The sequence below is a fragment of the Manduca sexta genome, chromosome 10 (assembly GCF_014839805.1).
Source record: "Manduca sexta isolate Smith_Timp_Sample1 chromosome 10, JHU_Msex_v1.0, whole genome shotgun sequence".
Taxonomy (NCBI): Eukaryota; Metazoa; Arthropoda; class Insecta; order Lepidoptera; family Sphingidae; genus Manduca; species Manduca sexta.
In genome coordinates this window covers 5,712,797-5,856,975 of record NC_051124.1, presented here as the reverse complement: position 1 = coordinate 5,856,975, position 144,179 = coordinate 5,712,797, and the positions used below count along the sequence as shown (strand labels likewise).

The following is a 144,179-nucleotide window of genomic DNA, read 5'->3' as shown; positions in this document are numbered from 1 at the left end:
TATTTTAATTTATTTTTATTACCTACGGCCAGATACGCTATAATGTATCTGATATAATTTAAAACAAACCGCAGCGTACCTGACAATATTCTTATTGGCAATTTTGCAAGCACGAACGTTACAAAATAAACTGTGCAATCGATCACAAAGTTATCGAAACCCGATACCCACATGGCTTGGCGGATCAATGACATCATTTGCCGAAGCAAAGATTGCCCGCCACCGTCCACCTTTACTGATAAATCATAGAGTTTTATTACGACAGTAGTCGATAAACCTATTTGTCCACGTACAGATTCACATAATCGAGCTGTACTTGACAGATATGGTCTTCTAAATCATAAGATTATTTTCTTTGTAGCTGACAATCGTTGGATTAGCAACCTTAGTGTTTAGGTATTAGAGCTAATAGTATACATTCTAAATTAGCACATATGTCTCTCTAAGATGGTTTTTAAGTAATATGCCAGTAATTTTATGATGGGGTCATCTACGTGTGTGACGGATAGATCATAAATAATGCAAAGATAAAATTTTACAAGCTACTTGATATCATGTGCAAAATATTATGTGACATATTGAGAATTTTGTTACGTGTGATCATAGATATAAGAGCAGATAAATACACAGTAAAACACGTATAAACACTTGAAAAATGAACACAAAATGATTATAAATCAAGAATCTAGTTACTCGATTATAGAGAGAGGTAGAAAAATAGTGTGATATATTGTTAGAGATTCTGTATTGTGGAATTGATCTACGTACTCACATGCGCTGAAGCCGGAGTCACGACAGCGCACCTCCTCCGTGACCTAAAAGACAAATCAAGATGAATTGCCGGGCCATTCTTTCCTACCTCCTTACTCTTAGTATGAAACTAATGTGGCAGCGGGAACATTACCACATTTCACAACCGTGCCATTAGGAAATGCCTAATTCGTTTGTTTGCATTCTGTAGTATAATTTGTATTCAATGCCGCTGAGAAATCTTTGATTTTTAACAGCGAAAATAGCAGATACTGTTTGGACGAGACTGAGAAGTGTTCACTGTTGAAATATTGCTGTTTATTTATAAATTAATTATTAATGTTATAAAGTTTAACATAACTTTGCATAATCGTCCATCGTTTTTGGAACGTTGTCAATTTTAATCCTCTCTCGTGTCGTATAAAGTATTGACAGAAGCTTCCTACTTGAATGATTATGGACGAGATTTTCAACTTCGTACAAATGCATATTTTCACCAGAATATCAATCAAAATCAAATCGGATCTCATAATCCAGTAGATTGCGATGGACGTTTTGCCTTAATTAAAGACATTGACAAAATCAGGCTTAGTTTTTTTATAACTTCGTTCCGCTAAAATGAGAAACAATTAACAAATTTTAATAAGCACCTAAATATTGTTTATTTACTTATTCTACTTTTGTCTGACTGTAGTGCTTTGGATTATGTCAGTTTCGGATACCCCATTGTCCTATATGCTTTTGAGAATGCAAACTTCTTTCCTTAAAATGAAATTTATATTGATTTCATTACAAAGCTATAGATATTCATTGGAGGCCGTGAATTTCTTAATTATATTAATTATAATTTCATAAAATAGCGTTGACATACGCACGAGTCAACAGCAATCATCATCCGAATTAAACATGAGACCAAAAATTTTGTAGGTACATTCGATTTAAGGGCACTGTTTGGTCTTTTTATCTTAATTTATAAGGCAATTAATTTCACGTGCCGAAACGGTATTAAACAAAAGTTTAGTACAGGAATAACGGGTTGCTTAACCGGCGACCTGCATGTGTCTTTAATTTTTGCCTCCGCAATGACAGGGTCAGTAAGTTACGACGGAGGTCACATGTATCGATATTTGCTCGCTTAATATCCTTAATTACAGCTTTTAATGGATCTCTCAATTATTACCTTAAAACTGACATGATATTTAAATTGATATTTCGTGTTATTCTTAGATTAGTTTAGTTTGGAGAGTATTTATTTTATCATCCAGATAAAATTTATTAGCGTGTAATTTGTATTGCTGTAAGTGATTTCTTTAATTAAATTTATGCATATTATACAATAAACGTTTCAGCAAAGGTTACGGTATATAAGGTAGCCATCTGTGGATTTAATTTGCATTGTAAATTAGCGTAATCGTAATTTCTAAATTACATTAGAATAGTTAATTATTATTAATTTAAATAAAACTATTTTTAGTATCAGTTGCTCACCGTTCCACTCACGTGATAATCAAACTTGTCAAGGGTGAATTTTCTTAAAAACTTTTCATAGTGATGAGTGAAATCACAATTCTAAAAATCGGTAAATATTATTTTATCGTTCTATTATTACAATATTTTGATTCATATTTGTGAACACATTAATTTATTATTTCAACGAGAGGTCCGATTTTTATTTTCGGCTCGTTAACGCGAGATTATTCAACAATCTTTGTAACAGCCTACAACATGTGTATTGGAAGGCAGTTACAAGTCAGACGAAATTGCTTGCAAAATTCGATACCATTTAATTTTAAAGTCTTTAATCTTTAAGCCGGCAGGATATGCGGCCATTACCAGTTCACAAATGAAGTTACAGACGTAGCGGCTTGTACATTAAAAGTAACCTGTCGATTCTGACGTACCAACTGCGCATGCGTCAGTTTTTGATAATTCATCTTCCTCATGGCTGAGACGATACTCCGTAATACACTGTTGAAATATGATTTTGAGGTATACAGTTATTTTTGAGTTTGAGTGTAAATGACTTCTTAATAAGGCTTTAGGATATGCATAATGTAACATACTTTGGAGTGTAGTCTAAAAAAAATTTAAAAGTAAGCATTATGATTGTGAGTTTATTGCTAGTACATATGTTACATATACCAGACATTTTTTGTGTAATATCTACGAATATTATGCACAATCACGAATGTACGTTGTAACAACATTTTCTAATCACTGTGACGATCATATCGTGCCATTTCGAATTATTCGTTTTTATGCTACGAGTTATTACGCAAATGTAGAAGTTGATTAGTCAGGCTCTCGTATTCTCGACCGATTCCCAGGAGGTTGGCCCGTCCGCAGTGCGATCATCGCGTACTAAGGGCATTCCGCAAATCTCTCGCGCGTCACACGTGGCAATTCCGTGGGAATAAACATTCAACACATTTTATTTGCCCGAATTATTACTTGGGAGGCCTCAATTAATTATCGTGCGCCACTGACATTAACGTAGCTCGGCGGAATTTTTCACTTTTACCAAAGATAATGCGGCTTGCATCTGAGGTAATTTCGTTGATAAATTGGAGTAGGACAATAATCGGACCTTGCGGGAGTGAAACGTTCCGTTCCGCGTGGGGACCGCGAATTTGCCTTACGTAACCTCAGACGTAATTATTAGACCGGCTTGCACTTGTTACGGTCACGTGAAACCATCCAATCGACGCATAATTTTTCATACAAAATTTCGGTGTTTGCGTAACAACGACCGGTATTTCTGCACGCTCGTAATGTAATGAAATTAATTCATGCATCGCTGATCGACAGTTATTCACTCCTTAGATTGTGCTAAGAAGACATCTGTAGGTGTGAGTGGATGTCGCAACGCGGCACTTGTATTAGCTCAAAGTTTTTCAAGGGCGATACGCCGTCAAACTTGTTTGTTTTACTCGGCTCACGAAAACTAAGGCTTCGTCTACAATGAGGCTGTGGGTGGACTGGTTTATGCATAATTCTCGGGTAGATCGCCCTTGTTAATATTATGGCGGAAACATTTTTTAGTCACTTGTAAGCCAGTTATAAAATTTAGGAGCTCGTAAAATTGTGCAGAATGTTGTGTTTTTTTTAATGCGGACGTGCAGAGACAACTTTTTAATGACTGTTTTTTATTCGTAACAGTGCTTTAAATGGATCTACTTTACAATAAAATGTATTTTTTTTTTATAATTAATGTTATATTTTTATAGTGCATGAAATAGTATTAACTAGTTAATTACTTAAATACAAGGTGGGCAGACAGCTGATCATTAAAACAAATGAGGAACAAAATGTGAGAGCGAGGTTTTGTTGTGGGGATCGTTTCAGAAATATGAGCCTTAATTAAACCACTTACGGGCGTGTTTACTGAGAATTATACTAAAATATATTATTATTAATTATTTTAATAGATCTATCATTTTCCTACGTTGCTGACTTTATTTAGGGCAATTTTTTTAATGGACAGATAAAATTTATCCATCAAATAAGTTGTAATCGGACTGAATAGATACACGGAGACCAAATTTATACCAACATACAACTGTTATTTTTAATTCGTATCTGTTATACCTTATTCTACCAATATATTTTATCTGACAATTGAAAAATCAGCCTTAGTGCTATAAAAATAATTCCATGGTAATATTTATTAATTTTTGTTTTCAACATCGCACCTGTACCTGTGTACCTCAGTAGACTAGTATGTCTACTCAATATAAGTTTAGACTACATCTCCACCATTCCTGCGATATATACATCCTACATATCTTCTTGTGTTCTTCGTGATTGTTACCATCGTAACGCCGCCGCAGTTTTATATCTACATATATAATCAATAGGTTTACAAACCTAAACAAAATACAAAGCGTAGATGAATACTAAATAAAATTGTATATCGTCGCGTAATTCATAAAATCCAAATCAATTATAACACATTGTAAAGTTCAATTCAAGTCCGTGTTTCCTTTACACACAAATGATTTAAGAGGTGTGCCGTATAGAGCGTTAAGAATGAAATAAAAAGCCGATGTTTTTTGCGTGTACTCTCGTCGGCAGCACGCTGCGCCGCTTCGCTAACAATTCCAAATGTATTCAGAAATTAAATCACATGTGATTTAATGTGAGAAGACTGCATGCCAACAAAAACAAAAAACAACGCTAACTGTACGTTGGATTGAACATCCCGGTCTTATAATCAATTTGCTAATGGGCTATTGTTCTCATATTTTGTAATGATCACCATCGCATACCATTCGACGAGATAACTCGGGCATTCAATAAATAATCAAAAACCAAAGATTAAGTGATTATTGGCGTAATTACTACAAAAATTGATAAGAATTTCTTTTGTTACTGTATCGTTGAGTAAATTGCCGGTTCGGCGTATTAAAAAACCACTCTAAAAGAAGGGCAGCGTTGCAAAACCTTGGAGAAAGGTAGCCTCCTTTATTAAAGGCGATCGTCGAACGGACTTATTTAAAGTTGCAATAAAAGGTATGCCTTAATGATGCTGACGCCGATATTAATATTGGACGAAGTCGTCCGGCAGGATCTTCGGTTAAATGTAGTTATAAATTACGTTTTTGGTGCGGGAAATGCGAATGTGCTGTGACGCGATTTACTTGCGCGCGTTTTTCTTTTTGTAATGTTTCGTGCGTTTATTTGGTGTAGAATTGATATGTGAAATAAAATAAATGATAGTTTGTGTTGGAATATAATATAATTTGGGTCAACCTAAATAGGACGTAGGAAACAGTGTTAGCGCGAAAACAGTTAAATTTAAGTCATTTATTAATGTTAAAAATTCTTAAGTAAATTAATTAATTAAGGAAGAAAAATCTAAGCTTAATTATTTTTATGTCAATGGTAATTTGAGTGATTAATCGCTCGAAATATGAGTTTTCAAAAAGCATTTAGGGATTGTTACATAACTTATATTTAAATTCACTATTTATACATACCATTTTTAGAAGGGCGACGATTTAAAAATAGATTTTTATAAAATACACTCCCACTCAAACGGAAAACAGTAAAATTAAACGACTCACTATACGAGATAAACATCCTTTAACATTTTTATTAAAGTATGACTTATATGGATATTGATTGTTCTAGGTAATTTACGTCAAGAATTTGTATGTATGAACGACGTTTTGTTAACATACAATGAGTTGTAAAAATTTTGTTTCCGATGGTACATAAAAACCGCGGATGAAATTATAATGTCAATGGTGAGTAAATATGTTGCCTTGCGTATGATAAAGTCGTGCATATCTGTCAACATAGCTCCACCATAAAATAATTAACTCGTAAATTATTGTAATGATGATGTCAATTACTTTATCCTGGAAGATACGACACTAAAACATATTCAAGTAACGGAAACAGTCGGTATTACTGTCATGTAATTCAATTATTGGACAAGCAAAATCAATTATATTTTAGTTGATTGAAAGTTCTAATTGTTATTTTGGAATTATTTTGAATAGGTTCCAAGTCACTGAAATAAACGTATTTTAATATGTAATTTATATATAACAATACTATTGTATAATGTGTTGAGAATTTAATATTTTAAAATATTTTTTGATTTTATAATAACTATTTATATCAAACAGTATGTCATAATAAATCATTAGGTGAAATAACAAACATATTAAAATGTCATTTTATACATTAAACAATAACAAAGCAATGAATGAAGTATTTCAATGAAACAAGCCAACGTTATGTCGCTCATAATGCGAGGGAAGGAAATGTGCAGTTGACCTTACCGCGCTCACATCACCTATATCATATCAATTTTGCGTGAGCTCCAATGTTTCCTGTCATTACTGCAACACTGCCAGGGCCGGACTTACTTGGAAGGAAGGCATCTAAAATAATAGGCGGGATGTAGCCTTTTTATTTGCGCTTTGTAATACCTATTTAAGTATAAGTAGGGTTGGAGAAGTTTTAGCAGGGGATTATTTTCATAGCATATTCTTTAAAGGGCCCCAATCTATAGAAATGCGGAACTTTAGGTAATAAAATTGGGATTTGCTAGAGAGAGAGGAGCTTTTTGACTTACTGGTTATTGCATTGATGGTAAGAGGCTTGATGGGGGGGAGGGGGGCTCAATCGTGCTTTTGATTAAACTTACAGCGTGTCTCTACCATGTCTAAAGTTTATCTGAACTAAATAATGAATATAAGGAATTAAGTTAGCCATACTTTGTTTAGAGAATTTGATTTATCTTTGGATTCTGATTCCTACCCAGTGCTAATAGAAATCTCTTTATTTATTTATAATTATAGACATTCGGCCTATGGCTATTTTATAATTTCATGGATTTGCATGTGAAAGGTTTTTTCATTTAATGGCAAGCAAAAATAGAGGCAACTTCCTGTTAGGCGCGGCAAAGCAGTATTTTTTATAGGTTTTTTATGTGTTCTATTACTTTGCTAATATATTCTTGTTACATTAGTTCTTTCAACTATAGTCATTACTTAACTTTGTAGACGAGTCTATGAAATCTTTTCGCGGTCTTAGATCATCTACTTTAGTAAATTTTTTATTCTTCACTTTTAATTATAGTCTCAATACTTGCCTGATGTTGATTGTTAAGTAAAAACTTCTCTTATTTGCGTACTTTAAAAGACTATGCATTCAAATGATTATGTTATTTGTCCTATCACGCGAAAATTTTAAATGATCGTGAATAAATCATGTTCCGAATGTGGTTTTGATTTGTACAATTTATTTGCTCTTTAAGTGACCTTAATTTTTTATTACACTACCGATTAAACAGTGTCAATAAAAAGTACGTTGACGAATGTATATTAGCGTTGGTAATAAATTAATTTATTATCTTTAAAAGCCGTATTATATTCAAGTAAATTATCTCTTAAGATGCGATCAGATATTTATTTAGAAGTAATCCAGTTTGTCTAGTGTTAGTGAATTTCGAAGCTAATAGGAATCTAGATTCGACGTCTGTTTTTTGGTATCGTACCTATTTTATAATCATTGTTGGTTCCAAAAATGCACAAACGAGTCGATCCTCTCACAGCTCAAAGTGAAGACACGTTTAGCCACCATATGTCGCCAATTGCATACTTCGGACATATTATACAGAAAGGCGACGAAAATCTGGAGAGACTTGTCATCGTTGGCAAAACCGAAGGTAAACGTTCTCGAGGCCGAGCACCAACTCGATGGACAGATAAGATTAAAGACTCGTCTGCCACAAAGTAGTCGAAGATGCGATGAACAGAAACCGGTAGAGACAAATAATCCGCTCTAAATGCAATACATCCAATGATGACTGTGATCACAGTCATGAAGGACCCACTACAGAGAGAGAGAGTAGATTCTAGAAAAGTCACGTAGTTCCGACGACTGACCTAATTTCTTGGTGCAATTCCCAGATTGAAGAATGTGACTCAGATACATTACATTTATCTTTTTTGATGATATGATTATATTTACGTTAACACCACGTGATATTATAAATATAGGTAAATATGCATATATTTTTAAGTTTTATTCAATTGAAATATAATAACCAAACCAAATATAAAAATCATTAAAGACTCATTAACTAGGCTAGGCAACAAATCCAACCTTTCCATGAATTATAAATGAATAAAATGTTGATTTAACTCATTTAAATTAATTTAAATTACTCAATAAAAAAATTATCTCAATGCATACGTCAGCACGTAAATGTGTAATATGAATTATAAACGCACATTGTGATATCGTTACAAATTTATTCGTGTAATGTTGTCACTGATAAAATTAAATGTTGTGTTGTAACGGTTGTAATTATACTTTCATAATTGCGTTGTTAGAGTTGCGCCTTCGGTTTATTACGACTGTACGAACTTTTAAAACAGCTAATTAAAAGCTGTTTTTATGATTATTTCGCAGACAAAATGATATGTCATCATGTATCAAATACAAATTACTGTGTACATTTTATCAGTTGGTTAAAATAGTAAAGGTTTGTAACATAAGTTTAAACTTAATATTCTTTGACAGTTATCTATATTTTCTGTTACCATTTATTTGTGGAGCATAGATTAGAGAGTGACTGAATTTGGACGGCTTATACATGAGATGAGGAATAGTACTTACCCAGATGGTGTAAAATCGGCCCTTAATGTAAGAATATAACAATTAATATTTTATATACAGGAATCTTCATGAAAAGCGATAGCGCGGCAATGTTTAACTAACCTGGCGATGTACTCTGATCGATGAAGCGAAGAGCATTGGGAGCAATTTGACGAAATCAAACGCGAAGTTCAAAACCGGTCGAAATGGAGAGTCAATGAGCAAGACCTCTGCCTCATCCAGGGGCCATAGCAACTTAATGGTGATGAATATTTTATGACCGAGATTTCATTCATGTCTGGTTAAAATTAGTAAATTATATTTATTTGTTTTAATTCCTTATTATAAAATTCGTATAGGAATGTAAATATACAATATAAATTATGAATAAACAGAAAGTACAAAATGACACAATTATATATTTTATTTTAGAAAATTCTATCTTAACTTCAACTAACCTAATAATAAATATATTATAACAAATTACACTATGTCAAATTCTAACATGCTTTATAATCGTTTGTTGCTATGGGCTCATGTCGTCATCGGTGAAGATCGCGACGTGTTAGCCTTATATTTCCCCCTACCTGCCAATCCGAGCTGGCTATATTGTTTTACCTTATACCTTGTATTCTTTAAGAATTTTATCCCTAATTTCAAATTTCCGTAGTTATATAAGTGATCCTAAGTGTTATTTAGAAATATTAATAATTATTCTTATAAATTATTTTGACGTATAATAAGTGTAACTTTGTTCGCCTACATTATAAATAAAGTTTTTTTTTGATAATACTGGGCTATCGACTCTAAAACTTTTCTCTACACAGTACACATAAAGTACATATGCATATATATCCAGTCTATAATCCACGGAGATCTTGTCGTGATCTACTCTGATTCTTTATCGTGTAATTATCATCGCTTCAAGTGCAAATATAAATAATAATTTTATAAGGACTCGTAAGTTTCCGCACAAGAAACTTTTCCGGTACACACAGACAAACACATAAGCATTTATCCCCGAAGGGGTATGCAGAAGCGCCAATAGAGCACCCACCGTTCACCAAGTGTGTTCCGTCCCATGATGTGATAGGGGGCGAGCCTATCGCCATATCGGGCACAAATTCCAGACTCCGGGCTTATACAGAACAGAAAATCCCAAATATCACTTTCCCCGACCCTGGAATCGAAGCCAGGACCTTAGAGCGCTGTCGTACCGCGCATGCACTACAACTATGCTACCGAGGCAGTCAGAGTTTTCCGGTACAATCCGATTATAATTGTTTATAGATCTTTGTTAATGGTAATATTTGAATACATGACATGCTGTCGAACAATGACTTGCCCATTAATGTTTGACAGCTATTATTTCTTCATACATTACGTCGAGATTTATTTCGTGTTTGATAAACTTCACTAAATATTTGACAAGTTTGATGGATATTAATTAATCTCGGTACAAATATTTTTGTCACAGCGTTGAGTTAAAGTTTTCACGTTTTAATATTTAATCTGTTAAACCGTTTTTGATAAAATTTCAAGAAGGTATTATTTAAAATTTGAGAACCGTGCTGGAAAGTGTGCAGTGAAAAAGAACTGTCGAGCACCTCAATTTCTCAATATTAATAAATAAAATTTCGTAACGTTAAAAGTTGCGTAGCGTTAATTGAATTAAATCTATAGTTATAAATTTACGATATTTTACCGTCTGTATATATTTTATTGGAATTTACAAAAGAAGCCTTGTTTGCTTATTTCATATTTACAACATTCGATTATATTTAATACAAGCGGTTACATAATTAAATGTTACAATTCAACGTTTGCAAACGTATTTAGTGTAACAATAGGCCCGAGTATAAGCCGAGGGGTACTCCAGAACGGGCTTTGTACATTTTGCAATATCGAGTGCGGTCGTAATTAGAGCCGCGTCCGGACGGTTACAGCATCCTGATTCTAACGCGCACACGGTTTATAACATCAAACGTAACACGTCCCGAATTGGATAACCTATTCTCGACCTTAATGTATCGTCTTTGAGTGTAACATTCCCTGTGACAATAGAAACGTATGAAGAAATGATTTCATCTGCAATTCAGCCTGGTAACCCGAAATAAAGGGATCAATGCGATTGTTTTGTCGCACTAATTTGTGCCTTAATATTGAAGTGATATAGATCAGTTTGTAGTAAAGTTGTAATGTGTATAGTACACTGTAGAATAGAGATTTATATGGTTCCTTAGAAGCTAAGTGTGTTTCGCAAGGGTGTATGCTATCGCATCGAATTCATATCGCCTAATTATAAGGCATGGTAAAGAGGTTGATTCAAGTCGATATCAATTGCGAGCAACGTTCATTCAAGTTTAATGCGCAACATTGTAATGGTATTTTTAATGGCCGTACCTTGTACGGGAACTGAACATTTTTTGTACAAATATAAATAATATGTAAATCTTAAGAGGAGCTGTTTATCGAGCATGTATTTTGGGTATTGGTGAGTAGTTAAAACATCAAGGTGATGCAGATTGTTACCGATCGTTATCTGAATTATATACGATCGATATTACAGGATGTTAAATTACTAGATTAACGCTCTAAAATAATGGCGATTGATTATAAAAATTTCAAATTATACAGATAAAGATCGATGGAGGTCTTGCGATGTAATCGGGGAAGTGCGGCCTCAGACATAATCAATACATTTAATTCCTGTTGTCCACTTGTCACGTAATAAGTTTAGTAGCGAAGTATTTCAAGTTCGCGATCAACGGCGGCTCTAAATACGGACACATTAATTTGATCTGCTATGTGTTGGAGGTTGCCGCGAGGTCGGCCGCCGCTCGGAAATTCTTCAATAAACAAAAACTTATTGCGACGATTGCGCGAGAGGACGCATTGAATTATGCACATGGCTTCCTTTATCGCGCATTTACGTCGTCATTTTTATAATGTCAACACTTCGGCTCAATGCAACTAAAAGAGTTTACATACGGAACGACGCAATATCCACACAAGTGGCGCGCATTTTGTACGTATATTTTACACAGTTTTTCCATAATGGTGATGCCGACAGAGGACTTTAATGCGTACGTCCGTCTGGTAGCCAGTGAGACGTTACCATGCAGACACGACAGTAACGAACTCCGAGACCCGTTTAAGGGGACCACATTTTGTTGCCTTTTGACATCATTAAGGCGACCAGAGCCGGTCCGTGTAACCCTCGTAAGACGACGAGAATTATAAGCGAGCTCGTTTTGTTTTGTGAGGACAAAAAGAACCTTGCTGCCGACGTTAGGTCGTAGGTGACTAGCGGCCTGAATGAAGGATTTACGCGATGGTTTCTTATAAATGTTTGCTAAAATTCTTGTTTTATTTTAAATTCTTTGAGCAAACATTTTTCCCTTCTTAGGTTACTTTGCCTTTTGATGGTATCCGAGCACTAAAGATGGACTCATTGTTTAAATAGATGAATGAATGGATAAGCCTTTTCCAGATACAGTCGCGGTATGCAAGACTCGAGAGTGCTGTTTACACGTAACACACCATTAAGAGTCTTGAATAATGATTAAAATAAAGTTTCCAAGGAAAAACAAATGATACATAACCTACGTCATTTATAAAGAGAGATATCTGGTTAGGAATTAAATAACTTAATAATAGAATAAAGTGACAACAAAACATGATAACTGGATGAAATTGTTGTTTTAAAACATATAGCTTAGGAAACAGCAGATCAAACGCGTATTAATGACATGACAAGAAAATTACCTAGACTGCACCTTACAGCGTTTCAAGCAGTGTATACAGTAATTATTTTAACATAGTTATCTACGTAGCTATGAGCGGTGTTTATCTTTAATGATATAATTTTATTGAAAGTCCGCGCCAGTATTCTCTACCGCTTGGATGGAAAATACTGAATTCCTCAATTAGTCGTGCTGTTAGTTGTTTTCTCTTCAGGGGATGTTGGTATTTCAGGTTTGATAGTGCATTTAGGAACTTGGTAATGAATTGTGAATTGTTGATTTGCAAATTTGACACTTAAATGTAGATGATGTAATTGATAAAATAGAATGCAAAGCCATTAAATGCAGTATTTCACGCCACTTTACTAATACGACCATAAAACTGATGTATGCATCCGAACGGGTCTTTAAGTGTGGCATATCTTCCCCGATACGGTAAATTACACTAATTTTTCACGTTTAAGAATCGTGTGTGTTCTATAAACAAGGTGCATACTAATAGCATCTTCTAATACACAATTTATAGACCATTATACTTCACTGGAGCAACCTGAAAGCATTTACTTGTAACATTTTAACGGAAGATTGATGATATAAAATTGCCAAGTGACAGGAGCTTGGTAATAATGTCCGTGATAGAAGCTAGCTGATGACCCATCCATTACACATTTACATAGTAATCATGTTTCGAATATAAAAAATGTATCGCTGAGGACGTCGTTTGGAATGGAAAGTGGGCCGATTAGTTGCGATGTGTTAATGTATCATGTGGACTTTTATATTCGATTGGTTCGAAGATTTACCTTTGTCGAATTTTTTAATATCATTATTAATATTTCTAGCTGTCATATCATTACAATGTTTTGTGAAGTCTCCGAATAAGTAATTGGTTTAGTGGTTTTCGGCCTCCGTGAATCTTCTTGGCAGCATCTGTTATGTTGCAGTAGACGGTCCTTTTTAAACTAGAGCTTACCATGTTACGTGTACTAACTTCGCAGCTAAAAGTACTGGGAGTATCGGAAAAGATTCGTACTGGCAATTATTGTATTCAGTTAAAAAAAGGAGTCAACGAAAAGGCTTTTCTATGTTGTAGGACAAATATAGTTCAACAGCTTAGTTGCGACAATACAAATATTGCCTTACAATTAGCATGATACCATCGTAAAATTGCACAAACCACATGCACTACATTATAGTATGCCGTAAACTCATTAACTTAAAGGTTTATAGCACATAAGCGGACCTTTGGTAGCATTGTGCTAGCAGGACACCGCGCAAAACATTCATAATGGGTTTATAGTGGCATTAGAATTTATGCGCCATTTTACGACCAATTTATGATGCCTTATTAACAACTGATTTATTCTGTCATCATACTCGCAACTAGTATAATTGCGTTGCTATAATGCTCGCGTACTACGTTAATTACTGTAAAAAATGAGTGGCAAATGTTTCGAGCGGGTAATGTTCTGTTGTCTCCGCTCCGGGCTGATGCGATGATTACGTTTAATTGATTGTTGACGGTTCTAGGCTAGTGACTGTGGTAGGTGCTTAATAATTGTGTATTAATTACCATGTGTTGGTTTGCGTTGGATAGTAGAATTAGAGTAAAGTGGGTGCGGCTGTGGGCTTGTTTCTGTTGTTCTTGGGCAATAAATAGACGTGTATAACTTAGCTCTGTTTAAAGACATTTCTAACACATTAAAACTATTATTTAAACTAAAAAAAAACTTGATACAATCGAAAGAATTCCATCCTTTTTGCTCCTACTAATGGGCCATGGTATCATTGCACAGAGCTATTCAATCTTTGTAACTTATCTGTTTTGGGAATAAAATTTAAGTATTATTTGTAATTGCAACTTCAAATAGACTTTGTGAAGGTCCAAATAAAGAATATATTTGCTTGTCACGCGATGGTACTTGAGATATTTCGGTTTGCAAAAATAGCCCGTGCTTAGCTCGTGCCAATTTGTGAATAGCGCCGGACGCTCCAGGCAGCTTTCTTTCCTTCATTGCTAAACTTGTTAGTTGAATATCACTTCCAATGTTAAATAGGGCTTATTGCTTTATCGATATCGATAAAATGCGTCACTACTCGGCCGTTAAATGTGCACCAATTACGCGACGATGTCAACCGGAATAAAGTTGCCTTAGCAGGTTAAATATTAATAAATCAAATATTAAGTTTATTTAAAGAGATTTTTCTACGAATTTGGGTTGGCGTTGTTTACTGTCAAGGTTTTGGAATAAAGTAGCCTATGTTGCGGAGATTTTGATCTTTATGTGTCTATTCATCCACATAAGACTATCGGCTGTTTGCAATCGCTTGTGCAAATCGTTTAAGAACACCCAACACATATCACGACACGGTACATTGCCGGGTAACTGTTGTACTAAATTCTGTTATAAGTAATTTTGGTATTATATTTAGATTTTATATTTATTTAAGAGTTTACCTTATAAGTAAAGGCTTGATTGTGACTAGTAGTATTTTAAATACATTGTTGACATTTTATAGAATTAATATAGCCATATATTTCACATAGTAGAAATACATGTGTGAATTTTACGTGTGAATATTCAATACTGTTATTTGAAAGAACAAACTCATCGCTTAGCACTTATATTGCAACTTTCTACTATCGATATGTTTTTATCGACACAAGGAAATCAATTTTTTTTTTAATTCCTTTAATCTTATTTTGATCGATAAATCTCTCGATCTGCACTATAGAGGTGATCTCGCCCGCGGCCGCTGCGCCTACCGACCCGGCTCATTAGAATGATTGATGCTCTGTTTGGACGTGTAACTCGTACGAGTACTAACCTCGCATTACTTTGGTCACGAGCCAACACGCGTGTAATGATACGCACGAAAGGGTTTTTTGTTGTTTTATTTTTTTATGTAATTCGTCTGATCTATTGATGCTTGCAACATTTGATGTGTTGTGTCCTTTATAAACTTGCATAGTTTGTTGCGGAATAGTTTTGGTGGTTTTTATTTTTGTTATATACAGTAAATGGATGATTTTCTTCGCTAAAAATCTTTGAAACTTGCGAGAAATTGATTGCGTGTTGCCTAGTATTAATTTGTAAAGCATGTAGTAGGGTCTTTGCGGTTAGGTGAAATACTCTAAATGATTTAACAGACATAATTTTGAGAAATGTAACGTGCACTCATGACATAAGTGTGCACCTAGTATAGAAGAGATTTCTTAAACAAATTCAGACTACAAACTTTCCAAGCAACTATGCACATACCTTATCAATCATGCGAATATCAGTTTCGGACAATCATAGAAATTTAAAGACCTATGTCGACATACTTTTTAATCAGAACATCACCCTGTACTCGAGCGGAATTTATTATAATTACGACCGATAGTCGTGTACGATAAGGAGTAAATTAAGAGATACATGTCTCCCTCGTGACGGCTGGCCGCGGGCTTTCCTCTGTCAGCCTCCTGTACTGACGACTAACTGTTGTGAAATGTGTTATGTAAAGAGTTTAAAAGCGGCGATAGTTGGTTGTGGAACCAATTGGCGAGACGAATGACACAGGTTCAAAACCCAAGGGCACACCTCTGACTTTTCTAAAATGATGTGTGTATTCTGAATTTTGCTTGCTTTATCGGTGAAGGAAAACATCGCGAGGAACACTTTGAGAAGTTCTCTGTAGGAATTTCGCAGGTGTAAGTCTAGACTGCCTCGGTGGCGTAGTTGTATTGCATGCCCGGTCCAATAGCGCTCTGAGGTCATGGGTTCGAATCCCGGGTCGGGCAAAGTGATATTTGGGTTTTTTCTGCTCAGTATCAGCCCGGAGTCTGGGATTTGTGCCCGATATGGCGATAGGCTCGCCCCCTATCACATCATGGGACGGAACATACTTGGCGAAAAGTGGGCGCCCTAGTTGCGTCTCTGCATACCCATTCGGGGATAAATGCGTGATGTTATGTATGTATGTATGTATGTGAAGTCTATCAATCCACATTAGGCCAGCGTAGTGGGGTAAGGCCTAATCCCTCTCAGTAGTAGAGGAGGCCCGTGCCCATCAGTGGGATAGTATATAATACAGGGCTAATATTATTTTTATAAAAAGTTTGAGAAGTGTCAGCTAAGTTGATATTATTTATTTTTATTCTACAGTTGAGCCATGAATTTCACCATGTCTGGTGCTTGGTTCATTGGTATTGTTTTGATATCAAATGATTAGACTATTGTGGTTGGTATACGTAGGTGCGAAATTAGTAGACCTTTAAATTGAGCCGCATGTCGAGGAATTGTATGAGTGAGCTATTTCAATTGAAACGACACGTAAGTTGCGATTTGGCAATAATTCATTTTAAAGAGTTTATGCATATATACACCTATCGGTTCAGAGAAGGGGAAATCTGCATATGATTTTGTGGATATGGTTTTCGCTCAACCAAGTTATTTAGGATTCACGTTTCAATACAGCGAAATTTATTTATAATAATAGTATCGTGAAAGGTCCAAATTAATTAGTTGGAAAATTATTCTTAAAAGCATGGAGTGCTTATTAAATACAAGTCTATTTTATGAATTTTACATTATGAGAATCGACACAGGCGAAAAGTATTTAGTTCGTAGAAGACAGAAATATGAAATAAACTTTATTGTTTTAAGTTTTTTCTGTATCATACCGCTATCTACATATTTGGTGCAGGTAATAAATCATAAAAGCCTGAGAACTTAGGTTCCAATAGTAAGGAATCGCCGCGATGTGTTATCAAAGGACTTATCAGTTTTTTCCTCCTAAATGTGACTATAACCGCTCTTAAAGCGTTCTACAATCCGCATACACAATCAATTCCATAATATTTCATAGTTAGACCGAGGACTTTGTAGAAAAGACATTTATATTGTTTATTTTTTGGCGTTAATTATGTGATAGTGGTAGTTTAGTTTCAATTTTACGAGGGTCAGTTAATGTCATTATGTTTTCGAGTATCACCGTAACTATTAGTGATAGATTTTTTGTATATTTCGTATTTTAATATTGTGATGATCTATTTAGTTTTATTATCAAATAAAGCAAGATCTCTCAACTTTGCATGTTCTAAAGGGCTGAGCGTATATTTTCCATTCCTGAAATTTTGCCATAACCATATTACCGAGTCAATGTAACTTGTTAATTTACTCAACTATGTAACATTTATATTCATATACAGAAGGTATTAAACAGGTGTCGACTCTAAGCGTTTCTATTGGCTCACGTATTTATGATACATTTATTACCACAGTATAAATCTCGATAGTGGTGCAAAAACAGCCTCTCAAGGCGGGCTCGCCTTGCGACATCAAAATCGCAAGTCGTCGTATGAATAATACATAGATATGATGTATTATCATGTTGTTAGTGTAGTGAGTGTATTAGTAATGTATTGGGTTCGGTTGCAGGTCGAGTACACGCCAATTTCATCCGTTGTGTAATACTTTTAAAGAACATGCTGTTAACGTTTTAATAATGGGTTTTGATTGACGATTTTTCCTTTCGATTTTGAGGAGGCGTTTATCTACATGATTGGGATGATCCTCGTCTTGCTTTTCGACTTAATCAGGCGCTAGTGTTTTAAATGCTGGCGGTTTTTTGAGTAATGTAATATCATTCTATTAGTAAATAGAGTCAATAGAGTACGCTAAGCATTCATGCTTATTAGCAGTGATCAGTAGTCATAAGGTTCAATTTTGTGAAGATGTCATGAATATTTGGATTAAATAATAAATAAATAACATCTTTATTGTTATTCCAGATCTCATCTAGATAACAAATCGATAGTATTTATTGTAGTCTTATGAGAGGCCCAGTAGAAATCCTCGGTAGACCGGGGTCACTCCGAGAGGCCTGTGGAGGAACCAGGAAGATCCCGCGCTTCTGGAAGGAGTTGCTAGCTAGACTTATAGCTGGCATATCACGCACAACGGCCCGACCTGCTACGGGCTAAGTGCAGAAAAGGAGCCCTTAAACATAGACATAGAACATGATAGGCTCAGTTACATAATTAAATTTCGAAATATTCCCGATACCATTAGAAATTTCAATTACGCTACACTTTATGGTGTTTAAATAGTTCCGTTTTTGAATAGACTTTCCCATCAGACGGTTACAATGGCGTCGCGGAGAATTGAAACCAATTGGTGCGGTTGCATAGATCGCTTCTTTTGTAAACCGCAACTCTGTATGAAATCACACTTACCTACATTGGTACGGTTGATGCATATCTGTAACTTAGACCTGCTATTATTTTACTTTCCTCCGATAGGCATCATTTAGACGGCAATTCCGTGGTGCTGAAATGTCAAACGTTGGTCATTGTTTTGTTGGTTATTGGTTTATTAGATGCTTTTTGCGGAATTGTAGAGTTAGTAATTATATCTTGGTCTATTTTAAATTATAGGTCTTATATTTTGGCAATAAACACCCCTTTTTCGATCAAAAATTGATAAATTAGAATATACTTGATTTGACATATTTAGAAACGTAAGTAATTTGATTGATAAATTTATCCTAAAAAAATATTTATGAATAATTTACCATTGATTCGAAGTTAGGAATGGGAATCGTTTATTGTAATTATCTATTAGTGGGATGACGTTCAAGAACGAAACTGTAATATCTATGGCTTTATGTTACATAAAAAATATGATTTATTATAATATTTTTCTTTTAAAAGATATTAAGGCTAGTAAATAATTCCAACTAGAAATATCTTGGGTGTACGCAATTTTCAACTTATTTTCAACCCCGAGGTTTCCGCTCCAATGGTATGCTATGTATGTGTAATGTTGTTATTAACTTAGTATACCTTGATTACATTGTATGTTATTTTTTGTATCGTAATTTATGCTGGAATTTGTTCATTAATTCTTATTTTTATTCATCCCCATATATTTTAAATCGCTTTATTATTGTAAATTGTCATTGTTAATGCTTTTATTGATGATAATACGAATAATGCTAATTTTATGTTGCAAAATCGATCATTATGTAATAATTATATATTAGAAAACATATTAAATGTTCTCGTTAACAATTGATACTATTAGCAAAAATATTTTTTGGATGCCGATGTATTTAGATACTTATAATAAATTTATTATAAAATTGAAATGGTATTTTATTTCTTATAATCCTGGTGTGATATTATACGTACTTAATATTCGAAAGAAGGAAAACCCATTTGATTAATTAATGCCTCTAACTTTAATAATATGAGAACAATTGAAGCTGTTATTGATTTGTTTGCCAAAGCGTTTTTAACGATACCAAATTGAAACCATAATATTATAAATATCTACAATCTAATTTTATTCTATAAAGTATGTAGTGCCATTTGTATATAAAAGAGCGAGCACAATGTTATCTATAGATACATACCAAATGTACCTGTGTAAAAGCTACTGTAACAGAAGTATTTAGTGTAACTGTTCATATAAATTGGCGAACTGATGAGCCCCAGTATTTCGTGGGAGCGGCGCATGCGCTCTCAGTGCTCGTTTTATTTTTGCGCCGCTAACAAGTTTTTTGCTCCAAGAAAAACTTACGTAGGTATCTATACCGAGAAAGTAACTTGAGCAAAACGTGGATGTACTGCTAATATCTATTTCGCATTTATGTATCAACCTTATGTAATATGGGTTGTTGGCACATTACCTAGGCTGTGCAATGCGGGACGCACTCGATTCCTGAACACAATGCTTTGGAATTCGAAAGTTATCACTTGACTAGGGTTCGATTTGTACGATATCGGCGATACGATTTCTCTTTATCATATTGAAAGCATTAGCTTCGATACTACCAAAAGAGCACGTCTGTGCTTTTTTGGTAGTCAAATTAGCATGCTTTGAGTGTCTACTCAAAAGCATGCTAATTTGACTTATACTATATTCTTGAGACACTCCGTCGACTAGCGTTAAAACAGTTAGTCATCAACAAATACCTTTAATCATACAGACTAGGGAGCATGACTAGGCTAACTAAGTGATTACTTAGAATTTCCTCAACGTGAATCAATTAAAATAGCATAAAGTCATGCTTTTAAATAGCGTGTGTACGATTTATGGCAAATATATTGTTGAATACTGGTGAAACCAAGGAGTTCTAAGATTATATAGAGACATTTGGAAGATTGTCATACAAAAATTTTGCAATTACTCAATCTACTGTGAAATATCAAAATATTAATGTAAAATACTTCATATTTTTCTGACTTATTACCAATCGGGACATTTGTGGAGCCAGTTTTTTTTTTTTTAAAAAAAGAAGATGAAGTACGTTTGGAGCACAAATTTGGTCCTGATGTACGATCCGTAACTAACTATACTGTTCAGTCTTTTGGCGAAATATAACGTCTTCTTATACACGTGACGATACTCTGTCATAAAAAACTATTCGGAAATGAAAGGAGTCAGCGAAGAATGGTGTCTTACGCCGCCCGGCCTTTTAGAGCCCACCCTACAACATTTTTTTGTTTGAATAAAAATATTTCAACTCATTAGGAAAGTTATTTATTTATGCATAGTTGCTGGCATGTTGAGCGATAAGTGAAACCGGTCCCGTAGCATTTACCAAATGAAAAACTGTATCGGTGTAGAAAATCGCCTTGCGGATGGCATAGAGAGTGAAAACATTGTGGCCGAGAGCGAACTGGATCGGCCAATATAATATGATCTCTGTGAAGTAGAGACGCTCCCCTTGTACGGAACATTTCACCGTTCCTCGGGCGGTGAGGTAGCCCATGCTATTTTGGACGTAATTTATGTTCATCACGGTCTTTTAGTATGTCTATTATAGACAGACGGAGTGAAGCCGCCGGCTATATCGGGGTGTTATTCTTCACGATACAACACGATTAAGTTTTGTTTACTTTGGAATTCCAACCATATCCAACGTGTACTTATATCTAAATGCATCAATTTATCTGCACTATTATAACGATGTAACGGATTCTGAATACTTCGCTCAAATATATTTTTGTACGATTATTTCATATCTCCTATTACTTTTTTCTTAAACAGTGTAATATTAACACTGCGGAGGCTAACTTACGATGGACTGCAAATTCCAAGCGATCAAAGTCGCGGTTAAAAAGTTGTATATGTTTTAGAATGCAATGAATAAACATAGTTAAGATTTTTTTGCACTTAATGTCTTAGTGCTAGAGTTCTTGTACTTGTCTGGATAACGACCACCATACACGCGGTGAAAAACCCGTCAGCGATTTGCGGCTTGCGCTTGCGCATCGCGGGTGTGTCTTGTGTTCAGTTACTTTGTACGCCGATTTAGTGATTGTGACTGATTTGGAATATATACAGCTTATAATCGCGGCCTTGTTTATAATAAATGTTTTCCCATATCTGTCAAATTTTCAATATAATAATAATCAAATTTTCTGGTATAAAAATTGCCTTCTATTTATCTAGAACTTTTATATATTTAGCAGTGTGTCTGTGATAGTAGATAAATTTTTGGTTTAATCGCAGCAGTATAGCTTCCTTTTACCTATTAGTGAACGATTTTTTATAGGCTCAGTAGATCCAGCGATTATTGCTCGCTTACTTACTCCCTCTATATAACAAAAGTATACATTTTACCACAAGACCTTGTTCTTCCGAGATGACACAACTAAAGCTAGTCGGTACAGGTCATGAAATACTTTTGTTCGTTTAATACTGGGCGCGTAATTAGGCCTCATACCCGGAGCCTCACGTACCTTCCCAAATATTCGTGTCCTCCACGCACCTCATTATTTCGGAATCTGCTCTTGTTTTGCAAGCTGCTGGGGGCTTTATTTCTTTTTTTTAAAACATACTTTGTACGAGCCGGCGACTGGAATAATTTTCGAAACTGTTTTATAAAATGTTTTCTCCAACATTTCTGGAACCTGCTGTTGCCTTTTGGTTTTTATTAATTAGCGTGAATAGCCTAAATAACCTTACATATGAATACTTATTTAACATTTCTATGAATAAAAATTGTTTCATAATTAGCAATTTCGTAGATACATCAATCATCATCATCATCATACTGGTTGGGCCACGGTATGGTTTTACCACTTCATGGCTCTGCTAAACCAATAAATACTACTGCATTTTTATGTCTCTAATCCTATTTACTAATTGCTTATTATATAGTTATAGGTAAGTTTCTCGTAGGTGAGGAGCCGTCTGGGTAGGTACCAGCGCAACGTTTATTTCTGCTGCCAAGCAGTATTCATGCACAGCTGTGTTCCGGTTGGAAGGATATTGTAGCCAGTGTAATTACTAGACATTATGAGACTTAACATCTTATGTCTCAGTTTAATGAACACGGTGAAGTGCCTCTATGTGATTCAAAGTTTGGTATGGTATTGCTACTATTTATGTGTGGTCGAGCATCAGACAAGCGGCATGCTCGTCACGTCACTCAACTCCTATAACAAAAGTTATCGCTTTATATTGAAAGTCAGCAAAATGCTTTTAGTCTTTTATCAAATTAAAAAAGCTATACTTTCGCTCGTATCCTATCATGTTCCAATGACCAGACGATATATTATTAGGTAGCATAACCGTCTAGACAGTTTAGTGTTTAAGTGATGTGCCTTTCTATCACGATTCACAATTAACTTATTTTACTCTTGTTTTGTTTCGTATTTTGTTTGTTACCTAGATTTAGTTTTGTTGAGAGGCTATTACAATGTGATTGTTGTAAACGGTGTTATTTTGGATTGTTAGCAATTATAAGTCAGGAGGTTTATAAGCAAAAATAAATGTTAATTCGATTTTATTCCTTATTGTTAGGATGATGTTTTGTAGGAAGCAGACGGTACTCTATTTTAACAGTTAAAATTACCGAAATACACCCACGTATTTGATCCTCGAAGGGGTAGGCAGAGGCGTATCTGGTAGTCCCATTTTCCGTCGTGCGTAATCCGTGCCATAATGTCCTATAAGGCGAGATTATCGCCATTTCGGTCACTAATTCCAGACTCAGGGCTGGTGCTAAGTAGATAAATAACACTTTGTCCGGAAATCGAATCCGAGTCTTTAACACTGCAGTCGCCGCAGTGCTGCCTCAGTGGCGTAATACAACGATGCCACCGAAGCAGTCATTAATAAAAATAAATTGAATTAATTATGATTGCGGCTTATGTCGTAGTCTATCGCGTGTCTGTACCAATGGATTGCAGACTGCAATTTCGGCTGTTGTTTGTATTAAGTCATTTGTGGACAAGCACCTTTTAAACACTCTTGCGATACACGAATTTCCACTGTTTAATTTACTATACAAGGTTATTTTGAAATACCGTTACTAAATGAAACCACATACTTATTTTCTTGAAAATAACACTTTACCAAAATTACTCGAACCACAGATGTAAAGCACAAAGTATAAGTTTCGAACAAAATAAATATCGATAAAAAGTAATTAATTTTACATGCCTCAATGCCACTATTACTACTTAAAGACAGTTCGTAGCAATGGCTTCATTACACTTTTAGTCAAAAATACACGCACACTTACCATATTCGCACTAATTTACAAGATGATCAAAATATCAGAAAAGTATAACTAAATTTTTGGTGAAAATATTCGTTATTTATGAATAACGAATATTTTCACCAAAAATTATGTATGTATGTATCATATATGTATGATTTTGGTACAATGTTAAGAGAGATAACGGTGAGTATGTGGTGTCATTTATTAATACAATGTCAAATTTACAGTATGTTTATAACATATAACAGGAACATATTTAGATATTAAAGTGTTATATATTATTTTAATCTATGTGATAATGTTAATCAAAGCCAATGTCCACCTTACGGTGTTGATAAATGCGTAAAAGTCCAGCAAATATCTGTTATGATCCCACATTTCATATGAAACGAGAAAGCCAAGTTATGAATAAAGTAATATAAGATTTACCTTATGAGTTTTTCATTTAAATGAAACAGGATGCTACTATATGGTACACTGTGTAGATTTTACAACTTTTCATTTGAATTAGAATTTCTAATCTAAACATTTTAATTTGTATCGGCAATCAGTGCTGTAGTACTCACTTATTGCTACAAACTTGTTTAGTATTTGCAACCAATTTGCATCTTTGTGGTTTTTTGATCGGTCTTCCGTGTCATTTGTGATCTTATGTAATTTTATGTAAAGAAATAAGCTATTAGAACATGTTCAATTATATTATGTTATTTTGTAATGTAGGATAAGCCTACAAATTCATTGATATGTGCAGTAGCTGACAAGAAAAGATCTGGAATTCGTCTTTAGTAGTTTTATTTAAAAATCATGTTCTCAGAATCATTTAAATTACTATTAAATTTACTTAATGGTATTTAATAACTTCACTATAAATTCGAAGGTATTATTTAAGAGTAAATTGCAAAATACAAGTCAACATTTTATTTTTCTCAGTATGCACTTATTAAGCTAAATATAGTCGACGAATGTTACCGCAGTACAATATCAAGTTTATAAATAAATTTTGTGTAACGTATCTTTGACTTTTTCTTGTTATTAATAAATTACGCTGTATGTGCTATTAAAAATAGGTTTTTAATATAATGAAATGGAACGGAAAACTTGCCGCACTCGTGCAGAATTTATAATGCGGTCTCGGATGATACTACGTCTCAGAACATTGAGAATGAGAAGGTTCAGTAGATTTATTTTATTATAGTAGGTAAAAGGGTTTGTTGGTGTGGATAGCCCAAGTCTTGCGGGTGGCTTCATCATTCAAATTAGCATTGCAGAGTAATTATTTTAGAAGTATGTTTCGATTAATTAATCTTCACTCGTGATAGGGAAAAATCAAGTTGTTTATTTTTGGGCAAATATTATTTCTAATTAAATTTTATGACGTTAACCTATTTAGCTATTTATAACTCTTGTGACTATTACTAGCATTAGAATACTTGGGCTTATTTCACAACTTCTGAGTAAATGTTACTCGTCACATAAATGTATAAGCCAACTAAATATAAAAGTCGTACTAATCTATCCTTCTAAATAAGTGATAAGAAATTGAGTGCTATATGCATTAGTTTAATACGATAACTGACAAATAAAATTTACTTTAAATTTGTGAATCGGGGCCAAATACTTATTATCAATGGACGACTGTTAAAGAGTTGTTAGAAGCCCCCTTAATTCTCTTATTCCAGTTAATTCTACATTTGTCTGGACATTTTTCTCCTGTTCTTTTCACTAAAATAAAAAATAAATAAAATACATAATTTTAATTGCTATTTTTACGGCAATGCGAACAAAGATTCCACCTGATCAGAAGGCAGTTATCGTCGCCCATGGAATCTCGCGCGGAAACCGCGTGTTCAGCTTGTAGCCACCTTATCAGATTTAAAGTTTTAACACGTTTCACCGAAGTAGCGTGTAAAATATTTTTTTAAAGTAAAAATTGCCGACAATATTAATCACGGATATTAATAAAAATTGGCAAATTGTACACTTATATATAGATGCGAGATAAGAGTTTGTGGTGTGCACAGACCCTGCCCCTGAGGACCGGTCGACGGTAACTGCCACCACGCTACCACAGCGCACCACCGCGCACTGTATAATTTAGCAATACTGGACGACATTATGCACAATAGTGTCGACGTTTATCGTCACTGCTACCGTGTAATTATCGATGCCCGGTGCACTCATTATGTGTACGCTGTCCCACTTTATCGAACTTATCGTAACGTTTCACGATTTGTGGTAACTGCATTAAAATGATGCATAACGACCTCCATCGACACGGCTAATGGAATTTGTTCGAGTTTATTTCGATAATTACAGTATTTGCCGCCTCCGGCTATGAGTTCTGGTACCTAATTTGTTTATAACAATTTATGGACGTAGATCATTTAATAAGTTACGATGTCGGTTATCACGTAATTTGAGGGTGCTATTTCGGATTCAATGAATATGCAATTAACAATAGGTAATTGTTGTGACGCGTGTCCGTCACGCGCGACAATTTATTGCCGATCGTGAGCCAATTCGATTAATTTTGACACCATTATCTAGAGTAATTTGAGGTGTGTCTGTCTTATTGATTGAGCTGGCTTGCGGATATAAAGTTATGGAGATTTTGATTTGTGGTGTTGCTATACCAGAAGTACAACAGCTATAAGTAATGTGTTCACACAAGTTTAAATTGTAGCTTCTTGTAGATACGGACTATTTTCTTTCCGTCATTCGCAAAGACTTATTTTGTGAACTATTATTTAGGATAAGCGTTAACATTTTTTAATTTTTGTATTTTTTTACTTTGCTCTACTGATCTACTCAATTTCAACAAATAATACAAAAAACTCTATTTCTTATTGATTTATTGCCTTCTATAATCTTTACATATAACATTTTGTAATAGGTCGTCGTCTATATATTTTAAGATGTTCAAGAAAAACTAATTTCGGGAGTCTTTCTTAAAGGAACAGAAGCCAAAACAACATTTTTTAAAACTTTGTCTGTGTATATCTTTGAACAAGTATCACACAAAAATAGCTGCTTAGAATTGGATACAGTTTTCACCAATGAATTGCTAGAGGTCTTACTTAAAATACAGGCTTCATTTTATCCCGGACAAATATACAGCCGGAATTTTATCCCAGAAAAACTTGATTACGCGGGAGGTGCTGCGAGCAAAAGTTATTAAAAATAACATTTACATACATATTCACACCTACAAAAATCTATTCCTTGTACGTAGGTAGGCTATTTGGAGCGCTGCAAATAAGCAAGTTTATTAGACCTCGCGCATGTGCAACTCTAATCAATTTATCTCGTTCTCATCAAAATATCTGGTATGAAGTCCAGAAGCGCCTTAGACGCTGTGCTGTAGTTTATTGCAAAATCATGTTTCGTTTCCTGCCGCTTAATAGATGGCTTATCTATTAGGTAATTGAGTTTGAAGATATATAAATAGATGCGTAAGTGATTGGGTTAAGTGGATAATAGAAAATATATCATTCTCGTAACGTTATATCAGTGGGTTCATCAGAAAACTCTTACACGTATTAAAATTGATTTGGTGACGTTTTCAAAATGATTGCTATCAGCTAATCTCTTTGTGGAATTCTGTAAAACCTCCAAAAATTGTTGTCTGATCGAGAAATCGCACTCATGAACTCTCAGTCTACTGTTTTTATAAACTGCCAATACGTCAAGGAAGCATTCGTGGACATTAAAACCCACAACGCCATATACAGGGCACGAATAAACTAAATATCAACAAATACACCACTATCACCACCCACATTACGATTATTTCTTTTGTATTTCATTATAGTAACGAGTAATTTGATGGTGAAATATACATGGAGCTTGGGGTTAGACCATAATATGTACAGGCATTTATGGGGATGGAGTCGGTCGACTAGAGTTAGTACGCTTGACGGACTGCTTCTAAAACATTAAGACCTGAACCCAATTCCTTGTGACCGTCTTGGGAAAAAATAGAAGATTAATGAATTATTGTGTCATATAATTTAAGGTTTGGAAAAGAAATCTTGTCGCCGTAAAAGCAAGATTTAAAGATTTAACAAAAGCAAGACTTGAAGACGATACCTCGCGGACATAAAAAGTATGATTTGCTGACGATTTCTTGCAGTCAGCAGTGTAGCAGCAGGCAGTAACGTAGTTGTATTGTGTGTGCGGTACGAATACCGCTCTGAGGTCCTAGGTTCGAATCCCAGTGATATTGGGTTATTTGCTCAGTATCAGCCCGGATTAAAAAAATTGTGAACGACATGGCAATATGCTCATTCCTTACCACATTATAGGACGGAATATTCATGGCAAAAAGTACCTACTTTCATAGCCTACATGCATCTCTGCCTACCTCGTGGATAAAAGGCGTGATGCGTGTTTTATGACCATACAATAAGACCTGAAGACCAATCCTCGTCACAAACTCTTGGGTCCATCGGTACATTACGCAACTGTCAGTGCCCGGAGTGGGTGCTGGAGGCCTGTTTCATCACCGACCTTGCTTACCGTTAATTAGCCACGTCACTGAGCGTAAGTGATGGATCGGTCACCTGTTTGACACATTGATGTATGGATGCTAGATGTGAATTGTTTTTATTCAATATTTCAAATTTCGAATATTTTTTTGTTTTATTTTGTTTTGCTATGGTACAAAATAAATTCGGTGTCATTATATTAACTAAAATGCCACTCTGAAATTTGTAATGCTTGGTGAGAATTAAGAGTGCCTATTTACTTCCACGTAGTTACTTAACACGAGTGTTGTTCTATAAGAATAGAGCCTAATTGGTTTGTTAGTAGTTAGTCTGGTGTCATAACTTTTACCAAAATATATCCTCAAATGAAAAAAATGTGTTATTTAATTTACTACCAAATAATTTTATAATTATAACATAATATAAGCTTTACATTATCTTATATTAAAAATAACCTATTGCGGCGATAGTCTACTTGGTTGTGGAAGGGGCTGCCGACACGAATGATTGCAGGTTCAAAACCCAAAGGCACACAACTCTGACTTTTCTAAAATTTATGTGTTCTAATAAATATTTGTGAATTATCGCTTGCTGTAACGGTGAAGGAAAACACCGTGACGAAACCTGCATACCTGAGGCCGTAACCTTACTGAAATCCTTTACGGTAATAGAAAACAAAATTATGTATGGAAATAATTAATGATATGTTTGACTGTAATATCGGCGCGGGCGCTTCCATCAAATTTATATCCGCGGTGTCATATCACCGCAGAGTACGCTCTCAAAAATCACGCAACTGACCGCAGACAGGTTGATTTCAATGGTTACATCTTATCTGCTCCGATTGTACATGTACGGACGTATTTCATATCTAGACGGCCTTACAAAATTCAATTTTGGAGGCTACTATTGCACCGTAATTTGATCGAGTTTATATTGCCTTTTGTAGTTTTATTGTGTTGGTGTTTAAGATATTGTTAGGAAAGAAACGGAGACCTTTCCTTGTATAGATTAGGTAGGATACGAGCAGCAGTAGCGATGAATATGAACGGATAAGTAATGTTAAGACGATCAAGGAAAATAATAAGTCTGACATATAATTCATATTTTACAAAATGCAACATTTCAGAAGAGTTATTGAAATGATAAAGAAAACAAAAATATTACAAGTTTCAATCGTCTGTTATTTATAACAGTAAATAAATACCAAACATTCGGGAAACAATTTCACAGATCGTTAAAAGTTTACGGATAGAACACAACCGTAACATAACTTTTATTTTTACCGCCCCAGATTCGTCAATAATCATCTGTGGTTTTTGCATTTCAGCAATCCGGGTCTAAATGACACGCAAAGCGAACAAAAGTGGTAATTTAGTAGAAGTTTTTCAATAAGCAATAAATAATGAAACGCAACGGTGGCCGCACGCGCCGGTAACAAGGCCCGAGCAGCCGCCGCGCGCTTGCGCCGTGCCATCGTTGTGCAACCGGCCCCACCCAACACAGGCACTTTTATAGTAAGTCATAGGTGAGTGGCGGGTTTGTGATTAAATATAGGCGGAACTTCGTTAACAAAAAAAAAAACTAGTTTGAATACCAATTTGAATATCGTGTATGTATTAAAGTACAGTTTATACACACAGATGCAGAAGAAATGTAATTTAAGATTTTTAAAAAGCTCACATTTAGCATGAATGCAATTTAGTATTAAATATATATTAATCGTTCTTAACGCCATGAGAATTTAATATTCGACAACGAAAGTATATTTTAAACTTTTTTCTACAGGTTACTCGCATCGTATAACCTAAATACATGTATCGTATAAGAAATAAAGTTTCATGTTCATTTTATTGAATCATCAATCCCATAAAGGTTACAAGTTTTTTATAATGTTTTTGCTGAGTTACTGATTTGATCAATTTGCGTGTAATAAGGTAGTTTGTTACATATTACTGGAAGTGCAGTGACGCTAGCCATTTTTTGTTGACTTGGTTCCTAATGTAATTTATAATGAGTTATTCTACAATATTGTGAATATCATCATGTTTTCGTCGTTCAAGTACTCATGAAAGAGTGCACTTATACTGTCATTTAGCTAAATACGAAGCAATGCTATGATATTAAATTTTTTACTCAGTGTTTTCGGCATGGCAGTCTTCGCAGTGCGAAAGCATGTAATCGCTGCGATTCGTTTATATTGAGATACAGTTTTACTTCAATTGTCGGTAAGATAAATAAAACTGAATATGGGTGATATTCTTCTACTTTATATTGTGTTCTCTTACACCAGTTACCACCATTAGTAATGGGTTACGCTTATTTCACTGCATTAACATATTTTGTATGGATTTAGAATGCACTTTTAATTTAATTTTTTGTTCTTGATTTCACCTAGTTGCGTGAATGAACAAATAAGGAATCAACTTTGTTTAAAAAACATAAAACTATCTTTAACTAGCTGAAAATTCCAATAAGGAATTTAATACGTGTTTATTATATGATATTCACTTATAATATATTGTGGTTTAAAATATCTTTTGACTTGGGCCAGCCCCTTAGTGATACCGTTCGTGTCCAACTCTGGTGCCCCTACTATAACTATACTACAATAGTTATCCTACCACTTTCCGCATCTATATTGGATCACCGCGTCATCCATCCTATAAAAAATGTAATGAAACTAACGATTGTCATTAAATCGGATCACAATGAATTCGGTATAAAAACATTTTGTCCTTGAAATACCTTTCTAACGTTCGGGCCAGTCGATCATCGAGATACTCGATCGAGATAACGTATTCATTAAATTTGTAATTATTTCGTTATGAATGTATAATAGTGGAGCTTATCTCGTTTCGTAGGCAAAGGTAATGATGTATTTGGTTCAGTAAGATCTGTATCGGTTGTAACCGAGTGTTGTGGAAGAACAGGTTATCTAGGATAGGTTCATTCAATTATTTATCGATTATTTCAACTTTATAATTTTCGAAATATATACGACAAAGTATGCATGTTAATTATTTATTACTTAAGGTATTGTTATACTTCATAATATGAACGATACGTTCACTAAAGTAATAGTAGTTTCTAGAGCAACGGATCTTGGTTTTTGTCTAATCGGATTAGATAGTTGTTAAATGTTTTAAATTGTTTAGTAAATGTAGAGCTAATTTTAACTATGCTTTCTATTACTCGTTGTTAATAAAAAGTCGTAATTGGTCTTTGTTCGTCGATACTGATTTGTTATAAATACTAAATGGAGAATTCTAGCATTTGGACAATATTTTAATTATTTTCCATTATTGAATAATTTTTTTTACTTATTTTATCGTGGTTATAATTTTAACCCCACGTTTGAAGATTATAGCCACCATGGTCAAGGGCCGGACCAAAAAAAAGAAACCGCTATAAAATTCGTAAAAATAGTTCTATTTCAATGTCTAACATTCGCGTAAACAAATTATAATTACCATTATTCGTACATATATAATATGTATAATCTCAACGTTTTCTTTCAAACGAATATAAACAGTTATACCTACCTCGTAATTTCCGTAATCTCTCTTTTATAGGTAGTCGGTGTATTTGATTAGAACAATAAATCTTACAGTTAGGCAACTCGAAGTCCGAGTCCCGCGGGCGTTTTCTATTGTCGCAAATTAATGACAATAAAGCATAATCATATCGTAAACGAAGATTAACAGCCCGAGACAAACAGAGATGGACTGCAAATTGTTTATTTGTTTTGTAAAATAGTATTCGCTTTGTCTAGCTAAATTCGTTTTGTATTAAACTATTAGTTTCAATGCCAGATGTTAATGTGTTTTAACGTTTTATTTTGTTATTCGATAGTTTGTGGCGCAAGTGTGAGTTTGAAGGATCGGTACTCGCAAAAGTATATGTTGGTGATATAGCATTTATTTCAGGCTTGAGTCGGCAGTACCTTTTTTTTCTTTTAATTTTTTCGTCATCATAGTTCCTCATAGTTACCATATATTTTTTCATGACCCTACGTACAAGGGCCGGCTTATATAAACACACCGGGTTTTGGGTGAGCGTTTTAAGAGTTTGTAACTCTTGAAAATTAAGCGACCATGCTGAGGGCGACCCACTAACGAGTTAGGAACCTCGCCTCAGGACGGTCACTGGGAGAGGATGAAACATTAACGATTATGGTACTACGATATAAGTCATATGTTTGTGCGTCATTTTCGTTATATGTATTTAAGGTTTATTTAAGTTTTTTTTTGTTTTTCTTAGGTACCTGGTTAAAAATGTCTTCGTTGTTTCTTATAATAAATACCTAACACCAGGTAGTTTATTCTTAAATAAGCCCTTTTTTAACCATAATAATTACGGTTTGTTTACATTTATTTCATATTTAAACTGTCCGGAGTACAATTATCGTTGTCATCGCTTTTTTACACATCGAGTTATTGTATTTTTTGTCATTATGTTTGTGGAATCAATTGAAGTTTTCCATTGGTGCAAAAAGTTTCATTAAGTGACTTAAAAGGATACGAAACTAAGGCGGATGTGATGTGGCTTTGAGATATAATTCTTTTTTTAGGAAAAAATACGCCCAGCAACGCTCTACAACTACATCCTGATTCCAATTATTATTTTGGTGTACTTGTATTAAAACTATGAAGAACGTTGGATCCAATTACCATCCAAATTATGAGCCAACATTTGAATACAGGAAAGAATACGAAAAGTTTTTTTTAGCTCTTTGAACCATGAATGGAATTTTGTGACGACAGATTTTGTGACTTAAGACTTTGTTTATAGTGATGGTTATTGAAATGTGGGAGTAAAGAAATAAGTAAAAATACATATTAAAAGTTTATTGTTATTTATTTCATTTTGAAAAGGTAATCGGTGACCTCGGAACGACCAATAGGTATCAAAAATACAAAAACGATAGATGTAATAATCTCTATATCTTAGTCATTCTAGTGATAAGTTAAATAGCATCTCTCATGCGTGTTCAATAATTTGGTACGAATTCGTTAACCCTTTCCATGCGATTGTCTAATCACGTTTTATTTCTAAAAGGAATATTTTTGTATTATAAGCTTTATTTATAAGGTCGTTTGGTAGAATTTTGTTTAGCGCCGCATAGAAAGGGCTAAAGAGGCATGGCAATTATTTCATTCACACAAAGGTAACTTACACACTGACAATTTTTTACCTTTTTATCGTGAATTTATTTTTTAATAGTAGATCTCATATCAACTGGTCATAGGATCAAGGCTTTTTTTTTTCATTGACGGGTTATTTATTATAAAGTTACGTTTTATATATAAATGATAGTATATTTTTACACTCGCAACAATAATAGAGATCTATCTATACTTACAGGAACGTTTAGATTAGTTCTTTGAGAGATATCTTTTGAGACAATATACAAAATACCAAATGAAGCTCAGAAATAAATTAAAATCACAGATGTATAATTATCTAAATTTAGTATACAATTTGGAATACAATGCTTTTTTAATGTCGTAGTAATCTCTAACGATATTTCATTTAAATTCTAATTTTAAAATCTCAAAATTATTATATTAAAATATAATTCTAATTTGCGTAATATTTCGAAACTTAACAAGAGGGCATCGTAAACACAACGGTAGATGATTCCTGTGCCCAAAACGATATAATTCACGCAACATGCATTAAATTCCGAGTGATAATTTTTAAACAACTTTTCTAACAATTTATAAAAGAAATATTTATAATATCATCAATAAGCAACAAGTTATATTTGTATTGGTAACCGGCGTTTCCTCTCAGACTAATAACACTAAATATTTTACATCGAATAAAGCGAAATTTACAAAAAAATACAAAGAAACTACTTACATTCATACAATATAACGAAATTATAAATCTAAAATAGCGAACACTCTGAACACTTAAAATATATTTTGTCTATTTATGTCTTTTCGACAGAGAATACATACGAGTACGTACTATTCGTGTATTAAATCGGTAGTGAATTCTGTACGTGCTCTAACTTATACTATTAACAATTATTATATTTACATTAAGTACACGAGATGCATTATCACTTCTTATCTAATAGCCGACTTGGTGGCAAGTATACCTATAATCACTTTACTTCGCTTATGCACATGCGCCAATGTATTACGGTAACAATAATCTATATTAAGTGTGCACCTGAATTTGTGGAACATTTGATTACATTGTAAATTGATCGATAATGGAAGACTTATGTTTGGAGGACGAGTAGTTATTATCGTATATGTTGTGCGTTTTATTACTCTTTAAAATGTATATATTATATATTTTGAATTTATTAATCCTTATAATAAGATCATATTTTATGTGTTTCTTCAATATGAAAATAATCTTTCAAGGTACAATATGCTCATTTTAACCCAGTCTTCCAAATAAATTTCATAAAAAGGTAAACTTATGGCGCGATAAATAGGTACAATCAGGAGGCAATCCGCAAACACAACAAGATCCAGTATAATAAACAAAGAGTCATTTGGATACATCGACCAGATTATTGTAACGGGAAATATGGTCTGAATAGTTCACTATCAGGTGTGGTCCGCGGCACTGGCGGTGGCGGCGGCGGCCGCTCGTCGCGCCGGCGCCACGCGCCCCATGAACGATCTGATCTCCTCGAAGTACGTCTCGTCCGGAGATCTTCTGCGGCTGTCGTCGCCGTTCTCCGCCTCGTGCTTCTTCAGGTGCCTGTCGAGGTTTGTCTGCTGGCCGAAGCAGCGGTCGCAGTGACGACACCGGAACGGCCTTTCCTTGTTGTGAATATTTCTCACGTGCCGCTGAAGGTTCGAAGATATCGAGAAGGAGCGCTCGCAGTATTTACAACGGTACGGCTGTTCACCTGTATGTGTCCTTAAGTGTCGCGTTAAGTTTGCGCTGCGCGGAAACGCTTTGCCACAGTATGAACATGTGTAGCGATCTCTCGCTCTCGGAACTCCTGGATTAGGAGGCACGGGCGGTGCTCGGGGCGCGCCGGGGGCGAGTAGGGTCGCCGCCGCCGCTGCGGGTAGGAAGGGGTAGCGGCCGAACGATGCCGGTAAAGCCAAAGGTAATCGTCGACAGAACTGCAGTAGTGCTGGATGCGCTGGATGTGCAGGATGCGTTGGGTGTGGCGGCGGTGAGGGTGCGATCAGGTTACAGTTTTCATCTTCCAATCGTGGCGGACGTTTGTGCGTGACTCTGAGGTCGAGAGGTTCGTCGGCTCGAGGGGAGCCGAGGGGGCTGGAGTGGTGCTCGTGTGGGGAATGCGGGGGGGAGGCGAGGCGGCGCGGCGCCGCGTGCTTTTCGCGCATGGCGGCCGCCGCGCACGCGCTCATCGGGCTCGTGCGGCACCGACCTGGAACAAAACAAAAAGTTGTGAATCTAATTATACCCATTCATGCCTAACTTAACTACGTTCTTATAATAATACGCTGAAATGGTTCTAAATAAGCATCGGCTATCATTTCTGAGCAGCAAAACCGAGCCGGACGTTGTCAATGACGAATTATAAATTCATTCGGTGTTTTAACAAGTACTTCGCGATTGGTCAACTTTGGCCTCATCCTGTAATCAGCTGTAATATCCTCGGTGCACCGGTATGCTAAAACTCGTGCAGGTTTCGCAATGACGCGACCGGGCGGCGGGCGGCGGTCGGCGGGGGGTATGCGGGGGGTCGGCGGGGGTGTCCTGATCGATGTCGGCTCCTACGCTCGCCTTCGACGCACGCCCACTTACTTACGACATCGGTAACTGGAGCACTCGCTACCGAAACCACTGTGTTTTTTTAATTAATAACATGCCTTTATTGGCAGTTCAATGTTTCGTTTTTAAGGCAAGCGCGATTTCATATAGCGTCGATAAAAATTTCTAGTTTCAGACATTAATTTTATGAATTGTTTGGATATTTGTGGAACGTTTTAGTAATCTTGTTATTTTAAAGAATTTGCAGGGAAAATATTACAATAATAATAACTGACACTAAGATTGAGATATTGAAAATATTAGAAACAATATATGTACCGTGCATATAATATAAAAAAAATACTTTTAGTTCTTAACCTAACCATTGAGGAAATATTTAGAATATATAATGGGACGAGTTCTTTATATTGTAATTTATATTGTTTGGCCATTTGTTCACCTTTATGCGAGTTAATATTACAATTATTCGTTTAGCATATTAATTGTACTATGCATTGTGCCCACATACAAAAATAATGTTCGTTAATCGCTCGGCAATAAATTGAACGACTCCATTATGTTGATTGATCGGCGTTTGCGCATCACCCACGTATCACGGCATTGTTGGCATGCGCGTGCGCACCCGCCCGCTATTCATTTACATTTTAGACCACATTATGTTGTCACTACTGACCATTTTAGCGTGACGTATCGGTTAGTTTTTATGTAACTGTTGGTTACATTGATGTATGTGGACTCTCTTATCGACTATGAGGTTTGAGAAATCAACTGTTGCAATGAAGGTTTGATGGAGCATTAGAAATAAGAGGTTATAGGAATGCGTTACTGAATGGTTCTTTGAATAATAATAATTACTCTGTAAATAGCTTTTTGGGCCTAGTGATTTTATGGGAGAATTTTATGCTTGACTATGAAGACTAATTATAATTTTACAATAATTCTGTAAACGACTTGATAAATCAGTTTAAAGCTAAATTAAATAGGTAATTTCCTGAACTGATCAGAACTATGTTTAGCGACCCACCCCTTTCATTATGCTTACAATAATTTCTATATTTACGCCCTAATGATGTTTGCAGTGAACGCGAGCTAAAATATGCTCATAAGAACTGCTGGTGCAAATTTGTTAGATCACGCCTACGAGCCGACACGAGCTAATTTGCACCAAAAGCAGCGGGCATAAATCCTTTGAACAAGGGTCGGCCATCGACGTCGGTGCCGCCATATTTGGCGCGTTCGTGAGGCTCGCGCCGCATGCTTTATGATTTGTGTGCTCCCTGCGCGCGGACACTGGCGAAATATCTTGTATTGACAACATAAACTAATTACTTTTTAATTTTAATACTGTTATCGTTTTTGATGCTGGCTAAAAAAAAAAATAAGTTGCAAATTAATTTGATTTTTAAATTTAGAATTTCATAATGTATCTTAGTTTTAAATTTACTTTACATGTTGTTTTTTAAGAATGATAATAGTTATTATTTTATCATGTTATGAATATTAATGGATCCATTTAAATTGATGTGCGAGAAAAAATACATGATGCACTATTTTATGGATTTGTTTTTTATTACTGGTCTACGAAGTTTGAGTTATTTATTGTAGGTTTTTAAGCTAAAGTATAAAATTCAAATTGATAGAAGCATAACAGACAATTTTAGCAACCACAAAAGCAGTAATTTATTTTATCATTTATCGGTTCCAACATAAACTGCTTATAGACAGCGAATAGATTACAAACTCGCCGCGCAGGATCGGTGGGATCAAAGACGTCTGAAATAATGATAAGCTTTTATATTTTATGATGGCATAAAGCGCACCATTTCACGAGAGGATACAATGTTGGCGTAGTACTGAATAGAGAGTAGCGAGCATGTAGTGTTGGCGATGTTTTCACGACGGCGGCACATCTCGCCAGTGTCGGTCACGATCCACTAATTACCAGTAATTAACGATGTTCGGAAGCGGCGTGACGCACTAGCATGGTAGGCGGAGCGAGCACGCTTATGTATGTTAATGTAAATAGCGTGGCCAATGAGAGCCGTCACGCCGCACCGCCCGGTGATATATTAGCATTTGAATCGCTTATTCGTTCACCTCCGGCGAGTGAAGCCACTCCAAACGTTCCGCCACACTTTTGTCGGATTTCACGCATTCCGTATAGGCGCGCCGCTCGTCCCACACGTTTAAATAAATAAATTACAATTATCTTATGTATCCGATGTTATGCGGCGAAGAGTGTGCCGTCGATAAATTGCTTTATTTATCAGCCAATAATAATGTAGGGATTACGGTCGCACCGAGGTGTGAACTGTAAATGAGACGTCGCTATTTTGTCTCGAACGATTCCATATCAAATGTTTGTACGCTTTTACCTATTCGGATTGTGGTTACGGGCCTGTTGTGTGAAATTATTACTTAATCCTAAAGTATAAAGTCTTACATTCTACGCGCCGTTTCGTTCTGTGTAAATACAAAAACACAACGTGTTTTGTTCCTCTCGAATGCTGTCAGAATATTTAAATCTAATTTGGTCTACGCCTTAAAGGCAAAGCAATCGAACTCCTTGACCAATAGAGAAGAGAATTTATTAACATCACAAACTAACGCTACGATGAAACCCGTTATTAAATTGTCACAGCTCATTAGCGTAATTAGAGAGGTGCATCTTCAATGTATCGATAATTCGACCGGGTATATTTTTTGTGCGCAAAATTTAATACGAGATATTAAATTATAATGCATGATGCGAGCACGCGCGATCATCAATCACAGACGTGTAATGGGATGTTATAGTGTTCGTAAACAACCAATGATACGAGTCTCGCTTGGTTGCGGCTCCGTGACTTAACACACCTACAGCGGATAGGTAGTGTGTTTTGTGTTGACATTTACGTAGTGATTTCTTTTATAATTGTAAATGTAGGTAGATATTGTGAATGACTTTTCGGACGACCAACCTCAATGTCCTCGGGACCATAAGGGCTACAAAGTCTTCAAAACGTCGGGACAAAATTGTAATATAAAAAACCGCGATAATATTTGAAAAATTTACGATGAAAAATATAGAAAATAATCTTTTGACAAAACTTTATTTTTGTTGCTGTTTTTTTCAGTTATTGATGTTATGGATTTAAAGGTTGCCAATTGATGATCTAATGGTCATGTTTATTATTCATAATATTATTATGTCTATTTAAAATGAACACTTCCATTTTACTATCAACTAATCGATTGGTAATGTAATACGCTCCTACAGTAGGGCGGCGATAATCCCCAAATCTATACATTTACAGATTATAAAAAGCATTTGTGCTACTTTAGTAGTAGATGATGATGATAGCTGATAAACAGTTTCTTAATCTGAGAATTGACATTTAAAGACAATAAGCTGCTATGGATTTAGCAATTTATAAATACAACAATACAGAGAACATTTCAAGCAAATGCTATCTAAAAAACGCGATTCAATAACAATAGGTCTAGAACAGAGATTGCACTAGCGGTTGCCACTGCGTATCGATAGTATAGTGGTTAACAAAAAAACTAGACCGCTACCACAGGTCGCAATACTGCGTAGTCACGAAGCCGGTCCTTCGCAATTCAAGCGAAAGAATAGCTCCGACGATTGTCTTGCAAAAGTAGAAAAATGTCCGCGTAACAACCACAAGTGATGTAAACGTAATAATAAATATAAAACTATAAAATGTCTTATGAAATGAAAAACTCGACGCAATAAAACTCAACAGCGGAATAATTAATGCGGTAATTTAAAATAAAGAGTAAAATTTTATTAGCAATACGCGTTCAGATATCGTTAAAATCGAAGTGAGCAATCGCATAAGTCACCGAGTCGATACTCGACATTCCGAATCATATTCTCTCATGCATCGTGGTTGGAGGAGATTCACACGCGCCGCTTGCTTTTTTAGACGACATCGTATCGACAAGCGAGATCTTTGATTTATTTCACATCACTATTTTAGGAAACGCGTCGCGCCGATCGCCTTATGTCGAGATATGAAATCACTATTCGATGTATGGAGGCAGGACGAGGACTAAATGCTTGTGATGTAAAGATGGATCGATCATGCCCGCGGACGTATCATATCGTTTATTAGACATCGATTATTGCAAAACCACGCATTGGATTGTCCTGCTAAATGCACATTCTTTATACTATATTAGGAGATGTCATTTCAAGTTTCTTTATTGAACGTCAACTGTGATGGGACCGGGTTTTAGACGGGTATCAAATTTGTGAGAACATTTTTTGCAATGCTTTATGATTATTTTTCTGGTTTGAGTTTAAGGCGATGTCGATTTTTGGGTACATTCAATGGATGCATTAGATGTGTTGAAATTAAGATACATTTGGTATAAGATGAAAAAGTATTAACAGCAAACGTAGATGACTAAACCAATAGTGTTTGTAATGAATGTCTCCTTAAACACCACTCACCACTCAAACTACAGATAAAATGGGCTCTCATAACCGTCAAATAAATGTTTACTTAAGTGCTAAATACTATACTTTGTTATCGTTAGTAAATGCATGTTTAAAGACAAACCCCGGTTAGCAAACCGTTAAAATTTCTATAGTACTTAAGTGGCTACGGGTGTCCGTTTATAGCACATTTCAAAGTAACACCTAATGAATGAGTCAAGCGAGTGCCGTTAAATAAATTCATTATTTTCGTATGCCACACTCGTAGGCTAATAAAGTTCCAAACAAGCTATCCGAAAAGCGCGTTGAGTATTCAAGGCACTCGCCGATGTTCGAGTTGCCAAGTGAAATAATTATCTAATACATTATCGCGTTGCCCTTATGGACCAATCACTTCGGAATTCTGCGCATTTTAGAGTGGGCATTTAATACAGCGCGCAGGCCGATTCTGCCAATGGCGGGTTTGATTTGCCACGCATGCGCACTTACGAATAATGTTGCTTTTTTTAACGCGCAATTGCATGGGAACCAGGGCGACGCGCGTCGTGGGAACCGCCGGAAATCGGGATTTTTTCTCCGTTAATATCTACACAACTTATTTAGCAGTGATTAGTATGTGAGCGACATTGCCAATCCAATGCACCGATAAATAAATTCCAACTAGATAAAGCATTTTATTTATGTTTTTGGATGACCTGAGAACCGCCCAATGTTGGTCAGTGAAGGTGTGTTTCAATTTATGTTTCTAGCTGTATCTGGTGCAATAAATACTTTAACAGCCTGTTATTATTGCAGATTGAAATCAAACATTTTATTAACGAACGGGTCCAGTTTCACGTCAATTCTTAACTGTAGCGAGTAAATATCCTCTTAGCCTGTATCTCGTATGTTTAGCGTTGTAAAAACAGAAGCGATCAAATGTAAATGTGCCGAATGACAGTACCTCCCTTTATATTGATGACCGTGTATAAAGATTCGATTGTGATTTGTATAATTTACACTTTATTGAGTAAATTATAAAATACTCATATATTATGCTCTATATTTTTCGCTGCAATGTAGTTGATTTAAGATTTACGTCATCAAATATCTATATTAATATATAAAGTTATTTGTTTGAACGCGCTAGTCTCGGGAATTACTAAACCTATTTCCAATTTGTTTCCACTAATAGGTAGCTACATTACTCCTGTGTGCCATAGGCTACTTTTTATCCCAGGAAAATATAAAACGGAACTTTTATCCCGGAAAAAGTTTTTCATGCGGGCGGAGTTGCGACCAAAAGTTAGCCGTTCCATTTAATATAAGATCATATAACAAAACATAAATATAAAAGATAAATATCCAAAACCCCAATATAGGAAGCTACAGTTGCGTCGAACGAACCATATAAACTAAAACGAGTACGTGCCACTACTTCATAACCTTCATTATAAGGCGGTGAACGCTATAACCTATCAAATAAGACATCAAATTCAGACATACCGAGTCCTATGAAATAACAGTCATAGGATTTGGTGTTTAAGTGACGTTAAGCACATTATATCTACACAAATGATGTAGAATTAACCAGTATTTATATCTCTTGATTATCAGGTGTACGGTACTAAATAAAGGTATAGAGGTGCATTTAGCCGGAGGCGTAAAACTGTTTACGATGTATATAAAGGTAGATGGTTTGTGCTGGCGAGCCGCCAAGGGCTTTGCGGTAAAGGGCGTTACTAAAGCATGGGAAGCGTCGTGCGCTCTGGTAGCTAGTGGCAATTTGGTGTAAACGTATGTTTAGTAATGGCTGAAAACGCAGTTTCCGTTTTTTTTATTTGTACAATTGAAGTGCTCGTCATATAGGATTTCTGAACGTTTTTAATCAGAATTAGATTTATTAGAAATTACGATTACAATTGATATTTTTAACTTTTTATGTTACTGAATGATGAAACAATCAGGTCGCTTGATAACAGGCGCTGCGCATGCCCAAAGATGGCGCCGATGTTGCCAAGCGCGTTGTGTTACCGCTGCAAATGATGTACACGCATATGCAACCATTCATCACAAGTTATGAACAAGTTTGGTCTAATTACCTACATCTCGCAAAATCTAAGAGGCACGCGCCAAGTTGCAACATTTAATTTCTCACAGCGAAAACCGGAGCAATTTCGCAAGATCATCGCCGCTTGATGTTTTGTCATAGATAAATAAATAATTTTGCACTGTAGATGCGAATCTTTATATCACGAGGTTAGACTGAGTCTAAGTAAACTAATGTACGCCCAACAGATACGTGCCGAGCTGCGATTTTTGACTGGATTAGTTTGATGTAGGCATTGTGGATTATGAAATACGTGTATCTTTGTTTAAACAGATAGGTAAGTAGGTATTTATTAAATTACTAGTCAAGTTTACTAGATATTTCTTATTTTGGACTGGATATAATTTCGTCCACGCGTGTGAAAATCCGCTTTCATCTTGACGCCTATGATAGACTGGTATAATTCTGGCGATGATTGAGATTTGTAATGTTTCTCATTGGTTGAACTTTTTGATATTTTCTTATCATCAAATTTTGTAAACTTTACAATGCAAGAATTACTACGAGATTCAAGAATCAGGCCCAAGAATTAATAAGATGATTTATTTTAAGCAACTAAGGTTTGAATGTTTAATGTCGAAGACGCTCGTAGATATACGTTCCTATAACCTTTAGCTAAAATATAACATTTAATACAACAGGAAAAATCGGATTATGAACGGAATAATCTCGTAACTATTTTCGAGAAAGATAAAGGACAAGGAAATGCGCAAGCGAAGACGATAAACCGTATTTTATGCTACTGAGTAACGTCGACTAGCGTATGAAGACAGCGGATCTAAACCAATGGGCTATGTATATCCTAGCTTTACAAATTTGTCGCGCGATAGTCTGTGCAATTGTTAATTATGCGTTCATAATGTAGTACAAGACATTAAATATTATTGGCGGCAATTAGCATTTTCATTAGCGTATATTATTGCAAAGGGGACACGTCAGCTAAACTGTTCCTATACGTGACTTCCTTTTGTATCTAATGGAATTTAAATAACACAAACATAGAAAATATCAGCTTTCAAGGTATAAATAATGTCGGTTGGTTCACATGACTTACGCATTGCTTACATTGCCCAAGGCTTTTAGGTACCAGTCGGACACTTCAAGTTAAAGTGACGACTGATAACCCCGACTGATTTACATTATAGACAAGCGTAGGCTGTAACTGCCGTGTAGATACTGCGAGAAGTCGCCAGATACGGATAAAATACTAAACATAAAGGAGTTTCGCGTCTCTTTATACCCTCGCACGCGGTCTAATCATTGCACTCGTAAACCACCTGTTTAACACTCGGGAGCTAACGAGACCACTTAAGTCTCGCCTCTTTTCGGTTATCACCATTTTAGGGCCCGACAATTTTATTTTAACACCGGTTAACGAGCCGTTTCCGTCTCGGCACGTAATTTCGCACGAAATATTGAGCCAGAAACGTTTAGAATAATGCATTTCCATTACGTATTCAGCTTATAATCTCAACGAAATTCTGTACAGAGACGCGCGCAGATAGCAGGACTGGCCTGTCTTATAATTTATAGTTTACCATTAGAGCGTACTTCGTAAACGCGCTGCATTTCATTTGCATTGGAGATTCAGATTTGCGGTGACATGTCCAGTATTAAAATGATGTATCGCGTTTTGATTGCGCAGACGCCATGGGACGCCTCGGCGACGCGCCTCTTGAGCGCCTCCGCACCGCCTTCGTGTTTAGAGTATCAATTCTCAACAATGCTCTTCGTTCCTCGTATATTACTAATTACAGAATGTGGCATCCACCAGTATCGAATACAGCTGGTAAATAAATATCAAACAAAATAGCGTGATAAGGTCCAATCATAGGCCCATTAATCATGCTTCCCAAATTATATCAAGTCTTAATTCAGTAAATAACTGCTGTCAAATTGAACATGAATTTACAATGTTTATCGTATGCCAACGAATTGACATTATTAGTTAAGACTAATGGAAAACTATATTTTAATGATGTAAACCGTTGACTTTTTAAACCTGGAATGTCCCATAATTGGATAGATACTGACCACATTAACTAGAAATGGGCGAAATTATAGCTTTATTTAAATTAAAAATATGTTAATTTTGCGCGCTATAATCAACATATTATCAGGACCAACAGCTTCCCGTTTCACTCAAGTGGTAATAGCGACATCGCATTTTTCCCGCGAATAAAAAGAACCTACTGATTTCTTATGTTTACGCGAATTTTAGACATTGAAATTAAACTAATTTTCCAGCCTTTGCAGCCTTCATGGTCCCCCCCGTGACCATGACGGCTGCAAAGTCTTCGAAACGTCGGGAGAAAAATAAAATACAAAAACCGCGATGGAATCCGGAAAATTAGTTTAATTTCAAGAACCTACTGCTTTTAAAACTATTTAAATTTCGAAGCATAAACTTAAGTTCTCATTGTTTACAAGAACAATAAGTACGAAGACCGTTAATAGTTGTCATTAAATATGACTAAACTGACGTATCATTATTTATGATTTCTAATACAATTGTTCGCTTTGAGAACATAATTAAGTGCAGAATTAGCTATAAATTTCTTATGACAGAAACTCGTGTATTAGCGGTGATTTTGACATAAATAGTGTCGGTTGTTGGGTATGGATTGACTGTTTGATTGATACGCTGGGATATTTAGAATTTTATATATATAAAAAAAAATTACTCCTACTAAACAATTACAACACCAGCTTACTATTATCATGGTATTGGTGGGCAATGAGAAGGAGGGGGGGTGGTCATTTTGGTGCCCTTGTAAAGACAGCTAGAAAAGCAACACAAAATTGGTTTCTTTGAGCACTCTTACAGAATCTTTTTTTTTACAACCACTACCTACCCAGTCCAAATGGTCAATTAATGATATAAATTAAATAGTATAGAGGTCTATCTCTTGTAAAATATTTAATTCGTTACTCCTACAAACAACTTGTTACTATCTAATTTTCATATAGTTCCGCAAACATCCATGTAATTTATATGAGCACAGCTATACCGTTGTATGTCCGTTTCTTAATATTTATGAAGGGGAAGTATAACATAAACCAACGGAACGCAATGCAAACTCCGTCGGTATTGTGATAAAGCCGTGACCACCTACGTAAGTTGCTGTAGTATGTCACACTAAAAGCGGTGCTATAGTAAGCGATAAAAATATTATGCGTTTTATAAGTTTTTGGCAATGTATTCAATTAAGGATTTTTATTTGATGCAGACAGAAGTTACTCTTCTAGAGTAATATTAATTGGTAGCTTTATTATGGAGGTCGTCATCAAAATGGGTCCTGTATTTTGAATAACGGTCGCCTTACTCACAGCAATTACCCGACAAAAAAAAAAAATCTTGCTACGCGTGCTCTTTTACACTCACACATATAATAATATAAAAAATGTTTACACAATACACGTATTCGTTAATATTTTTAGCGTACTGTTTTCCTACAACTTTTGCTATACGCGTATCTGACTTAATAATATTAATAGAAGTGTCACCGGTGGTCATAACATAAGTTAATTCTTACCATGACCACGGTAGTTAACAAATTATTTTGTCTTGAACACGGTTATTGCAATATGCTCTTTATAGTTTATAAGAAAAAATATATTTTGGCTTGCCAACCTTTACGAATCTAAGCCTAATCAGCTAAATCGATAAAATCGCATCTCTTATTGTGTGGGGCATGTACCTACATTACGGTTGTACGCGTTGGCGTCCGTCAAGCGTTTCTATTCGAGATTACTGTGGCACCGCAGCGCTTGTAACACTATCACTAGCAACCTGTCGCGTGTCGTTGTTGAATTAGAATCTGCTTGTACAAGCACACACTTGTACTCGGTTACCACAATACATTTGATGAAAATTATTCTTTATCCTGCTATATGTAGGATTAAGGTGTGGTATGTTTTGTGTATATTGCAGTGGTAAAGGGTGGAATCCGACATTACATAATATACTAATATGAGTATTCGGTCTGCAAATCGTTCTAATGATATTGGGATTTTACATAAATTGCGATAGGGAAGTCGGTAAGAATCGAATATATCCAGTTATAATAAAATTATACTATGTATATTACCCAATAAGAAATATTTTACATTTGCATTGCATTGAATTAAAAATACATTTTCCAAAATGTATTATGTTTTATAAGTTTATATTTCTTTGTAGATTTTGGTGATTGCGCTAATCACGTTAAAGCAGTCGATAGTAAAAAAACAATAATTCGATTATTTGAAATGAAACAGAAGCTCGCCAAAAGAATTAAATAATAAAAATAACTAAAACGTCTTATGATACAATGAGGTTTGTTTTATTTAAGTTTGTATTTCGATTGTTATCGATAAGTAACTTGTCTTCTTGTCTCGTGTCATTTGAGATATCAAACAATCCCAATCCGCAAAAAATATTACAAATAGAGATAAGATTCCGTGAAATCAAAGTACAAAAAGCGCTACTTTGTTTTTGATTAATACTTCTATGAATGTGTTTTGTTGGGAATATAATTTATAAACTAAATGTCTTCTCTATAAATAGAAGCATTTTATATGTTATTAGAAGCGATAAACCCAAGTTAGTTCTGCTCATCGCCTTGATCTTTAATACGATAATATGTTGATATATTCTTAGAAAAGATTCGGTAAACGCGAATCATCTTTTTGGATTTTTGATATCATTTATACTGAGAATATTTTTTATAATCATCCGAATTTTAACATTTAGACAAAAATAACTTCTACCTAGTAACAATTCCTGTTACGAATAATAATCTCTCTACTTTTACCAACTCTCGGTCACCATACTATGTCGCAACCACAAAAAATACAATAACGAATAAACGTAACTGATCGAAACCTATCATTAGAAATCAGTACACAGTAGCGATAACTAGTCCAAGTATGAAATAAAAATGCACAGCACATCGTCACCGGCAAAACCAGTTTCATTAAAATTCAAACTAGATATGATGCAAAACTAAATTGCTCTGATTTGCACCAAACCAATATCTGATTACTGTGCTGGCAAAAAATAATATCACGAAACGAGTCCGCCATGCCGTTACGGCGCCGTAAAAATTTGATTATGAAATTAATGATAGTTTTAAAATAAATATTAATTTAAACGAAAGTTAGAAATTGGTTTAATGGTTAGTTGAATGTACTGACTTAATATCGGTTGTTGGTATTGTTGCGTCACTGATTATAGTCCGCAAAGGATGTGATTCATTATTTTTTATGGTATTAATTTGTGTATTGGTTTAACCTGTTTTTAAATAAGAATATGACACTGAAGTACTGGTGATTTTTCATTTAAAGCATGACTTTGTATTTTTCTTTCGAAAGTTAACTTTGTCTGTAGAAGCAATTAGTTCCTAATTTTACCACAATATGCTGATGCTGTAAAAGGCACATTTTCAGGCAAAATTATATGGTTTGACTAAATTCACAATTTACATTAATATATTCAGAAAGTAAAGATGTTAGGGAATTATGTATATTTTAAAAAAATGGACTCCTCATTGATCCTAGTCCAAAACGTCTAATACGATTTTCAAATGTAATAGACTAAATGAAATTACTAAACTTTTCTTTTACTATTTATATATTTACGTGTCATGGAAAGATTGAATGACGAAAAAAATTATGTGTCATTCATCATATCTATCTCTTTATACATGACGGGTTAATGGCGAAGCTATAACCGAATAGACCGTTATCATGCAGATCAAATGACATTTACGTTCGTTTTGACATATGATAGAATTTGACAATTTGTCTTGAAATGACGTATGTGTAGTATTAATGTTACAAAATGAGACATTTTCTATATGTTTTCGACATTTAACCCTATTCCTACTCTTTACACCACTGAAATCATCATCATCATCATCATCATCATGAGCCGCAGGATGTCGACTACTGAACATGGGACTCCTTAAAATATTTCCAGATTGAATTGGCCCGCATCCAGTGACCTCCCCCGAGTTTTATTAGGTCATCTGTCCACCTCGTGGGTGGACGCCGCGCTAGCTAGAAAATAAACCACTGAAATAAATATACGAATTTCCTTTCTCGAGTAAACTAAAGAGTCTATAAAGATAGAAACATTTAGATTTTCCACAATGTTTTCCCTTCAAACTAGATACACTGCTACAGATATTACCTTGTTATCGCCCGAGGCGGCCGGATGCGACAAGTGTCATGGATTATCACATAACAGACGTACGCCTACAGTAATTATACATTTGATCGGTGAAAGTGAAGCGATGTCGCTTTGGATTGCTATTTAAATTCGAGTGCAAATATTAAGAGATTTGTATAGAGGACGTACAACACTTTTTTTAGAATTAATATTGTGTATTGAGTTCGGTATTAGTAGGTTTGGTAACTGTACTTGATAGGTTGTTTGGAACTACTTCTATTTGTTAATAATTTTTATAGTTATAGAGTATTTTCGAAACAATTGGATCAAGATTAGATTGTCTACTAAATAACTTTAAGCCATGAAACTAAGCACTAATAAAATGTCGAATAATACAAATGCAATGTCGTTTTACTGTATCTATAAACATTTTGATTTTAATGTATTAAATAAACACAAAATGAATTGAACAGATAATCAGTAGAAAAGACATCAACGCGTTGAGGTGAAACTGTAATGAACAATATAATCAACTCAGTTTAAAATGCAATGAATTTAAAAAGTGATACAAAAAGATGGTTGCATTCACTCCGTATATTTTATGTAGTTGCTTTACTTTAGATTGAAATTTCAAATAGAACGTCTGGTCGTTTGACAGCGACAGGTTTTTAATACGTTTAAAGGTATAAATATTGGTATTATCGACGACACATTGTTCTAAATGTAACGTTATATTAAAAGTCTTGTAAAGTCAATGGTAGGTATGATTTATTTATTAATATCTTTAATTGAGCACATAACGTGGTGTCATATGGTGGCATTGCGGGACCGTTAATTTACGGAGTAAGTATTAGTATTACATCAATAGCGTTTAACTTACTGAATTTATAATTGCAAAAACTGTAACATTAATTTTATGTAAAACTTATAACTCACTTATTATTATGTTTTTGTACTTATTTACTACACTATCATTGCACGTTGGCTAATATAACATTATGATCTTTCATAAAATGCTTTTAAGAGCATTATAGCTATATTATACCAAACAATTATAAAAAATAAAATATTTTCCGTGACTACTTTAGACGTCGACTGTACCCATTCAATTCTTTGCAGATACTTGCAACTTTTTATACGTCCGATGCGACGCCACTGTCTCCTTTTAAAACCTGAACTAATGTCTACTATGTGACGCTTAAAGCGTTTGGCATTTTTTCATCAATCAGCGAAAGATTTCTATCGTTCAAACGTTCTGTAAGAGCTTAGGAAACTAGTTCGCTAACTAATGAACCTATTTAAGTGATTTGGATTTATATTTTAGTTCGATTGGATGATTAGAGAGTTAATCGTCTGAGGTTAAATAAACTTATGCTAGTTGTATACTATAAACCAGAGGTACTTAAACTTTTTTTTCTCAGAGACCACTTTAAAAAAAATTTCTGACTCAGATCGACCCCCTGATGATTTGCATAATCTGGGGAATATTTCTACATTATTCCCTAGATTATGCAAATTTTGTACACGTAACAGTCACTGAGATTCTTAAAATATTATCTGCTTACATTAAGTGAAGTCAAGCCGACATTTTAGTACCTTACTATCAAAACCAGATAAATTTTCGTAGAACCCCTCTTAAGAATTTTGAACCCTCATTTTTTGGCCACGCCTACGTAGACTTCCGTCGAGTCTCCCAAGGATCCCTGGGTGTCCAGCTGGACCACTTTGGGAATCAATGGTACAAACTAAAATCCCATATACAAAAAAAATCCAAATTTTATACGATATTTATTTTTTAATGGTATGCCAAGGTACAGGCATGGCCTAGTTTGGATACCCTTGGTACATACTTTATTTTTGTTTTTAGAAATTGGTTTTGTTAAACCACTGGTATTAACTGTAAAACATATTATGTAATTTTTCAATAAAATTATTATCTATAAGTATTAGTAAAAAATGATATTACAACTAGATTATCTTGTACATATTATATAAAGATTCTCCAAATATATGTACGTTTATTGCCCAGTGCATATGTAATATACATTAATTCTAATAACTGTATTCAATATTACAGAATCCCACGATGTCCGCTCGCATTAAGACCATACACATTTCTATAGATATAAGATACGATAAGCATCTCGACCTTCCACATGTTCCATTTATAACATCTATGTTATGTTAATAAAGCAGTTAGCATTGTTACAGAGGATTCAGTGTTATACTGACCCTGTCCGCACATACATACATACATACGTGCACATGTGATTGTGTACGATTGTCTTTTGTTATTTATAGGAACTGTCGGTGTTTAATTAAATTGATTAGAATTTATTGGTTTTATTTAGTTTTCATTGCGAGTTTTATATAAATCGTTTTAATGCTATTTATAAGTTGAATTGATAGTGACATGATTAATTCTAATTCACTCGTAAAATATATGGATTGCATCACCGCTATTTTGTTTAGCTATGAAATTAAGCTTTTTAAATGAATTTGTTAACTGCGATGTGTACTCCCAAAGCAGAAATTTTAACACTATTTATAAGCAGAATTGATAGTGATAAGATTAATTCTGTAATAAACTCGAAAAATATTTAGAATTGTATCACTACTGTTTTGCTTTACTATGAAATTAAGTGTTTTAAATGAATTTGTTAATTACGACGTGTATCCACAAAACATAAAGCTCAAAACGATTAATATATCCGTTACGTCTTAATATCAGTCCATAGTACAAACAACTATAAATTTTACAGTTCATTTTTATGACGTTTTAACATTATAGAACATTAAAATATTTACGTTTATAGATTTAATAGCTTAATACTGTGACTGTCTTTTATGTAATATTTGCGATATTTATGAAATAATGGATGGACTAAATATCATTTAATATTTTAGTTTAGATAGTGTAATAGAGTAGCAGATGTTAACATTAAAGTGCTCGTGTATTTAATTTAGGTAGTGTAATGGAATAGTAGAAGTTAATATGAAAGTTTTTGAGAATAATCATTGTCTTGCAAAAAAATTTCGTGTTGTACTTACTATTTCGTATAGTACTGGCCCCAGCTACCATACATATTATGTCTAAATACGTCTACTGAAATGCATCAATTAGACGAAGCAATTTTCTTGCGGCAAGTTTCATAAGGCGAGTCTCGCCTGTCGATGCGGGTCAGAATTGCCTCGCCGTTTTATGCACACAAGGCAACTATGTAACTCCTTTCAAGAATCGCAGGTGCGAGGCGAGAAAATTGCTTCAGTTTAATTTACTTTACTTTTGGCATTATGCGTGTATATTGACTATGTAAATATATTGCGGGCCTAAGTTACTAAAAAAAACACTAGATTATTGCACAGACATTTTAAAAAAAAATATATAAAGGAAAAACGTTCAATATAGGTGTGAAAGGTAAAAAGCGCGGAAACTGTTTTAAGCCAAAACTGACAATGGTTCAATTTCACGTAATATAATGGTGAGTTGGAAGATTAGCGTAAAACTAAAAAGGCATCAGTATTTTACATAAACAAAATCATAGTCTTGTAGACGGTGTGTGTGTATTAATAATACCGAAAAAACACCCAAATTAGACGTAAGAGGTAAAAAGAGCGTAAACTGTTTTAAGCCAGAATAAATAATGTTTCAATTTCGTGTACATTGATGTGTTGGAAGATTAGCGTAAAACTAAAAAGGCATCACTATTTTACATGAGCAAAACATAGTCTTACAGACGGTGTGCAATGTATTAGCGGCAGGTTATGTTTAGTTTCGCGCCCAGTTTCGAAGCCGCCCACTGCAATGAATGTTTTATAAAGTGCATTAAGTACATCCTCACAATCACGTCACCTCGGCGTATATCATAAATCTATAACCAGTGATGTTTATCTTCAAGAACTCGGGCAAGGTTGTCTCCTCCCTCGTGAGTGTTTGTACATATCACTAATGGCACATTTGGTTGTGGCAGTGAATGGAGATTCTGAGCCGTGGGGACACGAATTCGATTTATGCGTTACATATTGTGATTTTTTTTTGTTTGGTTTTTGGGTATGTCATTGAAAGTGTTAAATCATTGAATCGATGTTGTGTTGAAGGATGAAAATCGATTCTATTTTAACTCAAATGCCATCACTTACTATCTCAACTTAAGTTATTTTGTCAAATTATTTTGTGAAGTATGTTGTGGGAAACAAATAAATTTTTACATAGATCCAAATTACATTTTCACAGTAACAAAACCCTTAAGCCGTGATATGTCCTATTATTTAATAAAGGCGCGCTGTCGTAAGCTACGTGTCCACAATCAGCGCGAACAGTGTTTTATATGTTTAATGTTGTGGTCGTGGATAGAATGTGGATCGTGTATGCAAATGTCTTGGTACAACGTTTATCAGAGTTTGACCGTCATGATAATTGACCGTGTTAGGGACGATGCACATTGTTTTTTGTTTTGTTTTTGTTGTTCATGTTTTTTCTGGGCCATCATTTATATGCATCTTTTCCAAGAATTTTATATAAATACACGAATAATAAGTAATATTCACTTATATAAGCAGTTAGACTAAATATGTCATTGTATTACGAACAATAACTGACAGTAACTTAAGCGATATTCATGGACATGACATGGAACGATTTCTATTAAATAAATACATACTTAGTTGAAATAGTCCGTGTGAGTTTCCTCATTCTGTGCTTTAAATGTAATATAGTCTAAAAAACTTCGTCGTATCTCTTTTACAATTATGTTGGTTTGTCTTTAATTACTTTATTACATTTAATATTTTAAAGCTCTCTGTATTAGACATTATAGATCAATATTAAGTTTATATATATCGTTTCTATATTGTTTGTTTAATACTTTATACCTTCACTTAACGAATAACATAAAAAATATATTAAAATTGCTTTTAAAGTAAAGTTAATTCGCCCAATAAGGGCCTCTACTGTTTATACTATAAATCATATTATTATTGCTGTACCAAGTTGTTGATTTCTCAATTCACTTAGAAATTCATAATTAATGTATTATTCCGTAACTACGCAACTGACGTATATACAATAAATCTGTCTAACAAGAACCGAGCAAAAATCATAATCAATTTCAGCATGTTATCGATTTAATGATGCAACGATATATTAACGTAATGATGACGGCACAAGTCAGATTAAAAATAATTAATTTGTCGCGTGTACACTGTCTCTAATAGAAACTGTGGCCATAACGAGGCCAATACGTGTTTACTTGTCATACTTACATATTTTGTTCGGGCTGATTTATGTTGTAATAGCAATATGTAAGGAATATATATAAACCATCGTTTATATAATTGGTACACGTTTCGAGGGTTGGACGGTTACCTACCGCAGTCGGACAAGCTTAGTACTAATACATTTTTGCTTGTATTTTTCATAATTAGCGATTAATATATCGAGGGTAAAATTGTCAATTAGTTAAGTTCTAATCTTATGTATATATATGCTGTGTTTACCTAAATTGGTTCGTCATATTCAGTTTAACACTATTTAAATGTATAATATAACGTAATGTTATAATGTGAAAACCGTTGTTGGGCATATGAAAATATATAAAATTAAATAAAATTTAAAAATAAATTTTCCCTCCATAATACAAATATTGTAGTAGTAAGTTGGTAAATATAACAGGTCATACATTTCACGAATAATTTTACCTTCCGTACATTTATAAGATAAAAGTCTAGATAAGACATTAATCTCGATCTTGTAGAACAATACTGTAAAAGTGCATAGGAAGTGTACATCGCATATTACAGTTCAACGTGCACAATTACGCAATACCTGTTAATCAGACACATTACAGACAATCGACCTTCGGGCCCAATGATAACAGAACTAGACCGCTGTCATTACACTGCACTCAATGGAAGTGTAATCTGAGGCTGGCATAATCGCGCGATGTAATGCCAGGTCAAGATCTGCACTGATTCTCGTAATTAAGAACTTAATGGTTTCAGTAGGTTTATTTTGTTCAGATGGGAAGTGTTGGTGTAAAATTTTATGTTGGAAATTTAAATGTATGGTAATTCAAAACTTATTATTAAGTTTTGTTTATTTATAATTATATAAAAAGTATTCTTTAATAATTAGGAGAAGCCATATTTATCTGAGTATATCACAATAAATATTTATACCTATAAGGTATAAATATTTATCTGAGTATATCACAATAGATGGCTTGGTGTTAGTTGCGGCTTCAATCGCGCGATAAGCCTTTTCCGCCACAAAAGTCCCACAAATATTGTAGCGGTTCATAACACCACCTGTATGACTTCAGCGACATTTATTAAAAAATCTGATCAAACTATTCGATTATTTGCCATAGGATCAGAATACAGGGATATAAAGTAGCCTGTTATGTGTTAACCCAGGACATGCTCTACCCATGTGCCTAATTTCATACAAATCAGTTTACCTGTTTCTGCATTTACCTCTAATAAACGTAATAATTTTCACAAACTTTTGCATTATTATTATTAAGTTAATAATTCCTATAGACAAGTAAAAAGACGTGTAAAGAGCGCCATCAAGTTCAGTTTAGCCAATATTCAAAGTAAACATCAATATAATCGATACACCTACAAACAAAAGCAAAGGTTAGATGAAATGTCTTTCATACTCACATTTATAAAGGCAGAATAATAGCGAGTGATACAAATTAACAATGACACTGGTTTACAATAGACTGCCCACATTTGAGACCTTGGCATTTGGCCAAATGTCTGGCAGATTCCTTGGGATGATATGGATGGCAGCCGATTGTTATGTGTTAATGCTTTATAGACGACATTTGATATCGATGAGCAAATTACACACGGAGTCGTAGTTGGTCCAGCATGTTCGCAAACATGCTTGTGTTGTTCAATGTTATTTAAGATGGTTGCGAATAAAGAGTTCTAAGATTATACGGAGCGGACATTGGGAAGATTGTTATACAAAATTTTTGCACTCATATGGTAACTTAATCTATTGTGAAATAGCAAAACATGAATGTAAAATATTTTTTCCATATCATGATTTATAACGTGCAAATGTTTTGCAAACGTGTTTAATGCGAATATTAACATATTTTCTGTAAATATATTATACTTGTATTAAATGTAAGGATGCTGTGTCATCTTGTCATACGAAAATTTCAAATATGACACCGACCTATTACCAATTGGTAATAACTTTTGGAGCAAATAATTGGCCCTGATGTTCGATGTTCTATAACTATATAGTCTAATGTCTTTGGTTGTGAATGTATTTGGCCATCTATGTCATATGCGACGAGCTAATTGCTATATACAAATTACAATTCTAGACTCTATAGATACAGAGCAGAAAAACCTGATATAAATAGCAGTCATAAACACGAAAAAAGAATGAAACATTTGATTAATTGACTTAAAAGTGAGGACTTATTTATGATTTATTGTACATTTATTTCTTATTAATTGCGTCTATTTAATATTTATATAGCTATTGAATTTGTTTGAAAATGTTTTTTATTTATACTGAAACATGTTATCATATAAAATCTAGTTCGCCAGTAGATTTATCAGAGCGGCGATATGTTGCAGTTTTTTTTGTTATGTATGCAGAGATTGTGTAATAGTTTTGGCATTACATTCTCCGGCGGCCCACGTGTCTGGCCCGTATGATCGTTGACACGCTGATCCATTTCATCATGGGCTATCGTATACATAAATATAGATTTGTTATTAGAAGTGTTCGTCATAAAAAAATATATTCACGAGTACCATTGCTATTGTTGGTATTTATGCGACTGGCTTTTAATGCCGGTTTTGTGCGCATTTTTGGAGCTTGAGAATTGTGAGTGACCATTTTCATCGGCTTTTGTGGCCTTATAGAATTTTATGATAATTTCACTTACTTATGGGCAAACCGAGCTATAATAGATTTAATATTGCGGAACTTACTAATATTTTGATTGACCATCTTTTGCATCAACTGGCCAAATATTGTATTAGCGATAACAAATAATTTTTACGAAGTTTTTTTAAATAAAACAATAATTATTGAACAGTATTAAATTATTTTCGCAATTACATATTTTAACTCACAATCAATTGTACTAAACTTAGCATCACATTTTTAACCAGTTACATTCAAAGTCAACTTGGATATATTACACACAATAGCACATCAATGCTAACGACTGGCAACAGATGATGTCGAGCTCACTGGCATAAATTGGTAGGAACTGAGGAAATCTAAATTATCCAATTACATCGAGAAGATCAATGCAAATTCTGGATCGGCTCGCATCACCGTGTATGGGCCTCATTAAGGGTAAATAAAAAACGGTATTGAACTTACCTTGGCGTTTAAATAGCAATCCTTTTTTAATTAATCAACGGGTTGTGCGTATTGTTGCCTTATTCGTTCATGATGCTTTCGAAATTGTAATCTGAATATTAAAATGGAACGCAAGTCATTCATATCTTAATTGGGCGAGCATGACTTTAAACTCGTGAAATGTAGTGTAGGTACGGTTTGTGGGTGGAAAAATGACTAGTGAACTTCGCGGTTGTGGTTTATATGAGAATGTATCAATAAGAAATATTTATTATACGTTAAACAAAGCCCGTCGAAGTAACTAATAAATACACCTAAATTCTTTTAATAGGAAAAAACATAATTTTGAAAAATACATATTTGCAAATTACAGAAATCGAATCGGAAATATATTTATCTAAATCTAATTATCTCCTTAAGCATCTGTCGTTTTCACAAAGTTTGACAATACCTTTATTTTGAATATTTAATATGCATGGTAATATTTTCAAGAAAATTGTATGCACGGAGATCAGTTCCTGTATCATGGAAACCGTCAACAGATGCGGGTCGATGGAAACCTTTTTCCCATAAGGCAAAATACGCGGGCAAAAACCATTCTAGCACCAAGCCGTGTCAGAAATGTAGTTAGCTTCCTTAGAATCATTATTACCATCGCAACCACAGCTCTGAAGAAAATTAACAGTATTAGGTAAGTGTTATCTATTAGAAATCATCAGTGGAGTAATAAAGGGCCGTGGAACGGGGCATTACTGTAAACAAGCGGCTCGTAAATACTGACGGCGGTCGCGAGATGGCGCTCACAATGGAGCGGGGGCGGCTCCGCATCCGCGGTGATCCGAGGAGCTCCAATAAACACGGGTTGCCAATGTAAATATTATCTTTAATGGGTTTGTTTTAGAACGTAATTTCATGTGTACATGTATTTTGGCGTTCATTGAATTTTTGTTATAGTAATTTGAGTAGGTATTCTTACCTTGCGACTTGCGTAGTTCGTATTTAGGTCATAAAAAGTAAGATGAATATTAATTAAAAAAAATAATTATCTTAAACTAATCCAATTATTATTTTATTTTTCTCACGATAATTTTCTGTAATATATACATTTTAAATATAATATTTTTGATCTGTTCCATTAATCCTACGGTGAGAACAGGAAACCATAGATTATAGCAAATAGTAGGAAGACCAGATGTTGCTTTATAATTAACTTATTGGAACAGTATATTTTAAGTGTGTAATAACGATTAGTTTTATTGCACCGAAGCGTGGGTATAATGAGGCTCATGTCAAGTGGGCTGTGCACTGATCTCTGATAATGTATTTAATTAATACCAACCGGCCGTCTTCCTGCCCGGCTAAATTAGAAAAAAATCAAGTAGCCGCCAAAGCTTGTTATGAAATTTAGAATCTAAATTTGATGTGCTACGTATTACGCGGCCGGAAGCGGCTGTTGAATCTAATAAATAGGATCTGGCATCCGGTTCGTCTCAAGTCAAATGGAATGAGCCATCAGTTCATTCTATCAGCCTGTGATTAATTGCATTAATTAAACAACAGAAATATTTTATATATTTACAAAATGTTACTCGGGACTACAAAATGTGGGTGAGAAATTAAGGTGTCTAGTAAGGTGACTGCCTCGGTGGCGTAGTTGTATTGCATGTCCGGTACAATAGCGCTCTGAGGTCCTGGGTTCGAATCCCGGGTCGGGCAAAGTGATATTTGGGTTTTTCTGCTCAGTATCAGCCCCGAGTCTGGAATTTGTGCCCGATATGGCGATGGGCTCGCCCCCTATCACATCATGGGACGGAACATACTTGGCGAAAAGTGGGTGCCCTAGTTGCGCCTCTGCATACCCCTTCGGGGATAAAATGCGTGATGTTATGTATGTAAATTAAGGTGTCTATGATTTATCGATTCATCACTCCATTCCTAAAGTTTTCAAGTCATAGACCGAACAATGAAACAAAACACCAATCAATTATCCGCAAATGTTAAAACTCATTGTCATAAAAACAATCGGTCGGAACGTCCAAATGGGGTGAGCTATAACGAGCGGAGGCGTCGAAAGACTTTCTCTCGGCAAAGGAAGCGGTCCTGGTGAGCCTTCAAGCAACGCTATTATACCTTACACGGAGAGCCTCGCACCTGTTTTACATACTGATCTTGTTCGTCCGGCGGCTTGCACTAATTCCGAAGCATGGGGCTATGGTCGATAGTAGTTGTCGATAGATTAGCGAGTTCTAGAATGTGTGTTAGAAATTGCTAAAGATCGAAAATTTACTTAAACAGTTAGAAAAAATTGATTTTGTTAATTTTATTGATGTTGGTATATATGTTATCAATATAATCAATTAGTGATGTGATTTTACCGAATATTGCAAATGAGTAAAATAAATACGAAATTTTAGCGAATCAAGAAAAAGTTAAGATGAAATCTCTTTTATCGCGTATTAATATAATGATTACCATTAAGGTCTATTGAGTGTATTAAAAATATATTAAACCAAAATGTTATAAATTAGAAGTGCCTTTATTCAGAACTATGTATCGATAAATAAATGCTTTTGGCACATCACTTAAAACTAGTAACGAACTCTTTAAACACGATGTGTCGAAGATGTTAGTATCCATTAACGGTGAAACCGCTCTTTATTTAGTCACAATCTCGTGAACTTGTAATGTTTTACGATCAATCTTAGTTGAAAGACGTATGTGGATGGTAAACATTCCACCGCAGCGCGAGGCACTGTTTTTTATACGAAATAACAACCATTTCATCGACATCGATATCAAGGCGTAATTGTATAATCGACATACCTAATTTGAATACCATTTTCATCAACTTGTTATTTACGATGTTTTATTTGATGTGCTCGGAGTTAGATCTTTGACTACACACTCCAGTTATCGATGGTATTATAATTTTGTTTTCGATGAATTCGAAATTCTTACTCGGAAGTGGTACGGACCACACGCGAGAACATCATTACCCGATGTCCAGTCAATAATGACCTCTGAACACGTATCGTCTTCATATTCTCGTAAGCTACTGTGTTAATATGGCGAGTCTGGTCAGACTGGACGCGCTCTCATTTCAAAGGGTGGACGCAATACTCCAATTTACGCAAAAAAATCTTTCCCAATCATAAGCAACGGAACTTTTCCTTCTTCATTACAAGTGATGGGCTTGAGACCACCACGCATGACTCGGACATGATTTAGTGTTGTTTTCATATAATGTCATTTCAGGCCATAAAATAATAATATATTTCTTACTAATTTCTTCCCTTAGTGTAATAAACCGGCTATAAATAACGAAAGCAGAATCACATTATAACGAGACGCGTCGAAATATTTTCATACAGTCAAAGCGATTGAAAATATCATAAATTCAAATCAGCAACTAATAATGTACACATTGAACGATCGTTGTGAAACGATTTGTCGACATAATTCGATTTCACGGGGTAGTATCGTTAATTACGATTAGCGAGGAGCGATGCACGGTGCAGACTGGTTCTCGAGTGAAACCGACCAGGGGCGGCCAACCATTCGGAGCGCTCATAATTAAATAATTAAAAAATGAATAGATATCTAAACAAGCTATATAAACGCTGTGTAATTTATTTTATTGCTAATCGATTTCCTTAATTTATGAGGCATTTTTATAGTAAGCGTGCGACGGCGGATACGTTCTTTTTTGTTTTGATTTATGTAAAAAAAACTGGAGTAATGAAGACAGAGCTGATTTTATTTTATACTCCTTCAGAAGCTTAACCTCGTAATTTATAAAATAAAATATGCAAGGCTATTATTCATATGTTTGGTTTAATATTCTTTGTTGATGGCAGTTATGTTTGCTTCGTTTTTTTATTATACTGTAATTTGTATATGTCGTTATAATTTTTGATAAAAAAGGACATGTCAGATGCAGCATTAAAGAAGAAATATATACGTTTATAATGTGTTATCGTATAACTTATAATGTCGAAAATATAATGCTACTTTTAAACTTGTTTGAATTTTTAATATTAAGGCGATACCTCAAGGTCCATTTTCATACATTTTGTTTCGGCTTTAATCTGGGTAACTAAACAAGTATTGGCAAGTAAAGAATTTAAATTCACGTCTAGTTAGTGATTAGTTCTCGCAGTTGAAGAAAAACGTAAAAATAATTAATCATGGATATTTCGGCCTTTAAAATTTAATATGACGAAATTTTAAAGGCAGAAATATCCATGATTATTAATTATTTTACATTTTCTTTCAACTGCGACCAAAAATGAATGAAATATCGCTTTAATCAGTAGACCGATGATATGTACATATCCGCTGTAGAATAAGCGTGGGTATAACGTTCTGGGTAACTGTTGTTAAATATTATTAATATTTTATAACATTATATTTTAGTAGTTATTGGTTTAGGGTAAAGGTCGCAGGAACAATCTGGATGCAGGCCGCGTCGAACAGGTCCGCCTGGAAATCTATGGGGGAGGCCTATGTTCAGCAGTGGACTTTATGAGGCTGATGATAATGATTGGTTCAGTATCGTGATACTCATTATGTGCTGTTTGTTCCAAGTATAGTAAATAAAAATGTGATATTATTAAAACTTACACGAAACATATTAAATTAGTCGAAAACAACATGGTTTTACTCACGTACCAAAGTAGTCGGAATTTTCGATGGGAGCGAATTACCGGGATTTAAAATAGTATAAATGTTAATACGGGACATGCGTTTCCCATGTTATAATTTCATCCAAGTCCATTCAGTTGTTACATGTCATTCACTTCTGTAAACATCCCAAACGTTTTCTTAACATAACAAAGAGACTGCAGTGCACGCGAAGGCAAACGCAATGCAGTCCATATAAAGTTAAGACACACTCATGTCGGCCTACTTAGATGCTTCTTCACGCTACGTGATTATTAGTAATATTAAGATAAAATCAGAAGTAAGGTATCAAGTCCTGTATTATATAATGCCCACTACTGTGCACGGATCTCCCTTATTAATGAAAGAGTTTAGATTAAGTCGTGTAAGATGAAATTTCCGGAGACCTAACGGAGACATAAAAAAACCATCGATAATTTTGCCAATTTACGCGACAACGGTTGTATGGCATTAAATCATAATCTTCTTTGGTAATCCTACATTTGTATTAAAGTCAAAGGCAAAATAATTTAATTGGGTACTAACAAACAGACTTTTAGATTCAACGTTTGATTGACATTTGAAATGTTGACAACGCCCTAATGATTTCTCTGGCACACGGCACGGACGCACGGCGCGGAATTTAGACGCGGCTCGGACATTTGCTCTTGTTAAGAGGACATCTACGTCCGCGCATGCGCCGCACACACGAGCGTTTTCACTACAGCTTATATAAGTATAATTATGTTAATTTATTCAAGTACCGGAACATCGTGATGTTAGATTTAATTGGCACGCTCTGCTTTAAATCTGTTCTTGTATACTTATCTTTATGTAGTTTCCTAACATCGACATAATAGAGCCGTTTATATTTATTCAGGATTTGTCCAATTTCTTTATTTAGTTATAAGTTACTGGGAATTATTCAATTGGATTTTTAAGAAGCCAATTGTTATGGAGGCGAAATTTCAAAACAATGTTTTTAAGATTCATGAAATATTTATTCTTTTTTGATTATTATAACATGTAGAAAATTATACAATTAAGCAATATTTTTAAATGTGACCATTGTATGTGAATAGTGAGACCATAATACTTACTTAATTTTTTTATAAATAAGTTGACATCATGTCTTAAAAGAATCAATAAACAAACACTATCTCCGAAAAGGTTAACAAAGAGTACACGATACTTATTTGCAATGTATAGCAGCCATAACCGATAAGAGGGACGCAGCGTCCATTACAATCGGTCGTATTTCCTGCTCGCCCCTTTACGTAACGAGGAGCCTATAATTTTAAACCACGTGCGCGAACATCAGCCCCAGTGGAACAAATCAATTAAGCGGCGGCTACCACCCATTGTCTTTGATTCAGTTGTCTCGTTAAGGCGACGTCAACAAAAACAGGCTTCTGTCAAATTTATGTGTACCATTAAATTCTTTGTCGCCGCCATGGATACTCGCGGGCCGGAATTTTAACGAAACTTTAATTTGAGCTACTTGCTCATTGTTAACGAAAAAAAATACACGTTTGTAAAATATATCTTATTGATTGCCTCATTACCGGCGTTGTTTTTTAACTCTAATTTAATTGGGAATATAAATTTTATTGTGTCTTTTTCGGTACGTGTTGCTGATTGACCGAGCGTGTTCGAAGTGCCGCAGTCGGATAAAAGGGTATTTATGTATACGGTGCAATTATATGCGATCAGGTGAAATTCGCGTAGCTGAGAATAACTGGTCCCATCAATTTAGTTAGACACGCATCCGGCGACGACTGAACGGGACACAGACGGACAAGCGCACAAGCGGACGTGAATGAAAACTAATAATATTTCATGTGACCAATAAACCTTGGTACACATTGGACGTGTCACGGCGAGGTACTTGGCTAATGAACCTGACGTGGAGCGGACACTAAATCATATCGCGCTGGTTATTATTTTTATGTGCGACCATTCACGTTATGCTGGTAAATAAATTAATGTAAATATTTAGTTATAATTACTATTAATTGTTATATTAATATTACAAACCGCATTTTATAGCAGGTAATGAATGGTTTAGGCGAATGATTTAAATCTTATTTAGTATTTTAGATTGCGATTCTAAAGTCATTTTAACAATAGTTTTATACTTTACAGTGGTGTTATTCCCAATGGGTCTTTGTGGATAAACAGTAAAATGTTTTATTGAACAATATATTCATTTTACGCGGCAAAATAGTCTTTATTCTTTACGACCTAATAAAATCAAGCGTACAACCAATATCAAAGATAAATCAATTTGATGAGTTTTACTTTATTACACACTCTTGTTTGTTGCCAATTAACCGTACTCGTATGAACTGGTTTAAAGAAAACTCATAAAACTCTGAAAGTTATATTTATAATGAATATGATTGATAGCTACGTAGATAAATATTTGGGATACTCGCTTCGTAACTCGATTTGTTTTGATTAGTTCCACAAATATTTTTTTAAATCTGTATTAATTTTAGCAGTTCGGGATATAAATGGCTTAATAGAATAGGGTATTTGGCATATTTTTATTTATAACTTTTTAAAATATGTAGAATGTCGTATGAATTCTAAAACGGAAGAGGTCATTCATATCTGGCGAAAAATATACAAGTTATAAACCATTGAAATTAGGCAGTAGGGGTGAATGTCAAACAGAAAACGGACAAAATACTTGCATGTGACGTCATCGGGAATTACGATGCGTGCGAAAGAAAGAGGTGGAGCGATATCCCCACTTCGCGACCATTCCTACACGTAGCAATATTTGAAACATGAATTTATACCATTTCTTATTGAATTTTAATGCTGTTTTGACTGTAGGACTTCTTTTTTGTAATTATTGCTGTTAAAAATCAAAAAATGTACACAATTAAACAAAGTCAAATACCCCATTATATTCTAGCAATACCAAAAACGTTATTATGTGTGAAATCAATTGTTTGTAAGACAATAAAACGAGACAATCTCATATAAGACGTCATATTGTCTCATCAAAGTACTTAATATTTGGTGACATTAGTCCTATTATTAATTTAATTGAATGAGTAATCGACGATCGGCGTCGGTGGATAAAAGAAAGTTGCCGCTGTGCAATTAAAATGTATTGTGAAATTCAACACGATCGAAATTATCGATGATCAGATAGCGTTTGTTGCAGCCGGTGATGTTTTAAATGCTGAAATTTTATAATAAATTTATTGGTATTTAAATTTTTTTATTTTCTTTGAATTTATTTTAATGTTTTAATTTAAAAAAATACGATGTTAACGTTAACAAATTAATTGTATCGTATCAAGTTGATAAATTGTTATAAAATGATGGTTAAAATTATCGGCTGCTGGTATTAGGTAATTAAAAACAGAAGTTTTCACAAACTATGTGGACTGCCTCATACAGTTTAGTATGTAAATGACTTATTTACAATATTACATTAACATTTAACTAAATGTCGGAAATTGTTGTTTACTCCCCATCAAATAATCCATTACATAGAGGACGCAATTGCTCATCTATTAAGTGTGCCATTAAAAAGATATATGTGGCCTCATTCAATATAAAATTTAAATAAAACTCATTTTATTACTCTTCCGCAGTCTGTACGCGGTTTATAGTGGGCGGCTACTTAGAGCATACTCAATAAACATTGACTATAAATAGTCATAAAACACAAAAAAGTGAAAAGTTGATTTTTCATCTTCTACTACTGGTTTTATAAGCGCTATATTAAAATAATGTCTTGTCATAAAACATTTTATTATGGCATATAATAAAATGTGCGAAATCTTGAAAAAGTTACGATGTATTTATTTTTATTAAACATGTGTGTTTTATATTAAACTAAGAAAAAAAAATATTGTAATAAGTCCGATAAAAGTTACGAAGTAAAAACTTCGGACTGAACAAATTCGTGGAACAAAAGACATCAACGAATCCGAATTCTGTTTTACGTTGAAGATTATATTCCTTTGATATTAGTGAGATAAGCTTAATCATACACAGTACATAATTTACGATGAAATCATTATTTTATAAAGTGATAGGGAAATTATAACAATCTATTAAATATATTATTTTAAATAAATCAAATCCTGACGTCAAAAGGGTTTTATAACATTTTATTCTAGAATTTGACTACCAGTTTATTTATTAAAAATTTAAAGCGAGAACGAGGTGACTTCTGTAACCTGTGGTAAGCCCGGAGGCATGCGCAGCGGATGCGATAACTAGTTTCTAAATTCAATGTAATAAATAAATCAATGAATAAAGTCGTAAATGCGTATGATTGGCATATTATAAATATTTGATAAAAGTGCTCTACATTTCGTAGCTCGTAATAATTTACGAGATCGAGAATATATTACGATTCGTTAAGTAAATTGCGGATATGTTGTGTAGAATTCGGTAGAAAACTTAATTTATAATGTAACGAAGCTTCTGCGGTTGTTTAGTAGTTGATGTTTTTAAATTAATTTTCCTTATAAGTTTTTTTTTTCAAGTATTTTTGTTACGGTTTCGAACGGACGATTTAAAATGATCAATCTTTATTTTTATTTTACAATGCTGCGTAATCGTCAAGTGATAAAGACAAACAAGGGCATTTAGATTTAAGGTGCCCTCTACCTCTACATATTTGTAGTGATTTTGCTCTGAATACCAGCGCAACTATTTTCAGCCGTTTGCATACATAAGGTGTTGCCGAAACCTAGCTCTTTTGTAACCTAGCATTACCGGCACATAAATCTGATGTTATCAAACAACATGTTATTTTAACATTAAAATATTGTTATATTCATTCCTCGCACGTGCAGCAAACGTTATTAAATATAAAGACATCTTCCACAATCACATGGAAATCTCTACATTGACTGATTGTGGTAATTAAGTCGCACACGATTTGGGACAAGGCGGGTGCCCTGCGCTAACTGTTAACGTATTCCGAACTCGAAATTACAATGTCAAGACTTTTTGTGAATAACAATTATCTTGTGTATTGCAATCATATTTCATATGATATGAATCAGTTTGATTTAAATTTCTTTTTTTGTTCGGTTGAAATGACTGTTCGCGTGCGTTTTTGACGCTTTCTTCGCTGCTGGTGACGTTTTTGATTTGTCAAGAGATCAAGACGATCAGGTGGGAAATTATAAATCGCAATAGTTCCTGCGTTATTATTTTTTAAATACACAATTAGATCGACAGTGGAATTAGGAAACTGTGCGCCTTTGTAACAAATGCAGAATTAATTTGTTCTAGTAACATTTTATCTGTTGTATTTATTTTAATTAATCGAATATGCATTTAGTTTGGAGACCTATTTTCGCATTCAGAGATTTTTTACCATATTTGTCTGAGTACAAGTGAGTTGCTGCCGCGGCGTGATCTTAAACGCTTTATCGTAAACGTATTGCAAATAAAAGTAAATAATGAAAGCAAAATGTTAATGCGAGTTTACTTCGCGTTGAAAAGGTCACTCGATATGAAAGTTACTTAAAATATTATGCGTAATTAAGTGGCTTTTTGGACTAATTATTATTGGTTGCGTAAATCTTTGATTTAAAAAATAATATTAACATCATTAACTTTGAAATATTAGAGATCGATTGACATTAATTAGTGTAATTTTAAGTAGATCAGATTATAAGATATATTTGGTTGTCGTGTTTATTTTTGGGTCGCCTTGAGTTATTTCATGGCGTGTGGTAATTATCACTATATTTTTATATTAAAACTGCCCATAAATTGTATGTAACGCTTCCTTTATTATTCAGTAAATTTTTAAATTTAATCCAAAATAAAAACCGGAATTTGGTTCCGCTGAGTTTATATCTTTAGAGTCATTGATAAAAGACGCTCGCAACTAAAGGATTTCATTGTTTTAAGTGAGCGTAAAAGCTGGTTCGTCCCCATTGGTAGGCATTTATGCATAAATGAATTGTCATTTTCCACATAACGTTTGCAGTATGCCTCAACACATTTGACGGGTGTGGACCCGCGTGTATGACACAGCAGAAGCCGTGAACAGCTTTATAGCTCCATAAACATACAACGGCCGGCCGAATGAAGGAAAGTGCGCTTAAAAAAGCGAATCGCGCGTAAATTGGAGTGTTTACAGGCGGTCCGAGGAATTATTTTGGAACTTTAGTGTCGTGTCGAAACTCTTTGCAGAACGATCTTGCGTAAGATGAGTCGGCTGCAGGGCTGACAGATTACATCTTACGTCGGTTTATTACTTGAAACATTCACCGCATAATGGTTGTAAAATATTGTATGAAATTATTTCGCGTATTACACACGTCACGGTGCGCGCTGTTTTTGTAGATTTTGTGAAGCGAAAGGTCGGCTGAACAAAATTATTTTTTACGTAAGTGTTGATTGACATTATTAAAGGATGTGTATTTATTTTCCATTTAAGAGAGAGGTTTTGGTGTTATTAGTATCAAAGTTGCGCGATCCCTGTTTTGGAATGACTTTACTACAATTATTGATGTCACTTTTATGTTTTAATAAATTACCTATATTGTAGAAATATAATTTCCAAACAAAAAAAACTTTTGGACGTCATAATACCTCTAAATCCGTCACTATCAATTTTAAATGACCTTCAGTTTTTGATCAAAATAGCGAGTATTTTATATGGACGTCCATACCATGCCATTGTAAACTAAACCTGATAAACGATGCTGTAACAAAACAATTTGATAGTACACGTAGGTACACGTGAAATAAACTGGGTAAATAAAGACAGCCCGCGGGCATTTGTTGCGTTGCTTCCTACGAGCGAGTGCTCTGTATAAGTAATGTGTAACAAGCGGCCGTGCCGACGGAAAATTCTTTGATGGTGTGTTTCGACTACTTGCCTCTAGTTGGATACATACATACGTATGAAATATTGTATTTATATACTGTAATGAGTTTATTCTATGCAATTTTTGAGTGGATTATGCTTTCCATTGCTTACGAAAGTCACAAAAAATTATCGACCTAGACGATGCTTATCGACCTGTTATCATTGATGCTATACTGGCGAATCTTTACGCTTAGTAGTATCTTCTTAGTATTCATCCTGACTGCAAATATAAGTATTCAATAAACACAAGACTTTACACACCGAAACGCTTCCACCGTAATATTTAACTTTTACAACCTATTTCAGATATATCAACCATTGTCAAGTGGCGAGCGACTAGCCAGTTCCAATTCTAGTGCCGCTCAAACGGCCGCTATCGATGTATCGGGAAGCGAACGGTGAAAGTATGCAAGCAGGCCACAAGGGACAACGGTGCATTCTGCGACACTGCCCCCTGTCCACTACACTTAGCCGCAATCGATAACTTGATACTTAGTTGGAGAACTTCCTTGTTATTCGAGACGACTATTGTTAGCTGGAATGATGCGGAATACACTTTCCCGTAAATATAGAATCTCCAGGAAATTGTTTTTTTTTTATACATTTTAAGCTTATACAGGCTTATAATTTTAATAAACATATAGAAGTGCGCCAGGGTTATTTTTTTAAATATTTTTAGCTTACAATTAGCTTACTTACAGTTTATAATAATGAATGGAGTCCGCAGTAATATATTGTGTTAAAAATTGCGGGCGATGTAATTGCATTTGTTATAGGAACAATGGTTTTATAATACTATTAAAATTAATATCTTTAAGCGTGCCACAAAGCATAATAAAACCAAATATATAACAGTAAGTTATATAACTCTCGATGGTCGTACATAAATTGTTTTTGTTCCGTTGTATGTAGAGTGCTTTCAAGTTTTTACTACAAATTGAAAATGGAATGGCTACATTTATTTCTTCGCCTATAAATGTTGATTTGATCGCTTTCGTAATGTTTGTTTATACCATCAGTGTTTAATATTGTATAATGTATAATGATTTCTATCTCTTTCTCTAATGTAGAGTTTTATCGTACTAATTTCGCCAGTATGCTTTACTTCCTCCAATGACTCATAAGTCATAACAATATTACAATACCAGCCCTATATTGTTCACTATTCCATTCCTGGCTAGTCTCCTGTGTGACTGAGAGAGTTTTAAACTTTTTAAACACGCTGGCTTAGTGCGAGTTGGCAGAGGTCATATTATCTATATCTTAATTTTTTTTCTGTCCTTTTATCTATCATATACCATACCTGGCTATAGTTTTAATCAGTTCCGATGGTTCGAAACGGTTTCAAGCTTGATGTATAAAATCTGGATAAATAGTTGTAAATAATAAGTACACCTGTATATGTAGGTGAAGGTGTACTTATTACACCTGTATATGTAATAAGTACACCTTCTTCGGATTATTCATCACGCAGGTTTTAAAAGTCATAAGATTTATGAGACCTTTCAATGGGTATTCAATACGCAAAGTTTACCAATAAATAGGTCGTAATATACATACTCGATGTAGTCTAATAAGACATTTAAAAAAAAAATTTTTTTTCAGGAAACAAAAATTTATACTCATTCCAAACCCATGGTTGAGCCTCTGTTAGACAAAAGTCAAGTCTTAAGAACATTAAAATCCTTAATGATTTCTTCTGCGAGTGTTAGACATTGAAATAAAAGTATTTTTCGGATTTTATTGCCGTTTTTTATATTGTTATTTTTTCCCGATGTTTCAAAGACTTTGTAGCCTTCATGGTCAAAACGACCAAATTCTCACTTGGTGTGAGGTGTTGGTCGTTCGAAGAGTCAAAGTAACAATATCTACCTACATTCTACAATAATACAATCATAATCCTTGGAAAGATGTACAGCTATTCTATTTTATCAGTACATAAAATGTTTAGACGCAAGCTGCATTTTTCCATATAATTTTTTCATTGGAGTGAAAGAGACAACATATGTCAGGTGTAAACTTGAGATTGATTGCCATTAGAATCAGAGGTCCGTCCAACCAGTCAGCATATGACCTTTCACTCCTATTAAACTTTAATAGCCGATAAATAATCGCATTAAAGAAGATGTTGGAAGCTTATAAAATGTTAATTTGCTACTCAATAAATTTATATTGAGCATCCAGATAGAGATGTTTTCTTTATTGGTTTTGTTGGCTGTGTATTTGTTTCAGTACAGGCGTAGTTTAATGTAAGTAGTATCTATACTGTTAACGTTAAAGTATTGTCTTGCAAAAAGGCAAGGACATCGTGCTGCATATTAATCAAATTTTTAGAGGAATCGTGGAAGTGTTTTCGATCTTTAAGTGAATATGGATTCACTGTGGTCTTCCTCACCGCGAATATCTATCATATAATTCGGTGTGGAGCGAGTCGTCTCCGTATTGGGCGCATATTACCATCCCAGCCATCTCAGGTCGATGAGGTAACGTAATGGAAAATTTTATCGACTCACTTAGGTCGTTTTATTACTACCTTAAATTCCATAAAATGCCAAAATGTGCTAAAATTATAATGAGATTAAGTTGTCAGTAAGATTCGATGGATTGACTGCTCAATATATAAAATCATTAATCATGAAAAAAAAGACGTAAAAAGCGAATTCCTTTCCGATAATTTTGGACCTTGAAACTTTATGTAGTAGTACGTAGAGGTTTTATTGGCTCACAAAATTAATGGATTTTTTAATTTACTCCATTTGCCTTAATTTTATTTTTGGATATTTGAATATAATTTTACTTAAAATTATTTATTTCAGTAATTTACAATTGAAACCAGATAAATTCAAATATGTAAAAAAATTATATGATTCCAAAACTTTACTCGTATGAATAGTTGCTTATTTAGGCAAATAAAACTTATCAATTTAGTGCCTTTCGATTTTCTTTATACTTTTTGCAGTAGTTTAAATGAGGTTAGAATTATTATGGATAATCTTTTGCTCACGATTTCGCCCGCGTAAAGTCCCATTATATATCACCATTACTAGGATGAAAGTACCCTATGTCCGTCTCAGGACATCCCCATATCCAGAAACTATCCCCATACCAAATTTCATCAATATCGATTCAGGGGTGCAGCTGTGAAAGCCAACAGACAGACAATGTTAATTTCGCATTTATATAACTATAAATGTTATTCATGGTCAAGATAGAAATTCTGGTGTAATCTTTTTTTGTATATAGATTGTCTTTTAATCCCATAGATGTTGTGTTCTACATTAAGAAATACATCCTGGACACTAACTTTTGGATTTTCAATACGCAATAAATATCGTTAAGCAAACATTTTCTCTTTAGCAATGGACATTAGTTGATATTCGATAGGCTTTGATTCAGTTAGTAATGTTTACAACTGTGTGTTCGAATAAGTGTTGTTGCGTGCTAATGAAGCGAAATCCTGCTGTCTTTGTATGACGACATAAATTGTTGTTAACTTAATGCGTTTGAATGTGTATTTACATGTGTTTCAATCCAAATAATTACCTATGTTCATTAGTTATAGGGTTTTATTTCGGTTGCGATGTTTTAATAGCTGTAGTTGTTGTTGTAAAGATTGTAAAGACCTAAATAAAAATGAACAATTGATTGATTAAAATTGTATTTTGACATTGCAAATAAGCAAAGTCAATTCGTACACGTTGAAGTTTGCTCTTATTACCTGACATTGACTTCGAGCGGCGATCCAGTTCCGAAACCTGTAGTTTCTTAAATATTATGTTTATTACGCATTTTAATTTCGTAACGAATCAAAAGTAAAACTTAATGAAGAACGTAACCTGTTATGCAAATACTTCACGCGTGTTGAGAGCTGAGCACGCGAAATTTCTGTATTGTTTGCAAGGTGTTTTGAGAGATATGATAAATGTACCGGCTGTACAAAGGACCGTATTAAGCTTACGCACAATGAATTTGATTTATTACTTCATCGGGAATCATTGGTTTTTGGGTCATCCGTGATACTCCCACTCACGACCCGCCCGGAGCACTCGATGAAGACATCGCGTTCAATGCCTCCATAAATCAAATGTTGAGAGAAGAAAATTTCTGTCTAGTTGAAATATTGGCGCGTAAAATTCGGCGCGGTTTTGTTTTGTTTTTAGAACGCCGCGGTTGAGGGCTGTCTTATACGGTTTCAGGTTTTGTAAATATCAGTAATGTGTATAAAAATAAGCAATATGAAGATTACAACAATAAAAAATTCCTATAAAAATATAAAAATCGATATGGATTAAGAAATAAATTATGATCTTATTTAAATCGCAAACATTACTCACGTGAAAATAAAACACGCGTTCCTTTATAACTGATTGCGCGAAGCCCAAATTAATGAACATCTTTTACAAGCCCTGGACATAAAAGTTACAAATTGTGTGGATGTTCATCATAACGTCCGTACCGGCGCCTACGCATCGATCGCCGAACACTGGTGGCGGTAACAATTACTCAACGACACATTTGGGATAAATTCACCAAATTTACATCACAATTTATCGCTGTGTAAATGTTAACACTTGCTCGTGGGCAGATGGCGTAGGGACAATGTCATGGAATTGTCGAAGTGATAATGTTTTCGTTGGTTTTGTATTTTTATTATGTAATTGTGCATGATGTACTTGGTGTGTCAATTTATTAAGATTTCAGGTTACTTGTACAAGTTTTTATCTTGGACTAGCTTTTGTTTTCGGCTCCGTCTGCTTGAAAGAGGTTTCCGTGATTTTTTTAATTCTTGGGTTAAAAAGTAGCCTATAACATTCGGAGGTAATGTGGGTTCAAATTAGTGAAAGAAATCAAAATCGGTTTAGCAGTTCCTGAGATTAGTGCATTCAAACAAACAAATTCTTTGGCTACTATTATATAGATATGTACTTTGTTGAGTACACAAAAGTAAGTTAAAGTCCCATTATTATGCGCGAAATATGAAAGCCTAATAAACAATCTTTTCCACTTCACTCTCGTCATGTCTTCACTTTCGCATTCCACAAAGAAGCCCTATGATGTATCAAGTGCCAAATTTCTCAAATGACTCACTGCACAAACAACTCAGACTAATTTTATTGCACACATTTAAGATTGACCATCAGGGAAAAAGAAACGCAAATTGCATTCGTGGTTGTATGCGTTTATATCTTAGTTATACGTATATATACATACGCCTTTTATATTCGAAGGGGTAAGCGGAAGCTTTAACCAGTACTCTATTTTAAATTAAGATTATTTTCTTATTACGTGATAGATGATGAGCTTAAAGTTATAAAGGGAAGGAGGTTACAGACTTGATATTTTTTTTTCACATTGAAATCTGTCTCGTACGATACTACCTGTTTCCTTTCCTTCCCATGTCTTCGTACTATGGTTGTTTGTAAGAATTTGCCTCGAGAGATAAGATCGCTAGTTGTACTCTATTAAGTGATTATTGTAATAATAATAATAATATCAGCCCTGTATTATATACTTGCCCACTACTGAGCACGGGCCTCCTCTACTACTGAGAGGGATTAGGCCTTAGTCCACCACGCTAGCCTAGTGCGGATTGGTAGCCTTCACACACCTTCAAAATTCCTATAGAGAACTTCTCAAATGTGCAGGTTTCCTCACGATGATTTCCTTCACCGTTAAAGCGAACGATAAATTCACAAAGAATACACACATGATTTTTTAGAAAAGTCATAGAGTGTGCCCTTGGGATTTGAACCTGCGGACATTCGTCTTGGCAGTCCGTTCTACACCCAACTAGGCTATCGCCGCTTTTTTTTTGTACTATGTTATATGTTTCTTCTCATGTTAATATATACAATAACGAGTTATAAATAAATAAAATAAAATTGTTATATGTTGCTTGACAATGAAGGGGAGCACTAAATATCACTTCACCCGTTAACGAAACCATGCAAATACGCCACCGATGCAGTCAGTTTTTATATTAAACGTCTCAAATGTCAAGTAAAGATGAGACGACGTGTAGAGGAAAACTTGTGAGTAATCCTGACTCAGTCGCGGTAAACGTAATTTCCTTGAACATTTCCCTACATAGGGCTAAGTGGTGCGGCGAGAAATAGACGCCGTTTTATATTTAAGTTGTGGGATTTTTTCTGCCATTGATTGCCGCTTTTGTAAATGTAACTTGTTTGTTACAAGGAAAGAAGTGTTGACATTGAACTCGGTCTGAACTTGAGTTTTAAGAATTGTACGCTTCCTTGTGCACTGAGAATATTTTTTCAGTGATGACACAAGTACTAGATACGATTGGCAGATTGTAATTGGTAGTTTATTTATAATATAATTTACGCTTTTGCTTTTTTTTATTTACGACTGCCTCGGTGGCGTAGTAGTACTGCATGCGTGGTATGCAGCGCTCTGAGGCCCTGGGTTCGGATTCTGGGACGGGCAAAGTGATATTTGGATTTGTCTGCTCGGTTTCAGTTCGGAGTCTGGAATTTGTGCCCGATATGGCGATAGGCTCGCCTCCTATCATATCATGGGACGGCACATAATCAGCGAAAAATGGGTGCCCTCGTTGCGCCTCTGCATACCCCTTCGGCGATAAATGCGTGATGTGGGTTTTGTTTGTTTTAATTTACGCCTATTACGATGGTTTAATCAAAGTACTGGGGAGTAAAATAATTTTAAATTATTATTATTTGCGATTACCTACATTATGTCGCCTATAAAGTTATATTTGGTCGAACGTAAATACTTATGGATTTGTGGAGTATTCATAGATCAAAGAACAAAGACCGAACGGCCTACGCTCAGAAACAGTATAATGATAAAAGTGAAACCCCCATTTTAAATCGATACCGATCTGTCTGGTGGATAATAAAGTGTTGGGTTACGGTGCGCAGACGCCGCGCGGTCGTGCCAATGACGTTTTATGAGGTCCCGCTGACGAGTTATGAGGTCCCGATTACCGCATAACGTATCGCATTGCGATTGTACTGAATTAAATGTTTGGTATGCGGATATCGTGTTCTATTACTGTTTAGTTTAGTGAGTTTGCTATTATTGTAGTGTAATTTTTTTAATTTGGTTCACAATTTTTTTTTGAGGTAAAATGGACACTTTACCTGTGTTTTTTATAAGTTAATTTTGAAATACTTCGGCAATTTTGATGATGTTAAATAAAGTTATTGTAAAATGAGATGGTAAACTGTATCTGAAACAAATCAGATTATAAATACGTAATTATAGTTTATGACCTGTTAACTTAGTAGTGTATATCGAGCATTAAACGTTGATTAAATCGTCAGGAAACAATCTATCTTGTCAATTACAAAATTTACTAATATCACAAATTAAAGAGGTTATTCTCGGCTACCTAGTATCGAATAAATTTTAATAACGGAACACAAAATCAAAGCGAACAAGCGTATCGGGTCCGGCCGTACTTCACAATCAGTTAAACGCCATTATATGCCAACAATTTGAAACTGTTCGAGTGTGTTATATTTAACGCATAGTTGTGGTCTAAATACGAGCGATATGGTTATTATACGTACGTGTCGCGGTCATACAGATAAATAGGGTATAAATGCTGTACTGGTTTTATACTATTGCGGATATATAATTTTATTTATTCCTTACTTGGGCTTACATTTTAGCTATAAGTTATAATATTTAAATTATTGTAATCGTAGTGTTAACTCTACTGGAAAACCTACTAAATAAAATAAAACGGTATTAATTCTACATTGTCATTTTTTATATCTGAATATTTTGATTAAGCGTATTCGTAATTTGAGTTTAAACGCAAGACCATAGGTCACACATTCTATTGCTGTAACCTCAATCGATGTCTCCATCCTCTCCCTGTAATCTTCAGTCGAGGTTCATAGCCCGTTAGCAGTTTACCCTCATCATGGTCACTTAATTCAAAGGGTTGCCAGTGCCGCCTAAAGCGCTCACCTTAAAATCTGGTGTATTTGTATAAGTCGACTCGTGTCAGCCTAACAAACGTTATAGTCAGTTAAAAAAGACCAGCATAATTTTAAATTGTTAAAAAATATTAATACAAAAATAAAAAATTCAAAAGCCATTTAATGTTTGAATAATAATATTTAATGCCAAACAGCGCTACAAAAACGGATGCACGTAATATAACCGACCTATTCATATAAAATAATTATTTATATAATTCATCAAAATTCATACAAATTAAGCCACACCGGCTTTTATAGTAAATCTGCAACGGTTTGCTAAGCTGAAACTGATGCGGCCCTACATCAGCCGTAAACGTCTTAGTGTCCAACGGAACGCGGATTTTATAGGCTTCTCGCTCGTCGTGTATTTAATACGACAATATCAACGAGGCTCGGCGAAATTAACTGTTTTTAGCGGTGGGTTATTCTAAATATAGTCATTTCGTCTGTTCTAGGCATTATTGTATTGATTTGGTGAAGTAAAAAAATTTGGGATCCCCTCTCCAATAACCCCCTTTTTTAATATGGTAAGGATAGTGACATTGTTGCTGTCGAAAAATTTACCGCCTTCTATATAAACTAACATACCCTTATTTAAATTTTAGCAATGCATACCTTCTTTTAGTAGTTATTGTGGTATTGAGTGTATTCACGAGCAGAGACGATTACTCATCAGCTTTAATAGTATTCTCCACTAGATGTTTATATATTCTTGCTAATATTATTTTGCGCTGCGTGAAAAGCCTTTCTCGCTCCAAAAGTCACCAAACCACAGTAGTGTTGTATGACGCCAGCGTCATCTATTCAAAGATCAGATAAAAATATCAAAATATACAACCATGTGAACCAAATTACTGGGCTAAAAAGTAATATATAATATGTTAATCCGGGATATCATCCACCCGTGTGTCAAATTTCACCCAAATCCGTTCAGCTGTTTCTGCATTTACTACTAACAAACATTTGAGCACGCAAACGGTTTAACAAACTAGCATTTATAATATTAGTAAGAAGTAAGATAATATATTTTATAGATGTTTTTGGTCCAATATAGTTTATTTTTTATTCAATAACGATTAATTTACTTTATCAGTAGGGCAATGATGGTCGCTCGGAATCCGGAATTCCTTAACGCCTTATAAGGGCACGGCCTTGCTGCGACGAGTAAAGGGGGCTGTTTTGTAAGTTATTACCCACGCTCGGTATAATAAACTAAAAAAATAATTCTCTTTTATCCGGTTTATGTGTCCCACTGCTGGGAAAATCCTTCGCCTTTTTATTTGAATGACACACTAGCCCATTGTGTGTTGATGGATCCACATTGATATAACTGGGAGTCTTTTTAGTGTAACCACAAATAGGTGAAGTAGACGGGCCGAAAAAAAATTCTTGCACTTTTGTTAGTTATCTATACTTACTGTTATATAAAGGGGAAGTTTGTTTATTTGTTTGAACGCGTTAATCTCAGAAACTGCTGTTTCAAATTGACCAAATCTTTTTATGTTGGATAGCCCGTTTATCGAGGAAGTTTATTGGCTATATAACATCGCGCTATGAATAGGAGTTGAGCATCAATGAAAAATGTTGCAAAAATGAGGAAAATTTATTCCTTTTGAGAGCTTCCGTTGCGTGCGCTGCGTAAATAGTTAAAAATACAAAACAATTTTGTTTGTTGGAATTGTTCTTCTTAAAAAATTCTAAGAATATATTATAACACCAAGTCCCTTGCCCCATCTATTTACCTGTCAGAACGCGATAAACTCAAGAAATCCCCAACGAATTTCGATGAAGTTTGGTATGGAGATAGTTTAAGGCCCTGGGAAGGTTAGACTAGTCTCTATCCTGAGAAACTCTTTCATGCGAGTGAGGTGGCGAGCAAAAGCTAGTGTAATACATGTGAGATATATAAGTTATACACAGACGACGATTCAAGCATGAATTAAACTAAACTACATTAGCTAAAATACATTAATACAGATAAAAATTCAAGAATAAAATTGTTTAAGTGTCTAATTTGGTTTCTCTAATGGTACTTAGAATAGGTATTTGGCATTTAAGCAGGAAGACGATAATACATGTAAATACCAATATTAATGGCATGAGAAAAATCTGTTAATTGCAATATATCTACAGACTTTAATTAAAATTATTACAAGTGAGTCATTAATGAAGTTGGTAATAAAAGAGTAAAATATACCAATTTGTTGCAAATCAATACCAAAGCCTTCAGTGATTTCATAAACTATGAGAAACAACTTTTATTTCCTTCACATGATTCATAACTGATTATTTTGAAAATTATTTCCGAAATATAGTTAAGCTTCTGATTTATACAAGTTACTTTGTTTTTTTAGTCTATGATTGTGATTTAATGTATGTTAAAAAGACTTCGAAGTCCCAAAATAAGGTCTTGTTTTAAATAATATAATTCAGAGAAAAAATGATTCTAATTGTAAATGTATAACATTTTTCGCAATTGTATTTTATATTAGATTTTACGCAGAAAGTTATACGAAAATAGGGCATAATTTTTACATTTATTTTCTTCCTCAATATGGTAATTATAATTACTATGTATTTTTGATAAAGCACTTTTAGACGTCCGACTTTAAGTTATTAGTAAAAAGCATGAAATGACCGTTCTAAATGTCGGCATTATTAACTCCGAAGCATAACTAATGATGGACGTGTAAGTGAGTTAATGTTACTGAAGAAGCCGAGGTATTGAGAACTTGCCTCGGGGCGACTGGCCGGTCTAGTGTATAATGCTTATATTCGTGTTTATTATATGTGCTGTTATTATTTTAATCAGGGTTTTAATTTATGCCTATTTTTAATAAGTATGGGAATTAATTTCGGCAATAATATTTTTGGATTTAAAGATTTTGGTAAGGAACTGTTTGAACTTATTCTACCTCGTATTGAATTTGGAGATGAAAAAGTATACAGATATACAATTATTGGAATTGTACTAAAAAAAAGAAGCTAGGCATAGTATAAAGCGTTTATAGAGAAATCTTGTAACAGTAATGAAGATTACATTACTGATAAATTTAATTAAATTATGGAAATAAGAAGTAAGAAATAAATAAAGAAATAAGAAGAAAAAAGAAATAACTAAATATCTGAGGCATAGTTTCGCTATAAAGTTCTATACACCTCACATTAATATTAAATGTTTATATATATTATGTTAATTAATATATTTTATTCGCTTGGACTTGACGCTGCCGATTCATTAATGAGCATTTGTGTTATGATATTTAAGCGGGCGGCAAATCGTAAAGTAAAATCCTATTTGAATCTGGCAACTTTACTACATTTATTTTGTAGCTAATATATTACTAAGAATCTAATGGATCGTTCGCTGGAAAATCACCAACTTTAATCCCGTACCACTTTAATTCAGATCCATTCTAAATATACTAGTAGTATTAGTATAGATTGGACATAAAAATACATTAAAAATCTATATAAATAAACTCGTTTATCATATCATATAGTATCACAATATACATTCTATATTATAATGCATCACAAAATACCATGATAGTAGTAAACCATCCAACAAAAACAAACCCATAACAAATCTAATAAACAATTACTACAAACAAATATACATACAAAAGAAATCTCTAAACTCGTGATCACGACTCGACGGGCAATTTTAAACGTAACAGAATCGCTCATCGTTAACGCGTGCGTGGCGCGTGCGTTCGGATACACCATTATATTTCAAGTAACCATTACTACATAACGATTGCTGTTTAATATTCTATCAGATAGCGAGACTTACTTCATTTGAACGTAATGGATGCTAATGTTGTTGATTTCTTGCTTTGTTAATACGGTTGTCGCGTTGTTTTGTTGCTGTTAAGATTAGTTCGGTAATATGTTGTAAATGGACCGGGTTTTTGTGTAATTTTTCTGATATTTCAAAAAATATATTGATTAAAAATAATGTTCACGTCCGTGTACTCAAGAGGAAATGCAAAGTTGCAATCTTATCATGTTATCAGCAAGGAGCTTATTGCCAAATTGCTCTGAAATTCTAATTTTAGGTAAATCATGTCTAGATTTAATAAGAAAAAATATTAAAATACTTACATCCGAGGATCGAATGAAAAACCTCACTGATTTTGTAGTTCAAGTGAAAGCTTTAATAGACCAGGAAGGCGACCTAATGGTGACTTTGTGACTCCATCATAATAACAATCGACGAAACTCTGAATCTGTTTGGACGTTGCGGGCTATTTGTAAATACGAGTCATGTAATTTGACGTCAAGGGTTTCGAGGGACTAAAGGACTCACCCAAAATTCCGATGTGTTTGTATGAGCCGGGTCTTATCAGTCTAATAAACGTAGGGTCATGATAAAAAAAAAAAAACATTTGACCAGCTTCATAATAATATCATTCACACTTCCATTGATATTCATATCGGCATATTACGCTGCATATTAAAATATCAATATCTATTCCACGTAACTCCAATCAACATTTTAATAGCCTCCCTGAAATAAAGGCTATTCAAATAATTATATCATTAAATTAGAAGTTTCTAGAACATTCAATCACAGGGCAATGTCTATACGAAGAAATTATGATACATAAACAATGTTAGGAACTCATCAGGCGTAGTCGAAGCCGAAGTGGCATCATCCAATTACAAATAATAGTGTTACCATAATTTATCGGTTTATGAAAATTCGTTTAACATTATTAAGCATATTGTTGATGATTGAACATTATTAACTTATAAGTTTACTTTCATAAATTCTTAGTTATTTATATTTTATTTATGGTTACAGTTGGTTCTTCACATAATAGTATCGTTGTTAATTAAGTTAATAACATTGGTTACCATGTTTTGTATTAGTACTTAATCGTTCTATACTATTAGGTAAATTATATCAATTTTCAAATACAAAACGAAAATAATAATCTAACATAAATGAAATTATGTTCTGTCGAATCATTGTTTTAAAATTGCACAGAATTCTATTTCCGTCGACCAATACGCATATATCACCCGACACGACGCAACCTCTCGGGCGACAAGCCGGATCGTTGGTAAATTCACAAAATTGCACGCAAAATCCTACAATCTGTTGTAGTATGGTAACACTAATCACAATTGACTGCGCGCCGTGTAATTTGGCGTGTTTCAGTGTCCACCCGCCCACGCAGGCCGCCATCAATCATCGGACTGGCCGAATGACGTTCTAATGCCTCAGTTACAACACGTTTGACCGTCTGCGCATTGTCTTATATCCTTTGTTAGCCAAGGTTTTGTTTTAATTGGATGTTTACGTGCGCGTCTTTCGTAAATTAAATTTGTCGTATTTATCTTTTTTCTAATTAATTCTATTATAAAATTTTATTACCATGCTTGATATTGTTACGCAGGCGATTTCTTTTTATATATTTTTTATATTTGATATTTATATGATATTTTCTAAGTTCTTGGGAATATTAATACGCTTAACAAGTAATACACAAAAACAAAACAAACAAGACTTAGTATCAAAAATAAGACGGATTATAGATTGTTAAAAATATGACTGCCATATATTCTGTTTAAGAGACCTTTTAATAGTTATTAATGACTTACCAAAAAAAACCTTTTTTTTGTATTACCGTTTTTCTCAGATATTGCAATTTTTTTTCCTATTGCTCCCCGATTTCAATTCTTATTTATAACACGATAAGATTAGCAATAGCTCGGTGGGGTGCAATAATACGAGTTACGGCAAACGTCAATTGCCAACATTATTATGCTATTCGATCACCATAACGGTTTCCCTCGTGTTCAATAAACATTGTTTGTAACAATATTACCGTGACATGGCCTATGCAGAGTTCAACGCAGACGCGTAATGGGCGGTCACTTTGATTAAAATTACTGATTTTTTTTGTTTATCTTTGTTATTATTTTGTTTTAGGATTATGTAATTTTGAGTTTGTGAATTGTAACAAAAAAGTTGAGAATTAGTGCATTGAAATATTTTGTGGAATTTTATTAAGTTTTTTTTATCGATTTATTTAATTGGTTCTGATTATCAATTTATTAAATGCGTTTTAATTTTCTGTTTTTACAAGAAAATATTAGGTATTTTAAATAACATAATTAAATTGCAACTTTATTAAACAAGTCAGATTTCTCTCTATAACATACCAATTAATTCATATATAAATAAATTTCGTTAAACCCCCGATGAGTATTACCAACTGCGGATCAGTGGGATCGTATCTATATGCAAATTGTCGCGAATTTTCGTAACGTTGCCGGCGCCGGGCACCGATTCATCATAGAAATGTGGACGTATCGCCCACGCACAACATTAATGCCGCGTTTAATGCATTACCGAGCCTAGTCGCGGACGTAGGCATGTTACGAAAACTGATATCAAAAATATCTGCATATCTCCGCCTTATTCCCGATATCTAGGAATATTTAAATACCTACTGGTATTAAATGTTCAGAATCTTGGCAGGCGGTTAATTTGGGATTACTAGCGTGTTCAAATTTAACTTTGATGTACCTCAATAAAGAAAACTCTAATTCTTCCAAATTTAAATTTTAAAATTCATAATTCGAATATTTTAATTATATTTTCGGCTTTCTGAATTCGAAATATCTGTGACAATTGAAAATGACAGAGAATATAGAAATGTAATAATTTAATACCGCTGAAAACGGACGTTCTACTTTATCATTGACCTGTGATTGATATCAACTTGGAACTAGCGTTTAAAATCCGTAAATAATCCTATTATGTAAAACGAGGTATTTGAATAAAATATTTCTGAACAAGTGTTTATTGGCATAATTGAATACTTGATTCTGAGATTTTGCTTGAGATATCGACTGACTTACTACAAGTTGGAACAAAAGGTCTACAAGGCTTGTCTACACTGGAATTTGAGACTTATGCTGATCATCGGAATAGTATTATAATAAACAATTTAATGAGAAGTCTCGTATTAAGTTAACTGCAAAAACTTATTATTTCCAATTTAAACTAACTAAGAAAATACACCATAATAAGTTTTTTTTTTTTCTTGCAAATGAATAAACACCAACCTAATTTCAGTTTTGCTCACCTATTCATCAGTCCGCCTAGCAGGCGGTCTCCATATAGAGATATACATAATAATTTACTAGATAATACACTGTTTCGGCACTACCGTGGAGTGGACCTTTTGCCATATCGGAATTGCGTACAAAGTTCAGTGTTACATTCGATCAGCCCCATTGTACCGAATGGATACTGTGTTGTGTAACACGTTCAAGTCAATCGGCGCTTTTGTAGTGATTCTATCAGCTCTAGATCGTTAACTATTTGAAACCAATTTGAGTGCGTTCAGAATATTTTAGTTTGCAGAGGGCGTTTAGAACATTGCAATTTGAAGTTTCGTTCAGAATATTGCAGTTTGCAGAGTGGCGTTCAGAATATCGTAGTTTGAAGTATTCTGGTCATCGGGCCACGTTTTATTTCCAGTTGCAAAATTCAAGTATTCGCTCGCAAAGCCCGTAAATATACTCGATCAAGATTGGTTGCTGTATATTTTAGTGTCGGGTGTTTTATTGTTCACTGGTCAGTTCAATGGATAACAAGTAAATATTTGACTTTAAAATTATAAGTTAGACAGTTCTATGGTGATTTTAGACTTTTATGACTTGCGTTTAAGTCATTTTGCTGCGTTTTATTCCTGAATGTTTTAATACACATCGTGTTATATATTTATCAAATTAATGGCGTTAATTTCTTATAATATTTTGAGATCATATTATTCATAATTTGTATTAATTAATATTGCAATTTTAAAATCATGTTCTTGCACTACTTTGTATTGACTGCCTACGGGAGTTGGATTGCGGCGCTGCTATAAAGCTGAGAAATGACATTCGTTTGCTGAGGGCGGTCAGCGGCGGATCTTTGTTCAAATACTGCGCGGTACCGCCTCAAGGTATTGCGTGAATCTGCAAGCATGTTTCATCATTGTACACTATAACAAGTACATGAAGGTAGAAAGACACGTTTATTTTAAATTAGTGATTAATACTATTAGTCTAGTCCATGATAGAATTGGAGTTCCAATTTATATTTAGGGATCTTTAAGTGGCTGTTTTAAGAAGATAGTAATTAGGAATTACTTAATTAATTTTGTTTATCTTTTATTAGAAAGGTTAACAAAGCAAAGGTCTTAGTAAATTATATGGATGTCATGTTATGATATTTTACTTTATACTTCATAAATCTATTCACACTTATTTACGGATTAGTTCATAGGCAGAGCTTAACAAAAAAGTTTTCTTATTTTTCTTTCGGAAGCTCTCAACGGCGCGACGTGCGCGTGCGCATCTAGGCGCGGCGTCACTTCCTCAGTTGATCGCCGGTCGCGGCCCCGGGCGGTCGTGCCCTCGCGTAATGGGTTCACCAGTCCCGTTGCTCACTGCTGTCATTTTACAAAGAGCTCCAGTAAAACAGATGAAAATAGCCGGGGTCATTCATGTTGCTAACAAGTTGTACACATTTTATGCGAAACACCATTTATTGCTAACAAATCATAATTTTACGATATTTTACCACAGGTTGTTAAGTTATTAAAGTTTGTCTTACGGAGTTATGTGTATCATAAATAATTAGTTAAGAGAAATTATAAAATTAAACCCTACTTGTTAGTAATTGAGACTACGGCTGAAATAATTCAATATATGACGGCATGTCTTCGTTTAAGAAAGCTGTATCAACAAGTTACACAAATGCGTTTGCAAATAGAATCATTGAGAATCATTTCGTTATTATGCCATTAAATGATACAAATAGATGATATCCGAGACATAACACGAGGCGCGTTGTGAAAGGTCCGGTTCTGTACTATTTTGAGACAAGTATTGAATCGCGCCACCCAGCGGGGTGTTCGTCCATTCCGAACGTTACATTCCGATGGTTATCTCATTTTAATTGATATAGTTATTCGCGGCAGGTGGGAACGGTCGCACATTATTGCACAAGAACCAATTAAAAATGCTATACTGGCACGTTCGTGTTACGAATATTGTACCACGATTTGAAAAAGGAAGAGTTGTCAAATGAGTTTTTAGCGTTCTATAAAATTTATTTATGTTTATTTGTATATTTTTATTGTATTTATGAATAGTGTTGTTGACAGTAATGTTGAATAAATGTTTTTGAAGATGTTTGATTACCTTTAATGTTTAATTGTTATTAATATAGACTGTCCATGACAGGTTTTTTTAATGCTATTCATAGCGATAAACCCCGCACAATATAAAAAGACAAGAGAAATAATTTGTGCCACATTATGTCACAACTTTCAGTGGCTGCGAAAAATTTCAACTCACAGAAAATGTAAACCTGTTTTTGAATTATGACACGACATAAGCCATGAGTAGAAAGTAAGTATGATGAGCGTTATTTGGCAAAATACATTTATTTTGCAAATGGCCGGCTGCAGAACGGGTCGTGTAACGTGAAAAATGGTACAAAGTGCGTCATAAGAACATTTCCTTATTGTTATATGTAACCTCAACCGGCCGGGGACAAGGAAGAGAATCGCTCTAATTGTTACATTAAGTCTTTTGTCTCGACCATCCACTTCAATGTGGTTCGGCGTTTTATATTGTTCATTCATCACAAAACTTCATTCATGTAAATTTTCTCTAAAGTCCTTGGTTTCTTATATCGAACTTAAATGTTTGAACGATATAAAGAAATGTCATATTAAGTTTTTTTGTTTTATATTTTATGATTTATGGTCTTATTCGTGTGGTGGTAAAGTACTTATTCGGTGAATTTAATGAGATGCGATTATTAGTTCGGATTATCAAGTTGTCTGGGAATTTAGCTTCACTAAAAATAGAGTGGAGTTATTATTTATAAGCTGTTTGTGTGGTTGCTATATGCGCCTCTGCTTACAATCTTTAGATGCGAAAAATTGAGCAGAGTGTTTTTTTTTAAACTGTCACTAGTAACTTAACTTTACTCAAGTTAAGTTACTATAGAGATATACTTTTTTATATATGCTGTAATCAACCATGCCACCCACCAGTTGACGCTTGCAGAACATGGAAACTTCGCAAACAATCATACAAGAAAAACATACCTCATTATAAAGTACCGTTCAAATCGAAAGTGAGACAGTTAAGTTCCAAAAGTATAAAACCGCAGAGCGATGGTGCGTAACGTCTAGTGAAAACTTACAAATAGCCACCCATTACCGGCCGCGAGCCGCGCGCGCAACCAACAATTTCACCCTGATTTATATTATCCACACTATGAACGAGAAAATGTGGGAAACTTTTCACTATTCGACAAACCCCGTAATTTGATAAGAGGAATCATTGCTCCGGTTGTTCGATCGAAAACGACAGTTTCCGCCGGGCGACCGGTCGAGAAAACTCGATCGGAGGAAAAGTAGCCACCCTTGATGACGGAATGTACGGACATTCCGACTTATTACTATTTATATCATAGTGCAATCATTTCATCTGGTGCCAGATATTTCAAGCTTTCTATTGCGGTTGTATTGCTGCTGTGCATAAATGGACCGTTTTTATTATAATAAACTAAGAACCTATGCATACGTTTTTAAACGAGTTGAGGATAAGCTTGTAACGTGTATTGATTGCGGTGTATTCGGGAATTATAAAAAATACAAAGGTACGCGCTGAAAACAAACGGATAACGCGTGTATCTATAAACGCACGTATTCATTTCGTTAAAATATGTGTATGGTGGTTAGTTGTATTGCGGGCGCGGTATAATTACCGCTCCGAGGTTCCGGATTCGAATCTCGTGTCGAGTAAAATACTATTGGGTTTTTCTACACGGAATTAGTTCGAAGTCTGGAATTTGTGCTCGATATGGCGATAGGCTCGTCCCGTTTCATATATAGCAAATATCAAAAAGGGGGTACTTCGGTTGCATCTCTGCCTACCCATTCGGGGATAAAGGGGTGTATTTGTTTTTTTTTTTTGTATATACGGCATTGGAATTTATCCGCTATCTTCAGTGTTGAGTTTATTTCATAATATAACGAACGAATGATTTTTATATTTGAAAGCTAAGAAGTAGTAACATAAAACGCGTCTTACGTCTATTTATTTTATGATAATGTCAGCGCAACGTTCATATGTCACAACGTCTTGTTTTTGAGTACTTCCTCAAAGTGACATTAGCAATTAAAAGCCAAGATTTAGTGTCAAAATCATAAAACCTCAGCGACCTTAGTATCCACATGAGTGATAGACGCAGGTGGAGATAAAACATTCCTCACCATATTCTAGTAAGGATGACTCACGGCAATAAACATTTGCGACACGGTAGACGCGGACTGACATCTGTTGAAATAAACCACGGTTTAATGGTCTGAATGTCATGTGGTCAACATGGAGACCATACCACATCGCGCACTCGTGTTACGTGAAGAGTTATGTTAATTATCGCGCCGGAAAAAATGTCCATTTAAGACAGTGTCAAAGGTTGAAGTCGAGCCGCCTTTCTCACGTATTTTTGTCGGACATGTCATAATTTGTATGAGGGCACGTATGGTGCCATCAAGTGGTATACTTGAACGATGTTATAGCTTTTATTATACCGAGGCATGGCATGTAATAGGGTACAGGTGTTAAGTGGCCTGCGTAGCGAATTTATCGCTGATGTATAAATGTCATTAACAAGCTCCGATGAATTTTGTCGTGGCGCGTTTTCACACAATAAAAACTGTATTAAAATACGTGACTTCGGGGATTTTATTCTTGATGATGCGACCTTTTTTAGACGGTATTTTTACATTCAAATGGTTTCCGTAACATCACAACGATGTTATTATGAACTGTAAACATAAAATCAAAAATAACCAGTAGTCCGGACGGAGTTTTACGCGAATTTCGATAACGTATGTCGTCGACCCCGTTCGGATAGCATCGGAAACATTCGGCGGCTTCTTTGAGCCAAAGTTTAATTTCTTAATCCTAATTGAATTTGTTTGTTCCGAGTCGCGGGCGGCGATAACGCAAGATACAGCCCGCGGCGGTCACTTACTGATCGATTGTTCGCCGGTTGCGTCCCAACCGGCAACTAATAACCATCGAAGGTTAGATAGATGGAGCTCTATAACTGATTAGGCCTCTCTTTGTGTTTTGCCCTCTAAATGTGAAGTTTGAAACGCAACACTAATCTGCTAGCGGGGAATAAATTATGTCCAAAGCGATGCCGGTATGACGGCCGGTCCAAGCGTCCATATTCTTCCGTTGCTCCACATATTATTTCTCACGGCGATAAGAAGTGCTGTACTTTAATTTTAATACGTTCAATCCGCAAAACCGGCACATTAAAATGCCTTGTGGCGTTTTATAATTGCCTTGTTACCGGCTAACGACAATCATTGACAGCTACTTCCGTCGCACTTAGCAGTAGTGTCTCCGTATACGAAAAAAATGTACGCATTTTTTCATTTCCTTTGATTTTAAACGTCTCTTGTTATAAAATACGTTGCGTTAAAATGACTTGTTTCATATAGTTGTTCTTTACCTGTAATAAAATTGAAAGTTTTCGCACGATCCAGTTATTGGATTTTAAGGATACATTATAAAAGAGTTACCTAATTGTCGGTTTAAATTTAATTTATTGTTTGGACATAATTATTGTTCATAGCCTTACCTCATAAATGTTCTTTGTGGATTTACATACATCCTTCTTTATAACAATGTGGAATCTGTCTAGATTTTTATCACGTGTTTTATAGTTCTTAAAAGTTGATGCAAGGACATTCGTTAAATACTATGCTAATTACTTATAGCTGTAATAAATTTATGCTTAAGTAGTCTGCCATTTAATGGTGGGCAGTTTGAATTTCCGCGTCTCGCAGTTTAGTTAGTAATATGCATACAAGGCATGCGATTAGCGTGTTTGGATTCGAATTCTAGATATATCCAACCTGCATATGCCTATTTAGTTGCAAACATTTTCACAAAACCAATACCTAATGTTGTTAACAAAATTTTATCATACATATCATTCATACCATCTTTTATTTTAGTGCCAGTCGATTTTAAATTCTCATTACTTGGTCCGTTTTGCCCGTTTTTAATTCAATAAAACAAAGAAACCTAATTGGTATTGTGAAACATCCCAGCGGAAAACGCATTAGACGTTCCAAAACAAAGATTTTTTAGGCTGATTTCACAGTGTCTAGACGACCGCAAGGGCCGAGCTGTCGTCAGAGCCTGCGACATCGAGCGAAAGCGAATCAATTGGCTATCAATGCTATGCGTGACCGAGGCCATTGTTAGGAAAGGGAAAATGGGACGTTTGGAAAAATAGAAGAATGCGCCGGCAGCGCGCTTCGTTGGATGTTTTTTAGGCGTGACGCACTGGCGCGGGCGGTCGGGCGGCGGTCGGTCGGTCGACAGTCGGCGGTCCGCGCTACTTCAGACGTCAGAAACAGTCACGATCGTGATTAATATGGTCATTGAATTGTATACATCTGGGAGCATCGGTCATTCCGTTTTTATTCGAGTGGAGTGGGGATCAAATAAGTATTTTTTTTTTATATTGCTATGCTAGAATATTTATTACGATATGCAAAAACGATAGTTGATAAAAATGTTTGGTGCATATTTGACTATCGCATAATATCAAAGAGAGTAAACCTTAAAAATTAAGATGCATTTTCTATCAAAATAATTATTATATTTTTTGCCTCATCCTTATTTTTGACACACAAATGATCAAGCTATATGTAAGTCCATCTCAGTCGCTATATTTATGCATATAATTTTTTATTAAATCTCAAAGTTTCATTAAACCTAGAGCACAACTGTATAACTGTATAAGGAGTACTCAGATATATTTGAGTTAAATCTCCTTAAGGAATAAATATGAAAGTCACGCAAACACCTTCAGTTATTAAACAACAACCCATTCATTACTATTTCTGCTCGCTCACATCTCAATCGTAATATATTATTAAACCACTTTTTGCCAGCGCGCCTCAGATTAATTTCGTAGACCTTGGCGAATAAAAGTTCAGGCGGCACGCGCTAGTATCCATCGCCCGAGAACATTAAACCTTCTTTATGTGGAGTATTTCTGACACACAGATAAGCTGTTTGAACCCGAGACCTTTCCGATCTAGCATTTTACAATTGCGCCACTGTGAAATTGTGCTTGGTCGGTGGCGCGCCGGCCAATACATTTTGCTGCTCGTAAGTCTGCTATATGATCTAACATTTACTGTAAAATGTCACATTATACGGATATTTTTAAGTATCGCGTTGAATTTTAGTAATAAAATGTAGTCCGAGATCATAATTATAATATACAGCTCAATTAGTTTCACAACAAAATGATTACGTTCATGAATAAAAACTGGAGCAAAAGTCAACCCGAAACGCAATACGTTGTGCAGAATTAATGCCATGAATGGCAACATACCTTACTTTTTTATGTTGGCAGTAAATCTTAGAATGTGTCACAGTATCGCTGTTAAGTTGGCAACCCTGCATTTATTTATATTGGTTGTAGTGCGGGAGCGATCACGACCCGGTAATTGATGCTCTCTCCGGCGCGCGTGCCTCTGCTTCGGCGCACCGCCACCGACCCGTTATAAGTGCTCTAACACACTCAATGGGCACGCGCTACCATTAGGTTATACCACTGCGATACCTAATGGCAGCCGCTGATAAATCGTAGCACACGTTTAAACTTCGAACGTGTGTGACGCAACCTTACTGTTCGATGAAGGAATAGTGAGGCGATTTATTTAATCGATTTTTATATGATTATTAGTTTAGATGTTGAATGTTTTTTTTGTTTGTAAAAAATGATGGCTGGTCAAATTATTGTAAATGGCAAGATAACATTTCAGTTCGAGTTAGCATTAGCATCGATTTCTAAGAAGTTGGGACGCATTCACAGTTCATCGTTGGGCGTAAAGTATTTGACATTTCATGATCGTTTTTTGTAACTTTACTAAAGTAAAATTTAATATTTCATCCAAATCACATTTATAAAAGCAAGGTCATTGATTTTTAAAAAGTTTTACCAAAGAATATTCACTAAAGTTATATTGGCTTTCGAGCAAATGGAGGTAAAAGTCTCCCGCGTTTTCGGCAAATTGTATTAAACAAATCGATAAAAACGTAAATTGATAACGTTTTTTTACAATCACTTTACGCGTGAGTGGTTCGTGATTTAAAGTATTTCGATTTCTGTGTTTCACTTTGTTCCGTGAGTGCTTCGGCGACTACAATGGCCGATCGCGTAATCCAATCGATTGTTTGTTATGTGCGACGAAAATTTTTTTTTGTGCAACGAAATAAGGACACATTTTAACGAGTGACTTACTTATTGATTAAATCATATAAAAAGTTTTTTTTTTTTATAAGCAGAGCTTGTAAACACATTTAACATTTTGATATAAGATATATGTTTTATTGGGAAACGATTAACTTGATGGTTTTAATAACGTTGCATAAAGTTCTCACGCGCATTGAGTCATAAGTGCCATATGTCATGTGTTTTGAGGAAAAACGTAACGTCTTTGCGTAAAAGGGCTGTTACCTGAGTTAATTGTGAGCTCATCCGTTCTCGATAATTTTTTCTTAGTAATCTTAATAACTCTAGGATGAGTCGATGTTTGGATCGTCATTTTACAATTTGTAAGGAATGTTGGCTCTTACTACACGGACTTAAAGACGGAAAATAGATTTTTCCTTGTACCAATAAGTTGACATCAATTGATGGTTTTATAATTACTGATCGGTATATGTTAGGCTATGTACACATCATCATTTACATGTAACAACATCTTTAACATGAAAAATGACTCAATGTTGCGTAGAAAAATAGTATCCATAATTTTGCAATTAAATATTTTTTTTTAACACAATTTTTCTTCGATGAGCCGTTTTTAAAGTATTAAATTAAATTAATTATTATTAGCTTATTTTTAGAACAGGTAGACCAAAACTAAAACATTAAAATGTTAATATTTTCAAATATAGTATTCAATTCACCCCGTGATCATGACGATTGAATGATCGAAACTTCGGCAGAAAAGTATAATATAAAACATCACGGTAAAATACTTTTATTTCGAATATATTCAATCTAATTCACGGGTGCAATCTGAATGAAACATCGTTCGAGATTCACCTTGCGCGTTCTTATAAAGTTGTAATCGAGATATCGATTAATCGAATTTCTATCTCGCCAATCGACTTTTATTGATGGGATGATTGGGGCGGCATGAGTGTGCCCGTTTTGAGATATCTCTACTAATCTAATGCAGGCTAATAAAATCCATTATGTATGTCCGTTGTCAACGCCACTTGCGGTTTTGAGATTACAAATGGCCCCAGCTCCGCTTCGGTTGATGATGTGTCAAGTTATTATGTTAGGATAAGTGGACATATTGAGAATAAATTGTTGTGCATACGAGATGTAGAGAAACATGGAATAGGTTAGTAAAGTGTGCAAATATGGTGGTCTAAGGTTTTATAGATTATAAATTGTATGTTTAAGTAATGCCAAATCAATGTACGAAGACTCAAATTTGCCAAGATTAAAGGTAATTTAATGATATATTTTTAAATTGCATTAAAGAGGAAATAAACTCGATCAATGATATTAAACGAAAGTGCCGTGAGAACTCACTCTGAGCGCGAATTACACGTTGACACATAAAAAGAAAACGTTATAATTAATGCATATTTAAATTAATTTACGAGTCCGGGAAGCGAATCCACTTATTGTAATCTTCAAGTATCACACTAGTGCCGTGACAAAGATTGCTAATACAGATAGCAAAAGTTATTTACTGTGTAACACATACGAAAGAATGGCTATTTTTATTTATTCACAGTTAGTTGTAGACGAGGTGATTAATGCTAGTGACATTAAAATTATGTGAGAACACGTTTCAGCAAATTCATCAACTGTATCTCGTTAATGTCGAGAAAGTAAGGCAAATATGGAATATGATTTATTTGAGAAATACAATTTGTGAGCGTAAATAGATATGCATCTTATCTTAATTTTTATAATTAACGAGTATTTCAGTAATTGGTTACGATCGTAAGATAGGACTTAATGAAATGGTCTTAAAATTAAGCAACTGTCAGATTCGTAGCGGTGTAGTTTCTCGGCAACACGTTGACGTCTGCGCGACGCTTAAATGTTTTAAAATATCGTTTATTTATGAATTGAAATACGCTAATGATTGTGATAGAACTTCATTTATTGTGTATTAAATTATTGAACACAATTGAATCCTGGTGCCAAAAGTGGCGACTCCAATGTAACTGCCGTGTTTATTCTTTAGGTATATTATGCTCACGCCACGTAACGCTTCATTGTACAATTTCTATTGTGGAAAGTTGTTTAAAATAAATATGAATGTGAAACATTCTGAATAATTTAGACTCAATTGTAAAATGTAGCGTTTTCGTTATTTATTGCCGGATAACTTTATTGATAAGAAGTTAAGATAGTTATATTTATTGATGCACATATAAATAAATTAGACAAAACTAAATGAGACTTGAGTGAGAGAGACACGTTGTATCTTTATTGGTTGCTAATATTATGCCGGCCTATTTTACTACATATATACATACTAACGGAGCCCAAAGCACAACTCGGAAGATCAACTCATTATAAATGGTCTTAAACTACGTACAAGATACACAAGTTAGGTACAAATTATATATAGTAAACTGCATTCATGTCGTAGCATTAAACAGGCATATTAAATACTTAGAGTCTAAGCAGCTATCACAGTAAAATCCTTTAATATAGAAGAGGCTTGCCCCACTCAGGAACATATAAATGTATTCAGGCTAATGTACGCCAGCTAAACGGCACGTGGCGTCTTGTCACGTAACTAAAGTGTAGTATGAAACAAGTTTAATAAATTCGCATCTGGAGACCAACGCGGTCTCAACGTCGTTAACTTAACTATGTTATAACCTTCTTTTATCTATAAAATTTACATATTACCCTACTTCGAAGTTACACGCCGTATTTTGACGCTTCCAATGGCTTTATCTAGAATCTAAATTATTCTATTATAACATTGAGTGCTATGAAATCGGTGCTTATATCTATTGGACTCGGTACTCCAGACTTAAATGGTACTTTGTTTTTATTAATTGTTTACGTGATCCTCTTATAGATTTTATGGATATAAATATAAGATATTTAAGTGTTCCGTGGATCTTGATGTTAATAACTATATTATCATGTTTTTCATATCTCAAGAAAGGATATGTTATGCCTGATTAAGGCAATTGGGTAATAATTTGTGCGCGAATATGACTGTGAATTATGAGTAATGAAATACACCTGAATATTTTTTTTAAACATACAAGGCAAAGTAACTCCACTGGACCTGATGGTAAGTGAAGTGAGGTCTAATAGAATTATGTCTGATGAGAGATGATTACCCCTCAACACAATTATGCCGGCCTGTTGAAACCGGATATATACAGGCTAATCCCGGAACGCCACACACTCATATGGGCCATAATGGCGGGTTTTAACACGGTATTCGGGCGGAGCAAAAAATATGCTGTATACATACATGTATTTGTGTCTATTCGTCTATACACGGCTAGTATTTAAGGAATTGAGCTCTAAACATTCTTGTTGTAATTCTAGCAATTTTATATTTCGGTTTAGTTTTATTTCATAATCTTGCAGAGATTTTGTATCAGCTTTGAATGAACGTAACCTTTTAATTGTAGTCATTTATGTTACTTACGCAAAGTGGTACGAGGAATATAAAGATAACATCAAAGCCATTTCTATTACGTATTAACCTAATTCGTGCATTCCAAAGACCTTTGTAAATATTGCTATTGTTACCTTTATTTTTAATGATTCTATGATATACTCTGATTATAATATTCTATACGGATGATATTTTTATTTTTTATACCATAGTAATGTGGGTTCAGCTCAATACAATTTTTCAAATATGATGTAGAAAGGATATAGCTAGGACTCTGCGAAATTCGTATTAAACTAATTTACCCATAGCGTTTCATAAAGTGCCATCGAACTTAAGCCTCCTGATCCAGAATCCCTTCACGCAGCCACTATACCAAAGAGGCGATGAACATCTACAATAATACTTAAATCAATTCCATAGCGGTTTTTCTGAGCTAGTTAACAGTACTGATGCAAAACCACGTAATATTCAATTGTAGGAAACCGCGAACGCCTTAGATCCGTTGCTTTCGATGTATCGACACAGCTGAGCGGCACGGCCGAGGAAAGTGGGCTAGTGATTCACAATGTTGTTTGATAAGGCGTCGCGTGCTCTCTTGTACTAATGTACTGCGAGAAATTAGCTCTTCATGTGACTTTGCCTGAATAATTCGTTTCTAAGTTGTTGGTGGTTCGTCATATCTAGTTTGTCTTTGCGGTGATTTGTATTTTGATAAGCGTTCTAGATCTTGATTAAGGCTTTGCCTGTGTGAAACTTTAAGTCTTAATATAATTCCTCTATAAAAAAAGTGAATCCGTATTTGAATTTCAAAATATCCTTAGTTACTCCATGTATTAATAAAGAGAACGTTAAAGCAAAGATTTAGCTTTCTAGGTCAAAAGGCTTACACTAGGCGTTGACGAGGTATTGACTGAACCAATTAATCAGTGAGGCAGGACATTTTTTTATGTAGATTGGAAGTAATGACTATTTCATCAATGTAATCATCTTTAATAGACGTTTAATAAAGTTTTGATTTGAGTAACGCAGGCGAGGTTAATTTTCGCAAGTAACAGAGTTCGAAACAGTTTACAAATTGAATTATGAAAATGTTATGATCGATTATAACTGCTTATTTAAATAGACAATCTATAAGCGTTTAATGAAAATTACTTTTCAATTAGTCAGTTTCCTGTTTGGTTCTGATTGATTTTAATGTTACTCCGTCATGTCAACGTTTTAATAAACTCATTGATGCTGAATTGATTTTGAATGTTATGTAGTATTGCATTACTCGATATATATACAATGCCTAAGGGGATTATGTAGATGGTTATAATATTAGCTTTACAAAATGATGACAAGCTGTTGAATGTCAGAGTAAAGTATAATTAAACTCTTTAATTATAAAGTTGTTTGTTCTTTAACAAAGTACTTCAAAAGTATTTCTTTGAATACAGTTTAGTGGATAGAGCTATTTCAATAAGCAACAACAGATGTATGGGCATAGGAATATATTATGTTATACGAAATAAAGTAAAACAAATGAGAAAATGTCTTTGCAGAAGATGTTTAAGTTGTCGTTTCAGGTCAACTACGACAAATGGTACAAAGAACAAGCTATGATTAAAATGCTCAGTTACCTCAAGCTAACCAAATAAAAAAAGTTAATGCCTCATCCAACATCAATGCTATTCCATTCCAATGCCACGTCCAAATATTTTTCATCAAATTAAATATAGCAATTTACCATTACATACTTATGATTTCACGTGCAGGTAATCAGAATACATTCCGTCTGATTTTTATTATACAATCCATCACTATAGCGTGATTATATTTCATTATGCGACTTGTGTCAAAATTAATGACCGACCTTCAGCCTTCTGCATTAGTTAATTTAAATATATGCTTTATTATACATTCTATATGATTTATATTATATTTGATGTGTTTTTAAAAGTTATGTGTCATGACTGGCTTAGATGTTGGTAAAAATATTAGTCATTAGAAAATAATAAATATTTTGTATTTTATTTCTGATAGTGATTTATTAAGGTGTAATTTTGGACACATTTTCTTTGCCGGAATTGTTTTTTTTTTGCAACGCATTCGTGGTTACTTTGGTATGAGCACTGAGTTTGGACTACTATAAATTATCATCAGGTGATCCAAATGCGTCTTTGTTACCTATCAACTAAAGAAGAGTCTCGTACGTAAAAACGTGACTTCAAAAACTCCATCAATCACTTTTATTCGAAAAGCGTATAGATATTGCCATAATTATTATATTGATTTCTTATGTTATGTTGGAGTTAAATCTATTTTTCGGATTTCGTCGCTTTTTCTTTCTATTATAATTTTCTCCCATCGTTTCGAAGTCTGCAGCCTTCGTGGTTACGCGGCGGACTGAGTTATAGGTAGTCCGAAAAAACGTTACAATACAAAAAAAATACAATTATACAAAAAAACACGCAATAAAATTTGAAAACTAGTTTTATTTCGACAATTAACATAAGTGTACATATTATGTATAGTTAAAGTGGAAAACTGATGATGTTCTTGGAAAATTTCTCCACGGCCATTTGCCGCCTGATTACATCGGCGCATGTCATGCGTGTGCGGTACCATGTATCGCCATGTACAGCTCTACTACGGACCGCCACACTGCTCTGGATGTGTTACTATTTTAATATATTACGGTACTCTAATTAATATTCACGTTCTTTCGTTTGAGTCCATATGTATGTTAGATGTTTAATCTGTTTAGACCACCTGGCAACAGTCTAAGAATATTTATAGTAAATTATAACTAGTGTGTTTAGTAAGAAATTAAATAAAAATAATTTATATGAACATGTAAATTTTATACATTATTTATATACCTACCTTAACTCTACCACCAGTTCGGAAAGCAGTTCTCAGTAGAGAAGAACGTGCAAGAAATTCTGGTGTTGCTCTTTACAAAATTAGTTTAATGTAAAGTAGGCTTTATGAGAATTATGAGGAGTATCCTGTTGATTCTTATAAAGCCTGATCCTGGTGTCCGCCCGGATAGCGAACACCGTGGTATAAAACCCGCATAGAGACTACATCTATTGCGTTCTGCGATCAGCTTGCGTATATCCAGTTTTTAATGGGTTGGTATAATCGTGTCGATTGGCGAGGGAAAATCACCTCTCGTCAGTCGACACTATGTGTATTCCATGTCGCTTCACTATCAGTGGAGTCACTTTGCTATGCAAGTATAAAAAAATCGATCGCAATTTGGTCTCTTACAGAACTATTTAAATTCAAAGTGTTGATACAATCTAGATTATTCGCAGCGTTTGTAAGACGAGCTACATGCTCATTCATTTGTATGCAAAAAATAATTACAAAGTGTAAAAACTCCGTTATCTAATTCAGTTATAATCCTAAGATCCTGTGTACCACTCGCTTTCGCATTGTATAACGATTTTTTGTCTCTCCACTCATGCGTACCACCTGTCGGAACCAATGAAACATCTTTGTTCGCGTAATGACAACCCCGGCTTGTCGTTCTGCGTATATTTGTGTTGGCAGTTCATGTTACGATAGTTGAATATGATTACATCCTTTCACTATGGCAATTTTTGGATTTGTAATCTTGTTTTGTTCAGAACAGGTTTTATTGCTTTCCGAAGTTAATTAAAATGTTAGTTTTCATGTCAAGTTTTATTTTGAAGCCAATACGTGTAATCCATTTTAGCCAGATTTTTGATATAGTTAGATAACTTTCCATAGTCCTTTGAGTTTCGTAGATTCAGTGATTCTTTGCATTAGTGAAAATTAGACGATTTTAGACCCAGTTTTCAACACACTTAAGCCTCTATTAGCCTTTTCTCAATTCATATTTATTCATTTCATACTCGCCGGTATAAACGAGACTGGATTCATTAGCATTTTGCTAATATTTCTCCATTAAAGCGAAGATGCGGTTGCGCTATTTCCTAATACGGCTCGTGTCCCATTCAGTGTTTCTATTGAAACATAGTAGCATGTTACGAGGTATTACAAAGATAGAGGGACCACTAGTAGCCGACTAATCGCAGCCCCGAGGTCAAACCGTGTAGGAGTCCGCCGGCCCACCACGTTTATTATAATAAGCCGTGGTAGCCATTATAAAGTTTGACCATCGCCCTTTGTGCTCGCTGGCTCATATTACATTAGAGAAATTATTTTCACATTAATTTTCGTGTTGCTTTTGTTTGTTGACATGTTTGCGGGATTTGCGCCTGCTTTGTATGTGATTTAGTATTAGTTATCCCAAATTGTATAAATTGTGTTGTTAAAGTTTGCTTTCGGTAGCGATTAGGAAGTATATGCGTTACTCGTTTTTATTTACAGTTCAAAATGCCTTGACGTATTAGTTTACGATCGTTGTTACCTAATAATGTAGGGAGACCATGAATGCACTTACCTATTAGCGCTTGGACGTGGTAACTGGGTATAATCTCATTTGCGGTAGTCAGCTTGGCGGCGGTGATTTTTCACTGAGAACAAACAATATCATGTTAAATATAGTTTTTTTATTCGTGCCATATTATACGGTATGGCAATGATTATTTAGATATTGAAAAACATTTAAAATGTTTTATTTTTTAAAAATAGTTTATCGTTTATAAACAGTAGAGGATGAATAGCCGTTAGATATTACATTATAATACTTATAGTCTTTGACATAATACAGCTACAACCATACCTTATACATACAAATTCCTCAACAAATACTCGAGTAGGCCGTGATGACAAATAAAACGTCTAGTTTGGGCTCATAATGACAGTGATTGATCAAAGAAATAATAACAGTCGTTAACAAATAATAAGCCGCAGTTGCAAGAAGTTAATTTCATCGCCATTTGATTCTTTGTTGCGCAATTTATTGCTTCAGACGTCCCCAAATGTTGTTATTCTTGCGACAAATGCCCGCCCGCAATTATTTCATGATATTGCAAAATCAACTTTAAATTAGTCGCATCGTGACACAGTCCTGCGGACCCGTTTCTTGAAATCAACTATTGAGAATTAATTGCGTGATCTTTAGACCGTGCCCCAACTATGCGCCCATTGTTGTAGACCACGCAAATATTCGCGAGAAATCACTCTATTTTATTCAAATTTGGTTTTGATATTTTAGTTTGTGTTTATTTTGTTTGTTGGCATTTGTGGTTGCGCTCTTAGCATTTAATTTGGTTTAGATCTGAAAGATATTTGTTTTGACCATGTTTGATGGAATTTACTATTAAATATGTAAACATGGGTAGATGTTTTTAAATTCTGTTTATTATATAAAAAACGATAATAAATTCAAGCATGAATTAAATAATGCCACCTTCAATAAAATTATCAGTTAACCTTTCCCTAATAAATATAGTAACACGTATGATAAAATTATGAATACATTATAAAAGTATTACGTGATGTTACACTTTTAAATGTAAACGTAATGGCGTCATAACTTTTTAGTTAACGATCGGTTTTATTCGATCGTAAATTATATGCAGATATTGCAGTATCATCTCTTATTGTTTTGTCCACAATTTACTGTGTGCATAAAACTAACACTCTGTTACATCACCGGCTTTTAAAGTCTGTTTGCCGTTTCCTTAGTTTTGTTAGAGATAAGGAAATTACTTCTATTCATTTGTTTTATCTCTGGATATAAATCATCACAATAAAGGCGTCACAGAACCGATTATAGAATAAAGACATTATAGGAATTCGAGGTAAGGTAAAAGCTAGCCTAACCCTCTGGGCTCCAAAGAAAATACTTTTTTAAGTATCAGTATTCCTAGCATGAATTAAAGAATTATCGTATAGGATTCGTATCGAGTAAGTTAATCTTTACGTATTTCTCGTAGGTTGTTTGACAATAATATATAACAAAAGATATATGAATTTATCTTTTTTTTTGGAGACTTGAAAAAAAATGTACTGCCGATTCTCATATATTTTAAGTTAATCGTTTCTATGCTTCCGTATTTTAGTTCCAAATACGCTCACCGGGGCACTGTTAAAGTTTCCATAGTAAAATTACTTAGTTGAAATCATTACGGTAACTATATAGCGCGTAAATTCATGCTCTTGGCCATGGTGTTCAATTAAATAAGAAAATATCATCAAACCATGAGTTATGAGTATTCTTAATTTGAAATTTAACTTTCGAAATGATTTTTCATTCACGCAGAATAACATATTGACGTTAAAATTATACTATTTTACAATTTTAGCTTTAGTACGCCACAATATAAAGTTCATTGTTGTAAAGTCTTTATTAAGGTTATGGCCTGTAGAGTGGGACAGCACGTTTAAAGCACCGTATCTTACATATTAACCTGTAACCTTCGGCCTCTTGAAAATATTTCAATTACCAAAGCTAAATCGATATATGAAACAAGTCAACTGAACTTTAAAGGAAGTCTTGATTAGTTTTTCAAAATTAAATTAAAATTACTAGCTTGGTGAGTGAGTTGATTGTGATAAGAGTCACGATGGGTTCGATTTCCAGACCTTTAAATGTTTGTGTCAACCTGATTCGTTTTATGTAACCTAACAATGGCGAAGGGTCCATATATTATTCGATTCCTGCCACCCTTTCGTAACTTATGTAAAATCTAATTTTTATTGCTTGGAATGATGAGACGAGCTTGCCGTTCGCCTGTTATCATTTAAATAATTTGAAAACCGCATATATGCATATCAGTAGTATGTATGTTGTGTCAGGTTCTCTTTTGGATAACGTCAACCTTCGTCACTGTAACCCAGATTCCCTTCTAGTACGTAATACCAATATCAACACGTCACTCTAAAGTGACATAATATATACCTACTAAATACTCAATTTATCAAAGATAATAGAAATCGTCTATAAAATCCTGATCAAAGACCCGGCCGACAATCGTAGCTCAATAACGTTGTACCTCATACATTCACGTAACTTTATTGCTTTTAATCTTCAGTTTGTTTTATTAATTGATCACATCGGGACGTTAAATAATAAACAAACGGGCTTCTGGAATTATAGCCTTTAAGTGCTCGGTGTATTTTATACGCTTAGGCGGAAAATAATTTCTTTATAGGCATAGAATCGATTAGCCGCGCGGTTTACGACCCGCGCGTCGCTACGGGCGCGAGCTTTATTGCGCTCTGTAGCTATATAGCTAAAAGTTGTATATAAATCTATATAATGTACCATATCTTATGCTGAGTGGTCACCTACTGGTCACAGCCGCGACCAGCCATTTTTTATTTTTATTATTATTAAGGTACATTGTATTTGATTATGTTGCGACTGTAAATAATCGTTTTGCTTTCTTCTTTCTTTACTATTATATAAAATAAAGTTTGTTTGTTTGTTTGAATGCGCTAATCTCTGGAAATATTAAACCGATTTTTTTTCACTTATATTACTCCTGAGTGCTATAGGCTATTTTTATCCCGACAAATTATTTATCCCGGAAAAACTTTATTACTTTATTTTATTAACACGTTATTGACAACTATTTATAAATTTAAATATACATCTAGCCATGTCATATCCATTAGATGATAACTTTCCAATTGTTTTTTTAATGTCCGCATATTATGTTATCTAAGAATTCAAAAGTTCATGGTTAAAATGAGTGCTTTAGAGTGTACGTTGCACATTAGTCAGTTAGTTAGTCAGTCAGACAGTACTAAGAATTTAAGTAGTTATCTTGCTTCTGCGAATTAACCATATACTATAACAAATCACTGGAATACTACGTCAAAGTTTCATAACAAATGATGATACGGCCGTTGCCTAACAAGATGAATATTTTCATGCACATGAATGAATTCCTGTATCGAAACAAAGACATAAACAATTTGTGAGCTCCATTAGAGGAATGGCTATTAAAAAACGCGCCGTGACACACGGTCGTAGCGCCTGCCGAGCATTGGCACGTGCTAATTGAAATGTATTTTGTAATCAGTATTGTGTTCAATCCAGTTGTATGATACATGTTTGTAGAAAAGCATTACAAAGCATCACACGAAATAGGTATTTTTATGTAAAATTTATATAGTTTAGTAGCGTAGTTTTTAGTAGGTTGAGATGTTTACGTGCTCAAACGTTTTTTGTTTGTAATTCGAAGTCGAAAGTCGAAGGAACGGAATAAGCACAAGAAATTTTATTTATCTTCAAACAGAAAGTATTATATTTTTTGTAGCTTGTATGTCGAACTCTACGACAGTGTGTCACGAACGTAACATAATAAATACAATAGACGATGATTCCGATACACAAAGCAATGGGAGCTTCATTATAAATCCTCTGAAGATTGATGCGACACAGCGGTGTAACATATTTTGTAGGTTAAGGCGACGTTGGGTAAGCAATGGAGTTTCAATTTGCATTCACTAATACAATGGCTAAATAATGCATAAGCTAATTAGGTGTTTAGGCAATATTTTAGCGTAATTGTACCGTCGAAGTATATAATGATTGAATTATAAGCGCCGATTAAATTATCAATATTTGACGTTTAAGACTGAATTAAACTTAAATTTATAATGCACAATATTATTCAGAGTTCTATAAACATGGATTGACGTAATAATTGTTTATGTTTACCATTTATATATAACTGAAACGGGATATTTTATTACGCGTTTTAAAATCAATCTTGAAGGATAATAACAAACAACGCTATTGAAGACATCCTGTACGAAATGATCTAGTTACGAATCCATCAAGATGTATCTATCAAATTGCCATATAAACATCTATTAAACTAAAACAAGTTACTGACAAGTCGATAATACTTACGCAAGTACCCTTGATAATCTATAAAACATCCGAAGTTAAGTAACAAACGCAAGGTCATTGAAAAAAGTTTCTTGCGGCTCGTTTAAACAAAATATTATGTTCACTTCTGATTATACCGCGGGCCTCAATTATACTACAGCCAGTGGATGGAAATAACAATAATTAAGACGTTGCTCTCAATCACAAGTACCAATGCGATTTATTTCGCTCTATAACTCTCATTTGTACGAGTTATTTGGTTAAAAGTACGGTGGCCTACTTTTGTATTGGTTCGTTAATTTTGTGAGCGGTGTGTGAGGATTTTTGTGGTATTGTGTAGTTTATGCGGTGTTTGTGAGTGATAGCTCTGTGGAATGCATGCTTGGTTTTTGAAAATTTTAATGATATTGAAATGGCTCAGTTTGATTGCATCGGTGGCGTAGTTGCATTACAGCTGCAGTGTAGGTCTTGGGTTCGATCATTAGTCAGGCAAAGCTTTTTCTACTCAGTATCAATGAAGTTTATAAATAAGCGGCGATAGCCTAGTTGGGTGTGGAACGGACTGCCAAGACGAATGTCCGCAGGTTCAAATCCCAAGGGCACACACCTCTGACTTTTCTAAAAAATCATGTGTGTATTCTTTCTGAATTTATCGTTCGCTTTAACGGTGAAGGAAAACATCGTGAGGAAACCTGCACATCTGAGAAGTTCTCTATAGGAATTTAGAAGGTGTGTGAAGTTTACCAATCCGCACTAGGCCAGTGTGGTGGACTAAGGCCTAATCCCTCTCAGTAGTAGAGGAGGCCCGTGCTCAGCAGTGGGCAAGTATATAATACAGGGCTGATATTATTATTATTATTATCAATGAAGTATGGAATTTGTTCCTGATATGGCGCGCCCCCTAATATGGTACGGAATATACATGACGCAAAGTGGGTACACCAGTTGCGCCTCTGTCTACCTCTTCGGGGATTAAAAGGTGTGAGTACGTGTGTATGTATTAGCATTGCTGTCAAGTTGGGCGACACTAGGCGAATTTATTTTGGCGGAAGAAAATTCCTGAGTACGTTTAGATAATGATACGAGATCCCTAATCAAATATGCTTCTCGTGATTTTATAGATATTGCGAAAGTTACGATAAATTTTATCAAAACTAATAACTATATTTATTTTGAACGATTAATGAAATGTAAAATAATAAACTTTTGATATCAAGATAAAATGTTTTCATTAATTAGGTTGTTATTTGGAATGAAATTACATCGTCTGGATTATTGCCAACAATCGAACCGTTTACGATCCGCCAGAGAGAAGGGTCCTTGGTTTGACGACTTGTACTTTTGTTTTTTTTATTACTTTCGAAAGTGATTTCTGTGTGGGTATTACGTAATTTCGACTCAATTTACGAGGAAGATTTTAATGAGCGCCATATTACATACAACTGTTTTGTTACTTAATTTAGTGATGCAGATATCGGAACGCTTAACGTAATCTTGAAGTTACTCATGCAACCTTATTAATTGGAAATGTGTGTTTTTGTTCATTTACATACAAGACTGTATGGACTCTTTGTGATTTCCGAATTGCAAATTGTTGCACAACGTACCGTTGTTATGATAATTTTAATATTAACGTATTCTATAATAAGTCATTAAAAATACGTTTCCTTCATAAAAATATTAAGAAAGAAAGAAAGAAACATTTATTGTCACAGTAGAGGAATAGATTATCACGAGACAAATCTATACTTATAATATAAAGCTGGGGTTTCGTTTGAACGCGTAATCTCAGGAACTACTAAACAGATTGTGATTTTTTGTGTTAGTAAGAAGCTACGTTTCTCCTGAGTGCTATAGATTTTTTGTTCTGGAAAAATATATATCCCGGAAAAGCTTTTTCACGCAAGCTGAGCCGCCTATAAAAATTATAATACCATAAACTACATCCATATTATTATATAACAGAAATAAATTCCGACTTCAAATATTTCCAACTGAGCTACATAACATTTCCAGCGTTGATATGTATTCATCAGCGTACGTGGAAACCGTGAGTCAAAGCAATTGAACCGTTTTTTCCGTATTTCGATGTCAACTTGTATATAAGGAACTAACGTACATAGAATGCGAGCCGTTTTGACATCAGATTTTTATAAGCAGGGGCCTTATTCTCTATCCCGCACGTTATTTAAACAGTGTGTAACAAGCACGTAACACAACGCATCATGTTTAGGACTATAGAAATTTGGCTTACAGAATACCATTCCACGCACATTTCTTGAAGATAACATGACACGGCCGCGTTACGCGTTTACACTATCGTACAGAATAAGGGCCCTGGACGTGTAACGTTGGCGGTATTGGACGTGACGATTAATATGACTGATACAATTTTTTTGGCTTGACAAATTGTCTTGACGTAGTAGATTTTATACTTGTAACGAATTTTTGCTGGTCTTATCTCGCTGATATTGTTACAAGTGAATTGATGATTATGATTTGGTATTTTTCGTTTGTGTACATTATTATACAATTTTCTGTATATAAATAGAAATTACTGTAGTATTGTCGCTCGAAATACGTCTTGTTATATGGAAGTCTCAGGTTAAAATGAGAATAAAAATATTTTATTTTTTATGGTTTTCTACCATACATTGACATATTAATAAGTAACGATAATTTAAGTATTATCTAATCTTTTAAATTATCATAACTCTGGGGTCGAGTTGGACACATAATATTCGTTTACAAGGACAGTTAGTAAACTAAGTGCCATTCCGTCGAATATTACTGCATACTTAGTCAAAACAAAAATCCAGTTAAAATGCGTCTTAAATTATATTACTACCCGTTATTTTAATGAAGGAAGTTACTTTTGCAAAAACGTAATTTACGGAATAAAAAACTAATTTATGTTAAATTTGATATTTTAATTTTTACGTTGGTAGACATTTAGAAAAAATACCGAATGTAGGAAAAAAATTATAGAATATTTTTTTGGTCTAAAAATAATTTTAAATGGCTGTGTAATCAAATTATTTTGTTAAAAAAAACTACAATGATTTTAGTTTGCGTTCTGTATGATTGAGACTGTAAAATTTCAGAAACGTTACTTATTATTCGAAATCAAATCGAAACATTTAATTTGTTGTGACAAAAAACAACGAAAATTCAGCTAATGTCGCTGAGATAGAATTTTACTTAAAATTTACGCACCAAACTTCCATTTCGCTATCTAATGTAGAAATAGAATACCTCCATACCCAAAGCCATGTAGTAACTTCTAATTGATTAAGATGACAAAATTAGCACAAAATATTTATGCTCAATAAAAACCGAAATAGAAATATTTCAGCTACTAATATCATTTTAAATCAATGACTATAATATCTACGATAGTATGCTCGATCTGATAGCTTCCAAAGAAATGGAAGGGTTCCGTGCACGATCCTCGCTTGTTTATTATGCGCATGAATAATTTGTTGCCATTAGTGATTTATATATGATAAAGCGTCTAAGAACAACCCACGATATCATATCGTGTATGATTTAATACATTATGAATTCATTCATAAAAATATACGAAGCATCAACGTATTCGCGCTACTGTATTTCGTAAGGTTGGCATGAAATTGATTCTGTTCGTAATTTAAAATGTTAGTTTTGATTGATAGACGCTTCAAGTGTTAGGTAATTTGATATGGTATTTAAATGTAATGTATAAAGTGTTAAAATATAAAAGTATAATTATTCCGCTTTTTGATTATGAATGAAAGTTGAATAGTCAATTTGGTGGACGCGGTACTAATATAAAAATTGACAGTGTTATATAGCTTTACTTTGGATTTTAGACAGCAGTATAGTATGAACCATTGTAGAACTTAATGCATAGAGAAATCCAAGCACACCCTTATTCCGCTATATTTGTACAAAACATCCGTGAATAGTAGGTTTAACCGGGGTAATTGAATCGATATCAGTGTAAGATGGTTCGTCATGATTCTATTTTTGTACACATGAGTAAAAAAAGTTATTTCATACCTGAGGATTGCTAAATAACATAGTATTTAAGCGGTGATTACGCTTGACCTTAGCACTGCCCACGCGAGGGAGTGCATTACTGTTGTCCTCGCTATTTACTGCGGTGCCATTCATGCAAACTTAACGATGCGGTCTTAGTGGTTTCCGATTTTTATATTATACTATTACACATGATCTTTCAGTTCAAAACATTATAATGAATTATTTATTGTATTAGCGTAAGTAAGATTATAATCTATGTTTAAGAAATATATATATGTGCAATTGATATAAATATCAGATCACGGAAGTTATGATCTAATATTACTATTTATTTTAAATTTTAGCATATATTTAAAAGACTATAATACCTTTAAGATTTATAAAGAAATGATTCTCTTTAAATCTTTGTTAAAAATATTTCTCATTTATATAAGTCTATAAACTTATATAGATATAAGTTATATGCCGAGCGCAGACAATAGTTTCAACAACAGCAAACGTAACTTTGTCGTTATTGTACAATTCAATGCGAGAGCATTACGCGGGCTCATCTCCGTTATTAGTCAGAAACTGGTCCGACTTCCTACGTTCGCAGGATGTTGCCCCATATTCGCCATTCATTAACTTAATGGCTTTTGGCTGGCGATGATTTTTATTGCGAAACGCCGATCTGAATCTTGATGGAAAAAAATGTGACGTTTTGTGAATCGATTTTTAATGAGTCGCGGAATTGCGCTCGACAGGAATTGATGTTTGTTTAAATATGATTTGAGTGTATAGTAAATAGATTACCGAAATATAAAGCGTGATGTGAGGCTACTTGAGGCTCCTTACTTTGTGTTTTGATATAAAGTCGTAACGGTATATTATATATTATATAATACTTATACAGATATATAAGCAACAAAGCAATACCGGTATAAAGATGAGACAATATCTGTCCGTAATTTATGAATAGATTTATGACATTAACAAATCACCATAGACCACAGAGACACGGGCAATCAATAACGTATTATTTATTTTTTTAATCACAAAATGCCAATCGAAACAGCAAGACATAACTATTTAACATGCTAATCTCTGATTGTTAACATGAGATGGTTCAAACGCGCCGCTATTTCCACCGTTACGTTTGAAAGTCAACCCTGAGTGGGTGAAGTTAGAGTATAGATTTATGTGAGTGGTGTCAGACAGAATCGTGCTTACGGTAGCCGAAATCAAGGGTCAAAGAGATCAAGCGTGATCGAAAACTGATATTAAAGATAGTAAGTGGAGTGACGCATGCGTGAATGAGATATTAGCGTGGCGTAAGGGGCGGCGTGATGAAACCGGCCACTGCTTGGGCCGCTGGGCGACGTTCATTCACTGTTTGATATTTAGTTACGTAATTAGATAATCAAGATTTGACGTGAAACTATTTATACATAGTTACTTTTTTAATTTATGAAGCTAATTGTGAAGAATTAAAGCAGCAGAGTTATGATGCTCTATGCAGAGTAATGTTAACGTAAATTAATATTTTCTATACTGCCATTGATAGCAAACACATGATAAAATTAATATAACAACTTGTATGACAAAATAGTCCGTTTAATATCGATTAAACACAGCGAGCACCGTAACATTTAACCGGCACATTACTGTTGACCTTTCACATATTTCAGATATTCGATTGGTAGCCGACAGAGTGAAAGCTCGTTAAATCGTCCGCACATTAACCGTGAATTTCTGCACTTGACGTGACGTCAAACCAACCATTAAAATTATCTTTGCGACGTCAACTCTAATCTGTTTAAACTTACTGGCCACAATAAATAAGCAAACTCTTTGATGTCACCGCACCGTTTAAATTAAAGCGCATGGTTCATTTACGCGTCCAATTAAGCGCGAAAAGCGAATCCTGCGCCCAAAAAGTTGCGTTAGCACGCTCTTCAAAATTGCCCGGACTCATTGTCTTCATACATGATATGGGTTTTTTGGCTTTAATTGCGATGATCGCGGCTTAATTGATAATTCTCTCGTGAAATATGAATAATTTCCCGTGCCGTATAAGTGATAATAAGCTGAACGACATTGCAGTAATGAAGCAACTCCGCAATAAGTCTTATTAAATTGGTTTTAAGTGTGCCTTGATTTGATGGCGTTTATCTTTATGCTTATGTGAGGTTGTTGAATATTAACAACATGGTTGTACTGACGCTATTATTAGAACTGTGATATAATATTAGCTGTATTTGTGATGGAAAATAATAGTAGATGGATATTTTAATATTTTTTATAAGGCGTACATAATAGATTGGAAATGTAATGAATTCTTTAAAAATATAAATCAACGTGAAGATAACTCATAATTGTTAATGTGGATGACTCAATAAAAAACTTATAATTTTTCAATAATCGAGCATATTTTGGCATCATTAACACAGAATTTAAGATATCTTAAAACAGGTTCGGCCTTACACCTTGCAGCTTTACTAATATAACTGCACAAAATGTTTTTGAGCCAGACAGATGTTAAAAGAACTAAGTATTGTGACGGCTTCCGTGCGTATTAAATAAAGTTGCGCCGTATAATAATTATTTACATTTAAAATGCCATTACCGCGTAAAATATTGATTACTTCACATTTTATAGGCCAGAAGAACGTCCAGTGTTGCTTCTCATTAACATAATATTATGACTTCTGCATGAAAAAAGGCATCTTCTTGGGCAAATTTCATTAATTTGACTATAACATACGTTAAATAAGGCACAAAATTGCCGTTTTGATGTTTCGGTGTAATGTTGGGGAGGTATTAAAGTCATCGTGGGTGGTTTTAAAAGAAATTCATGCAATATCTGTTATCGTGTATGTAAATTATTATTGTACGAACCTTGGAGTTCAAATGAGAATGAACTGCATTAACTTTTGTGCACTATGATATCCTGGTGCTTCTGAATGAAATTATTTACCGTGAATTTAAAAACACGGAAGGATAAGTTGACGAAATATTTTACATTAATCATTATTGAATTCATGAAAATTGTAAAAGATCGATTGATGGATATAATACACGTGGAGGTGGATTTCTGTATTTTTTATATGCAAATACGTAAAAGATGACCCAGAAAAGCCTACTAAGAATAACACCGTGCTACTTAAATTTTATATATAGAGTAATACTCTACATTCAAATTAAAAATAATTGGAGGCCTTTGGTGAGAATAGCAAAATTTTGGTACAAGAATGAAGTACTGTTACCTATCTTCCCTGTTAACAGCTTCAAATTGATTCTACATCGAAGTCCGCTGTCACAAGGTTCATCTGCACACAGCCCAAAGTCTTGCGTGAAGTGACAGCTAATACGTTTTATTTAAAATATCTTACATAATGCCAATTTATTATGCATTTTATTTATTAAAAATCGACTTTATTCCGACGAAATACGACCGGTATTATTTTACGAACCGCAAAGTTAAGTTGGCAAACAACAAGTCTCATCTTCAATGGATCAGAATCTTAATGCGGACCCCGTGAGAATTAATTTCGTGGTATAATGACCTTCACGATACACTAATCTGTGACAATGTTGTGGGAAAAAATACATATAGTATGCTAATGTGTGGTTATTTAATTTTTATAACAACTAATTTGGTTTGTGGGTTTTCTTGTTTGCAACTTTGTAGTGTTATTGTTTTTGTTTAGTTTATATTATGGATTATGTAGCGTAATTAAAGTTTTCTTTTTTATACAGGAATGGCAATGTAGCTCCGCTAACTGGTAAGTGGAGTGGTGTTTAGATGGAGTATAAATGGATGAGGGGTGATTACCACTCGCCAATTGAGAAAATTATGTCGGCCTACTTGTATTTGGAAAAACGTGTTTTGAAAATTATAAATAATAAAAAATCATAGGTTTCGAAGACTGTGAACTGATAAAGAAATAATATGATGGTAAAATTTATAAAAAAAATGTATGCCATTGTCTACTCTAATGAGAGAATACTTAACATAGCATTGAATAGTATGTTTTAATAATATTCACACTACCATCAGCTCATTCCTAGAACCTCGATGGTAGGCAGGGGGGCCAGAGGAACATTTGTGTTGGTTTCGATACTTGAAAGTATAACATCGTCCGAGCGAGCACTGGATCGAGTCGGGATCGAAAATGACAATTTAGGAAATATATCGCTTTAATGACACACATATTGCCTAAGCACACTCAATGAAATTACCAATTACTTAATTACTAAATTGAACAGATTTTTCATATACGACATTAAATATAATAAATATTTACACGGAATGCCATTGGAATATATGAATTGGCGAGTAATATAATCCAGCCTAATTGAATATTGGACAGTTGTGTGCTAACGGTATGAGCATACCTCTCTCCTAACTGTCATAGGGTAACCACAATCGTCTGTTAGCATCTGTACGCCAACACTTCAATTTGATTTTATACTTGAAATCACGGTTATGGATTAAATATTATAGTGAATTATATTTAAATATTATGTTATTATTTATTATTGCTATGTAATAACGCTATGTAATAACAGTCGGATCATTTATAATATTGTTACTTATACTTTAATCCATATGATATTATAATTGAAAAAAAATCTAGTAAGCTTTGCCCTCTTCTGAAAAACGACGAAGCAATAGACCGATGAGACCAATGGTACGGTAAATAAAAAACTTAGAAAATTTTGAATTTACTTGCCGTTTGAATCTGCCGTATTAATTAAACGCCACTGTATAATATCATAATAAGTCACAAAGTCGTTGTGTCGATATAATCTATATATTAAATCTTATAAACTAACCCCCTTATTCATAGACGTTTTTTATCTAACGACGGAGTAAAGCTGTGATAACAAGTCTGTTTCTCAGTGCTGACGGCATGACAGCCCTCGCAGTGCGTAGACATAGGGCCGTTGTGATTGGCTAATATTGAGATACAACAATATTAGCCAATCACAAAGGCCCTATGTCTGTTTCTTAGTGCCGTTGGGCACTGAAAAACAGACTTGTTATCACAGCTTTACTCCGTCCTTAGATAAAAAACGTTTATGAATAAGGGGGTATGTATTTTAGTCGTATATTTATTATACGTATTGAAACTTATATCGAAAGTCGAGTTACGATAGTTTTTGTGGTGCCGCCGTACAATCTATTGGTATTAGTAAAAAAGATGTCAACGCGATCACTGACGACTGACGTGCTTTTATGTCCAGAAAGTCCGACTAATGTTTTTGCTGTGTTAGAAATTCAACATATATATAACAGAACTGTATTTAATGAGTAATATTTTTTTATATGAACATAAATTTCGAATAGCATTTTAATGGTATTGTTGACGTTAATAAAATTCTTAGATGTAATCCGATTAATTATTTCTTTATCTTTTACGCAACATTTAACTAATTGAACAAAAATAAACGGAAAGCTAGAACTATCGCTCCATCGCGTCATCACAGACTACGTAATAATATTTTTTTGTAGCTGACCACCTCATTATAGTCGTAATATTTTAATAAGGACAACTTAATGAAGAGAGAAAATATGCTAATTAAAAACACCGGGCAGTTTACACGTCATAAAATTAGACGCGTACGTTTCACATATTAAAATGTTCATTACATCTTCATGTTGCTTACAGATGTCGTAAATTTTAACTGTGTAATAAATAACAAAATAAAGTCAATAATTAATTAATTAAAACACTACCGCTTCTATTTATTTGATGATCTGTCAAACTGGTTTGAGTTCTCACGCAATTGTCAAGACGAAAAAATTGTACCAGAAAATAAAAATAATGTCAAAAACGATGTCTACTAGGAAGCCTTATCGCAACCTGATACACTTGATTGTAGAGTCGACCGGCCGCCCGCGGGTGGTCGCCGCTTTATTTCGACGTCTTCCCGTAATTAATGAACTCACTGATTATGAATATAATACGAATAGACATGCTACGGAACGGGTCGTCGACATTTCCTTTTGAAGAATTATTTTACTGCAATATTGATACTAAACGTTTTAAGTATTGTATTGTGGCCAACGGCTTTTAAGTCGAAACGTCAAGACTTATTAGTCTTAAAATAAGTCGACGTATGAGACGCAATCTATAGATAAACATCGAGAGATTTATCTCGCGGCTGGTAATCTAAAAATGCGAGATCCGGTGGCTAACGACACTTCTAAAGCATGCGCGGCAAGAAAGTACGTCATCCAGTTATGGCGGGTATCTATGAAATTATACAAAAAACAAGCTGTCCACTTTTCACTGGCACGCCATATACAGTACTGAAATGCGTTGGCAATGTTACTGTGCCGAGAAATCTTTTTAATAACATATCACAATTATATTCCTATAAATAAATAGCACTTATAAATCGCGTCGAGATATAAATGGAATTTTATACTTTCTTATTTTTCTTATTATTTAATTTTCCCGACAATTATCGGCTTCGTGTCGACGCTAGTAATCTATACATATCATAATAAAGCAGTGAAGCGTGTGTCTGTACATTGAAAAATAAAAAAAGTAAGGGGGTAAAAAGAATACAAATCAACAATTTTTATCAATAATATCGGTCCGTCTGTTTGTTTGTTAGCGCACATCACCGAAACTACTGAACAGATTTATATGCGGTTTTTTTAGGTAGATAGCAATATATAGCAAGCAATATAATTGCAGTATAAAGGCTCAATTTTATTAAAATGAATATGAATATATGTGGTAGAAAAAGGTTATTTAAACCCTTATGACTAGGGTGAGAGTAAAAAAGTCATTGTAATAAAATTGAGCGTCATGCCCGGTTTCCCTAAGTACTTGGTATATGTCACTAAAATTTCTATTTTGTTTAGGGTTTATTTGATGCATTTTGCCAGCGGCCTAAAAGTGTATATGCCTACGATTCGCGCGACAAAGCCGCGGGCATAGCTAGTTCTATGTAGTTGTCAATACCGAGAATACTCATTTGTCTTGGTAGAGTGATAAAAATTCCCATCATACGCGAGGAATGGCCTTTACAAAGGTATGTAAAGGTATTTTTTTTATAAATTGGACATTATTTCGTTCATGAAACTTGCATTTTTGGTTATAAGTGTTTTTAATAAGTAATAACATTGGGTATGAATGGTCATATTGAAGTCTGAACGCCTATTGAAGATATGAAATGATAAGATGATCTCATTTCTATGCGGAAGGGTGACTACGAGTCGGCCTTGGTGGATGCTCTTAAACCAAATTCAGAGTAATCTTTCCACACTATACCAGATAATATGTAAATACATTTTCCTTATTCAAAATCTTGAATTTCAAATCGAATATTATTGATTTAATTTAAACACTTATGTATCAATTTGTTATCGATAAGTGCATGCTAATATACTAATATAAAGAAATGACGATCAAGATCAAGGTTCATCAAATTAATCATGTTTCCTATAATAAAACAATAAATTTTGATTGCAAAGTTTAATTATCGTTTAAGTGGATCAAACCGCTTTACTACAATTTACGTCACTAAACTAACTTCTGTTCCTAGGATTTGAAACCGCCCAATCCTACAAATCATCACAACATGACAAGCAACATACGTATGTAAACTGGTTGTAAACGTGCAACTGTCAAGCTATTAAGTAAAAGTAAAAGCAACAACGAATTGCGATCGAGAGATAACAATGACATAGTATTTTTATCAGGTGTTCAAAAATTATAAATCACAGACAACACGCAAGGCCGGTCGCTCATGGCCGAACAAAGAATTTCCGATCGAAATGCGTGAGCTAAGATCTAAATTACGAAACGGTTATGATCAGATAAGCCGAAAGCGAATTCGATCTTCTTTCTGACACGCGACGGTGTCCGACTCGGAAAGATTTCTAGCCACCGGAACAAGACAAAATAAATAGATCGATATGGTTTAGACGCCTTGTGTCATAATTCTGAATGTCTGTTTTGCTTTGCAGTGCTACCGGGGCCCGGGGCAAAAAAATTGCTTTGGTTAACATATCACGACAAGGGATAACCAAAATTTAGATAAACGTAATTAACCTAAACGGGGAGCCGGTAGGAATCGCGTGGTATGGACGCTACGCCACTGGAAATTATAATGCTATTTGATCTACATATTAAAATTACAAAGATATGCGCGTGTTTAAAAAGACGTGTTTCGGAAAAGCCTGTTTATTAAGCAAATGAATACAAATAGTATAATTGTAATTTGTATCGGTAATGCGATGGTTGGACCAGTCGGCATTAGAAGCTGTGTATGTTTATAAATTTATTAAGTTTACTGTGCGGTACCTAATTCAATGTTTTTTTCAGAAGTTTTATTAAATATTTAATGATACAAATAACAATAAATACACAATCGTCATGATCCTGGTTAAAATTATTGTTACTTGTCATCTCATGGTATCATCGGTTACTATGTCTTCACATCCAAATTCTTGTTCATATTCTGGCTCAATGGCCTTTTGCGCTGAGGAGACTTTCAAAACAAGGGGTTCCCCTACTAGCCATGCAAAAGTACATATTTATAAATTATTAAATCTGAAAATATTTGTATCAAGATCAATTTCCGCGAGATTGAAAGTAATCGAAATCATCAAAAAAATCGTGAGTAACAGAAGCTATGCTCCAATTAGATCAGATTTGACATTGGAAGACGACTATTGAAATCTAACTCACACCTATGATTATGCTGTCGAATATGAAACAACAATGTTGGTCAACATGACTCAGCTTGAGTTGAAGGTTCCGGCCATCCCTTGACCGCACCCTGCAACCTTGCTTTCAACATGATCATCAGATAAATGGAGTCTCAATCGCCAACATTGAACATGATTGAAGTAACGATGAAATGTACGCTCGATTTCTTCCGATGACTCATGCGAACTTTGTATGCGACTCAACAAGCTAGTTATATTTAAATTATTTATCCGTAATGGATATTATCAATTAGGTTCTGACCATTATTGTATTTACGATCCTTTAGCTTCGAAGTTCGCGTCCGCAGTTCCATATGTTTCATCGGTTCGAATGAATTGTCGTTTTACTGATTTTCAAGAACACGCCAGTAATTAATATCGAGGAATTGTTTCAGAAATAAAAAACAAGTTATGTATAAAAATATATCGATAAAGTTTATTATTACGGTACGCAAAAATGTTGTGCAAACATTGTCTTGATTACTTTACTCAAGGCCAGGGTCCTAGGAGCGAGGTTAAAGGTCCAGCTGACCGAGATCATTACGGTCCATTAGAAGCATCCACATTTGTCACTGTCTGATACACGAAGTAGAAGTAATCTGTTCATCGCACAGATGTTCTGTTACGTATTTGTTCATTTAAAAACATATGGCTGAGTCGCTCTGGCACGCGCCGATCGTATCGCAACCGCTCGAGGGGGCGTTACAAAACGACTTACATATCGGATGCCATCGCTTCATGATTTCGACTACTATTCTAATCTTGTTCAAGTAACATTTAGCAGTGTTCGGATCGGTCAGCGCATGTACTTAGCTAAATGGACGGGGCATTCGTTTATCGAATGGGCTATTCTCATTGGAACGTACTATGAATTAATTTAAATGGAAATTTGTACGCTATTAGAATGTCGAGCATTAAGACCCGGTAAGCACGGAGATAATTAGATTTTCATAATAACCCGGCAACTGCGGTAAATTAGAGCATTTCTGTTCTCCATTTTGTACCGTTTAGTTTTAAGATTGTATTCAAACGTAGATAGTACGAGGAAAATTAATCACTACCAATTTTTTGCGTCTGATTTTAATCCGATGTGGTATAATCATAACAAACCTACATAAATGTAGGTATTATTTGAATATTACGCGGCTAAAGTCCACACGCAAACACAATTTAGTATTACAGGTGTCGTTTTTCTTTAACGTGTTTTTTAAAGTACCCGAGGACAAACACATGATTATAGTAATACAAGCACACGCCTTATAATTATATTTTGAAACGGCATATCTAAGATGAGTTTTGAATATTTTACGACACAGCATTGCGTATTGAGTACAGACTCTCCCGATTAATAGGCAGAAATGGTTGTTACAAATTCTTGCTTGCGGTTTTTTCATTGGCTTTTATATAACAGATGGTTATTGTAAAATCACATTCCACTAGGCATGCTCGCTCATCAATTTAATATGCGTGTGCTATGACAAATCACCGCCTATCAGTCGCAAGACGTTTCGACAGAAGAGGACAAAAATACGTTGCGTAAATCCGAGCTGGTAATTAATACAAAGGCGATTTTCGTTTCGCATGCCGCCATTATCTAGAGGCACAATCGGTATCTTTGTGCAACAATAGAACCATTATTGTTCGTTGAAGCGCCGAGTGTGGATGTTTTCTTTATTCCGACTTCAAGGTGATGTTTTGACAGTGTAATTGGTTGGAGACTACTCATCGTTAATCTTGTGCCGCACAGCTGTAATTAATTTAAGCTTGCTTTTAAACGCATGTGTGTTTGTTCGAGTGATTGTCGATTAGCTGTAATTTTCTTTAGCCTTATAAAACTTGACGGCAGATGGACTAAGGTAACCGAATGGTACTCGAGAAGTGGGACAAGGAGTAGAGGCAGACCACTAGGCCGTTGGGCAGATGACCTCGCGTCGTATGCCGGCAAGTATGTAAGCAAATAGTTAAGACTCGCACAATACAGAGAAGAGTGGCGTGACAACGAAGAGACCTATACTCAACAGTTGATGGATACAGGCTGATTAGATAGATAAATTATAAAACTTTCTATTTTCTTTATTTTTATTTGCTTTTATTGGATAAGTCGTAAGCATTAACAGTACTATTGTTTAATTACATTGAATAGCCGGAGTACATATACTATTCTATTGCACATAACTGCACCCACAATTATTATTACCGACGTTATTTGGTGCAGAGGACACACCCAGACTCGTTAGCGGCTAACCTTATGCTTCGTTCAGACCATTCAAATGAAATTTAAGAGACACCGTCTGACGATTTTAGTGATTTAATATACTGATTAAATGAACGCGATAAAGTTTTGTTTATGCAAGTACACCCGTGTAATATAATAACGTTTTAAAATCGATGAGAAATGTGCATGTATTTATATGAAAATATCAAAATAAATGTATTGGAGGTCACAATTTACAAGCAATGAAGTATGTCGATAATCTACTTTGAAAGGAACTTTTATTGTTATTGTTGAAAGGGCTGCATCTTCGATTTACGATTCGGAAAATCCTATATAAGATCTTAACGATTTACGTACTATGTTTAATTTATCATGTACGTAGCATGACAAGCAAAATGCAAGTAATATTACATTTATATGTTAATTCCAATCAAATACAACTCACGCTCTCAAGAGACGCTTCATCAATCTTAATTCTTCAAGTTAATGCTTGATATGTGACTATTATAGTATTTAATACGTCGCGTTCGTAGTCCATGGAAAAATCTTATACCAGAAAATCCTCGTTATCATTCCATTCCCAGATGTCTCCAAAGTTATCTTAATTTTTAAATAATTATTTTTTTAAATATTGGACGCAATTCACTCTTAAGTAGGATATTAAGAACTTAATTTAGCAGATCGCTCTTAATGTCATTGATTCATTTTTAGGTAGCGTGTTCATGAGTAAGCTATTAGTATTTATAACATCCTTGTGACTTGCCATTCCAGTCCTCGCTCCAGTGCAAGTTGCGATCCAAATGCACGTGTCACCTAACTCCAACGCCGTCCTAAGCTTAAGCTGCGTTGCGACAGAGCACAAACTCATTGTATGTTAAGCGAGCACTTCATCTTTCACGCCAGGCCTGCGCCCGCGCCGATTTATTGGCCGACGCGCCCCTCTGACACGACGTTAGTACACTAGGATTAGTATAGCACCTACGCAGGATTACAGCCTATGAAGGTCAATTTAAATACACCTAATACCAGTTATGTCAATGCAGCAAAGCCTAATCATGACTAAACCGAGATTTAAGTCATCCTATCATTGTGATTTTGTGTCACTGTAAGTGTTACAAAACGCGTTTCAACTGGTGATTTAGTTTAATTCGGCTTAAGTTTATTGCAGCGATTGATTTCAGTCGTAATTCTGTGTTAAGATGTGTTAAGATTATTATGTCGTCAGTATCTACCAATTGGTTTTAATTCACAGTATAGATTCAAGTATTTGCAGAAATAACAGATCCTTGCCTCCAGATGATGTATCAACATTTTTTTCTTAACAAATCATTGTGCAAATCACGTGCTGTATACGTTACAGTAGACAAATCACCATTAATTAATCTTAATTATGCCAGCGCAATACACTAATGTCAAACAGTATTAGAACATGACTCACTAATGAATTCCCCGAGTAACGAAATCTAATTCCACGCAACGTACCGCACCGTTTCTCCGTCTATTGTGACTTATGACATGACTAGACGCGGACTATCTCAGAGCCTCGCGTCTGATTGAATTAAAGCCTGTTGTCAAAGTTAAGATAACGGAGTGCGTGTCGCGGCCCGGCCCGGCTTCAATAAGATTAGATAGTTTGGTATCATGTTGGAAATGTAGAAATTGGTGCGACAGGGTTAATAAAATGCGCGATATTGATTATAGTGATGGTGAAATCTAAAATTTATCAGTGTGGTCTAAAGCCAATATTTGAAAGTAACGGGAAAGCCGTTATCCTTTTTAGTAAGTTGTATTGAGCGGATTATTAAAACAGATAAACTGGAGTACTGCAAGTATAATGCAGTTAGTTTAAAATAATGTAACAAGAATATGATACTCTTTCCGAAGTCAGTCAGTGTTAAAATACCTAGAAAATTATTATTATAAACTTTGCGAAAGCAGAAATGTCAAAATGTTCGAAAAAGACGTTTAAACCTACGTCATATAAGACATTTAGTAATGTACATTTTGCTTTAACCAATAAACAATGAGCGCATAGTTATATGCACAATGCACATCCTCGACAGGCGAGGCGCGACTGACCTATGACCCGCCACGCGTGCCCGCGTTGATTGGCTCACCGAAAGGGAAAATGAGCTTCACATGCATTGACTCTTTGATAGCTTCTTGCAACTTCGCAGCTAAATATTATGTCGTCAGACATGTTATTTTGATTTTCTTCGCTTTTCGAATAGTAAACGTCAGGGCCCGTAGCCATTACTCTTTTCTACAACCGTTGACTCTACCAGAAAACAGGAAAATATATAAGAATGACAAATTTAAGTGATAAGTCTGTTGCTCGGATATGTCAATCTTATATATATTTTTGTGTCTACAGCTTCAGATTTAAAAAGAGTGTGGTAGTATTGAAAATTAAATTAATATTCTAAGTCGGTATTATACAACATAATAAACACATTTCATAAAAATAGTACAGTTACATTAATAGCATTTGGTATTGAGCGAAGGAACGATTCTATTGCAGTTAGTTGCCAAAACATTTTAATATTATCATTACGAATATATTGCGTGATTGTTTTCAGTTAATATCCAAGGAAATGCGAGCACGTACGGCCTTCGTACTGCGACAGAAACTGCGGTCTCGTATTGTTCTATGACATTTCAGCCTTACTAATCACAAGCAATTTCGATTTTGAAACAACATATTAGGATGTATATTGTGTTTTGATATGACCCGAATCGATTGTGCATTCAGATTAACGAAACTGCATACATCATTCGAACTAGTCCGAGTGAAATTCTATTGAATCAGTAGCTAAATGCCACGCTTTGGGCCATTAAAAGTGAATGAATGATTTCTAGTAGTCAGAGTTTATTAATGCATCTGAAAGTTGATTTGTTTGTTGTAAGCGAATATAGCCTTTACCAAATTTAGGGGACTTGTTATTTGCGAGATCAGAGTGAGTAATATGCGATATATCATTTGTATTTAGAGATATAAATAGCTCAACTGGCAGATTCTAAGTTCGGTGCTGTGACGGAAAAATATGTGTCAAACACATGGGATAGAGGCTTTTATTTTATAATACAGGTAGGTTGAAAAATATTTATTAGTATTAGTAGTAGTAATAGTATTTATGGATTGTATTTGCATGAGTTCGACTCTACTAATGAGTTATTAAAATGCTTAATCCTTTGGTCTATTAGGCCGCGTTTTACTATAATAAAGAAACGCGGATTTGGGATAAGGCTTAGGTGTTGAAGCGAAATAGAGTGGAAGTGATTAGTTCAAGTAATTGCTGGTTTATTTTCATATGTCTCTTCGTATGTCCTGGCTCATATCAGTTTTGATTTATGGATTTATTTCGATCATCAATAAAAATACATTCATTATTTTTATATGTCAATCTAAATAAATACGTCTTTTAGATGTGATTTCATACAAATGATTAATTCCTATCTGACTCCTACACTATCACGTCCCAGATCAATATTGTGGCGAAATTGAATATCAAGACATTTGAATTACACGTATATTTAAAATGAATATTATGCATATGAAATAATTCATTATTTTTGTTTCTGATGAAACCAATATTTCTTATCTTGATAGTAAGCTGAGATTTTTTATTGTGGGTAAACACTACAGTACTGTCAGATTGCTGATTTAAAAAAAAATACAAATATAAGATCTTAATTGATAAATGAAAGATTAAAGTAACTATTGTGTTGGAATTTGGCTACCGAATAATATAAATTTAGCAAAATACAAAACTCTAATTAGTTACTGATATTAACAAGTATTGTTAATGGAGTACATAGTCGCAGTTAACTATATAAGTATATAAGTATCTGAATCAACCGAGCCAACCAGTTTACACGTAACTAGATCTGACCGGTATATGATGACAATAGAAACGTCTTCTTTGTTTAGATTCGTTCAAGGATAGCGGCTTACAAATATTGAGTGTGTTAAGCTCTTGAATTTTATCTTCTCATCACGTGGGACGTCGGACTGGCTGTCAGACTGGCCGTCAAGCCGCTGTCACTGTCACAATGACAGCGATGTCATGACAGGAATGTTTCACAAGACTTTGGTATTTAGTGTGGATGCGCCAGTTATGACATTGTTAGTGGGTTAGTTTGTCAATGTCAGTTTTTGTATATAAACAAATAGGGTGTCCATGTTTTGCTACTGGAAATAACGCAGTATCTTTAATTCTTTTCTATATTATTTGAATTGCAGTCCGTATCCGCTCGTGTAGTATCTCATATGTATATTCTGCTTTGGTCTCTTTGATAATGTTAATAAAATCTATAACGCCCTGGCACTCTTTAAAAATAGATTACACTTGCGCAATACAGTTGACATTCAAATGCCGCATCACTTTATCAACATTCCCATCTCACTTTTAATAACCTTATTCAATTAAAGCGACACTGCTCGTATTCTAAGTAATTGCTTTAGTATTCAATAGTAACAGTGTAGTTGTACATCCCCTTGTCATTTGATAGTCTATAAAACTTTCTATTGGGAAGGAAGCAATCACTTCGCTTTTTTATTAGACTACGCCACACTTTCCAAACGCTTTATTAGACGAATTTATTGGCACCGAAAGCATGATATAAATTAAATGAGGTGGAGTACTGATAGGATCGCGAGTGCTCGTAATAAGCCTTTTAATTTTGAATAGACTTGATCTGCTGATTGTGGCGCGTGGGCGCAAGCGATGAGCGGACGCGGCGTTAAGAAATATGGATGGATAACGTTTCTATATTTGGATGGTATCGTTATCAGATCGTATTGAAATGGATAAAGAGAATAAAGTTCGAAATATTTCATAAAATTGTTTTATTTTGGTAGCTTTAGACTGTAATTATTATTGGTATATTTTCGTGATTTTGTTAAGTATAATCTTATCTGTGATATTGTTAACAGGTTAATTAATTTTAAAATAAATTGTTTTTTTATTGATAAGAACAAAAAAAGGCTGTTACTGAAACTGATTCTGATATTGCGAACATTAAAAAACAAAAATACAACGTGGTCCGTAGGGCTCCGTAAAAGGGTCCGTTAAAGATTTATTATTGGCTGCGAATGAGCCGATGCGCTGAAGACGTTTATTGCATAAACCAATAAATCATATTCTAAACACGTACCATTCGGATGGATTGTATCGAGTTCTTGCTGAAATTATAGCCGTAATGTGACGTCGTTTTGAATTATTATATTTATGGAATCGTTTTACTGGTTTGGTTTAATAAATATTTATGTTATGTATCGAATGATTGTATTTTGTATCGATTAGGTTAACATTCGAATGATTGAATATTTTATAATACAGACAGAATAATATAAAACAACTAATGTATTTAAATAATTTTAATAAATACGTACGCAATCTCAATTTTTCTCGTTACTTTAATTTGACCATCACACTTATTTTAATAATTTAAATAAATCTTAACATCAAATTAATTCCGTCTTCACACCCACACATATATAACTGTGTTTTTTATATGAAGCAACGAATACAGCAACAACTAGCCCGCTACATTTATATAATTAACCCTTTATTGATACCGCATCTTAATCAGAGCCATTAGAGAAGGAAGTGACTAACATTAACCGTTCAGTAGCAACTTCTGAAGATGTTAAGAAATAATTACTATTGGTCACGCCTCCGAAGATTGCTTTTCGTAAGCGATAATAAATCTACACAGATTCCTTAACATATGTAACTTATTAGAAATAACGTGATGGGCGTGTATGATATACAGGGTGAAGTAATAGCAGATGAGTATCGATTTGTGCCGCGTTATTACATTTGAAACGCATTAATTTGATGCCTTAGGGACATTGAGTGGGTTCTGTGATAGGTTTTATATGAGTTTGCTGTTCAGTTTTTAATAACGTTATTATAATCTGATGAATGGTATATTATGATGACGTAAAAATTAAGAATGATTTTACCGTGAGATTTTACTATACTAATTATACGTGTGATTTTGTTTTGAACAATTAATATTGATATTGTAATTTTCAGAAATAAATTCGGCATCATTTTAATTATTGTGTATTAATTATAAATGTCAATAAACAAGAATGACAACGATGCTAAGTAACAAACCATGTCGTTGGATAATTAAAATTCACACATATATCTTTACAATTCAAATGATCGCATAATACATGCACAAATATTGTGATGTTCAAATTTCGAACGTAATGAGAGGGTTAAGTATTTTATTGGGTAATTACTTTTGAAACAAGTCGCCTGCGGGTAATAAAATCAAGTTCACTTACAGATAGTTAATACTAGTTTGAGTCTCTGATTATTATATTGTGAGGCACTCACATCCTCAGTTGGGTAAGACAGGAATACTCGAGGACGGATTGGCAATGGTCTCGCGGCGGACGGAAGCCGATCCGTTTGGAATGGTCGATGTTATAACATCCGTGTGAAAAAACCCTTGCACGATTCTATGTAGGTATATTTTAATAGAAAATATTAAGCGTGTGTCACACCGAAATGTTGAGCAATAACGGGTTAATTATACTATCGCCGGATTAAATAAAAAAAAGAAAAAAATGGCACAAATAAATTTAGATTTAAATATGTATTTCCTGCTTAATTTACTTCCTATTAAGTATTAAAATATAACAGCGCGAGATTATTACAGGTATTAAGTGAGTACAAGAATACGAGTCGTAACTCTCTTGGGAAAAGTGAGATTGGTATTCTTATCTTGGCGCCGTCACCGCATTCTGATGATGATACACCATAAATAAATGCCTTACCAAGACTTATCATAATTTAATAAATATAATTCAGAACGTGACTGCATAGAGACGGCGCATTGTTTTTCGAATCACGGAAAATATCTCAATAACTATTTGCCTCATATCGTATAATATATTCGAGCAATGTTTGTGCAGTATGAAACAGAATATGTCAACTCAGACGGTGCTATGTAGACACATTTCCTTAGTTAATACTCAATTAGAGATACCGATTCAAATATGGCGTCTTGTTTGCTTTCAACGAAATATTTTTTGCCGCAAAGTTATTCAGCACTGATTTATAAAAAGCGTTTCAATAACAAACTTTTTAATGAGCATATAATCTCTTTCACACTTATTCCTAGATGCAAGATAGGGGCATCGTGTGTATGTTAATTGCTCTTTATCTAAAACCAGGGTTTAGCTGGCTCGGTGGGTATATTATCTGTGCCATCATACGCTGTGGGAAATCTTCACACGGACACCAGAATTGTTCGCGAACAAACGAATGTCATGATGCACGCTTGTGTAACGCTCCGGTCTGACATTCGGCCAATTTGCATTGAACGTGTGTACTTGAAGTTTTCGCTGAGTTTTTTCGACGCTCGATATCTGCATTGTTTTGTGATCGTGAGATTTATGGCTGTGATTCATATGTAGAGCGGTTATCTATATTATATTCATGACCGGCCGACGTATATCCCAGCTGAGGTACCTTACGTAGACAGGATATGTAGGTCACGATATCAAATTGCGACGGATTATTTTTTGAACTAGTTTTCAGTGAGTGCTTGACTAGTTTTTCTGGAGACTGCACAGTATACATAATCTTAACTCAACCACGGGCTAAAGCCCCACACGGGTGAGCAGTAGAGTCAATTAGCATACTACTCTATCAGTTCCAAATACTCTACCAGTTTTAGTAGAACTCTACTCTACCAAACCTGTTTACATTGATGAACTTGGTAACTAGCATAGTTAATGCTCTATTGTATAACTATGATATATACTCTACCAGTATATCTCGGGCTGTAGTTCAACAAAGAGGACGGGTATTATGTGGTATTGGTGGCTATAAGTATATATTCCAAAATTATAAGATCAGTTAATGAATACGTCTCTTTATGTTATTAAATGGCGGTGACAATTAAATTTTTTATCCACTTAACAGATCCGATACCTACGTCAAAAAGAGTGTAAATACTTACTCATATAATATTAGGTGAATTTAAACAGTAAATTGATTCATGAATCTCTTCAACATCCAGCCGCCGTGTAATGTTAGGTTGCTAACCGAAACGATGCACAAATTAATGAACTATGTTAATAATTTTTAGATTTTTAAGAACATCACAATTAGTCGATTCCTCAACATTAAATTCGAGTTTATTATCAGCATTAGATGTTTAATTTCATAATGTTATAAAACTTTTTTTACCGACGTCTTCTATTGCGACATCATACGACATTTGATATGTAAAGAAAATAAATTAACAACAAGCATAAAAATAAAATTTGTCAGCAACATGTAATCATTGCATGTATAACATGTCAAAGTAAGAGCTACGGACCACGTATGCCTACTTTTAAAAAGCGTGCCAGCAATCTGCGTAGAAATCGCTGCCATTCAACGTCGAAGAGATGATATCCATTACGGTAACATGACCGCATAATTTGACATCCTCAAACAAGCGTAGCGTCCACAAATTGTATTAGCGAAATCTATTTTAGATTACACTAATTTGTCAGTTCCACAGATCCATTCATGCCGTGTGTGGGAAATGTTATGAAATTGAAAATGATCATATTTCTTTTAAAAGACACTAGGCGATTGCACAAAGATTCACCTAGTTTTCGTCGTTAACTATTCATTATGTGCCGTGGGAGTTTTTTTGTGGTTACCATTGTTATATTTGATTGGCGCATTCCAAAGGACTTGGGACGGTCGAAATTATACCGAGTTGGAACAAATTGTTGGTGCGAGACCATCGTTTGAACGAACATAGAGGTTGGTACTCCGTGCTTTGAAAAAGAAAATGGTAGAACTGTTAATTGTTCTACGCAATAATAACCACATATTTTACATAAAGCATCGCAAATGATAAGGAAAACACGATGACGATCGTATTTGACGTCAATGGTAAGTTGATAAATAATATATTTATTAACCGCAAGTACTAACGCGATGAAGCGTCAAGTCTCATATTTGGAATAAAAAACTATGACGTAATTTGTTGACAAGGTACGTGTAGGTAAACGATGGCTTGCTCTAGTTCACTCGAAGGTTCTATGTAAATTTTGGCGGACATCTGCGTAGTTGTTACACGTGGCTACGGATTGATTACCCGATGTAATCAAGACTATGCATAAATGAATCTAAAACTATAACTTATGGGCGGGTGGTCAATTTGAATATTAAAATTGTTTCAATCTGGGTCTTACTTAGTTTATGTGTTCTAATGATAAGGTTGGGTTTATCATCGATAAATATCATCCCTGAAACAAACTGGTACGTTTAACATTTGAATTTAAGCGCCACAAATAAAAATGTATTGCGTCAATCGATTATTCAGTATTGATTTATGTACAATTAAAATATGATTTAAATTATCATGTATCAAAATTGAGATATTAATTTATTATTTAAAATATCCGAATGTGGCCCCGCGGAATATTTAATTACTGTTAAGTATTGTAATGTATGACAATATTTTTATGTCTTCATTAGTGTTAAGTAAATGTGTCTCAAAATGCATTCCACGTAATATTGAATATAAAATGAGTTCAGTCCGTTTAAAATGTTGCAACTCTCCGTATCTGATTTACATTGTGCTCGATTTTATAGTCTTTAATTACAATTAGTAGTAAGGGGACTTCATAATTGAAAATTACAATCGGTAATATAAGTCGAATAAAATTACTATAAATAAAATTTAATAAACATTCCTTGTTATTTATCATTGTCAAACATTTGTTAGCTGGTATTTTAAAGGAATATAATTCTTAACTATTTTATCATTGTTGTAAAGATCTTAATCGGGTGTGGTTTTTTTCTTTAAAATGTCAGATAACTTGTCTGAGTCGAGATAGATCTGTGATAATGTCTTGTATGTAAAACAGGTGTTTATATGTTACAAAAAAAATATGCTCGCACACAATGTTACTGGATTGTGTACATTTCACCAGCGGAATAGAGTTAACGGTTAATTATTTATTATTACTGTTTAAGTTGTTTTTTATGTGCACCTATAACTGTACATTTAATTTATTGTTCCTAGAAAATTGGCTACAGTACTTGGCAGTAAACATTACATATCGAATTATAAAAAGAGAAAACACCACTCGAGAGATAGGGGACTATGCTATGCAAAACCGAAGGTAGCCCATTATCGCTTTTCATAAATAAATGTATAATATTTACTGCCGAGTACTGTATATCACTTATTGTGTGAATTATAAAATAAACTTTGATATTGTTAAATATTAATATATAACCATAACATTTGAGCCTGTTAACATTAATTGCAGGGTAAAGGGCACGATTTCCTTTGAAGGATGGATTCACTTCAATAATTATAAACCACACTTTCCAGTGAAGTTTTGTGGTTTGCGATGACGTTAAGATTGATGAGAATTTAATATCTCAGCGTCGGCAATGTTGAACATCGCTTAAAATCCACTATGGCATTAACCAAAACGAAATGTGGCAAAGTAAGCAAAATATAAGGTGGAAAATTCAATTAACACGAAAAAAAACTCGTGCGTAACCGATGCAATGTGGCGCACTTTATTTCCAAATCGCCTGTAAACGATCGCTGTAATAATCTGTAACGGCAATTAGAAGGTGACGCAATTTGGCAATTTTAGCGATTTCTTATGCTGATGGGAGTTTCTGGCTTATTGTTGAAGATCACGACACTGACCATTGAGCGGTGTCGAGTACTATTCAGCACGAATATTTTACGATATTTCCAAAGATTTATTTTACTTTGATACCTTTAGATCCTGATAGTATTGATGCAAGATCTTTGAATTGAATTTTACTGTTGTGTTTTTTTTTGTCAAACGTAATGTCATCGTTTGCGTTTTATGAAAAATATACCCCACAAAGGCGTACTAGTTCTAAATAGCTCTTAAAAGTGAGAATGTTCCGTCAGTAAATTCGACCTTCGTTTTAAAACCATTTAAACAACTACGTATTTATTTTTCTCTAATATTAAAATATAATTGCAATTTGATATCATCTATTGATTAATGTAGACTAATTGAAAGGAAATATGAATGGTAACAGGAAATTACATAAATTAACTAAAGTAATTTTGTGATTGACTGTACGAACGAAACCGACAGTGATGTTCTAATCAAGGCTTTTTATGAAACTGTAAATTTTACTTTTAACAGCTGACTGTTTGAAACTTTGTTTTAACTTTTTAAATCTTAATGTGTTATAAAGCAATTCTGTTAAGAATTTATGGCTCTCCTTTTGTGAACTAGAGAATCTACATAGTTTTAACACTTGAGTGATGGTTGGTTGATCTTGAAAGACATAAAAGGAAAGAGATGAGAAGCTGAAAGAGATATTGATCATTTGAAGACTTAAAAATAACCAAGAATAGTTTTATAATATGATTTGCCGATTTGCGGCTTTCATTGTCAAAAGCCGTCGGACCGTCAACTGAATTTAAGCATTAAAAGATTTCATTTATTAGTACAAGAGTAGTGAATGTATTGATGGACATAATTTTTTTATATCCGCAGGATGCGACTAATTGGAGCCGATGTACAAAAACTGTGAGTGCATAAAAGCGGCGGATGTAAAACTATCCTTATTTGCATGTTCTGGTCGTTTAGCCAGAGCACTTCGCTTTTAGTTTTACATCTGAGATAAAAATAAGGTAAAAAATAGTCACGTTATGAATAAACACGAAAACTGTAGCAAGACAAAAAAGCTGCAGATTTTGTTATTTAAACTTAACAGATTTATTATCTGTGCTAGGGATTTCCTCTGCGTGGAATCTTATTCGCAATATTTACCTCATTTCCAATTGATACCCTGGTTTTTATAGAAAAATTTTCCGTGACAATTTTGAACGCATCAAAATCCATTTAGCCGTCTTACTTGAACGAATATAGTAACACAATGCTATCATAACATTATGTTCAATATTACTACATCAGACGTAACGACGCTTCCAAGTAATATCAATAGTAACCGCTAATAGCATTGCTTAATTTAATTTACTAAACATTATAAGACGAAACGTTTTATAGACATGTAATCGCCAGTTTAACACTTTTAAATCGGTATTTGGAGACGAAGGCTTTTTGTATAATAAAATATGGTTATAGGTGTGAATGTGAATGAGATTAGTGGATTACTACTTAACCAATTATTTTTTTACAGTCAAGAGGAATAAATCAAATATATTTTTTATATTCCATTTGAGTATGGACCAGTATATTTCAAGTGCTGAAACGGAATGTACAAAATAGTAGGTATGTTCATGACGTAACCGACTAAGATTTTCCTCAAAAACATGTCATAACATTAAGTTATTAAACCAAAAAGCAATTCCAAATTCAAATCACGAACGAAACTCATAAACCCTTCTTTTGGTACGATCATAGACAATAAACGACACGTTTGCAATGTTAGCATTCATGTGTGTGAACGCATTCTGTACAGACAATCATTCCCATGCACTCGATTGCCATCTCGGTTGTAAACTTGCGATTCTTACGCAACGCGTAGAAGACGTATGCGTAAAAGATAATGAAACAGATCGTTTTTGTATGCACGTGTGAGCGAACAATATGGAGTTTTGGTAATGAGGTTTCCAGGTGAGATTATACGATAATGGTTCGAGGTCTTCTGTGTTGAATGGTCAGTGAGATATAGTTCGTTATTTTAGTTTATTTTCGTTAGGTGTTTGCAGTCTTCATTGATTAGTGATTATGAACAAGCTCCATTCAGAGTAATGCAGTACTAGTAATCCGAAACTATAGTTGTGTTGATTTTATTTCTATGAAGCAGTGGTGATTGTTGTTCGAATATCAACATGATTGTCTCTTTATTAGATGACTTAAAGCGATTAAAGTTACAAATACTCATGCCCGATTGATATGATTATGTCATTTGAAATAAATTCTTTAATATCGATTAGAGCTAGATATTTATGACCCAAATGATGTTCCATAATTTGACACAACTAACATAAATATGTTTTTATGCGATATAATTGATGCGCGTAGAAAATAACAGAGATCAGGACCTTTGATTGGCGGATGTCCATCTTTGGCAAGTCGAGCTTAATTGTGTATGGTATTTCGCTAAAAGGAAACAGAGTTGCATCAATTAAAATTAATTACCACACGTTTGTGCGATGTATTAGGATTGATGTTCGTCATCTCTAAATTGAGACATAGAGTTAAAACCATTAGATAAGATTTACCACACCTTATACGAAGTATTCTTGAGTTTTTTGAATGCCAAAAATGTTTTTGTTTATAACCGTATCTAGTTTCACTACACGATATCTTTCGAATAAAAGCTGATAGATTATAAAATTCTGACTGAAATAAATGAGGGTTTACCCTCTGGCGTAACCAACAAATATAATAATAAACTTATATGACTGCTTGATTGGAATATTAATTATTATATTTCGTAAATTGGAGCACCATAAAAATAATTTATCCAAAAACGCGTAATTGTTTCATCATCAATATTAAGATAAATATGTGTTTTTAATCAAGCGCAGTTTTATGTCGTTTCGGTTGGCAACTATTTGTAATACTCGTTAGCTTTAATTTATGACGCAGCTTCCCCTTAATGGCGTATTAATCTTGGCACGGCTTAAGGCGATGACATCCTAGCCCGTACAACGGATGTCCGGCATTGGAGAAAGGCATTAATTGTTACGACAAACGCGAACACAGTTACAATAAAATCGTGGTTTTTCATTTCCTCGGACTTTATTGTTTTTAAAGCCATTGTTAGCGATCGTAAAATTTACCGCCTCAGGAAAATAAAGAAAGCGGTTTTAAAGCTACTCTTTTGTTTTATTTTGTCAATGTTTAGTTTTCCGCTGTACGTATTAAAGTGGTTTAATTTATTGTGGTAAACAGGTTTCGGAGCGGGCACGATTAGGCAAACATAGTGTGGGATGTTCCCCGTCTATATGGAGCGTCGACCTGCGAAACGTTGACAGTAACTGGAGGAGGCGCGGCGAAAATCAGGTTCGAAGTGCGCCTTAATGGTGTCCCGTCGAGTGGGATGGATTCGCGACAATCATTTTTATTCTATAAAAGATGCTATAAATGTTATAAAAGACGATTCGGTAAAATTTATTAAATTTAATTTGATATTAACCGAATTAGCTGTATCAAGGTACAAAAATAGTATACGTACATTCTGACGGTGCAACTGTTTATGCATTTCTCATTAAAATACTGTTTGTCAATACAATGTTTGCAGTATAAAACCTAGGCGTATTATTATGAGCTAGAATGACCTCAACCATTCGACTGCACATTATGAAAATGAATCTAAAAATTATGCGACACCAAAGTCGTCTGTCTGTGCATTTTTTACGTTCTGAATTTCATCTGGAGTGATGTACTTGAATGCAGACTATATCGAATTTCCTTGAATTTTGATCAGATATTTCTGTCTACGTCTAAAACTCGTTGGTTAGGTGCAAGCAAATTTTGTTTCGATTCAACTGCAGCTGTTTGTAACACGGTCTAAAATCGCATACTAGCTGTTGAATGTTCACCCCTAAAATTGAATATATTTTTTGTCTGCATCGTGATTCATGTGTCTGATGCAGTAGACGAATACAATTGTACTTTCGCAGACATATTTTGAATTTGAACGGTCGTTTTTCATGTCACATTGCAACACTTATGTTTGAGTTGTCGTTGTAAATTTGAAGTGGAGAAAACCAGAAAAATGAAAGCCGCTCTATTGCGTCGCGTGGTATAAAAACGGTACATGGACAATTCAGTTAGTCATTCATGGAAGACGTCAATTGCTCGAATTGATGTGTAACTAGGTTTGTGAACGTTACACTAAGGCTTTTTATGTGGGAATGCCTTGTGGACGTACGTAAACTTGTTTCTCGGGGTTTTTTAAATGTTTTTATTGACTTTCTGTATTTAATGGAACTGCTTGTAGATCAAAATAGCATATTTGTTTTGTCGTCTTTTTATGGGAAAAAATATTAAATGCGTCTGTAATTATTTAAACTGTAGAGAAAATATGTCAGGTTTTTACTATCTAAAACCCTTTGATAATTTTGAAAGAGCTTGGGGAACTCTTTACAGTAACCTCGAGGTTCTTCCAACATACTTTGGCTCGATATTTATGTGTATTAAACCTTTGTTCCAAAAAATGCCCCAATTTCAAGGGCGCTCCGAAATTATTAATAATTAGAAACGGGCTAAACTATATGATAAGGTGCAACCAAGATCTTTTTGTAATGTATCCTCACTCCCACTTTGTGGCAATTGGGACGACACTACATTTTAATTAATCTGAATAGGGTCGTTTTTATGCTCTGAATTATAAAATGTATTTAAGTAGTGTGCTTCGAAATTTGAAAAGGAGGATATGCTTCAAGTATTTTAATGAATGTAAATTGAATGAACTATATATCTATGTAGTATTCAGAGAGTTTGATAACATGTATTAAATTATATGGGAACGATCTACATATAAAAATATATACAATTGGTTTTAGAAAATAAATTTGGTAATGTGAATATTACTCAAATTATAGATTGTTGTATATCTAAGATATTAAAGAAATAGATTTCGAACCGCAAGCCGCAATACCAACGAAATCTTAACGATTTTTATCGAACGTTGGCAATACAGGCGGATGTGTATATCCTATCACCAATTGCAAACTGTTTGGAATTTCTGATATAAATTATTGTTACTATTAAGTATCATCTTATGTGTCATGTGTGGTAATTGAGGAGCAAACCGCCTTGGATACAATTTATAGGTTGAGTAATCCAAACATCGGCATCTGATACCGATGTAACAACCCTACGGCAAAATATGTTAGTAAAGTCTTAGCCTCAATTAAAAGAAGAGTCTTGAAGCGTCTAACGGATATTTTTACGTTATGAAATTGTGCCTCGTGTATTAAATGGCCAACTGTAGATGAAGATAAAAACCGGCCGCGTGTCGCTTGCCAACTGATCGATATTAAATAAGACAGCACCGTAAGTTAGGTAACTACGCACCTGTGCCGGTGAAAGGGAAATTTTTAATTATGTTTTTTTCTACAACAAAGATGACACGGTGTTTCGTTTCAGCGCTTTAATGCATTCACGAGCGAAATAGAGATTAAATAAGAAAACAGATTGACTTTCGTTCGGAAGAAACTGAATTCTCGATTAAACATTTCAAATCGGTCGTACAAAAAGTGCAATGTTTGAAGTATTTAAATTGGCGACGTAAGTTGCAATAAGATAATATTTTTTTGGTGTAAGTGTGTCGAGTATCCACTCAATATCCGCTTAAGTAATTTACTACTCGAAAAAAGTCCGTAGGTATTAGAAGAATGTAAATTAACGCCTTAATGAGCCGCTATAATTATTTTTAGACAAACACCGATTTCACACTTGTAGTCACATGGTTTACGTAAAGTCATAACATTATGTATACAGATTATCATCTTTGATTACCAGCGTACAGATATAGTTTTACGGCTAATTCTTTGATGACAGTCGCTCGTAATTTAGAGTAGTTTTTGTTATAAAAAAGGTAGACTAAATTCATAGGATATTCACATCTAAATGAGAGTATAATTCCGTTTTTGGCGATCGTCGTTTTTTAGTGCAATATGTTTGTTTCATAGGAAATATATTTTTAAACTCAAAATAATTTATTAATGAATTTTTATTTTAGTAAGAATAATATATATTTCCGACCGCATCATGTTTAATGTACAAGTGTTAATTAACGAATATTTTACATAAGACACTCTACGAGTTGAACTTTTTTAACTTCTATTTCTACTGCCACTTCATATAGCGACATCTTGCGGAACAGCCGCGAACCATTTTTTCTTAAAAAAGCTTAACACTGCCTATATTTCTAATCGCGGTTTGATCTCGATAAATTGGTATATCAATAAAAATCCACGTAATTTCATACAGAGGTTGACAGCCAATAACGATTGTTCTTAAAGTGATAAAGGACCTATGAGAAATGGAATGTTATTCAGTAGGGTAGAATAGTAAACTATTATATCGAAGGAAATAAAAAATAAATTTGGTTACACATGTCCTTTTTGTTATTTATTATGTTGTGTATTCGTGGCGTTACAGTAATACGAGCTTTAACCTATCTCAGTTTTATATGAGTAATTTCTCAGCACATATACAGCATTAAAGTCGATTAAATGAATTAAATGCGGATAAAGTAAGACAGCAAAAACTATCAGATAATTAAAACTGACCGCTGCCAACACTAAGAAGGGACAAAGGACAAAAATGTTAATACATCTTGCAACTGACATACAATCATTGTTCGAGACGCGTGCTCTTTTATTTATTAGTTAGGCATTGAGATTCTAGGCGGGGATATGTCAGCGCCATTATGTGTTCGAGATAACTTATGGTAAAGGAAAAATATATAGCAAGATAACTCTTAATGTGTGTTTTTATTTTTAGGCTATATTTTATTGTGGAAGCGAACTAGAGTTTGTTACAATAGGCCTATAGTTGGGCGTATATCTTTTGGTTTTGTGGTTAAGTTTGGCATAATTTTATATGAAAGTGATATTCTTTTTTATTGGCCAGTGTGATAAAAGACATATATTAAAATATAAGTATGGAAATTTTCAAATATTTTACAAAACTACAAATTATATCGTATAAAGTCATCATACTGATAAAATTTCCATAGAAACACTTTATTTCATTATAAACATATGTTAATCTAGACATTATTAGCAATCCGTGATCGTTATGTCAATATTATTCTTTTTATATCTATTTAATCTTATGACAAAAATCTGTTTAGTATGTATATTTCTACTAATCAGCGAAATTAAGCATCACTTTATGGAAATGTATTCAATATGGCGATTTATGACGTGGTTTTCAAATTTATACGGCGATCAATATTGTACTCAATCAAAACAACAGCTTTTTAATTAATTGGTGACATCTTTTATGAATAAAACATATTGTTTCGCTTTGATGTCGCTTTTAACAAATTTCCGAACTTAATGATTTAATTTTATTTTATTATAACCAATTAGTTTAAATATATCTGATTTACCTTATATATTTATTGGGGATTGACGTAAGAATAAAAGATGCATTAAGGACATGTCGAGTTGGACTTCAAAATAAAAGAGGCGCTTCGTTCTTAGAACACATTAAATACTTTATGTATTTATTTTATTAAATGCTTACAAAAATATTTTTATGGAATATGGTGAATTAACGTTTTAGCAGAAGTCTCAGTATTTATATAAAATAAATGTTTTTATACAGGTAAGTTTGATGGAAGTTCCGATAAGTGCAATTTCGCGGAGTCGGTTGCATTTTTTGTATGTTTTTTCGTCGGCACCTGACGTGGCGAATGTATTTCAACCTTCGGCGCGCCATCAAAAAAACAACTACCGAGGTTTACGCCTCAATAAACACTAATTATTACTATACTTTGTGTTTTGCAAGGAGATCCGATAAATTCGTGATAGTAAATTATTGTACTGTTAAAATGTTATTCGGTTTTATTGTAAATCGTTTTTATAATTTAATTAAAGTTTAACCGTTAAATTTGATTCTAAACTTTAAAGTGAACATTAAAAATATTTATTATTATAACTTTATTTCTGTCCAAAGATAAAATTATTTAAACAATAAACTTTTAATTTATTAACCGAAGATAATTGATCTTTTAATATTTTATTAATCATTAATGCGTATAAAGTTAGCGCGAACACTTCAAGATATAAATACAAATACCCGTTTTACGGTTATGTGATATTCCCGAGCATGACTTATAGTTACGGTCCAGAGCACATTTAAAATCGACAGCGGTCCCAGAGCCGTCACGTACTGGCATAACAGTAAGAGGTGTGCCGTGATATGAAAAATAAATCGCTAAGATCTTATCGTATTGGTTAGTCTTTATTGTACTTGCGAGATTTTTCAACTATCGCATTTTAATATTATTAAATAATAAGTTTATGTTCGCCTTTGTTAAATTTATTGAATTTCAAAAAGTAATACAATAACTATTTAAGCGAATGGAAAAGAAAATATCGTGATAAATTAGTCTTTTTTAATAAGTGCAAAACGTGTGATATGAAAGGCGTTTCACAAACACGAAGCCTTCAGTGACACGTATTGCGTCGAACAATAGATTTGAAGCAAAAAAACTTTGCCGTCGGGCGGCGCGCTGCGGCGGGCGGCGTAGCAACGTAAACACGGACTGGTTTACTAGGTCGGTTTATTTTTAATAGTGAAAATGCTAGTGAAATTGGAGCCAATTTTGTTTTTACGTAGGTCATGGTATACTGTAAGAATAAAAATTATTTATAAATACGGTTTGAATATAATCGTAGTTTTTGAGTTATAAAACAAGGAGTATTTTTGTCACGCCGATATGTTATCGCAGTTTTGAGAAAATATTGTTACGTGGAATTTTTTTTTCAGTTATACTTATTTACGGTGATAGATTATCTAGTAGTTTAAAATGTAATGTGATTGCGCCATAAATAATAATTTTTTTTATTGATAAATTTATATTATCTTTGTATTTTTTACTCGTTATTATATGGTGCTTTAGCGCCCTTAATTTTTTAATATATTAATTTTTTAACACGTATTTTAAGAGTAATATTGTGTTTGTAGACTTTTTGGGGTGCCTAATTATTTAGACCTTAAACTAACAGATGTAATTAAAATGTAATCTTATAAACCTCTTATTAACTAAATTTTCAGTTTATTCGGAAAATATTACAGCTTTAAAAATTATCATTAAGACAAGGATAAGTATTATTTTTAATAATAACATATTAATAGTAACACAGATAAACGTGGAGAAAAAAGAAAATTAAATACCACCTACCTTTTACAGCAGAAAAACCGTTTAATACACGTTTATCCTTCAGATTTTCTTTGACTTTATTTCAATCAGTGTCGCACAGAAAACAATTAAAAAAATGTTTCAATTCGATATAATCCTCTCAATAGCACAACGTATCGTTTTCACTTTCTTTGACACTATGTTCTATCAGTTACAGGGGCACACAAAAACAATATTACAGTTCAGTTAATTATACTCGTCCAGTCAATCACTGATCACTGACAATAAATATCCATTCCATCACTAGGGGTTAAATTTTTTTAAGTCCGCGCGAGCTTTAAGCTGCGGAGCGTAGCGTGGTGCGCGTGCGCAGGCCGGCGTGGCATCGCGTTATCAGCGCGAGCGGCGCACGGCGCGACAACAACAGAACTTGAGAGTCGATCTCAATAATAACAAGAAAAGAAAACGGTCCAGTTTCAGCGAGGCTTCCGGATGGCTCGCGGACGGGGCGCGGACGGGGCGCGATCGGGGCGCGGGCGCTGCGGCCGCACCGCTCGCACGCAAGGCAGCGTTTCGCTCTCTTTGTCTAACGGGACCGAAGCGACTTGAACGATAGCGCGGTAGTCGCTGCTGCGACGCCGCCCCGAGCGCTCGTGCCTGTCTCATCGAGCAACATGACACGCATTCTTTTCCCGCCATTTTTACGTGCTTGAGATCGCTAACACTTTTCTCTTTGGAAATATGTTGACTTAATTCTACACGAAGTACTTTTCGCTTCATTTTAAGTTAAGTTATTCAAACATAATTTTATGTTCTCTGGTTAGTTACCGTTTCTTTGTAGTTTAAACATTGGGTCTTTTCTTCTTTTTGGCAGTGGTCTCACCATGGCCAGTCACGTCACAGCTAACATAACATTTTATTCTAAGCAGAAATTCGTAACTAAGTTTAAAGTTAGGTAAAGATTAATTTTGAAATACTGATGTTAATACGAGTGATTATTTTAGTTATACATAAATAATATTTTTGATGCTTTATTTTTAATTAGTTGTCGGTATTAATTACAACTTGGGTTCTATTGAATAGATCATTTAATAAGTTTACTAATAATTTAATTACATTTAAATTTATTCTCGTTACAAAGGTTATGGATCTGTGTACCGGTGATGAAATTATTTGGTATGTTACAATGAAGGCTGTTTGATTTGACTCTATTACGTTTTATTTGAATCTACGTATAATATTATTATAGTCAGATAAATGTATGCATAATTATGTTAATATGCTATATGAATATCTTATAATATAAATTTATTGTTTTTGACAGGGTGCACGTAAAAATATTTATTCGGTTTTTACTACATAAGATATAGATAACTTTGAACCGAAAGGATAAATGTAATATATTCTTTTACTTGTTTATATTAAATAATAGTAGGATTTTTTTAATGTTTCTTACAATTAAACTTAACATTAAGTTGTTTGTTCAGCTTGATAAAATAAATAGTAAATAATAAAATTACTTATTTTAATGGAGCAATTTAATACTAAACTACTTTATATAATAGTTACAAATTAAGAAGTAGTAAGCTATTGTGACATGAAGAAGATAATAAAGATCAATTAGTTGATTCGTTCGCGTTGATGTCTTTTGCTTGAACACTTTTTCGCGATGCTTCTTGGGGCGTAAAATTGTCTGTAACTGTAAGAAATTATGTGTTTATAAACTTAATAATATAATATACTCAATAAATGATTTGTATTATTTGAATAAATTTACTCAAAATAAAGTGGTATATTATACTTTAAAATATTTATCGTGTTACTTTAACCAAGATAAAATATCTAAGCAGATTTTAAAAATAAAACAAATATCAAATAAATTCGTTTCAAACGAGTTGAAGAACTCAGACGAATAAAATACAATTAAGCACCAAACGTCCAAACTCAAGCGCTGCAGTCGTCAATCGAGAAATTGCCGTTGTGCAATGTGGAGCATTTCGTTTTTCGCAACGATGTCGGTACGCAATTAAACAACAATTCTTATTTCGTCACGGACTCACTCGATATCAACTGTCAAAATCGCTGTAAAAATTAATTTAAATATTTTTCACATTAGTCGCATTGCCGTGACCATTATTTTTAAAGATAAGCGTATCGGGCTCACAATAAATAACACTACCAAGCCGTGAGTTATGCGATATTTTTATTAAAAAAATCCTCTTCTTGACCAAACAGTCTGGATTCGCGCCCGAGGCCCTCCGTGCGGTACTGACCGACGCCTTATTAAAATGCAATAAAAGTCATGACATTTAATCGTTTTTCACAAGAAACGGCCGAAAATTCTGCGTGTTGTACACACGTGTCGGCATTTTGTGAAACTGATGCATGGAAATTATTATTACCAATTTAGTTTATTTTTAACATTGCTGATATTATAATCAATTTGCATACCGCTAAGTTTATAATCAGGAACTGTCTAATAGCTTAGAAATTATCAATCATAACAAAGATCATCTATACCTGAAATGAAATTCATATGTTTTTCTCACAAAAAGATACTAACAAATGAAGGTCTTCAAATCGCTACACGTTCTCAAAGCCAGTGAGTAGTACATTTTAAAAAAGGTTCGCGAAATTCAGCTCATTATGTTAAAATCAACACCGTCGTAACTCTTCATTATGGACTTGGCCTCGAGAAAAATTGCCGAAAACACTCGACGCGACAATTTATATCGTTTTAATCTTTCGAGTTCAATTCGGCTAGTTATTAACCGTGCGCGGTAGAACCTTAATGGTTGGGGATCGATACGATTATGGGAAGGTGCGAATTTCATCACGCAATTTGGATGGTTCTCGGAACGCGTAATTGTTGAACAGTAAGCGGCTAAGTACTGGCTTGATGAAGTTATAAAATGTTTTTTTTTTATCGAAATGGCAGTGGCGAATGAAATTTTTCAAAAGGTAACCCGATGCAAAAAACAATTGCCCTAGTTAATATATCGCTGCCATTTTAACAGAAAACTAAAACTAAGACAGACGTAAATAAACCTAAAAGGGAAGCCGGTAGTAATCGGTTTGTATGGACGCTTCGCCACTGCGAATGGCCAGTTATGAATTTAGTTTTAATAGTGTAAATGCCAAATGAATCATATTACCGGTTTTAACACCAAACAAAGGAAACTTGAATATTTTGTTTTTTTTTTTTTTTTTTTTTACAGTATTTAACATATTATACATAATTTTTATTAGATTAAATATGTAGTTGTAACCTTTTGCAACTAATGAGGCATAGTTACTTTATTCTTGATAATAATGTTTTCAATTTGGGACTTTTAATTGGTTTAAGAATAAATCCAAGATCAACAGTTTACCTTAAAGTTATTATTGTTTGTAATAAAACAGTTCAATATAAATGTTAATTAACTATAAAGCACTTTAAAAAAAAAATCTCTTGAAACCAAACTTAGTGGTGTAACATATTCACAACTCTTGAGGTTTCTGACGAAGTAGCACCCGCAATCTGTGGCAGACGTTTTCATACATCGTAAATCGAGGATATCACCAAAATAACTCCGCATATCACGTTAGATAAACCAATCAAGTGTAACCATAAATTCACGAAGGTTTTAAACCTGAAATCACTCTTAATTATCTAATAAGGTTTCGTGAGAAAAAATGTTTTTACGTTATCATTATTAACACCATCACACAAATGAGTTCCAAGTGTTCAGATATTTGCAACTAACCAGGAACGGCCGATAACTGCGTAAAGCTTAATTAAAATAAAATACGCCAAAAGAGTCTTGGATCAATCAACGCGCAAGTGTTGAAATCGTGTTAATTAGCAATTTTGTGTTTTTTGGAAACTGACGTTTTTAGTGTTCTCGTTTGTTTCGGTGATTATTAAAAATACATGTTGGTACTTAAGGATTACCTAATCTATAATATATATAGATGAAATGTTTGTATGTTTGAACGCGCTTGCTAGTGGCTGGGAAAATGACCACCGTTGACAAGTTGTTAAAACCCGCCATGGTGGCCCACGTAAGTGTGTCGCGTTTTGGGATCAGCCTGTATATATCAGGTTCTAACAGGTCAGTATAAATGTGTCGACTGCTTAGAGGATCATCTCTCGCCAGTTAACATTCTAATGGACCTCACTCCACTTACTATCATTTGCCGTGGGGTCACATTGCTGTGCTCCTATTAAAAATAATCTCAGAAACTAATGAACCGATTTTGTAGTTCTTTTTTCTAATGGGAAGCTAAGTTACTCCTAAGTACTTTTTATTCCGGGAATATAAAAAGCGGGACTTTTATCCCGGCAAAACTATTTCACGCGGGTGAGCCGCGAACAAGTTAGTAGAATATAAAGAGAGGATGCAGTGACTAAGGAGATTGATTTATTTAAATTTCGAAACGGTGGTAGATTTGTGCGTTTATTACGAATAAGAAGCATAAAAGCATAAAAAGCATACTACTTAAAAAGCATCTGAAAATTTTGTAGCATATTATTAGAAAGATCACAGATTACAGCAACTTCTAAAACTCTATATTTAACATAATAATTAATGATATAAAATCTAAAATTGAGGTTGATCGGTTATGCAATAACGGCTTAATGAAAATAATATGCACTTATTACATTCCATATAAGTGATGTATTAAACATATTCATCAAAAAAGCCGACAAATTTAAAAATTTATGAGTCCAAGGTCGTGATTCACTTTTAAATGACTCGTAAAAAAGAATTTTAATTTCAGGCAATTAAAAAGATGGCATATTTATAGTTACTGCTAAAATCGTCGAGTGGTCGATAAGGGCGGATTCAGGGTGGGGAGCATTGTGGTCATGACCCCCCTGGGCTAGGTCTAGGTGACTACTGATAATTTTTAAAAGGCCCTTATTTATATTTACTAAAATAAATACTTTGAATGACAGCAAATACACATGAATGACACGCATAAAT

The 144,179-nt window shown here is 34.3% G+C and overlaps 1 protein-coding gene across 1 annotated transcript; it reads right to left on the bottom strand.

Annotated features, from left to right (window-relative positions):
* Nucleotides 1–33,441: 33,441 nt before the first annotated feature.
* LOC115440247 (transcription factor hamlet) lies at nucleotides 33,442–139,644 on the bottom strand. The gene is made up of 3 exons (XM_030164472.2): nucleotides 139,252–139,644; nucleotides 100,065–100,137; nucleotides 33,442–35,984 (listed from the first exon to the last, which is right to left on the bottom strand). Exon 3 carries the CDS (start codon nucleotides 35,962–35,964, stop codon nucleotides 35,182–35,184), a length of 783 nt encoding a protein of 260 aa, XP_030020332.1. The 5' UTR covers nucleotides 35,965–35,984; nucleotides 100,065–100,137; nucleotides 139,252–139,644; the 3' UTR covers nucleotides 33,442–35,181.
* Nucleotides 139,645–144,179: the final 4,535 nt, after the last annotated feature.

Coding starts and splice junctions, on each gene's coding strand:
- LOC115440247 (XM_030164472.2), bottom strand. CDS start 35,964: ATGAGCGCGTGCGCGGCGGCCGCCATGCGCGAAAAGCACGCGGCGCCG.